This window comes from Ovis canadensis, chromosome 9, assembly GCF_042477335.2.
Source record: "Ovis canadensis isolate MfBH-ARS-UI-01 breed Bighorn chromosome 9, ARS-UI_OviCan_v2, whole genome shotgun sequence".
Taxonomy (NCBI): domain Eukaryota; kingdom Metazoa; phylum Chordata; class Mammalia; order Artiodactyla; family Bovidae; genus Ovis; species Ovis canadensis.
In genome coordinates, this window is record NC_091253.1 from 104137928 (window position 1) to 104259057 (window position 121130).

Sequence of the window (121130 nt, forward strand, 5' to 3'; positions counted from 1 at the left end):
CTAAGAACTGCCATAGCCAAATGAACAAATTAAAAACAAAACAAAAACCTACATAAAAACTATACAAAGATAAAAATTTCTGCAAGTATCAGTAATTTTAAAAACAAAGCTCTATACATGTAATACTGGCCACAGTAATTGCCTCTGGAGGTGAAGACTAAAGAAACTCACACTAGAAGTTTTATTATTTACATGTAGTTAACTATAAAAATGGAGAAGGCAATGGCACCCCACTCCAGTGCTCTTGCCTGGAAAATCCCATGGACGGAGGAGCCTGGTGGGTTGCAGTCCATGGGGTCGTGAAGAGTTGGACACGACTGAGTGACTTCACTTTCACTTTTCCCTTTCATGCACTGGAGAAGGAAATGGCGACCCACTCTAGTACTCTTGCCTGGAAAATCCCAGGGACGGGGGAGCCTGGTGGGCTGCCATCTATGGGGTCGCACAGAGTCCGACATGACTGAAGTGACTTAGCAGCAGCAGCAACTATAAATATGAATTTTCATCGTTTATATCTATCCACCAGATTAAAGAACAGAAAGCTCAGCATAAAAAGTGTGCCTCATGAGAAACATCCAACGTGGATAGCCAATTTAGAGAGACGCGCAGCAAACAGCTCCCAGCACCACGCTTGCTATGTAAGAGGCCACTAAATTACATTACTCATTGCTGACTTCATACCTCACATAGTTATTTTGAAATGTATCCTCCAATCATCTGAAAATACGTCTCTTCTGCCGAGAAAACTCTGTCCCCTCTGCCTACTGAAACCATTCTTCCCAACAGGGCCATCTCAAATCCTACCTATCCAAAAGCTCTCTTCAAACTTGTGAACAGGTGTATTATATACACACAGAAAGAGAAAGGCAACAGAAGCTATGAGAAAATACAACGGCAAAATGATCAATTTAAAAAGTTCTTTATTAAACAAGTATATTTTAAGTCCAACATTACCAAATCCCTTTGAAACATCTATTCTGGGAAGAAGTATTCAGTCACACTTTCTAAATGATAAGGGGAATGATTAAAATAGAACAGGTCTGAGCAACATTTTTAGGCAAACAATAAAGCACATGGTAAATTTGGAAATTAAAAAAACCACACAAACATACAAACTACTGAAGTAGGAAACCAAAATGTTTCGTATGTTTTTTAAATACTGCTGGTATACTCACACTGAGGGTCAAAATGTCTACATTTACGCTTATGAACAGCATATAACACCTTTTTAAGGTAGCATCGTTAGAGAAATAATTTTAGAATATGTAGTGGGTGTATTAATTGTGCACATTTGGTAAACATGTTCTACATATGAATGTATTCACTTATACTTAATGAAAAAAAGGAAGTTATAATTTAAACATCTTGATTTGAGAACCGTGGATTTGGTAGTTTTGTTAAATTCCAACAACATAATGACCAAATGTGCTATCAAAAAAGCCTTTTTTTTTTTAAGCTGCCTCTGAAAACTTCAGCACTGGTTTCTACAGTTAACAGATACACACAAAAGCACACAATAGAAGAGCCCTCTCGAAAGGGCTCCAGCATTCAGTAGTTCCAAATGGTGCTATACAATATTTCACTGGGAACAGTGGTTTTACCACAGGCTTGGCAGTAGCTTCTGTTTAAAACATAACTTTGTACCATCGTATCAATCAAAGGCTTTAAAACATAATTGACTTTGGCAGTACACACGGAGACCATGATGTGATGGGGGCTGCCCATGCATATGAGGCCCTGAGGAAGGGTCTGCTCTGTGTTGTGTGTTTCCAGGAAGAAACCGGATGAGGTGGTTTACTCAGGATGATAAAACACATTTTCCTAATTAGGTTTCAACTGTATAAATAATATAAATCAAATATTTAGAACTTGAGTCTCTACAAGAGGTGACTTTTTCTATCATCTTCCCAGCTGATGAAGGGCTGGTTCTGTATTCCGTTCTGCACGCAGGGAAAACAGTCCCCCGGCCCGTCTCAGTCTGCATGCCGTTCTATATGCAGGGGGAGTGGTCCCCTGGCCCGTCTCAGTCTGTATGCTGTTCCGTCTCAGTCTGTATGCTGTTCTATATGCAGGGGAAACGGTCCCCCTGCCCATCTCAGTCTGTATGCTGTTCTATATGCAGGGAAAACGGTCCCCGGCCCGTCTCAGTCTGTATGCTGTTCCGTCTCAGTCTGTATGCTGTTCCGTCTCAGTCTGTATGCTGTTCCGTCTCAGTTTGCATGCCGTTCTATATGCAGGGGGAGTGGTCCCCCTGCCCATCTTAGTCTGCATGCCGTTCTATATGCAGGGGGAGCGGTCCCCGGCCCGTCTCAGCCTGCACGCCGTTCTGCACGCAGAGGGGGCGGTCCCGGCGGCTCAGTCGGACAGGGACGGGGAGCGCGCGGGCCTGCCGCCGGCGGGGCTGGGGAAGGCGGGCGGCGCCCGGCCGCGCTCCCGGCCGTCCCGCCTGTGCTTGTGCTTGTGCTTGCGCTTGTGTTTCTTCTTCTTCTTCTTGTGCTCGTGGTGGTGGTGGTGGTGGTGCTCGCCGTGCTTGGAGGACGCGGGCTCCTTGCCGAACACCGACAGCGGAGCTGCTGCGGCCGGATGTGCGCTCATCTCCAGAGGCGGCTGCTCTTTACCTTCAAGGTGAGAAACACGCAAATGAATTCCTGTTGTAACAAGGAAAGGGAACTCAAAGGGAGCTGGTGGCAGGACAGAAAAGACGACGGGCTCCTCAGTGTTCATCGCGTCCATGGGAAAAACTAGGAATGGGAGAAGTATCCAACTGAGACATCCAATCAGTTACACAGACGTAACTTTTCAGCACTGTGAGAAGGCAATATTTCAATTCCTTGCAGTCTATACAAATTATGACATAGACCAGTGTGCTATCAAACCATCTCCTGGAAATTAACACTTAATAGTTTAAAGTACCATGAAGCAACATGACCAGACGTGTCTGTTACAGATTAAGATCGACACTGGTCGATGGAGACACAGCTCCGGAACCGCAGCTCTGCTCTGGGCTCGGGGCTGGGAAGGGCAGCTCTACAGGCAGGCGTGGTCCCCCTGCGCTCCGCAGACACAGGGCTGCTCACAAATCAGCCGCAAGCGAAGCTCTGCGGCAACCCTGCCTTCGGCCAGCCTAGTGGAGCCCTTCCCACCGACACTCGCTCACTGCGTCACTGTCATGTTTTCGTAGTTTTTACAATATTTCAAAATATTTCCATCAGTGAAAAGACTGACTTGCTGAGGGCTCAGATGGTGGTTAGCATTTTTTGACTGAGGTATGTACACTTTGAAAGATACAACCCCAGTGCACACTTAACAGACAACAGTATAATATAAACATAACTTTCAGATGAAATGGAAAACATTCAGCATGTATTTTACCCCTCCTAAAAATGGAGCAAATGTCTTTGAAGGTTCTTTCTGTTTCCAACGTTCTATGCATCCGGGGATCTATAATAGCGAGTAATGTACAGAATTTCCTGCTTCCTCCAGACGTGCAATCCTGGGGCCATACCCAGAGAATCCTCTCTCTGTGTGTTATCCTGGCTAATGGTACCACTTTACATGCAGCCAACTAAGAAAAGGGGCTTCCCTGGTAGCTCAGTGGTAAAGAATCTGCCCGCAATGCAGGAGATGCGGGTTTGATCCCTGGGTTGGGAACATCCCTTGGAGGAGGAAATGGCAACCACTCCAGGGACAGAGGAGCCTGGTGGGCTCCAGCCCATGGGGTCACAAGAGTAGGATGCGACTTAGCAACTAAATTACCGCCACCAGGAAAATAACGTGGAAGAATCATCTCAGGGCCTCTCCCTTGTAGACTAGTTGGCTACCGAGTCTCGTTTATCTTTACTTACCAGAATCTCTTAAATCTGCCCCTGTATCCTGTCTGTACTAACTCAGACCACCTCATCTCACTTGGATCAGAGTACTCACCTACTAACTGGTTTCTTCACCTGAAGTGTGTTACACTTGAATCCACACCTTACACAGCTGCAGAGCAGTGGTTCTAAACCAGGGGCAACCTTTCTCCCCAGGGGCTGTCTGACAACGTCTGGAGACACTCCGGTTGTCAGAATTGGAGTGGGACAGCCCCCAACTGCAGACAATTCTCAGGGCCCAAAATGTCAATAGAGCTGGGGTTCAGAGGCCCTGCTGTGCAGCTCTGCTCCTAAAAACCCTGACCGTGATTACTTGTTTAAGAACTCAGGTAGTTCTACTGACAGAACAAAATCCTTAAGACTTCAGTGCGGGAATTTCTGTGTGAACGTGTATATATATCCACTTTAATATGTATATACATATGTACACACACACATATATGTATTTACCCAAACTAGACCAAGTGTTTCACTAAAATGGACTCTAACGCAGGAGTTTCTTTTCTTTTTTAAAGCATAAATTCTCAGAGCTAATTTTGATCCAATTCAGCCCCAAGCCATGTTTTTTTTTAACCGAAAGCAGCATCGCCAGAGAATTTTTCTAAAGATCAACTTTTAGCACTAAGTTTACTGACAGTTTATAATCCGAATCTTGAATCTATCTTATCTTTCACCATTCCTTTCTATATGCTCTAGACTAGCCCTTTCACAGCTCTGTGTGTCTGTCTGTAAATGCTATCCCTAGGCTTGGAATGGCCTTCCCTTATTTCTGGCCTGACCTGCATGTTCGTGTAAAAAGCAGCAGGAACTACATGGGGACTGGGAGCGGTGGTGAACTGGCCCTGATCTCAGCTCTCCTGGAGTTTACAGACTGGCAAAGAGAAGCAAGCATCCCCGGGAGGACCAGCAGAAAGACAAGAGGCAGAATCAAACAGGCGCACAGCTGGAGACCTCAGTTAGCAGGGCAGCCAGAGCGAATCAGGGACGCACTGCTGCAAGGAAATCACATTTAAACTGCAATCTGAAGGAGGGGGAAGGAGAGGAAAAAACATGCAGGTTCCTCAGTGATTTAAAACAGCTCAAACATCATTTTGGAAGAAAATTTTCACCAAACTTCCCCAAAAGAATTAGCTTCTACAACATAATACAGATGAGGAAATTAAGACCCAGAGAAAGTAAGCAAGTTGCCCACGGTGGTGCTGGGAAATCTGAGCCACAAAACCTAACAGCCCGACGGCAGGGCCGAGCTCAGGGCCACTGCGCACACCCGCCTCTCTCTGGCCCCTCCCACGAGACGCAGCTCCTGGAGGGCGGGGCCTCACCGCTGTCTCTCAGGGCACCGTGCAGTATCCAGCATCCTCCACTTCCCCACACCTGCTCAATGAAGGAATTAGTCACAAATTCATGTAACTGTTGTGTTTCTTTTTAAACAGGATGTCAGGTGAACTCAGCTGACAAAATGCAATTTAAAGGCCACTGATTTTGAAGGGAGAGGAATAAGCTAAAACTATTAGTTCAGAAACAGGAACAAGCTGTTAAAGGCCGCTCATTAAGCTGGTGCTGGCGACTGTGCTCTCTTCGTGCCAGGTACTACTCCAGCATTTTGGGACAAGTGGATGGGCTTACATTCCTGTCCTCACAGATTATCCACACCCCGTACTACCACAAAATTACAGTTTTATATTCATGATGTTTTGAACGCTAACACTAACAGTAACACAAGAAAAGGAGAGAGATTATACACAGGAACTAGTTTGGGGACCTGGTATCTTTTGAAATAACTGGTGCCCAGAAAAAGAAAAAAATTTGAGAGATATCTGATTTACAGTTAAATATGCTACTATATACTTTTAATTTTCATTTCAAATGAACTACATAACTATATTCTCAATTCTACAAATATGGGAATACAAGTCCCTACCTAACAGAATACACATAGCCAAGTGACGGGGGAAGTAATAAAGCCTCACAGATTCCTTTAACCCCTATCCATTACTTAGCCAGGCTACATCAACAGACTGCAAAGCTTCCCAACTGGCAGTCTGCACTGCTTGGAGTCTGAGGTCCTTTTCTCCACCGAGAGACATTTTACCATCCAATCCTAACACCTGCCAAGCTACTTGGATTGCAGAAAAGCCACTGGTTATACCGGGAACCGCACTTCCCAGTGGAGGCGACTGCCAAGCGTACAAGCCAGAGTCTTCCTTTCCAGGGGACACTGTTAACCACTTCAAAAGTAAAGTCAATCTCCTGTTTGGAGGTCTTACAACCCGCATTCAAGATACACCGACTATAAATCTTACATTTCTTGCATATCAAAACTACCAGATATCATCTCGTACCAGGCAAAATGGCCATCATAAAAACATCCACCAACAATAAACGCGAGACAGGATGGGCACCGTGTGTGAACCCTCCTACCTTGCTGATGGGAACATAGACTGGCACAGTCACGATGGAAACAGTACGAAGGTTCTTTAAAAATCTGAAAATACAGCCCTCCCACTCCTGGGCACACACCCACGGGAAACGCGGTATGAGAGGCTGCCCCCATGGTCACTGCGGCGGCGTCCACAGCAGCCAAGACAATGGAAGAAGCTAAGTGTCCTGTTCCAGAGGAACACATCAAGATGTGACGCGCACACGCAATGGAGTGTGACTCAGCCATGGAAAGGAAGCCGTGAGGCCGTCTGCAGCAGCGTGGATGGACCTGCAGGCCATCACACTGAGTGAAGTCAGACAGACAGAGAAAGAGAAAGGCTGTATGATACAGCTTATTTGCAGAATCTAAAAGGGCTGATACAAAATGAACTTATTTACAAAGCAGAAATAGACTGGGAGACTTAGAGAACAAACTTCTGGCTGCTGGGGTGGGACAGCCGGGGACGCCGGGATGGAAGTCGATCCTGCTGGGTTTGAAGTAGACAGCTGACAAGGGTCTGCTTGGGCAGCGTGGGGAATTCTGCCAAACGCTGTGTGACAACCTGAACGGGAGAAGAAGTGAGAGAGAACAGATACACGTGTGCGTGTAAGTGAGCCACTCTGTGGACATGTGAGCCCTACAACACTGTTAATCAACTAGCCTCTAACACAAAATAAAAAGTTAAAAAAATTACACAAAGCCTGCGTTTCTCTTGATCAGCATAAAGTCTATTAAGAAGACAATGGATTAGCTAGGTCCAAGGATAAAGGAACCAGGGCTTCTAGGACAAATGGCCGATTGCAGGTCTGGACAGAATATTTACAAGATGAGCCTGAAACATCAGGTATAATAGTAGAAAGGAAGTTAAAAGTCTACTCAAAAATTTAAGAGTCAGCTTAAGGGTTTCCCACCAATCGAAGATGGAAAAATTTGAATTTGATAAAGATAATAACTTCTAATGACTAGAAGTGATTGATCACCACTGGAGGATGTTAGCCAATTTACTATTTTGAAACTGACTAAATACACAAAGAGAATCAAGTCTTTTTCTTTCCTTGGCTATATGAGCTATACCGATGGATAACAACAGACCACCCAGCTTCACAGAAATAATCAGCTTATAAATAAAAGCAGAAAGATGAATTAGAATGTCACAATCTTGCAATCCTTAATGAATTAATGGACTGATGCTTTGAATGTCTTAGTGGCTAATCTCATATAAAAAGTCAACTAGACACTGTACACTTCCAGATGGAAGAACATACCACCATCCATAAACCTGAATCCAATTAAGCTTCCAGATACAACTATAAATTTAAAGGAAATATAGAGGACTCTAATATTTTAATTATATCACAATTAGCAAAACACAGACTTGAAAACTAAAGATCAAAACCCTGGTGTTTACAACAAATACATATTGTAAAGGGGGGAAAAGACAAAAACAATGGACTGGAAACTTTTAATTTTAAAGATGTAAAGGATTTATCTGTCAATTGCTTATGTGGACAAGGATTCAAACAAATAAAGCACTAAAAATAATGGCATTTATGAGTGACTCAACTGAAATGTACACAGTGACCGAATATTTAATGATACAAAAACCTTTATATTTTAAAGTACAAGAATATTATGGCTATCAGTTGTGAAAGTCCTTATCTTTTACAGATACACACAGAATTATTTATCCATAAAATATGTGAGATTTGTTTCAAAATTATTGAGAAGGGTAGAAATGGGGTGGCTATAGATTAAATAAGGCTGATCATTTCTGTAGCTAAATAAAGGTTAGAGGAGGCTCTTTATACTAGTCTGACATTATACTAGTCTGACAACTTCACAGTTCTAATAAAATCACTTTTTAAAAAGAACAAGTTACAACAAATCAGCACTATCTGTAAAAATGTTAAATGCTCATATTTTTAATTTAGAAAGTTCATTCCTAGAAACATACCCTACAAATGTGCTAATGCATAAGTGCAAAGAAATATATACAAAAATATTCATTAGAATAGAACATCAGATAAAACCTAGTATTACTCTATCATCATACTAACCTTCAGCTCTTAAGTTTTCATTTATATAGACAATATTATTTTTTATTTGTTTAATTTTTTTCTGAATAATTTTTACCAGGTCTAATTGAACATGGTAAGAAAATACAACTTCTCTCTCATGTGAACCCATCTAACAGTCAGATTTGAGCTTACTTTCATACTAGCATCATGATGTAATAGTTACTCCACAGAATCACTACTGGAAAAAATGCGTCTATTATCGTCCCCATGACATGGACAGTAACACGCACAACTCCACATACCCATCATTTTAGGGGTTTGCAGGATGCCTCAGCACTTGTCCTCTCAAGGTCAGGCAACATTCATTTAAAAGCTGATGAAGCCCCTTTAAACTAAACCGCTGCTACTCACCCGAAACTAACAGAACACTGCAAGCTGCCTAAACTCCCACAGAAACCAGAAATTAAAACCAAAGTTAATGGCAGCACTTTAGTGACGCAAAACATGTCTCTACTGCAGATAGACTCTTCAGGAAAAGAAGACAAAAGCAATTCACAATACTGTAGTCTGCCCATTTCAAGTTACAGACGAAGAACACAACAGATGGTCAGCTTTGTTGTTCCATCTAACATAAAATCTTTCCTAGAGGCCTCAGCAGTTCACTGTGGATAAGGGTTAGCTGCAGTCAATTTAACAAATGCAAAGCAAACAAAAAAGGTATTTAAGACAAACCTAATGCAGAAGCTTTCCAGCCCATTTGATAAAAGTGCTAGAAACAGTGAGTAGCCTGCTAATTCCATTAAATTCATCACATTTGGTATCTGTTTACATTTAACACAAAACCTGCAGTTTCTGTTAGAAGTCTGAAGTCTGTTCTTCGGGCTCTTCAAATTTAAAAAAAAAGTGTAGAATTGTATCATAATTTAAAGAAAAAAATCCAAGTCTTTTTTTAGTTTCAGAAGAAAGAACTCTACCCTTTTTAGGGTTAGGGTTAAAAAAAAAAAAGGATTTCTGAACCAGGACAGTGCCTTTCTGACTGTTAGGTAACCAGCAATCCCTTCTCAGCACTGCAGGAGCTCTGCTCCTCCCTACCAGCAGAAACCCACCCCAGGGGTCCCCTCAGCCCCTCCTGCCACCCACCTCCCCTGCTCCCAGGGCAGCCCCAGGGAGGGAGAGGAGGGGAGGGGAGCCGGGGGAGAGGAGGGGAGAGGAGGGGAAGGGGCGTCAGGGAGGGGAGGGGAGAGGAAGGGAAGGGGTGCCAGGGGAGGGGAGGGGAAGGGGCACTGGGGGAGGGGAGAGGAGGGGAAGGGACACTGGGGGAGGGGAGGGGAGGGGAGAGGAGGGGAAGGGGCACTGGGGGAGGGGAGAGGAGGGGAAGGGACACTGGGGGAGGGGAGGGGAGGGGAGAGGAGGGGAAGGGGCACTGGGGGAGGGGAGAGGAGGGGAAGGGCGCTGGGGGAGGGGAGAGGAGGGGAAGGGCGCTGGGGGAGGGGAGAGGAGGGGAAGGGCGCTGGGGGAGGGGAGGGGAGGGGAGAGGAAGGGAAGGGGTGCCAGGGGAGGGGAGGGGAAGGGGCGCTGGGGGAGGGGAGGGGAGGGGAAGGGCGCTGGGGGAGGGGAGAGGAGGGGAAGGGCGCTGGGGGAGGGGAGGGGAGGGGAAGGGCGCTGGGGGAGGGGAGGGGAGGGGAGAGGAAGGGAAGGGGTGCCAGGGGAGGGGAGGGGAAGGGGCGCTGGGGGAGGGGAGAGGAGGGGAAGGGCGCTGGGGGAGGGGAGGGGACAGGAGGGGGCGCCGGGCCAAGGAGAGGCGTGCACAGTGCGCCCAGCCCCGCAGCCCTCCCCCGCAGCCCTCCTCCGCTTCCCTCCCCAGCTCGGGAGAAGGTCAAGTTAAATGACAATGGACACTCCTGCTGCTCCTCAGTTCTTACCCCAAATGGCAGAACTCACCAAACAGGCTCTACCCCTGCCCTAAAACATTCCCCCCGCAGGGATGGGGGAGCCTGGTGGGCTGCCATCTATGGGGTCGCACAGAGTCCAACACGACTGACATGACTTAGCACCAGCAGCAGCAGCAGCAGCCTGGGCAAGGAAAGGGAAACCAGCTTTGGGGGGAGGGGTTGGAGAGCACACCTTGACCTCTGCTCTCCTTGGCAGGGTCCATCCCTCCCAGATGATGTCTGCACACATCCCGGCTCTCAGCAGACATCTGGCGGGCCAGCCCTAGGGCGGGCAGCTCAGAAACAGCAAGCAGAGTCTTAAGCGCCAAAGCAGACTGCCCAGCGCAACACACAAGGGACCGCGGGAATGGAAAGCAAGTCCCAGCCTGAAGCGCGTCAGTTAACTCTTTTTCTAAGAGAAGCTGGAAATGTGAATATCTGTGATTTCATTTTTAGTCACCTACTTCAAAAAATTTTTGTAAGAATTCTATAGCCAAATAAAAGGTGCCTTAGTTGGATGAGCTTGAATAAGGCCCTGCAAACCCACCTGTGAACTTTTATCTAGCATCACCAGAGATTTAAGAGAGCTCCCAGGGCCCCTCACCACTACCAGGAGCCTCCCTGCCAGAGCCCCAGGCCACGGTGGCTGCCACAGCAGGAGGCCCCAGCGTCTGCTCCTCTCTCACTGCCCTCATCCTCTGGGTTGGGTTAGAGCTGTGCTGCTCACATAGCAAAATACAGAAGAGCTTTATGACCCGGATAATCACGATGGTGTAATCACTCACCTAAGCCTGGCATCCTGGAACGTGAAGTCAAGGGGGCCTTAGAAAGCATCACTACCAACAAAGCTAGCGGAGGTGATGAAATTCCAGTTGAGCTATTTCAAATCCTGAAAGATAATGCTGTGAAAGTGCTGCACGCAATATGACAGCAAATTTGGAAAACTCAGCAGTGGCCACAGGACTGGAAAAGGTCAGTTTTCATTCCAATCCCAAAGAAAGGCAATGCCAAAGAATGTTCAAACTACCGCACAATTGCACTCATCTCACACGCTAGTAAAGTAATGCTCAACATTCTCCAAGCCAGGCTTCATCAATACGTGAACCGTGAACTTCCTGATGTTCAAGCTGGTTTTAGAAAAGGCAGAGGACCAGAGATCAAATTGCCAAAATACATCGGATCATGGAAAAAGCAAGCGAGTTCTAGAAAAACATCTATTTCTGCTTTATTGACTATGCCAAAGCCTTTGACTGTGTGGATCACAATAAACTGTGGAAAATTCTGAAAGAGATGGGAACACCAGACCACCTGACCTGCCTCTTGAGAAACCTATATGCAGGTCAGGAAGCAACAGTTAGAATTGGACATGGAACAACAGATTGGTTCCAAATAGGAAAAGGAGTACGTCAAGGCTGTATATTATCACTCTGCTTATTTAACTTCTATGCAGAGTACATCATGAGAAACGCTCGACTGGAAGAAACACAAGCTGCAATCAAGATTGCCAGAAGAAATATCAGTAACCTCAGAGATGCAGATGACACCACCCTTATGGCAGAAACTGAAGAGGAACTAAAAAGCCTCTTGATGAAAGTGAAAGAGGAGAGTGAAAAAGTTGGCTTAAAGCTCAACATTCAGAAAACGAAGATCATGGCATCTGGTCCCATCACTTCATGGGAAATAGATGGGGAAACAATGGCAGACTTTATTTTTTGGGGCTCCAAAAATCACTGCAGATGGTGACTGCAGCCATGAAATCAAAAGACGCTTACTCCTTGGAAGAAAAGTTATGACCAACCTAGATAGCATATTCAAAAGCAGAGACATTACTTTGCCAACAAAAGTCCATCTAGTCAAGGCTATGGTTTTTCCTGTGGTCGTGTATGGATGTGAGAGTTGGATTGTGAAGAAAGCTGAGCGCCAAAGAATTGATGCTTTTGAACTGTGGTGCTGGAGAAGACCCTTGAGAGTCCCTTGGACTGCAAGGAGATCCACCCAGTCCATTCTGAAGGAGATCAACCCTGGGATTTCTTTGGAAGGACTGATGCTAAAGCTGAAGCTCCAGTACTTTGGCCACCTCATGTGAAGAGTTGACTCACTGGAAAAGACTCTGATGCTGGGAGGGATTGGGGGCAGGAGAAAGGGACGACAGAGGATGAGATGGCTGGATGGCATCACTGACTCGATGGATGTGAGTCTGAGTGAAGTCCGGGAGTTGGTGATGGACAGGGAGGCCTGGCGTGCTGTGATTCATGGGGTCGCAAAGAGTCGGACTCGACTGAGGAACTGAACTGAGTGCCCTTTCTCTTAGAAACACTGTTACACATAGTAGCTGGGTTCGATACTTCTATTCTTCTGTATAGTGTAAGTTAAAAAGGGTTTTCGTTGGCTAGTTTGGGAACGTTACCTATCAAATACAACATGTCTACCGGAAACCTGTTTTTAGAATTCCAAAGTAAAATACAAGTATGAGTTAAACTTTTGGAACGCTATCATTCGTAGTACCAATGTTTCCTAAACTCTGATAACGTCACTGATGAATTTTAAGACGTGCTCAGTGGTCACTGCCGCTTCGCTGGTGGCTCCGAGGGTGAAGAACGTGCCTGCACTGCAGGAGAGCCTGGTCTGACCCCTGGGTCAGGAAGAATCCCTGAAGGAGGGAACAACTACCGACTCCCTCACTCTTGCCTTAAGAATCCCACGGACAGAGGAGCCTGGCACGCTGCAGCCCATGGGGTCGCAAGGAATCGATCACGACTGAATGACTAACCGTTTCAGTGGCCAGAGCGCACAGCACAGATATATTTAAGGGAAACTTCAAAGGCAAATTAAAGAATATATTCAAAATCAAGTTTTACAGATCAGTCCATGTAGCACGCTGGTGACATAAGGGACCCAACCCTGAAGCCACCAGCGCCACAGTGTCAGCGCTCCCCTGCTCCTCACTACGATGCTCTTATTGCCTCTCCAGTCTTCCCATGTGATGCTACGAGAACTAAAAACTGTAAAGAGATTCCAAAAAAGGCAAAAAATGAAGCAATATGAAACAGTGATACAAAAGTACACTGGTGGACACAAAACAGCGTTAAGATCTGCTTCTATACATAGGCTAGTCTGCCATATCGCTAGGAAAAACCAAACAAACATGCTTGGATTTTTCACTAGAGTAAGAATTTATTAGACAGAATTTATTTTTCTAAAGGCATGGAAGGTAGGTGGAAGTGTCACTCTCCAATTATATCAGATTGAGGTTTGAAATGCCCTAAGCGTTATCATTTTAAATGATGTAGAAAAATTTTCATGTATGATAAAATCTTAATAAGTATAAGAAAGCAAAATTACTCTAAACCCCAAACAAAACCAGAGAATACAAAATTGGCAAGGGAGGGCTAAGCACTGTCAAGATTCATGTATTAAAGGTAAGTGCTAAAGTCTTCAGCTAACTTCCTTCTGAAATACACTCTGTGAGCAACTGTTTCAATAAATGACGACAGCATACACAGAGACACGGCTGCCAGCAGCCTGAGGCCTCAGAGAGCACACACACGCACGCACACACACACACACACAGACTTGGGCAACCAGCAGCCAAGGCCTCAGAGAGAGCGCGCGCGCGCGCAAACACACACACACACACACAGACTCGGGCAACCAGCAGCCGAGGCCTCAGAGAGCGCGCGCGCACACACACACACACACAGACATGGGCAACCAGCAGCTGAGGCACACACACACACACACACAGGCAACCAGCAGCTGAGGCCTCAGAGAGAGCGCACACACACACACACACACACACACACACACACACACACAGACTTGGGCAACCAGCAGCCGAGGCCTCAGAGCGTGCGCGCATGCACACACACACACACACACACACACAGACATGGGCAACCAGCAGCCGAGGCCTCAGAGAGAGCGCACACGCGCAGACACACACACACACACACACACACACACACACCCACAGGCAACCAGCAGCCGAGGCCTCAGAGAGCGCGCACACACACACACACGCACAGAGAGGCAGCCGCCAGCAGCCAGGGCCTGAGACCCCTGAGCTCTGCGGGGCCACTTCTGTTCAGTCTCCTACTCCTCCCAGCTGGCTCCTGAGCTCCTCAAGGCAATAAACAGTTCCTCTTCTGTTTACATGATTAAAAACATGGTTTATGTAAGCAAGATCCATCAGTTGGCATTGGGAAGCCTGACTAATGACTTTTGGAAAAACTATTTTTTTAAAAATGATTTTGCTTATGTATCTTGTTTTTACTCCCTGTCCCTCCAAAATCTGAAGGCTGAGTCTCTCTTCATCAGCATCACTTACTTACTCTATTTGGACGCCAACCTTCATCTTGTGAGAACAAGAACAGAGTAAACAGAAGACGATGTAAAACAGTCAAACTGGGGAACAATCGCATCGGGACGGAATTCTTTTGGAAACCTAAGTCCAATAAGTATGAAATAATTTAAAAGACAAAATATGTTAGTCTTCTAGGTATATATAGCATCAAGTCCTCATGACTGATCATGACTCATCAACTGTAAAAACTGTCATGGGGAGGGTGAGAGGAGAAATAAGTGGACTATTTTATAAAATTATAAAGGTATAGATTTGACAGTTTCTAGGGAAGCTAACATTTTTCAAACTAGAATATTCTCTGAAAGAGCACTGCGAGGAAGGAGTAAAATGTTACATCATAGGTATCTTTAAACAGCCTAAGGCAGTGCTGGAGCGACAAGCGGCCTAGAGGAGATACCCCACGTCCAAGGTCAGAGACACCCCAGTAAGACGGCAGGCACTGAGAGATGGCATCAGAGGGCAGACAGACAGAAACCACAGTCATAGACAACTAGCCAATCTGATCACACAGACCACAGCTTGTCTAACTCAATGAAACCATGAGCCATGCCCTGTAGGGCCACCCAAGACGGGGGGGTCATGGTGGAGAGGTCTGACAGAATGTGGTCCACGGAGAAGGGAATGGCAAGCCACTTCAGTATTCCTGCCTGAGAAGCCCATGAACAGTATGAAAAGGCAAAAAGATAGGACCCTGAAAGATGAACTCCTCAGGTCAGGAGCCCAATATGCTACTGGAGATCAGTGGAGAAATAGCTCCAGAAAGAATGAAGGGATGGAGTCAAAGCAAAAACAATACCCAGCTGTGGATGTGACTGGTGATAGAAGAAAGATCAGATGCTGTAAAGAGCAATATTCCATAGGAATCTAGAATGTCAGGTCCATGAATCAAGGCATATTGGAAGTGGTCAAACAGGAGATGCCAAGAGTGAACGTCGACATTCTAGGAATCACCGAACTAAAATGGACTGGAATGGGTGAATTTAACTCAGGTGACCATTATAACTACTATGGTGGGCAAGAATCCCTAAGAAGAAATGGAGTAGCCCGCATAGTCAACAAAACAGTCCAAAATGCAGTGAAGTGAAGTGAAGTCGCTCACTCGTGCCCGACTCTTTGTGACCCATGGATAGTAGCCTGCACCAAGCTCCTCCATCCATGGAATTTTCAAGGCAAGAAGTACTGGAGTGGGTTGCCATTTCCTTCTCCAGTACTTCTCCAAAATGCAGTACTTGGATGCAATCTCAAAAATGACAGAATGATCTCTGTGCGTTTCTAAGGCAAACCATTCAATATCACAGTGATCCAAGACTATACCCGGAACAGTACCTTTGAAGAAGCTGAAGTTGGATGGTTTTATGAAGACCTACAATACCTTTTAGAACTAACACTCAAAATAGATATCCTTTTCATTATAAGGGACTGGAATGCAAAAGTACGAAGTCAAGAAACACCTGGAGTAACAGGCAAATTTGGCCTTGGAGTACAGAATGAAGCAGGGCAAAGGCTCACAGCATTAAGCTAAGAGAATGCACTGGTCATAGCAAACACCCTCTTCCAACAACACAACAGAAGGCTCTACACATGGACATCACCAGATGGTCAACACCGAAATCAGATAGATTATACTCTTTGTAGCCAAATATGGAGAAGCTCTATACAGTCAGCAAAAACAAGACTGGGAGCTGACTGTGGCTCAGATCATGAATTCCTTATTGCCAAATTCAGACTTAAATTGAAGAAAGTGGAGATCTAGACCATTCAGGTATGACCTAAATCAAATCCCTAATGATTATACAGTGGAAGTGAGAAATAGATTTAAGGGACTGGATCTGATAGACAGAGTGCCTGATGAAGTATGGACATAGGTTCATGACACTGTACACAAGAGAGGGATCCAGACCATCCCCATGGAAAAGAAAGGCAAAAAAGCAAAATGGCTGTCTAAGGAAGCCTTACAAATAGCTGTGAAAAGAAGGGAAGCGAAAAGCAAAGGAGAAAAGGAAAGATATATCCATTTGAATGCAGAGTTCCAAAGAATAGCAAGGAGAGATAAGAAAGACTTCCTCAGTGATCAATGCAAACAAATAGAGGAAAAAAACAGGATGAGAAAGACTTAAGAGATACCAAGGGAACATTTCAAGCAAAGATGGGCTTGATAAAGGACAGAAATGGTTTGGACCTAACAGAAGCAGAAGACATTAAGAAGAGGTGGCAAGAATATACAGAAGAACTGTACAAAAAAGATCTTCATGACACAGATAATCACGATGGTGTGATTACTCACTTAGAGCCAGACAACTGGAATGTGAAGTCAAGCGGGCCTTAGGAAGCATCACAATGGACAAAGCTAGTAGAGGTGGTGGAATTCCAGTTGAGCTATTTCAAATCCTAAAAGATGATGCTGTGACACTCAATATGCCAGCAAATTTGGAAAACTCAGCAGTGGCCACAGTATAAAAGGTCAGTTTTCATTCCAACCCCAAAGAAAGGCAATGCCAAAGAACGCTCGAACTACCGCACAATTGCACTCATCTCACATGCTAGTAAAGTAATGCTCAACATTCTCCAAGCCAGGCTTCAGCAATATGTGAACTGTGAGCTTCCAGATGTTCGAGCTGGATTTAGAAAAGGCAGAGGAACCAGAGATCAAATTGCCAACATCCACTGGATCATCAAAAAAGCAAGAGAGTTCCAGAAAAACATCTATTTCTGCTTTATATAGCCAATAAAGGCTATGCCAAAGCCTTTGCGTGGATCACAACAAACTGTGGAAAATTCTGAAACAGATGGGAATACCAGGACACCTGACCTGCCTCTTGAGAATCTATATGCAGGTCAGGAATCAACAGTTAGAACTGGACATGGAACAACGGACTGGTCCCAAATAGGAAAAGGAGTACATCAAGGCTGTATATTGTCACTCTGCTTATTTAACTTCTATGCAGAGTACATCATGAGAAATCCTGGGCTGGATGAAGCACAAGCTGGAATCAAGACTGCCGGGAGAAATATCAGTAACCTCAGATATGCAGATGACACCACCCTTATGGTAAAAGTGAAGAAGAACTAAAGAACTTCTTGATGAAAGTGAAAGAGGAGAGTGAAAAAGTTGGCTTAACGGTCAACATTCAGAAAACTAAGATCATGGCATCTGGTCCCATCACTTCATGGGAAATAGATGGGGAAACAGTGGCAGACTTTATTTTGGGGGGCTCCAAAATCACTGCAGATGGTGACCGCATCCATGAAATTAAAAGATGCTTACTTCTTGGAAGGAAAGTTATGACCAACCTAATGAGTGAATGAAGTTGCTCAGTCATGTCTGACTCTTTGCAACCCCATGGACTATAGCCCACCAGGCTCCTCCGTCCACGGGATTCTCCAGACAAGAATACCGGAGTGGGTTGCTATTTCCTTCTCCAGGGGATCTTTCCAACCCCAGGATTGAACCCAGGTCTCCCGCATTGGAGGCAGATGCTTTAACCACTGAGCTGTCATGGAAGCCTTGACCAACCTAGACAGCATATTAAAAAGCAGAGACATTATTTTGCTAACAAAGGTCTGTCTAGTCAAGGCTATGGTTCTTCCAGTGGTCATGTATGGATGTGAGTTGGACTCTAAAGAAAGCTGAGCACAGAAGAATTGATGCTTTTGAACCATGGGAGAAGGCTGGAGAAGACTCTTGAGAGTCCTCTGGACTGCAAGGAGGTCCAACCAGTCTATCCTAAAGGAGATCAGTCCTGGGTGTTCACTGGAAGGACTGATGTTGAAGCTGAAACTCCAATACTTTGGCTACCTGATGCGAAGAGCTGGCTCATTTGAAATGACCCTGATTCTGGGAAAGATTGAAGGCAGGAGGAGAAGGGGATGAGAGAGGATGAGACAGTTGGATGGCACCACTGATTCGATGGACATGAGTTTGGGTGGACTCTTGGGAGTTGGTGATGGACAGGGAGGCCTGGCGTGCTGCAGTCCATGGGGCTGCAAAGAGTTGGACACGACTGAGCGACTCAACTGAACTGAGCTGAAACGGCAGGCGGCTGCTGCTGCTGCTGAGTCGCTTCAGTCGTGTCCAACTCTGTGCGACCCCACAGACGGCAGCCCACCAGGCTCCGCTGCCCCTCGGATTCTCCAGGCAAGAACACTGGAGTGGGTTGTCATTTCCTTCCCCAGTGCATGAAAGTGAAACGTGAAAGTGAAGTCGCTTGGTCGTGTCCTACTCTTTGCGACCCCATGGACGGCAGCCCACCAGGTTCCTCCGTCCATGGGATTTTCCAGGCAAGAGTACTGGAGTGGGGTGCCACTGCCTTCTCTGGAAATGGCATAATAGGGGACAATTTTTACCCCTCTTCTCTATGATTTCAAAGTTGTATATAATAGGAGCATATTATTTTTGAAATAGCAAAAAGTGTAATTTTAAAGTCTTTAAGTCAAAGTAATTTTAAGGAAGAAATATGAAGCTGGAGAAAGCAGGCTCTGTGACTTAAGAGTACAACTCCAAAGCGACAGTAAACGAAATAGTACGGTGCTGGCACAAAGACAGAAATATAAATCAATGGAACAGGATAAACGTCCAGAAATAAACCCTTGCGCCTACAGTCAATTAACTTGTGACAAAGGAGGCCAGAATATACAATGGAGAAAAAAGATAGTCTTTTCAATAAGTGGTGCTGAGAAAACTGGGCTCCCTATAAAATAATGAAATTAAACCATTCTCTAATACCAAATACAACAGCAAACTCAAAATGGATTAAGGATCTAAATGTAAGACCAGATACCATCCCACGTTGAAGGTCAGGCATGGCGGCGGTGAGCAGATACCCCTCATCCAAGGTAAGGAGCAGCGGCTGCGCTTTGTTGGAGCAGCCGTGAAGAGATACCCATGCCCAAGGTAAGAGAAACCCAAGTAAGATGGTAGGTGTTGCAAGAAGCATCAGAGGGCAGACACACTGAAACCATACTCACAGAAAACTAGTCAATCTAATCACACTAGGACCACAGCCTTGTCTAACTGAATGAAACCAAGCCATGCCCGCAGGCAACCCAAGACGGGCGGGTCATGGTGAAGAGGTCTGACAGAATGTGGTCCACTGGAGAAGGGAATGGCAAGCCACTTCAGTATTCTTGCCTTGAGAACCCCATGAACAGTATGAAAAGGCAAAATGATAGGATACCAAAAGAGGAACTCCCCAGGTCATTAGGTGCCCAATATGCTACTGGAGATCAGTGGAGAAATAACTCCAGAAAGAATGAAGGGATGGAGCCAAAGCAAAAACAATACCCAGCTGTGGATGTGACTGGTGATAGAAGCAAGGTCCGATGCTGTAAAGAGCAATATTGCATAGGATCCTGGAATGTCAGGTCCATGAATCAAGGTAAATTGGAAGTGGTCAAACAAGAGATGGCAAGGGTGAACGTCGACATTCTAGCAATCAGCGAACTAAAATGGACTGGAATGGGTGAATTTAACTCAGATGACCATTATATCTACTACTGCGGGCAGGAATCCCTCAGAAGAAATGGAGTAGCCAGCATGGTCAACAAAAGAGTCTGAAATGCAGTACTTGGATGCAATCTCAAAAACGACAGAATGATCTCTGTTCGTCTCCAAGGCAAACCATTCAATATCACGGTAATCCAAGTCTATGCCCCAACTAGTAATGCTGAAGAAGCTGAAGTTGAACAGTTCTATGAAGACCTACAAGACCTTTTAGAACTAACACCCAAAAAAGATGTCCTTTCCATTATAGGGGACGGGAATGCAAAAGTAGGAAGTCAAGAAACACCTGGAGTAACAGGCAAATTTGGCCTTGGAATGCGGAATGAAGCAGGGCAAAGACTAATAGAGTTTTGCCAAGAAAATGTACTGGTCATAGCAAACACCCTCTTCCAACAACAGAAGAGAAGACTCTACACATGGACATCACCAGATGGTCAACACCGAAATCAGATTGATTATATTCTTTGCAGCCAAAGATAGAGAAGCTCTATACAGTCAGCAAAAACAAGACCAGGAGCTGACTGTGGCTCAGATCATGATCTCCTTATTACCAAATTCAGACTTAAATTGAAGAAAGTAGGGAAAACTGCTAGACTATACAGGTATGACCTAAATCAAATTCCTTATGATTATGCAGTGGAAGTGAGAAATAGATTTAAGGGCCTAGATCTGATAGATAGAGTGCCTGATGAACTATGGAATGAGGTTCGTGACATTGTACAGGAGACAGGGATCAAGACCATCCCCATGGAAAAGAAATGCAGAAAAGCAAAATGTCTGTCTGGGGAGGCCTTACAAATAGCTGTGAAAAGAAGAGAGGCGAAAAGCAAAGGAGAAAAGGTAACATATAAGCATCTGAATGCAGAGTTCCAAAGAATAGCAAGGAGAGATAAGAAAGCCTTCTTCAGTGATCAGTGCAAAGAAACAGAGGAAAAGAACAGAATGGGAAAGACCAGAGATCTCTTCAAGAAAATGAGAATGACAGAATGGCCCTGGACATAGCACTCTGGGGCATACATCACAGCACCATCTTTCTGTATCCTTTCCTAGAGTAATGGAAACAAAAGCAAAAATAAACAAATGGGGCTTAAGGTTTTGCACAGCAAATGAAAAGACAACCTACAGAATGGGAGAAAATATTTGCAAACTATGTGACTGAAAAGGAATTAATTTCCCAAATATACAAACAGCTCACGTAGATCAGTGTCAAAAAAACTAACAGTTCAGTTAAAAAACTGGGCATAAAATCTAAATAGACACCTGCGGGAAAAAGACATACAGATGGCCAACAGGCACATGAAAAATGTTCAAGATCACTAATTATTAGAGACATGTAAATAAAAATTAAAATGAGGTATCACTCCACTCCAGTTGGAATAACCATCATCAGAAGTCTACATACATTAAATGCTAGAGAGGGTGTGGAGAAAAAAGAACCCTCCCACAGTACTGATGAGAATATAAATTAGTAGAACTACCATGGAGAACAGTATGGAGGTTCCCTAGAAAACTAAACAGAGTTACCATATGATTCAGCAATCCCACTCCTGGGCATATATGTGGAGAAAAGCATAATTCCAAAAGATACATGCACTCCAGTGTTCATTAGCAACACTATCTACAGTGACTAAGACACGGAAGCAACCTACGTACCCAGTGACAAATGAATGGCTAGAGACGTGGACTGCAATGGACCACTGCTCAGCCATGAAAAAGAGCGAAATCATGCCATGTGCAGCAACACGGACGGCCCCAGAGATGGCCACACTGAGTGAAGAAGGCAGAGAAAGACCAATGTACGATATGATTCATGTGTGCGGTATATATACCGACACACCAATGAACTTATTCACAGAACAGAAACAGACCCACAGACATAGAAAACAAGTTTGTAGTTACCACAGGGGAAACGCGGGAAGGCAGAGACTAGCAGCGTGGGATGAACAGACACACTGGGACACAGAAGACAGATAACCGGCAAGGACCTACTGCATCCACAGCACAGTGACCGACACCCAGCACTCTGTAACAAGCCACATACTCTGGAGAAGAACGTATATACATTTAACAGAAACAGCGTGCTGCACGTCTCTGAAGCTAGCAGAACACTGCGAATCAAAAATGATTCAAAAAAATATACATGCAGCTTGTATTTGAAGAAAGAAGTCTGTTGGACAGTACCGTAATGAAAGCCCTCAGAGCTGTAGTTTGATAAAGAAACTTTATGAAGCTCACAGCTTCGCTCTTGAGTAAAGTGACGGCGACAGCAACCGTGCGTTACCTGTCCCCTTCCGTGGGAGCTCCATGTTCCACTGGGGCTTTGTGGTGGGTGTGCCGTCACAGCCTGCTGAGTGCTGGGGCGTCAGAGCAGATCGCGAGTTAGCTGGACGATATTTGGAGAGCCCTAAGATGCAAAAAGAGGAAAACCAGGGATTTCTTTCTTTACTTCCCCAAAGAAGAAAACAGTCTGCCTTAAAACGAGTCTCAGTTCAACAGTAAACTCTGATAATAAAAAGAACGCCACTTTCAAAGCTGCTAGAGATCCCATCAGACCTGCTCCTCTGTCGGGGCTCTAACAGACTCGCGTTTGAGAAGAATGAACATTCAGGAAAGACCGTCCACCTGGCTGAGCTGCTCAACATGCAAACCGGAGTCTATGTTCTGGAGAAGAACCATGTCATGCATGGTTTTTATTATTTACGTGGAACTTTGCATAGAGCTAAGCATGCCTGTTCTCCCCGAAATTTATTAATAAATTCCATTACAATATTTAACTAACAGATCAAAATAATCTAGGGATTATAAAGATATCTGAAACATGAAATGTTATAATGGTGAAACATGAAGAGCACTGTCGTACCAGGATACCCCGGTTCTAATGCCAAATCATCCAAAAATTAGAGATCCAGTCCAGGTAAGACAGTTCTTTGTTTGTGTCTCATTTTCCTTTGTCAAATGGAAAATTGGATTTGGATCTAGCACTGAGTTGGCTATTACTTGGGTATGTCATCGAGGGCAAATTATTTAAGATATCTCTGCTTAAATTTACTTATCCATAAAATGGACAGAATAGAAAAATAATTGTTAATGATTTGATTATGATTATGAAAGCCAAAGAATTCATCATCTTTCAGTTTTCAAACATAATCAGGTTCATATTCTCTCTGATGCCAGTTCTCAAATTCTACTGGTTCATCCCAGGTTACTAGAGAGTAAAAAGTAATTCAGGTCTTACAAACAAAACTAAACAAAAAACCAAACAAAAAGCATACCCCGGTGGGTAAGGGAGAGTTGCACAAATATAACAAGTTTTAAAAAAGCCATTCAAACACAAAGATCACAAAAGAGAACCACATCCAGCATGAAGTATAAATAGGATTTTCCAGTAAAAAGAAACAGGAATAGTACCTACTCCTAACACATAAAGAAAAACAGTCATATTCATAATTAAAGAAATATATCATAAACTTGAATTATAATGATAATCATAATTAATAATCTAAAATGGTAATTATAGTTAATTATCAAGTTGCCACAATGACAATAAAACAGTATATGGAGTACAAAGCATGATGATAAATATTGATGAATTACATCTTTATGTATCAATATGGGTGAGTTACAGCAGCATAACGTTCAGTGAAAAAAAGCCAAGTCATATTGAGAATCACACAGTTTTCACATAATTCAGAAACTAAAGGCAAAGTAAACATATAGATCATCTATCTGTGCGGTACACTGTACAGAAAAGCAACAGAATGTTGAAGGAAAAACAGCTGAGACACCATTTACTTACTCGCAATGTACAGGTGAACAGCATCAGGAGAGAGGCGCAGAGTGGCCGGAGAACGGAGAATGCCGCGGGTTAGCAAGGGGGCGGCGGGCCACCGAGACCTGCCTCACTACTTACTGTATTTCACAGCCACGAGCAAGTTACACCAAAGCTTCATTTTTGAAAACCTGAAAACGCTGACGACGTGAACTAGGCATAATCTCTTCAGAAAGCGCTATGGTGGTGACACCAAGAGCATGAAAATCCTCTGAAGATAAGCACCTTACAATGAAGCTAAAATTAACCTTTTTACCAAAAATATATTTAAGGGATTTATCCTAAGCATAATTTGACAAAAAAGAAGCTTCTGTATGAAGACACTCAGAGAGAATTACTTGCATAAAAATAAAATCTGAAACAAATGCCTGCCCACAGGGAAATAATAAGGTAAATTAAAGTGTATGAACTCAATACTGTCTCAGGTAATATTTTCAATAGAAAAGATTATGATGTTTGAGAGATGCATGCAAAAATCTATAATATGACAAATTACATGGAACAAGCAGTCAAGAAAATGAAGTAGTTCCGTTATGGGCTGCATTAGTTGTAGTCAAGAAGTTTTATATATAATTAGTTACATTATTTTTTAAAAAACAGATCTCTTATTTTATTTTGAGATTAAGTCTAAACTTCAAAAAACAAAGAAACAAAAAACAATTTAAAGCTATTGGAGGGAATCTGATGAATAGATTTTTTCAAAAAACAGATCTAGAAGTAAGCCAAATATTTAAAAAGAAACAAAACAAAGTAGAAAATCAAAAGAAACACTTTATTCCTTTGCTGATATGTGTTATGTGATACAGTCTACCATTTAATACTGGCTGCCTCTAAACTTTACAGTTATTCTCTTGACAATAGAGCGACACCCCCTCAAACAGTGGCATCGAGCGGACTCTCTCCACCACCCCGGTGAACGCAGTACACCACCTTACCTGGAGTTGACGGCCTTTCAAGCATGTTTAGATGATGGGAAATGAATGCCTGGCTATCATGAACAGTATCCATATCAATCTCTTCTTCCTCTTGAGAATTTGAAAACTGTAACACAAAACAAAAGAGGAAAGAAGCCACTGTATCACTTTCTTTCTGGATTTCTGCTCTCAGGAGAAGCAGCAGAAAAGCCGCAGGATACAGCCCCAAAACATTTAAAAGGAAAAGTAGTCTCCTTCCCAAAAAGCATTAAGAGAAAGAGAAGATGATGCGGCCCAGCCTCCAAAGAAGCTGACTGGGATGACTGGAAGTGCACCAGCGGCTGAGGCCTGCCCTGCGCTGTGGCGAGAAGCAGTGAGCTGTGCAGGCTGTGCACACAGAGCTCCTCCCCCAGACAGAGAAGACGCGTGTGGCGACAGAAGCCTGACCGTCGGCTGGAGCGTCTTAGATGGACATGTGAGTTCTTTTACGACTTAGGCTGTCCCACCTGTTCCTGCGAAGGGAAAGCCACTGCGAGTAGTCACAAGGGGGTAAAGAAGGTGAGCGCCCTACGCTGCTCATACAGGTGTAGCCTGTATGTCTTACTCTGATTTTGAGTTTGACTTTACTGCTATCCTCATTCTTCTCCAGTATTTGACCAGGCTCTAGTGGGGACCCCAGTGGTGTGTCAGCCTTCCTCTTCACTCCCTGCTGATGAGCTGACATATTACATGAGGCTTCCTTGGCAAGGTGATCATCTTCCTGTGGCAATATTCAAGATCAAAATTAGATTCCTAAAGACAAGTAGCTCATGTCATAGCTGAAAACTAAGACCTACAGCAACCATGCAGATTAGAACCTGCCCAGTGCCTGAAAGTTGTCAGCAACGGGCTAGAAACAAACCTCACCCACCCCTGTCTGCTGGTCTTTCTGGGAGGAGAAGGGAGGTATGAAAGAGAACTTTTAAAACTTTCCCCAGAGCATATATCTTTTGGTGTCATTTTCTCCTCTTATCCTAAAGACTCCAAGTATGAAAGTGGATAAATCAACATATATGGACAAGAATTATAAATATATTCATTTCCACTGGCTTATAAACAGTCAGATACAAAAGAGCTCTTTAACGAGACTTTTTTTTTTCCTATGAAAAGATTTGTCTTACTTTTTCATAACCCAAACTCTAAGATACATTTTAAATTTACAAAAATAAGTATGATTATATTTCAGAAAATCTAGGTGAATAATTTCTTTTAAATGACTATTACTAACTAGCATAAAGAGAAATTTAAGTTTTAAAGTGTCAAGACACCAGTAGGGTATTGCCAGGCAAGTAATCTGGTCTAAATATTGGTGAAAAATGAAGCCTGAAGCACTGGGGATATTGTGTCACCAATGAGCAAGAGGCTCCTGGAAAACTTTCTTTAAATTGCAGTATGAAGGTCTTTCTACAATAAAGTCTCATAATTTCATAATGCATAGTTGGAAATAAAAGTTTTTGTAAAAGCAAACACATACATATATACATAAACTAAAAAACACATAATGCATTTCTCCTCCCCCAGTGAGCAGCTTACATGTTCACTAGGCCATTCATCATTATCCACTTATTTACTAATGATTCAATAAGCAGTTGTCAGGCACTTCTCAAATGTTTAGAATGAGGCTATTAATGCAAAGTAGCAAAAAAAGAGATAAAAGTCAAGGTCCTGTGTTCAAAACAGCCTGCCACGACAGTGTACAGACAAGTTCGGTTAATACATAATTGGTGAAATGTTCAATTTTCTACTACTCAAAGGAGACACTTTATGCTCAAGCACAGAAAGTCACTGCATCACAAGAGCAGTGAGTGGCCTGGCGTCACAACATCTGCACGCTGCCGTTACGCAACCGTCAGCAGCGCTCCAGAAACCGTCAGGTGCTAAGACAGTGTCAGCCAGCACTTCTTAAAATGGTGCGAGAAGCTGTGAGTGGCTCTAAAATCCTCTAGCTCTAAAGAAACAATTCTCTTCTTTGGAGCTCTAAATAGTAAAACTATTGCTACTTTTTCCACATGGCGTGTGCTTCTTACAGGGTTCTGGAATCCAGCTAGCTGTGCGTGGCTGCTTGGGTTCACTGCAGCTTCTTGGTTGCCTGCTATGGCCTCTGGAATGATGGTTGGATTCAAGACAGCTTTTTTCTCTTTCAAATTAAGGACCAAGCCAAGTTCTGGCAAGGGTAAGCAGGAAGGTCTACTGAGGCCAAAAAGCGTGAAGTACAAGTCCACAGCCCCACACCGCAGCCTCCAGTCGTGTGAAGTGCCTAGGAAGTAATCAACAGCAATAACAAAAGGTCAGTGTGCACATCTATCCATACATGCTCAGATGTCCAGAACCTGCACAAACGGAAGGGAAGAGAGGATTATGATGCCTAAGAGGAGCCGCCTACTGACCAAGGCCCCAGTGGCAAGCCTTCTTCTGTAGAGATGCTCCCTACCTTGACATCAGGCACCTACACACCGTCACAAAACCATCAGTGTCCCAAGGAAATACTGAATTTTACAACCGAAAAAATCTAATTATTTCATTCTCCTATGAAATAAAAATTAGACACCTACCATATGTAAAATCTGAAAGTAATAAATCTGAGCACTGGAATTTGTTTCCAGGAGTAGCGTTCGTGAGGCTACTCCTCATGAACGTTCGCAGTGCGCCATCTTCCTAACATGCTATTAAAGAAGAAAGTCAGACAAGGCGAACAGGGAAAGAAAGAGTGTGGAGCAGTCAACCAAGGAGGCGGAATTAAAAGGAAGATTTAAAGCCAGAAAAAAAAAAATACTATTTTTGGAGTATTAGACTTATACTGGGCTTTCCTGGTGGCTCAGATGATACAGAATCTGCCTGCAATTCAGGAGACCTGGGTTCAATCCCTGGGTTGGGAAGATCTCCTGGAGAAGGGAATGGCAACCCACTCTAGTATTCTGGCCTGGAGGATTCATGGACAGAGGAGCCTGGTGAGCTAGTCCATGGGGCCCCAGAGAGTCAGAACTGGCCCACATTCATCCATTCTCTGTTCACCTGGTCCAATTTTCTTCTTTAATAGCATGTCAGGAAGACGGCACACCAAGAGCCTTCATGAACCCTGCTGAACGCTGTACTGGAAGCGAATGCTAACGCTCAAATTTACTACTTTCAGATTTTAAATATGGCAAGAAACCCTATTTGAAACAACACAATTCTAACCTAGATTTATTGTAGAAGAAGTGTTTGTTCAATACCTACATATCTGTGCTCTTCAGAAAGCAGCAAACCACAGGGACGGCCACAGGCCGGTAACGGAGATGGGGACATGCACTGGCCAGAGAAGGACTGCATCTGCAGAAACTCGGCCCGAGGCGGCCGAGAGACTTCCCAGCTTCTCTGATGAGTATCCCTGTTTTCACCTCCGAAATCAGGGCTGCGGTCTCAGAGGATACCTCACCCCACAGCAGTGGCAGACCAGAGCGCGGGAACGCCAGAACGCTTCCCGCTCCCAGGGGGACGTTCCGGGCAGACGCTGCCACCACACAGAACTGCCAAGATGAGATCATCACCTAGGGTTACATACTGACTATGGTTTCTAGCCAGAATTTAAAATGACCTAGAGAATTTAAGACGGGTGAGAAGAAATATTCTTCTAGACAAGAAAAATAAACCATATAAATAATTTTGGCCAAGAACTAGGGTTTCAGAAGACTACCACAATGTTTTAAAAAAGAGGAACCAAAAGGAAAGACATTGCTACAGTAAATTCAGGACAGTTAAGTTTTGTGGTTTTCAACAACAAGTATTAGAATAAATAAATAAATTGCAATCAAGTAATGATTTTGATGAGATATACTCTAACAGACCCTGGGTCACGAAGATTCCCTAGAGAAGGAAATGGCAACCCACTGCAGTATTCTCGCCCAGAAAATCCCATGGAAAGAGGAGCCTGGCCGGCTACAGTCTGTGAGATGGCAGAAGAGTCGGACATGATTTAGCAACCGAACAGCAACAGTAACAGGTGAGTACCTGTCATATTAACTAGGTGCAAGGAAAACCCACATGGGTGTGTCCTTTCAGTTGTCAGAGGAGTTACAATTTTACAGAGTTCATACTATATACACTACTCTGCATTAAGCACTTTGCACATCAGGAAACAGCTGTCAGTCTTCCTTGAGACATCTTCAATTTTGCTGCCGTGTGGTAAGCTAACAACAGATGCACAATACTGCTGGAAGCAGAGAAAGCAGCAAGAGTTCCGAGAAGCATGAGAGAAACCAGAAACGGGAACAGTACAGAGTGAAGGTAAGGATTTTACACTAGAAACCCATTTCCTTCTCTGGAATATCCATACCTGGACTCTTTAACGGACTGAAACTGCCCCATGTCTTGGGGGCCCTCGTTACTCTCCTCCTCAATGTTTTTCACACATGGAAAGGTTCCACAGAGGACAAGGATCGGATTCCTGGACCTTCATCACAGAGGCTGGAGGGACTCAGCCCTCTGAAGAACGGAATGAAGGCTGCCGAAACAGCAAGCCCTCCATGTCTACCACTCGGGGCAGAGCAGGAAAAGATGGCCATCTCGGACACTCTATCAGTAAAGAAACCAGAACGGCTTAGGGTGCATTTACAACTGGAATAAGGCTAAACCTTGAGGGTGAAGATTGCCCAGTTATGTCGACTGCAAATAATGAGTCTGGAATCTTCAAATACTGCAGATGACGTCGAAACCAGTCATGCAACTCAGTATGAACTCTTAAAAAGTGTTTTTAAAAGAAGCATTATCTCAGTTTTAAAAAGCGAGTGGGAAATGTATGTTCTGGTGAGTGGGGGCGCCCTTTTTCCTGAGGGTCAGCTAAGGACCTGAGACAGCACGGGGCATGAAGGCTGCTGAGCGTCCCCAGCCCCTAGAGCAGGCGCGCTGTTGCTTTGTTTCTGTGTGGGCTTTGGGTTTGGGCTGGTGAAGGTCTCGGCAGGCCCTCAACCTGCGTGGAGGAAGCAGCACTACTCTATTCTCACGGGAGGACCTTTGCCAGGGGGCCGGCGCCAGGAGCTCCGCCCATGGCAAAGGTCATGAGGAACGCGGCTTGGCATACGCAAAGGCGTGATCAAGCCTCAGGAAACCCCCCGTTCCCGAGCATCTACCCCAAAACCAGAGTCTGTTTTATGCTCTCACCTACACCTCTGACTTTACGGGGGGCTCTCCCCCATAACCATTTCTCTCAGAGAAGGAGTAAACGTGCAGCTCCAAGGCAATAAAAATTCCTGGGCGTGACAAGAGTGCTTCAGCTTACAGACTCCTCGGAAGGTTATCTAGCCCACCTTGTATAGGTTCGCCACATGTGACTGTTTACAGCCTCCCAACCTGAGAGGCACGAGATGTTTTAGACTTACTAAAGGCAAATTCTTTTGGGGAGTTGGAAATTATTAGTATAGTGGGTTGGTTAGGAATTATATTGGTGAAGGGTTTTTCATTTGTTGTGCCAATAATTGCTGCTAATTCCCTACCCTGGGTGTGACAAGGGTGTCTCAGGTCAAACCTCTCTGCTGACAGACTAGCTTGTGTGACACGATTATCCATACTCCTGCCACTACGCACATGATTGTTTACTACCTCTCAACCATAAACAGCACAGAGAGTTTTGGAGTATTTTGAGAGTCTTAATTAGCATAGGGCTTTTCTTCTTGTTGAGTCAATGATTGCAGCCAGGCCTCCATATCCTTAGGCACCTGGGAATAAATTAATCAATGTATCTGGAATATAGAAAAGGAAATATAGTAGTTTTTAAGGTTAGCAATACTAGACTTTTTGAGTTAATGGATTTTCTCTTTTGTAATAGATCACTGTACTTTGTTATAAATCACTGTGTCCTTGCTATGTAAAAATGTAACTTTATCATATCTTAAGACTAAATAGATCTTAAGGGGAGCATTGGTAAAAGGATTTTCATTTGTTGGGCTGATGTTTGCTGCTAAATCTCCATATTCCCTGCCCTTATAATGAATATAACTAGCACACAAGAGAAATAAGCATTAATCTTTAAGCATATAGGAGAAATAAGTATTAACCTTTAAGATTAATCATGTTAACCTTGGGTTAAATAAATTCCTTTCTTGATTGTAACTCACTACACCCTCACCCTATAGGAATGTAACTTTATTTGGAGGGTGGTGCCTGGTTTAAGAAAAAACACCCTTGGAAAAAAATAAGTTTTTGGTTATCAGAAAGAAAGGATCATAAAATCCCTAAGACCTTTTTATGTGAAGCACCTGATTTTGATAAAGGTCAGGACTGCTGACCCCCGCATGACTCTGTATTCATCCCTATGTGTAACAAAAGGAAAAAAAAAAAAAGCAAACCCAAAAATAAAGAAATCAGATCAGTTTCCGGAAAGACTGATACCCCCATGTCGTTTCTTTCTTGCTCCCTGTTTCTCTAGCTGAATTCCCATCTGGCGCATGGATGCTATTCCACACAAACCAAGTTATTCAGCCTCTTTTTCTCCACTAATTTTCCTACTACACTATCCGTTTCTAATCTCTCTATATGTCTGTAATTAAATATGTATTTTTCTAAGGACGCCGACGCCGTCCCCACCTTCGAATTCCCTGGATCCACCCAGGCTGGACCCCGGCAGACCTTGACTGTTTCTCCTCCCTCAAACACCTGAGTTATAAATATTACAACTTAAGGCTGATAGGATGGAGCTAAAAAATAAGCAGTGCTTCTGTTAAAATTGTAAAACAGAAAAAAAAAAATGAGAACGTTGTATTTCAAAACCATGGAATAAAGTCTTAGAATGGCTGTCACTTTACAGCGGCAGTGAGCGGCAGAGTCAGAAAAATGGACGGGGAGGTCGGGACAGAGCCGGCCGCACGGCGTCACGCCCGTGGACCCTGCCTGTGCGCACTTTCAAGCTTCTGTCATCAGTGCGGGATGACGAGTTTACTGCAAAATGTCCTCGGGCTTCCCTGGTGGTCCAGGGGTTAGGACTTTAAGCTTCCACTGCAGGGTCATGGGCTCAATCCCTTGTCAGGGAATCAAGATTTCATAAGCAAGGAAAATAAAAATGTCCTGAAAATGGTGTCTTGATCAGCTTTAAAAGCAATCACCTCAGAAAATGAAGGAATGATCTTTTCTAAGATCAGATTCGTGATCTGAGGGATTTGTCTTCAGATACTTTCTGATTTGAGCAGAGACCATCTGCCCTGAGCACTGCCTCTCTGGCTCAGGCAGGCAGGCAGAGCGCTTGACCTCGAATGAGAATACAAGGGCAGCCTGCTACCTGAGGGAAGAATCAAGAATCAAGGCGGGGCGGGGGGGGGGGGGCGGGGGGGGGGTCGGGGAGGGTAGGTACATGAGTATTCCTTGCCATTTAAGTGATTGAGTTGGGAGGGGTAGCTGGCAGATTAAATAACAGTCTTCAGAATGTTGCAACTGAGTAAAAACCAGGAACTCTCTCAGGCAATCCTCTAATCAGTCTTCCCTGTCTAATGCCCAATGTTCTCCAAAAACATTAAAAAGAAAAAAACAAAAAACCTTCTCAATTATTTGAGCCATTCCCACTGTTCATATTGTTCTGTTCCCATTTATTTATACATCTGAAGAACAAGAGTAAAAAACTGTTTATGCCGATGGCTTCACTGATCTGTTCTGTTTAGATTATTAGCACAGAGAATTCCAAACCAAAGCAGTAACTGTACTTTATTCTGAATACTAGCAATAATAAATACTAGACATCAATCAGAGCTTGAATTTGTATAACCACAATCTTCCAACGGAGTTCAAACGTTTTAACAGAGATTGTCCCATTAATCTTAAACATACACTTACTCTGCCCATGAAACCTTCCCTAAGAAGTGATACGTGACTTCTTTGCACTTCATTATGACTGTCTGCCAAGCTGCACTCCCTCACAGTCATGGAATCCTGCATTCTCGGTAAGAATATACTTAACACAGTACAGTTCCTGTCACACGCTGGTGCCGCTGCTCAGCCGCCTCAGTCATGTCCGACTCTGTGTGACCCCATAGATGGCAGCCCACCAGGCTCCCCTGTCCCTGGGATTCTCCAGGCAAGAACACTGGAGTGGGATGCCATTTCCTTCTCCAATGCATGAAAGTGAAAAGTGAAGTTGCTCAGTCATGTCCGACTCTTTGCGACCCCATGGACTGCAGCCCACCAGGCTCCTCCGTCCATGGGCTTTTCCAGGCAAGGATACTGGAGTGGGTTGTCATGTCACATTTTAACTGCTGAATGACCCTTTACAAGTTCCTGAATTGTGTGCTCATTTCTTGGATCTAAATGACAGCAATCGTAACATCCTTTTAGGTAAAACCACAAAGAGCAAGATACATCATGGAAACCGCAGCAGTCATTCTTCTAGGTGCCAGGGAAAACATGAGAAGAATAATTTGGCAATAATGATATAAACTGGGTTATGCGCTATTCTACAAAGGTTTTGAGGACAAGGGCCATTTTATTTTCAATTTTATATTTCAATGAAATATCTACTATGGTGCCTTTACTTGAGGGTATTGTACTATGATTATGAAACTCAGGGACACAAGGCATACAGCCGCTTAACATTTCAATGTTAGTAAATTAAATAATTTTTGAAAAAGAATCAGAACTTGTTATCTAGGTGGGATTCAGTGAAGTAGTCACTAATGAGATAGGCAAGGAAGTTATCTTCCAATACTTCAGAGAGAAGGTAAAGCGGCGTATTTATTAGAATGAATGCCCGCTGCTCCCTCACCATCTATCTGTAGCAATTTCTCTCTAAGCCAAACACTTTCAGTCTAGCTTTAGACTGAATTTTAAATCAAAACCAATATTACAATTTCAACATATCGGAGACATAAGGCAAATTTTCTTTACGTATGTATCATAGTTACAATCCTACAGGGAAAGGTTAGTGATTCAATTAAACAGCAACGTCAAAGAATATGAACAATTTACAAAGCAGAAGCTACAGATAAAGCGCCCAGACATTAGAGGCGCTCAACACAGTGTCATTAGCATGTTAGCCTAACAACCTTTCCGAGCACTTAGCATGAACTAGTTACTGCACTTCATAAATAATAACTCATTTAATTTTCAGTTTGCAGAAGTACCTCTATTTTAAAATGAGAAATTCATGGGCTTAGACAAGTCACACTGAGAGCAAGTCATTCAGCTGAGGTTTAATCCTCAGCACACTGGTTTCAGAGCTCATGCCTAGGAGCACTGACCGCCTCCTGACTGCACTCAGATAATGTAAATTAAAACCGTGACAAGGAGATGCCATGGTCTCCACAGCGCAGAAAGCTAACACTATATACCGCCCTGAAAAGGGTCCGCGAGGAACTGGTTACCTCTGGGAAAGGCCACTAGGAGGACTAGCGAAATGAGAAAGACTTATTTTCAACCCTCTGTAACCTTCTGAGATAAAATAACAGTAATACTGTGCAAGTTCATGTTGACAGCTCTTTAAACATCTGAGACACTTTCACTAAATTGGTATTTTCGTTTCCTCAACTACCCTGTGGGGCAAGGTGTGTGGCTATGCCCTTAGCAAATGTTATCACAGCCACCACTGTGAAGGCAAGTACGGTAAGCGGTCTCCTTAAAAAAAAAACAATAAAATGAAAAACTCCAATAATAAAAAGCTTTTTTAGTAGAGCCTGAAGTCAGGCAAGTTGATTCCTCCAGTTCCATTCTTCTTTCTCAAGATTGCTTTGGCTATTCGAGGTTTTTTGTATTTCCATACAAATCTTGAAATTATTTGTTCTAGTTCTGTGAAAAATGTGGCTGGTAGCTTGATAGGGATTGCATTGAATTTGTAAATTGCTTTGGGTAGTATACTCATTTTCACTATATTGATTCTTCCAATCCATGAACATGGTATATTTCTCCATCTATTAGTGTCCTCTTTGATTTCTTTCATCAGTGTTTTATAGTTTTCTATATATAGGTCTTTAGTTTCTTTAGGTAGATATATTCCTAAGTATTTTATTCTTTTTGTTGCAATGGTGAATGGAATTGTTTCCTTAATTTCTTTTTCTACTTTCTCATTACGAAGTCAGGCTCTACTACAAAGCCACAGTCATCAAGACAGTATGGTACTGGCACAAAGACAGACATATAGATCAATGGAACAAAATAGAAAGCCCAGAGATAAATCCACACACATATGGACACCTTATCTTTGACAAAGGAGGCAAGAATATACAATGGAGTAAAGACAATCTCTTTAACAAGTGGTGCTGGGAAAACTGGTCAACCACTTGTAAAAGAATGAAACTAGATCACTTTCTAACACCGCACACAAAAATAAACTCAAAATGGATTAAAGATCTAAATGTAAGATCAGAAACTATAAAACTCCTAGAGGAGAACATAGGCAAAACACTCTCAGACATAAATCACAGCAGGATCCTCTATGATCCACCTCCCAGAATGCTGGAAATAAAAGCAAAAATAAACAAATGGGATCTAATTAAAATTAAAAGCTTCTGTACAACAAAGGAAAATATAAGCAAGGTGAAAAGACAGCCTTCTGAATGGGAGAAAATAATAGCAAATGAAGCAACTGACAAACAACTAATCTCAAAAATATACAAGCAACTTATGCAACTCAACTCCAGAAAAATAAACGACCCTATCAAAAAATGGGCCAAAGAACTAAATAGACATTTCTCCAAAGAAGACATACGGATGGCTAACAAACACATGAAAAGATGCTCAACATCACTCATTATTAGAGAAATGCAAATCAAAACCACAATGAGGTACCGCTTCACACCAGTCAGAATGGCTGCGATCCAAAAATCTGCAAGCAATAAATGCTGGAGAGGGTGTGGAGAAAAGGGAACCCTCCTACACTGTTGGTGGGAATGCAAACTAGTACAGCCACTATGGAGAACAGTGTGGAGATTCCTTAAAAAATTGCAAATAGAACTACCTTATGACCCAGCAATCCCACTTCTGGGCATACACACCGAGGAAACCAGAATTGAAAGAGACACATGTACCCCAATGTTCATCGCAGCACTGTTTATAATAGCCAGGACATGGAAACAACCTAGATGTCCATCAGCAGATGAATGGATAAGAAAGCTGTGGTACATATACACAATGGAGTATTACTCAGTGGTTAAAAAGAATTCATTTGAATCAGTTCTGATGAGATGGATGAAACTGGAGCCGATTATACAGAGTGAAGTAAGCCAGAAAGAAAAACACCAATACAGTATACTAACACATATATATGGAATTTAGGAAGATGGCAATGACGACCCTGTATGCAAGACAGGGAAAGAGACACAGATGTGTATAACGGACTTTTGGACTCAGAGGGAGAGGGAGAGGGTGGGATGATTTGGGAGAATGACATTCTAACATGTATACTATCATGTGAATTGAATCGCCAGTCTATGTCTGACGCAGGATGCAGCATGCTTGGGGCTGGTGCATGGGGATGACCCAGAAAGATGTTATGGGGAGGGAGGTGGGAGGGGGGTTCATGTTTGGGAATGCATGTAAGAATTAAAGATTTTAAAATTTAAAAAATAAAAAAAATAAAAAAAATAAAAATAAAAAAAAAAATAAAAAATAAAGCTTTTTTAAAAGCCACTGCTCTCTTACCAGAATTCATAAGTTTCCAAAGTTGATCTACCAAAGCTTCATTGCATAAGGGAGACTCCATGCTCTTAGTAAAGGGTGGGTTTTTAGTCAACATATTTAGAATTTTATGTCTGAAAGATAAAGAAAAATTAAATTTTTGCTAACCGTGAAATAAAAACATTGGAAAACTATCTCGTTTCTCCATCTTATTTTATCCCCGCTCTTCTTAGACTAACAACCTTCTCAAACATTTAAAAGGAATTCAACAGCTTCAAGGTTTTTTCTACATACAGTTGTCACTACAGAGATAAAATCACTTTTCTTTAACATATGAATTAAGTTAAACATATATATGATTAGAAGGGGCAAATATATAATAATACATATAATATACATAACAACCACTTGCTTAACACATATTTAATTAACCATATACAAAGCATCATACTAAATGCTGTCCATACAGTGGCAAAAGATGACACAGTCTCTGTCTTCTTAAAATTTATGTTCCCATGGGGGAGACAGCAGGTTAAAAAAAAACTATAAAATTAACATTTATATACATGGGTAAAGGAACAACTGTAGGATTTCATGGACAAGTATTACTTGATGAACCTAACCTGGAGCAGGGAATCAAGAAGGTATCCTTATAGAAATGATGTTCAACTTAGCTCTAAAGAATAAAGGGGTAATTACAAGTAATTAGTTTCTTTTCCTCCAAATTTTAAGGTTTCAGCCCCCAAATTCTGCAGAGCTTTATCTAACTCTAGTGATCTATCTAAATCAGTAACCCTAATATATATAATAACATAGAATTTTTAATGTTAAAAGAGAGAAATTTTAAAAATCTGTATTTTTTAAAAGGATCAGTTCTTATTAAAGGCCATTTTTACTATTAGGAGTTTAAAAATCAACCAAAAGCCATAAAAATAAAATGCTGTATTTGAGGCAGGAGAGATGAATGTCACTGATGTTAAGAGAGACAGAAATAGCAGAAATAGAAATGTTTGCCTATCTTTAAGACTAAGAATCCTATTCCATTAACAGCAGAACACAGCAGTTCTATATGATGGTTACTCTGTGAGTGTAAATAATAGAACAGATTGGAGGTTGTCAGAGGTGGGGGTGGTGGTGACACATGTGAACGGGGTCAAAGGGTACAAATCCCCACTTATCTTATGAAATACGTCATGGGGGGATAATGTATAGTATGGTGACTACAGTTAGTAACGACTGTGTTGCATATTTGAAAGATGCTAAGAGAACAGATCTTGAAAGTTCCTATAAGAAAAAATACTTGTAATTATATATGGTAATAGACGTTAACCAAACTTATGATGGTGATCATTTTTCAAAATATACGCATAGAGAATCAATATGCTATGCACCTGAAACTGTCAACTATGCCTCAATAGAGACAGACAGGAAGGGAGGGAGGAAAGAGAAGGTAACGATGACAGGGATAAGGACGAAGTTTCTATTCAAAGTATAAAAACCACAGAAAATACAGCGACTGATGTCCCAAGACACCAAACAACACATGTACAATACCGCTAATGTGGTGACACTCCTATCCTGTAATCATTCACTGCTATTAAAGCTTTTTAAAGATGTGCTGACCTTTTTAAACTGTAAGTATGAGCTAGATGATATGAAGTAAAGCCTAAGAGGTTCCCTATTGGTGACATAAATAAACCGTATTGATTATGAAGTAAACATGTCAAATATAATCATGAATATATCTTTAAATAGATTTTCAGTTCACAGTATAAATAAGTGCTCTCGAAACTTGAATATTAAAAGCTCCACAACATTTCAAAAGCAATCTGATTGTATAGTATCTAATTTAGAAATACAACTTCAAATATTATATAAAATGGCCTTCAAAACGCAGTTTTGAGATCTCAGAAGTGCCTTAATGTTAGTTCCTGATGTGCCTTGAAAACATAAATGAACACATGATAAGCTACGTTTATAATTTCTGTCCCTACTTGCTATCAGCAGCATCTTATAAACTTTCAAATGCATGAGTGCTACCAGAGAACAGATGAGGCTGGCTTCCTGCTGACTCTCTTTCATGTAAGAATGTACTTCAGAATGGGTGATTATGAGATTTTTATCCACATCAACCTGATCCTTCATATATATATATATATCAATCCAAGGACAAATTATTTCATATACAATTCAGATCACAAATCAAAAACCATGAAATAAAAACAGCAAAACTGTACAAAGAATATTTTTTAATAAGCATTGCTTAAAAGATTGAAATACACAGGTGCCTTAACCAGGAACCTACTACAGCTAACCTGAAAGACCTGCTGCTCAAAGACCCCTCCGTTAGGAGCCGGAATCGCCTGCGCATGCCTCACGTCCAGACGGATTTCAGTAAGGTCAAAAGGCAGAGTGCACCTGTGTGCCTTTTCAGAAGAAAATGCCTGCCAGACGACGTGCAACCTGGAGCAGGGCGATGCTGCTGGGTCTATGTTCCTGTTTCTAGTTGGAACGGCTAAAATCTAACTTATTTTTCACCTTTCAAATTTCATTTTATGCAACTGAATTATTACAACAAAAGAACACAAATTTGAGTCTATTAGGTATAAAGAAAGGAAGACAAAAATAGTAAAAAGTTTTAATCCTGCTCAAATACACTATAAATATCCTACTTTGCAAAAGAAAGCAGCAGAAATGAACAAAATGAAAAGAATACAAAAATGAAAATAGTTACTAAGTCAGGACTGGAATTTTAATTTCCCTTATTTTCTAAATTTTTAACAATGGTGTATTACATTTTTTTATCTTAAATCCATTTATTAAAAATTAGGATTTTATTTGAGCAAGAAAAGGAACAAATGGGATACACCAAAACACTGCTCTTATTTACTTTTAAAATAGAGTGTATCAATTGATAAGGAGGTTTTATGATTTTTTTGATACATAAGGGATACCCCATGTGTATTAAAAAGGGTTACATAAGGTTTTCTTTAAATTACAATAGAAATCATGTGTAAAATTCAGGGAATTAACTTACTATATCTTTTAAAGTATCTTTCCAAAGGCAAACCAAATAGAAAACGACATGAGTACCAGGATAAGGTACTCCTATATTTTCAAAAACTAAGACTTAACTCCATGTCTAATTTTCTGAAATTACTTACTTCATGATTTATAAAAACAAAATATTATAGCACAAAAAAACTAACCTTACATAGGGTACAGGGTCATTCTGAATCATGTTAAGTAGCCACTGTAATTCTTCGTAACTCCTGTCCACTGAAAATAAAACCAGGGAAATGTATGTTGTTAATTATAACAAATTAAACAAGTGGCAAACAAGGAGTCCACACTTACTACCTAGGCCTCTGTCTTAGGCAGATTTCTAATTAGAAATGAGGGATGCAGGCAATTTCTTACACTTTTACTGCAACGGGCTACTTTGCAAATTTTACAAGTATTGTGCTATCTATGCAGTCAAACATAAAAAACAGGACCAAGAGTGTATTTTCCACTTAGGCTCAAATCAATGGCCAACACAACATAAAACAAAAGTGTAATTTATTAGAGCCCTAAATCAGAGATGAATAACTCTAAGGGGAAACGTGTTTAAACAGAAGTGTTTCTAGGTGCTCAGATAAGATTATAGAGCTTTGCTATTCAATGGTGTCTCAGTTGAATCACACAGTGAACTGCTGCTGCCCAAGTGGTTTCTTTCATTTAAGAGCAGCCTTAACTTTTCAGTACAACATAAAAAAACAGCTGTAAAACCAGTACTATAAGTATAATTAACTTTAACAAAATTCACTAGCTATTTCCATTTACCTTTTCAAAGAGTAGTATATCTATGATTTGAAAACCTTCATTTTCAGAATTTAATTTCTAATATTTTTCCATTCCTTTCCTCTTCTAGTGAATTGGATTTATGTTACACCTTTAAACATCTTTCAATTAAATCATACTTAAATATTAACATTCTACTTGATTTCAGGTAACGCTAATTAATGAAAACTTCCTCTTTATGAGACAGTGAGCATTATTTGAATACCTTGGCTGGGAATAATGGCCTATTTAGTGAATCTCAAAATTTCCAGATTTCACAAATTGGTAAAAGTCAAAATAAAACGGAAAACTGACATAGGATTAAATTTTTTTCTTGCTAAGAAATACATAAAAAACATTATCTTTACCAGCATTCTTTGAAAAAAAGGACATTTTAACCCTAGACAAAAAGGAAGAACAAACGCAGCCTCTGTTAAGCTGGGCAACATACGGGAGACGCTCACTGCATTGCTCTTTCCCGCTAGAATTCCTCCCGGGAAGCAGCGTTCCTATTGAAACCTACACCGAAATGTAAGGGTTGCCGATATTTTCTTCTACTTAATGTGTAAAATTTAAGCAATCCTCTCTTTACACAGTTAGATAAGAAATTACCATAACTTCTTTATTCCCCACATTTTAGTATAATCTGGAACTTTAGACTTCTATATTTCTTATATTTGCATATTATTTTTTAAGAACTATGTTTTGAAATTTGCATTAAATTTTACATGTTAACAAGAATTTAAGCTTAGCTCTTTGGTTTACAGGCACAGATGCCTGGCATTTCACTGGGAATTTCCTATCACACTCTCATCAGTCTTGAGTTATTATTCTGGCTCACCTCCAGATCAGCTGAAAAGCATTTTGGGAAAAATCTTTCCAGCACTCCAAGGCACGCAGAACTTGCCCAGCCAGGGGTCAAGCCTGTGCCGCCTGCACCGAGGGCGCGAATGGGGGCCACGGGGCCACTGAAGCAGCCCAGGGACTCTGTTGCTAAACATGTTACATACAGGATACGGTCTTCCAGGCCTCCAAGGGTACACAAACAACAGTCTAGCAAAGCAGAGAGTCCCAGATCATAATTCTCCCTGGACGTTATGTCGGCCTGTGCTGTCTTTTGAATTCTTCACACTCTGAAGAATTTATAGGCTGCATTATTCTTTTACTTTGTACAATAAACAGGTTCTGACGCTTCTAGGAACAGTTCGAAATTTACAGACTTTTCCTTAATCTTAAAATTTTAAATTTCATCAGATTCTAGCTTAGGTCAGTCTCATTTACACTCTTTCAAAGTATCCTATTATTTCTTGGATAATAGGATATAATATATCCTATTATTTTCTTCCACCTATTCTTCATGACAATTAAAAAAAATATTTTATCTCCTTAACGTACTTTCCACTCTGTATTTTTGACAATGTTCTGAATATGTAATATTCCCTTATTCACTTTTTTCCTTCCTTTTTTTTCCAGCTTCATGAAGCCTTGTTTACCCCCCTCCTGAAGTCCCCATTTAACACCTATTCCCCCTCAGTATTTATTTATTGGCTGTGCTGGGTCCCTGCTGTGGCATGTGAGATCCAGCTTCCTGAGCAGGGATGGAAGCTAGGCCCCTGGGCTAGGAGCACGGGGTCTCAGCCTCTGGACCGCGGGGGAAGTCCCTGACTTGCCGGGAGCCAGCACGAGGAGTCCCGCCCGTGGCAAAGGTCATGAGGTTAAGGGGCCCGACAGGCAAAGGCGAGTCGGGCCTTAAGGGAGCCTCACTGGATCTGCTCGAGCATCTGCCCCAAAACCAGAGTCTGCATGCTTTACTGTGTTATGCCTTCCACCAGCTCCTCTGACATTAACAGGGGGCTGTCCCCCCACCACCTTTTTCTGGAAAAAGTTTATTTAGAGCTTTTATATAATAAGTCTCCTGGGCATAAAAAGAGTGTTTCAATCCAAAAACCCCTCTGATGGCTTTCTAGCCTGCCTGCCGAACTCTTACAGCTGTGCATGTGATTGTTTGCAGCCTCCTGACCGCAAGACGCACAGGAAGCTTAAAACATCCTAGGAATGTAGGGGCTTCCGAGGAGTCAAAATCATTAGAATAGGACTGATTAAGGGTTTCATTTGTTGAGCCAATACTTGCTGCCAAGTTTTATATCTTTTATTTGTAGATATAGTTGGTATACAGAAAAATAGGTAGTAGCCCTGGCATTAGCAACACTAGATCTTTGAGTTAAGTACTTTCTTTGTTATAACCCACTGCACCTTTGTTCTACAGGGATGTAACTTTATTTAGTGCTTTGAGGGTGATGCAGAGTAAAGAAAAAACACTTCAAGGGAAAATGAGTTTTCTGGTTGATAGACATTTATCTAGGAAAAGAGCCATAAAAATGTTAACAGGCCCCCTGGCCAGAAGATGATGTAAAACTACCTAAGACCTTCCGTATACGGGAAGGTATGCAAAAGGAAAGCCTGGTCTCAATAAGGGTCAGGACTGCTGCCCCTGCATGCATATTCCATTATTTCTGTATGTACAACTTGGGATATATAACATATAAGCTGCTTTTTAAAATAAAGTTGGGGGTCTGGCACCGATGCTTGGCTCCCCCATGTCATCCTTTTCTCCCTTTTCTGGCTGAATTCCCCTCTGGAGGGTGGAGGCTCACCGTGTCTACTTATTTGCCCTGGCTTCTAAGACCCACGTGAGAGGGAGCCCAAGGCGGGGCACCCTCCACTATTCAAGCGGGTGCCGGTGGCCTGCGTAGGTGGTGCAAACTCCTTGTCCTGGAGTTTTATCGGTTTTCCACGTAAACCAAGTTATTCAGCCTCTTTTCTCCACTTATTTTCCTACTACACTATTTCCTTCTAATCTCCCTCCATATCTTTAATTAGGCAATTAATTCCTCAGATGCTGACGCCGTCCCCGCTTCGAATTACCCTGGATCCACCGGGGCTGGACCCCAGTACCGACTGTCGGCTTCCCTTCGACTTTTGCAGAGAAAACTCCTGGCACGTACAGAATGTTTTCTTGAATCCTTATGTAATCAGAGATTTCTTCCAAGATATCTTGAAATGACATGCTGATTAAGGCTACAGAATGATGCACAGACTTTTCAGAAAGACCAAAGGTATCTATTTTATTCTACCTATTTTATGCCATCCAGCCATCTCATCCTCTGTCAATTTAATATCTATTTTAAATTTTACCTATTTTATTCTTTTCTCCCATTTACAAGTTCTTATATGAATTCTATATTTACCAAAAATTCTAAATCAGTGACTTAATTAAAAATCAAGGTATCTGTACGCACATACTATGAAAATCCTAACGACTAAATAATAAATGGTAAACCATTCTTTCTAAAATGATATAAGCATACATTTCTGAAGCATTACCTTTAGTGTAATCAACCACCGCTTCCAAAGCTGCTATTCTGATGTCCACAAAGTGGCCATACTCTGCATAAGATCTGAAGAGAGACGGGTCACTGGGCACATGCCCGTTCTTCTGAAGCACTCGTATGGCTCTCAGACAGCTGGGAGAATAGCGTTTATAGTTAGACACTTTTGTGACAGTACTTTGAATTAAACTTATTTCCTAGGAATTTAAAATAATCTATAACAATAAACTGAAAAACTGATGTAATCTGAATCCTCTTTTTAATTTCTGAACACTCAGCTTTTATAATCACCTTAAAAAACTCTACCTTGTAGCTCAGTTGGTAAAGAATCCGTCTGCAATGCAGGAGGCCCGGGTTCAATCCCTGGGTTGGGAAGATCCCCTGGAGAAGGAAATGGCAACCCACTCCAGTATCCTTGCCTGGAAAATCTCAAGGACAGAGGAGCCTGGTGGGCTGCAGTCCATGGGGTCGCAAAGAGTCGGGCACGACTGAGCAACGAACACTTACTTACTAACACTTAAAAAAGTATTAAAGCACATTTCAAAACTTTGGAAATCCAATTTCAGGTATCATTATAACAGGAACACACTACAGCAAAATGTATTTAGCATGAAATATGACTTAAAGTACTCTTTCTAAAAGTTTTAGTGATACAAATATAGTTTATTCACTAACATATATGGAAAGCTAAGACTATTCATATTGCTAAATCAGTAAATCAACAATTTTTTTTAGCAAACTCCTAATGAAATAGATAAAACCTGTTGATAGTCATGCTACAAAAAATTTGAGAGAAGCAAAAAATCTTAAAAGAAGCCTAACAATAGAGGGATGTTTAAACTATATCCAATGGGGTAAAAGCTTATGCAGATATCAAATACAATGCTTATGAGTAATTTCTGATGACACGAGGAAACATTCATGACATAAGTAGAATATAAAAATTATATAAATATGTCATAAATTAAAAATTGATATAGTTATCACAGGAAAAAATTTAGAAGACCTTCTCCAAAAGAGTAATAATTTACCATGGATGGTAGACTCATATAAGATTTTTTTTATGAAAATAAATTTCTCTAATTATAAAAGCAAGTAACTTCAAGAAGCAGATATGAAGAATCATTATACCTGACGGTGATGGTGTGCCTGTAACTTGGAAGAAGTTTTTCCATGTTCAAAAACCTAGTGATTTCTTCAAGAATGAGTCGCACGTCCGGATTTAAGTTATCCAAAGTTCGGACTTCATTATTCACGCTGACTGCAGGCGTAACAGAGTTGGCAAGGGCATCAATCATCTCTGCGCGATAATAGTTATCTGAAAACTAAACCGAGGAACAGTTACCAGACAACGATAAACTTACACTGCTCTTAAAAAGTGAATGGAATAAAACATAGTAACTTTAAAAACACAATTTATCTGCAAAGACAAGCAAGTTTTCAGGTAAGTATTCAACACTGTCCTTTGGCATAGAGTCACACATCGGAAAAAAGAGTGAAAGAGACTTACTTAATAGTAACATACTAGCTACTAGGACATGGAACAACAGACTGGTTCCAAATAGGAAAAGGAGTACGTCAAGGCTGTATATTGTCACCCTGCTTATTTAACTTATATGCAGAGTACATCATGAGAAACGCTGGACTGGAAGAAACACAAGCTGGAATCAAGATTGCCGGGAGAAATATCAATAACCTCAGATATGCAGATGACACCACCCTTATGGCACAAAGTGAAGAGGAACTAAAAAGCCTCTTGATGAAAGTGAAAGAGGAGAGTGAAAAAGTTGGCTTAAAGCTCAACATGCAGAAAACTAAGATCATGGCATCTGGTCCCATCACTTCATGGCAAATAGATGGGGAAACAGTGGAAACAGTGTCAGATTTTTTTGGGGGGGGGGGCTCCAAAATCACTGCAGATGGTGACTGCAGCCATGAAATTAAAAGACGCTTACTCCTTGGAAGAAAAGTTATGACCAATCTAGATAGCATATTCAAAAACAGAGACATTACTTTGCCGACAAAGGTCCATCTAATCAAGGCTATGGTTTTTCCAGTGGTCATGCATGGATGTGAGAGTTGGACCATAAAGAAAGCTGAGGGCCGAAGAATTGATGCTCTTGAACTGTGGTATTGGAGAAGACTCTTGAGAGTCTCTTGGACTGCAAGGAGATCCAACCAGTCCAGACTAAAGGAGATTAGTCCTGGGTGTTCACTGGAAGGACTGATGTTGAAGCTGAAACTCCAATACTTTGGCCATCTCATGCGAAGAGCTGACTCACTGGAAAAGACCCTCATGCTGGGAAAGATTGAGGGCAGGAGGAGAAGGGGACGACAGAGGATGAGATGGCTCGATGGCATCACCGACTCCATGGACATGGGTCTGGGTGGACTCCAGGAGCTGCTGATGGACAGGGAGGCCTGGTGTGCTGCGGTTTCATGGGGTCGCAAAGAGTCGGACATGACTGAGCGACTGAAGAACTGAACTGAAGACGCTAGCTTAGCTGACGAATGTTGACTACATGTAAGGCACTCTCATAGTGATCTAGCCAGATACGTCCAAAAAGAAGACTGCAGTTCACAAATTCTGCTGTTAATACAGAGTTCTGAATCAGCTATTTCTGTGTTCCACTCTCATCTAAGACATCTAACCAAGGGTCACCAGATTTCTGCAGAAAGCATCAACATAAAGAGAGACCAGAACAAAGGGGGGAAAGCAGCTTGGAGGAAATAAGAGTATGCAAAGAAAAGAAAACCAGTAGAGGGAAAAAAATTCAAAAGTTATCATTAACACAGTCTGAGAAATAACCAATGATATGACTTCCAACAGCATAATACATGTTTAAGAGAAAGAAATATGCAGGGAATCAGAATCAAAATCAAACTGGAACATAAAATGCAAAAATAAAAAACTCAAAATTTTGAGCAAAAAAGTTAAAAAATAGGGAAGAAAGCACAAGGAAGCTGGAGGGCTGGTGTAGAAGACAACAGGAGTTGTAGCAAAAGAAGCAGAGAAAATGGAGGAAACTATCCCCCAAAATGAACAAAAATTTCTAAATCCATATCCCAGGCAATTCCCAGAAGACTAATTTAATTGAAAGCAATTCAGGTTGGCTTGATTTAAACTCAGCAAATCAGATGTACTGGCCTAGAAATTTGAACATGGAGCAAGCAAATTAATTCTATCAGCAGGGTCATTTGCATTCAGAGATTACTTAAATGATGTCTGTAAGCTCTCTGCAAGAATATCTGTAGTGCCGCTGTCACTGTGGAAGAGACCTGTGTGCTCATCCCTCCCCTCTGGCAGGAACAGGCCTAGCTGTGGGCTTGCTGGACCCCATCAGGGCGGAGCCTCGCGGGCCCAGAATCAGACTGTCGCGCTCACAGCGGCTCTTTCAGCCTTTGTTTGGCTCTGGCCGCCTGTGCAGCACGCCGGCTCTTAGTCCCCAGCCAGGTTCTGAGCATGCACCCCGGCAGCTGGACTGTGGAGCCGTGACCACCGGACCTCCAGGGAAGTCCCAGATATCTGTCTCCTTTAAAGGGAATGCGAGACGGCAACTACCATGCCTTCCCTTTCTATTTAACGTGGTATACTGCCTGGCATAGCATATATTCTCAAAAACACTTGCCGGTTGTTAGAATGATAATGAGTAAGGTGAAGTAACGTTTGAAGCACGGCATTCAATAGCTATTTAGTGAACTGTGAATAAAACACACATTATAGCTAAAAAAAAGAGTCAAATTCATCAATGAACAAGTGATCCAAGAGGAGTTGTTTTCTGACAGAAGAAAAAAGGAGTAAGAATGAAACTGGGCTGTCAGATTCACCAAGACAGAGGCCAGCTGAGTTCTCGGAATCCAATGTGCTGCTCTCCACACTGTAACAGGTATGAGGAACATTTAAAAATCAACTAATCTTGGTTTCCAGATATCTGGTTATTATAATAAATCATATTTGTATGTTTCTCTCTCTAGAAATTTCAAGTCCCATGGACACAACAATGATTTCACAGTCTAAATATTTCTTTGAAAACAAAGTATCACTGGCTAGTTTTATTAATATTAAAGTAACATACCTTATTTTTTCTGTTGTCATTGTACTTGATTAAGTCTAAAATAAACGTTAAGACTTCTTTGGGACAAAGGTTGTGAACATCTCTCAATAAGGCCATTGCAACTGGCATAGTCTACAAAAAAAAAGTCGTTTTCAATTTTCATCACTATAATTCAATGCAGTGCACGCTGAAAAAGGGTTGCCCTGGGGCTGACACAGTATCTGGGGGGAGTTCAGGCGTCCAGCCCCCCGGCTCCTACCCCTCCCACAGGAACAGGCCTCAAAGGCTCTAGCAGAAGAGCTAAGCAGGAACCTCAGGGGGGAGCTGCAGAGCTGGAGGCCCTGGGCAGCCCACCTGCTGGGAGAGGGACAAGTCATGCACACCCAGCTCTGTGATTCACAGAGGAAAAGGGATGTATGGGCTTCAGCATTAGACAGACCCTATCGAGCCTGCACTGCACTGCCGTCTACGGCGGGTTATCCCCGCTAGCTGCTCACTGAGCACCCCTGTCAGGGCTAACCGACACAGTGGCTAGAGGCACAGGGCACACAGGAGAACTCAGCTACTGGTCTCGAGACACAGACTCTCCAGTACCATCTTTCTCAGCCTAAGGAAAAATGGTAGATTACCTGAAATCGAACTTTCCCCTTTTCAAATGTTCACAGACAGCTTTTCTAAGGAGGTGGAAGCCTGACCCACGGAGGTAACCTCTACCAGAACAGCAGCAGAGCAAAGCTATTCCAACTCAAGTAGAACCACAGACAGTGGGCATCACAATCCCCAGTACAGAGACTGGGACCGTTCTCTCTTCTGATTAAAGTAGCCATACCCTCTAAACTGGTGGACGGAAGCAGCGTGGCTCCTTTGCTAGGCTGAAGGAGCAGAAGCAACGGGATGCTCAGTGCTACAACAGGCGTTACCAACGTGGGAAGAACTGAGGGGAAGATGCGGCTTCACAGAGACGGGACTCACCTAAGCACGAGCCTTCATTCTTTTTTCTGGCACTACAAGTATTATGCGAAAGGTGAACTGGTCTGAAAGCACTGGCTTCTCCAATTTCTCTGACTGCAAACCACACTAAGAAATATGTTTACATCCCAACTGAACACACACATACGCACACACACAGTCACATATACAAACTAAAAAATAAAACCAAAACAACTTAGACCTACCCTTATTACACGTGATGCACTCTGATACTGCCTATTGCTTTATCTAAAAACAAAAACAAAAAAGCTTGCAAATAGATTTCATGACTGCCTGACTAATGGGTCTCAACTCTCACTCTGCACACTGGCCCAAGGCCCATGGACGAACAAGGGCACAGCGAAGGGGACGTGCTTGGCAGGCTCGGAAGTTAACCTGCTTCCAGGCCATACGTTAGTGGAGCGGCAGTACAGAGAGAGCTGAGCAACACGTTCGAGGACTATAAGAGGCTCAGCTATTAAAAATAACAGAACGCCTCAGACTCCCTTGATCACATCAACACTGGCTTTCCTCAAGCCCAGGTCTCCTGCGTCTGCTCTGCTGAGGACGCCCTCTACAGCTGTGCCATGCCTTCCACTCTCGACGTGGGTCTCAGCGTGCTGGGCAACCCTTCCACATTCCCCTCCTTCACACACACACCGCACCCTGCTTCACACCCCCTCAACACCTACCACTTCACTTAGTCTGGCTTCTACCTGCCTCAGGAAATGGAATGTTTCCATCTTTTCGAACATTAGTCTTTCCGCGATGTCCTGCCCACTCCTACCACCAGGATCTGCTGTCTTGTCTTCTCCGTGTTTACTTGCTTCCACGTGAACATCTCCTCTCTCCTCCACTGGCTCTCTTCTCTGTGCCAAACAGGCCTCAAGCTTTTCTCCTTCTACACAAAACCTGAAATGCCCTTTCTCAACCTTGCTTCATCCTTAACGTGTCTCCTTTTCTCATGCTCTTCAGCTTTACTCCTTCTAGTTCAATCCAGTTAATCTAATCTCTGCATTCCTTATTATTAAGTTACTCAAAATATTCTACAAGTGATTTCCAAGTTGCCCAAACACTGACCACCCTGCCAATCCCACACTGCTTCCTAAAACAGTGACTGCATCACACCACCACTTGTTAAGTTACCGTTTATAATCAACTTACTCTGTGATAAAGATACAGTGTAAAACTCTTCACATGCTTGATATTATCTAATTCTAAAAAAGATAAACTTTACAACTGACTAAACCAAGGCTTAGAGTTAAAAGACTTGTCCTCTTGCAAACTGCTAGCAAGCAGCAGAGCCGGGGCTAGCCTGGAGCCGCGTGCCGCATGCCGCATGGTCTCAGGCCCAGAAGCATCAGAGGGACTCGCGTGCGCCTCCATCCCCCAGGGACCCAACCGAACAGTCGAAGCATCCATTTCCCACGTACACCTCCATCCTCCAGGGAATCTTGTGCCTCCATCCCCCAGGGACCCAACCAAAGAGTCACACTACCCATTTCTATTGACTTCAGTATTAATGTGGACAATGAGTCACTTGCACACAGTTCATAAAACCAAAGAATAATCAAAACTTTGGAAAGTATTTCAGAAGCAAAAAGAGAAAAAAGACAAAATATTTGTAAGAAAGTAAATAATATTTGAAGAGTCCCCAAGGTAAATGAATATATACTGATATTGGCATAAAATAATTATAAGAAAACCAGAAGGGAAACTGTACCTTCTGTAGAAAGTAGCTTTGAAAGCTCATAAAGTTGTTTGTTTTCACAATGTTTGGACAAGTTTTACAACAAAACATCCTAGTAAAGAGTGACTTCATAGCTGGTGGTCCTGTCCATGTGCTCACCATTGAATTTGCAATCTGCAAATAATTAGAAAATAGAATAATTTCTGTCACCACAGCAAATGTATTTTTAAATAAATAAAACAGCTTTCTGAAAGTTATCAATATATTGGATTCATTTCCAAGGATTTCAATTCTTAAAACTTTAATATATTTCAGCGTTTCACTATCATTTCCAAGAAAATATATAAACTCCCCCCTCCTAAAATTCTATGTATGCATAGTAACTATTTTCTACTAGTTAATCTCTAAATTGGAGCATTCTTTTTATGTTTTAAGAAATCTTATTTGCAAAGACGTCTAAGTTTATCCATGCAGGCAGATGAGCTCTAATATTTTAACTTTATCAGGTAGAAACGTCACCATGGACTTTAAATGAGGCATTTAACTCTACGCTAATTGAAAAATAAGGCAAATAGAGTCTTACCGATTAAGTCTGTAAGAACACATTGCAAAGAAAATACACTTTGTTGCTGATACTTTGAAAGTGAAAGTTGCTCAGCTGTGTCCAACTCTTTGTGACCCCATGGACTGCAGCCCGCCAGGCTCCTCTGTCCATGGAATTCTCCAGGCCAGAATACTGGAGTGGGTAGCCTTATCCTTCTCCAGGGGATCATCCCAACCTAGGGACTGAACCTAGGTCTCCGGGATTACAGGCGGATTCTTTACCATCTGAGCCACCAAGAGAGCTAATTTAAGTGTGTATAAAAACCATAGCTGAAAAGAATGAAATTATAATTAACTTTAACAGAGGCAATAATTTTACGGATTTGCTAAGGATTTACGGAGAAGGCAATGGCACCCCACTCCAGTACTCTTGCCTGGAAAATCCCATGGACGGAGGAGCCTGGTAGGCTGCAGTCCATGGGGTCACGAAGAGTCGGACATGACTGAGCGACTTCATTTTCCCTTTTCACTTTCATGCACTGGAGAAGGAAATGGCAACCCACTCCGGTGTTCTTGCCTGGAGAATCCCAGGGACGGGGAGCCTGGTGGGCTGCCATCTATGGGTTCACACAGAGTTGGACACGACTGAAGCAGCTTAGCAGCAGCAGCTAAGGATTTAGCCTGCGAGAATCACAACAACTTTACAGAAGCAATAAAATTACACCCTCAGCAGGTGATTATCCAAGAAAAGCACATTTTCCCTTACATATCTGAGTAGATAAAGCAGTCTAACTGCTATTTACCATTAAAGGTGAAACAAATATAAATCATTATAATCTGCTGAAATACTGGACAAGTGGATATAGCAGTGAGGAGAGCAAGATAGTAAATACATGGGAATGAACTTATCATCAACATGTTTTTAAAGGCCTGGAACCCAGTATTTTTGGTCAAATATCTGTTAGCGCTTTTTGATTTTCATTTGTTCTATCGTCAAATGTTTCTTTTCTCTTTTTTTGGTATCTAAAGAAAAATATTTACTTTTCTTAATAAATTAACTTTTGTACAATGTTAAATGATAGAATCTATCATTTTAAATTCTATATCCCTATACTGAATACTAAGCCCTAACCAACAAGAAATCACCACCACAGTGGGAAAAATGAATGAATGAATGAATTCCATGTACCATAAGGTAAAACATCCCTCACACCAAGGAACTGCTTACAGTCTCTGCTTTAACAACGTGCGCGGCAATTCAGTAAAACGGGGAAAATTCTCTTTGGTTTTAAAACCTGATTTTCAGTTTGACAGGCACAAGCCGTGAGGGCACGACTTATTTTCAGGTCAGAACATGCTCTTTCAAATCAGCCTTGTTAAAAGAATGTGGCAAGGGAGACCAGTCGCAGCCAGGGAGACGGAAGGCCGCGGCCAGTCGGGCGGCTCTCCCGGCTGTTTCTCAGCGCGCGGGCCGCCTCGCGCCCTCTCCCCTGCGCGAGGCCTCACCTTTGCGAGGCAGAAGCAGGCGGCCATGCGCACGCGGTAGAAGCACTGCTCCTGCTCCAGGACGTCGGTGAGCGCGAGCCGGGACGCGGGGGTGGGGAAGCGCTCCAGGGCCGCGATGGCCTCCTGCTGCGCCACCACGTCCCGCTCGTAGCGGAGCTGGTACTGCCACATGAAGTCCGCCTGCTCCGAGTCCGCCCGCCGCAGCACCGCCATGTCCGGGTCTATCCGGATCCACAGCAGCGGGGAGTCGGCGCTGGAAGCAGAGAGCAGGCGCGTTTCCCTCTTTCCCACTTCACATGTTTACAAAGCAAACACACAGCACTTATTAACCAGACTTCCTTCTCCATGCAGTATTCAAAGCTGCCTGGAGTTTTACTATATTTGTTGTTTTTAAAAAATAAATCACACCGACAACTTTCCCATTATATTTAGTATGTCTAACCTATATCAATCTTGCTGAAACAGGAAAATCCACCTGAAAATAATAATTTGGGGACTTCATTAGTGATTACACAGTGTGCAAAGGGAAAATGGGACCAAAATTCTTCCTTTCCTAAAGCTTAACACTTGACAGTGGTTACAAGTGCCACTCTTTACTAGAAAGCAATCTGTGACTAAAGTTACTTCTTATTAACTTACTAAGTTAACCTGTTCCACTGGCTTTCAATATTTTTAAAGAATGCTAGTCTCATGATCATTATCAAATAGAAAGTCTTGAAATCATCGTTCAGAGGCACGGCACAAATTTATCCTCAGGTAGTTCTCAAAGTCTCAAACACAGTTTTTAAAAATCTAGTCTCTTTTAACAAAAGAAGAGCACTTGAAATATCAATACAATTCAACAAATACTACTGGGTACTTAATATAGGTGAGATACTTGAAAAGATTATATAAGCTGTGTAATAAATAGCAGTGATATCTGATACCCAAGTTAGTAAACAGTTACAGATATTTTCTATTTTTATAAAGTATTAGTATTTTTATAAAACACACAGGCGTTAAAAATGCACACAGGCACAATATGCAGAGGCAAAACACAATCTGAGCTGCATTATATTTAAAGATAAAACCTGTCAATCAGTAAATATCACCACAAAACACTCAGAATGATATTTAAATTGCTTTTTGCAAAGATAGGCAGCCTCAAAGTGCCCTGAGGCTCTGTCCAAAGACAAAGAAAACTAGTATTATCTGAGAGTTCACTGGAAATGCAAGCTGTCAGGACTCACAAGTGAAATGCTGGATCAGAAACCAAATTCTAAGGAGATCCCCAAGTACTGTACATGCACTTCCGCTTGAGAAGCACTGCTCCAGAGACCATCCGGGAAGCAGGAAAGCTAATGCAAGGCTATTTCCTCTGACTTTTATCGGGGCCAGGCTAGACTTACTTTTCTCTCTTTGATTAGTTATAATTTCATGTTCGATCTGTTATCAACGTAAAGTTTCTTTTGCCTTTTGAAAGTTTTAAAAGCACTAATTTCAGGACATTCACATTTAGATGTAAGCTACACGACAAATGAGGATGCAGAAAATACTGCATCTTTCAATTTAAGTAACTAACTTACTCCATTGCAGAAAGATCCATGTCAACTTCTTCACCATTCATCAGTGGAATTTTTTTCTTCTTATTCCTACATTTAACAAAAAGTAAATTAGAAAATTCTGACATTTCCAATTTTGACAAGAGATAAAGAGCAGCTGAAGTTCAAATTAAGAATTGCATGTAGTGTTGAAAGATATTCTAAGGAGGAAGAGAGGGAAAACATCATGGAATTTAAACATAACAAAACCTATCTACTTTGAAACTTAAGAGAATGAAGTAAATGATATTAAAAGGTCTTCCTGATCAATGCTTAACAAAAGTCAGAAATATCTAATTAAATGTCAACTTAAAACATATACATATTTCTAAGAACTGGTACCTGGAAATTTTATACAAGAAGATAAGAGATCTACCAATAAAGAAATGCTTTATTAAAAAAAACAACACAGGCCTGAAATGAGCAACGAAGAATTCTCCACATGTGCCGTACATGCAAGGTGCTGTCCTATATGAAATGGAGACGCTGACTGCAAAATGTCCTCACAGTACGAACTGACGCGCATAACTAATTAATATGCACAAGCTTTATGATGAGCCAAAGCAAAAGCAACTGCCTCCGTGCAAATCTCTCCTGAATAATTCAATCTTCTGGACACCACACTAGATACATGGTCACACGGGGACAAACACAAGCGGGGAGAGAGAGCACAGCCTTCCTGCTCCTGCCGAACAATAAGCAGAGGGCACACTGTCATCACAGGGAAAACAAACCCAAGGAAACAGGGTCAAAAGGGGAGCAGCCAGACGCCCCCATGTCAGAGGGGGAGCAGCCAGCCGCCCCCCGTGTCAGAGGGGGAGCAGCCAGCCGCCCCCCGTGTCAGAGGGGGAGCAGCCAGACGCCCCCAATGTCAAAGGCGGACAGAAGAAGAAGAAGGATCTCCTTTGAACTAAGAATGTTCACAGGGCATGATTACAGGGAGACTTAGAAGCAAGTTCTCTAAAGGACTTAAAATCAACCGGGATGCTCGTCTGTTTGAGATGACCTAAGTGCAGTCATGAGTAAAAAACTTTTGTCCCTCAAATTCTCACTCCTCCAGCAAAGAACAAAAACGTTCTCATTTTTCACTAGTCACAGTATGTGCTAATGGCTGAGTTTAAAAAAAGTGATAAAGAAAAAGCATATTAAATAAAAGATGAACTATTGCTGGCAGTGTGCCTTAGAAAGACATCTACGGTGTTCTTAAGGTCACAGTGACACGGAGAAAATGGAGAGTAAAGTAGACACAGGAAGAGAAGGCAGGGGCGTTTTCATGACATATGTGCTCAGCTCCTTTCTTGAGAGTCACTGTTCATTTCCCCCAAATTTTCTATAGCTATTATCCAATGAGATAAGTAAGAACAACCCTAAGCAATCTGTCCTAAATTTTTCCTGGCTCCCAAAACTCAAACTTCCATTCCACCTCCCCTTGTTCCTACAAAGTAAGGATTCTCATACTTAAATTTTAAAATTAATTGTTTAATTCTAAGGATAAAAATGTTGTCAAGAACAGAAGGTGGATAAGGAATCTGGTAATACTAACTTGAAGTAAAATGGGGGAAAAAAGATACTAGATAACACGTCCTCTATCTAAAAAATCAGATATACACTGGGGGTTTTATCTTGGACAGTGCCTACCTTCTGCTTTTGGAATGGCAAGGTATATCATGTTTAAGGCTGTTTTCTTCAATTTGCAATGTATGATTGAAGGATCCATCTAATTCCTGTACTGTCACTTTAAGTGGTCCCTTTAAAAAGAAACATACTGTTCAAAGATAGTGCTAGGAAAAAGAAGAAAAAAAAAAAAAAACCACCAAATCACATGTGTTCTTATATGTAAGGAACATTCACCAAGATATTAAACAACACTGTATAAGATTTGCATGTGGAGACACAGAAGGGAGGCTGGTGCCAGAGGAGGGGGAACTGGGGGACTGTCTCCCCAAGACCTCTAAAAGTAGGCCCTCCCTCCCGTCACCCATAGGCCCTTCCTTTATTTAAACTGGGCGGAAAGTGGTGCAGAAAGGCCATTTTGGAAAAACAAAAAACTTACCACATATTTCTGGGTTCCAGGAGATGTATAATCTTGTTTTATTTCCAGTTCCAAGACATTTCGCTTCCTATTAAAGGCAAAACTTCCATAAAATTTTACCACTCCGCTCTGGTCTCTGAAGAACTAACTGTAAAGGAATCTTTGCATACTGGAATAAACACGTACTAAACAAAATAAATTATTCATTAGGGTAGTAGTAATTTTCAAAAACATTCCCACCAGTTCAAAGCTTGAGAGCGTACTCCACTGTAAACCAGGTGGCGAAGCATTTAAAATTCCCGTAAAAAATGTTTTCCCAGATTTAAAAAAAGATCCTGAAACATGAAGAAATTAGTTTTTTTGAAAAAAGCAAAACCACTCTACAGGGTTAATAATATAGAAAGTGCTTTGAAATGAAAAAATGTAACCACCGAAAAGTTCCAAGATGCCACACAGGCTGTGCCAACTCCCAGCCATGTCCAGGAGTCATGAGACCGCTGTATCTTACAAGTGGCCCTACAGGCCTGTCTGGTGGGCATTCACCTCCCTGATCATCAAGTGTAGGCCGCACTCACACGCTGAAAGGCACTTTAAAGGAAGCTACCCTTACGAATACAGATGTGTAGGGATGTGTGTGCCTCAGGGACTAGCTGGCACCTCAGAGGAAAGGATTTACGGTTCCTGGTCACATCTACCATTATTTGCCTCCTTTTATCCCCCAAAGCTCTTCCTTCTTCCCCTTATACAAACAGTCTTCCCTCCTTCGCTCAACTACTACAGAAAAGGATACACCCACTGCTTTATTAAAGGCTGGATGTCTTTGCCAGAGACGTTTGAGATGGATTTCAAAAATCCAGATGTGGAAACCAACATTTGACTCCACATATGTGACTGGAACTTCTGAGATGAAGCAGTACTAGCCAAACTTAGCAATTTATTGAAAACCTGTAAGAAAGTATCATTTAATGTGTCTGTGTAACACAATTATACATTGTTTTCAATTCTGTACTATTCCCACTTTGCAATGTAAGTTTATTATAGACAATCACAGAAGACAACAATTTCACATCTTACTTCAAAGACTGTTTTAGTTAAAAACTATGAGCAGTAAAGCATGAGGAGATTTAAACAGCCAGACTACAAAACTATTCTAAACATGACTGAATTTTAATGATGTCCTGGCCAGACGGTGACGCTGTGTTTTTAGGAACTATAATGATACACATCTATAATGTACTGTGCCGTGAGCTTTAAGAAGTTGAGCACGCCACTCTAAGAGTGGACTGGCTCTTTATAGACCACCTCTCACTTGATATTTTTGTTCTTCAAAGGCAAGGTGAAGGATAGAGGATTCAAGAAACTTAATTTTGAGGCAAATTTAAAATGTTTTTTTCAAAAAGATTACTAAAAAGTTATTTTTCATTTACCTCTAAGAATATCACCAATGGGGGAAAAAATGGCTAAGCATTTATAATACAAGTGTTTCTATTACCTCAACTAGAACATCTCAACAAGTTCCACTAAAACTTGCTTAAACATAAGGGAGAACTAAGCAACAGAAAAAATTAACATCTTTTAGATAAATTTGCTTTTTCCTGCTGAAAACAGCTCTAAATGGCCCTTCATCTTTAACATTCTAAATAATGCCAAACACAAAATCCTAGCATAAGGAGGTTTTACTTTTAACCTCACATTTTAGGTTTATCTTCATAAGAATCCTGCACTGCATGGGTCAAGTAGTGACACCCACTCTACATCTGGGGAAACACAAACAGAAAGAACAGGTTAACTGGCACAAAAACAGAAATACAGACCAATGGAACCACACAGAAAGCCCAGAAATAAACCCATGTGCCTATGCTACTGCTAAGTCGCTTCAGTCGTGTCTGACTCTGTGCGACCCCACAGACGGCAGCCCACCAGGCTCCCCCGTCCCTGGGATTCTCCAGGCAAGAGTACTGGAGTGGGGTGCCATTGCCTTCTCCATACACCTATGGGTAGCTTATTTTTGACAAAGGAGGCAAGAATATACAATGAGGCAAAGACAGCCTCTTCAATAAGTGGTGCTAGGAAAACTGGACAGCTACACGTTAAAGAATGAAATTAGAATACTTCCTAACACCATACACAAAGATAAACTCAAAATGGATTAAAGACCTAAATGTAAGACCAGAAACTCTAAAACTCTTAGAGGAAAACAGGCAGAACACTCGATGACATAAATCAAAGCAAGATCCTCTATGACCCACCTCCTAGAGTAACAGAAATAAAAACAAAAGTAAACAAGTGGGATCTGATTAAACTTAAAAGCTTTTGCACAGCAAAGGAAACTATAAGCAAGGAGAAAAGACAACCCTCAGAAGGGGAGAAAATAACAGCAAATGAAACAGCTGACAAAGGATTAATTTCCAAAATATACAAGCAGCTCATACAACTCAATACCAGAAAAACAAACAACCCAATCAAAAAGTGGGAAAAAGACCTAAACAGACATTTCTCCAAAGAAGACATAAAGATAGCTGGCAAACACATGAAGAGATGCTCAACATCGCTCATTATTAGAGAAATGCAAATCGAAACTATAATGAGGTATCACCTCATACCAGTCAGAATGGCCCTCATCAACACGTCTACAAACAATAAATGCTGGAGAGGGTGTGGAGGAAAGGGAACACCCTTGCACAGTAGGTGGGAATGTAAACTGATACAGCCACTATGGAAGATGGTATGTAGATTCCTTAAAAAACTAGGAATAAAACCACCATATGACCCAGCAATCCCACTCCTAGGCATACACCCTGAGGAAACCAAAACTGAAAGAGACACGTGTATCCCTCTGTTCACTGCAGCACTATTCACAATAGCGAGAGCGTGGAAGCAGCCTAGACGCCCATCGACGGATGGATGGATGAAGAAGCGGGGGTCCAGACACACAGCGGAATATTACTCGGCCATAAAAAAGAACACATTTGAGTCAGTTCTAATGAGGCGGATGAACCTAGAACCTCACTTCACAGAGTGAAGTTCGTCAGAAAGAGAACAAGAAATATTGTATTCTAACACATACATACGGAATCTTGGAATATAGCACTGGAGAATTTATTTACAGGGCACCAATGAGAAAGAGACATAGAGAATAGACTTATGGATGTGGGAGAGGGGAGGAGAGGGTAAGATGCATGGAGAGAGTAACGTGGAAACTTACAGTACCATATGTGAAACAGACAGGCAACGGGAATTTGCTGTGTGGCTCAGGAAACTCTATATCATCTAGAGGGGTGGGACGGGGAGGGGGAAGGAGGGAGGTTCAAGAGGGAGGGGTGTTATGTGTACCTATGGCTGATTCATGTGGAGGTTTGACAGAAAACAGCAAAATTCTGTAAAGTAATTATCCTTCAATAAATAAATTAAAAAAAAAAGAACAGTTTACTTACTGGACAAACAGCTAATTAGTAACTGAATTCTAGCTATAAAGCCAGATGCCCTGATTCCTATTCTACAGAATAGTATTCAGATCATATGCATATAGAACAGACCCTTCTTTACAACTGTTAAGCTCTTTAACACTTACCTGCAGCATGAACTCCATGCTGATCCTGTTTTCAATCAGTCTCATCACAAGGTGAGCTTTGCACTGGAACATGGTGTAGTACTCCCAGGAGAGCGTATGTGGATGCTTTATGGAGAAGTGCAGATGGGACGCTGGACTAAGAAAACAGATTCTCTTAGTGTAACAACTCTGAATGGAATAAATAATAAATTTCACGGCTACATCAAGACACTAAGTCAAAAACTTCATGGGAATATCTGAGAAATTTCCTTAGCATGAGACCAATGAAGACTAGGAAACATCTAAAAATAAACTTAACTATAAATAAATTATCAAGTTTTATGAAAGGACATAAAAAAATTTGAATAAATGGAAACATCTCCTAGGCAGGAAGACACCTAGCGTAAATAATTCAATGTTCTCCAAATTCATTCATAGTCAATGCAACTGCAATCAATGTCCCCAGGTTAAAGCAGACACAAAAAACCAGTCAAGATGGACCACATATCTAAAACAAAAACAATGATAAAAGTACTTGAAAAAAATAAAGGAAAAAATTTTCTTTTCATTATCTTGCGACGGGAAAAATCTTCATAAGGAAAGATGTAAAATCCAGAGGACATAAAGACCAGATTGACCATGTAAAAATGAAAAATTCTGACATGATGAAGGAGGTTATCAGTAAAAGAGAGGAACAGTCAGCAGAAGATTTATGACACCCATGAAAATCTGAAGTGTTTACACTTCTTTACTATTTCAAATACTGCCACAGTGACTACCTTTTAATACATATGCAGGTACTTCTCTATGGCAAATATCTAGAAGAATAATTTCTATACGATAACAGAAATTGAACAGCTGAATCCAAAAATTACTCATTTTAGAATTTCGATTGGTACCAACAAATTACCCTTCAAAATTAGTGTTACCAAATTACTGTCTCACAATCAGTATGTAAGACTAGTCATTGAAAGTGAAAGAAGTGAAAGTGAAGTCGCTTAGTTGTGTCTGACTCTTTGCGACCCCATGGACTGTAGCCCACCAGGCTCCTCCGTCCATGGGATTCTCCAGGCAAGAGTACTGGAGCGGGTTGCCATTTCCTTCTCCAGAGGATCTTTCCAACCCAGGGAGCGAACCCGGGTCTCCCACACTGCAGGCAGACACTTTACCCTCTGAGCCCCCAGGGAGTCATTACACTTCCTTAAAAAGTACAGCATGTTGAAATTTAAAGTATTTGTTAAACTGGTATTTGAAAAATTGCCTTTAAACCTCACTCCTTACTTCTGAGCTTATGCACAGCAATATGGAAAGGCCGCGTGAACCCCAAGGTCTAAGGGAATGGCAGACACAGCAAGCAGACGGGGCAAAGGAGACTCACACGCGACTCCCAGGTGGCTCAGCGCTGAAGACCCACCTGCCAGTGCAGGAAGAGGGGGGTCAGTCCCTGGTCTTGAAGACCCCCGGAGAAGGAATGGCAACCCACTCCAGGATTCTTGCCCTGGAGAAGCCCATGGAGCCTGGTGTGCAGTGCATGGGACCGCAAGGAGTCAGACACAATGAAGCAGTTGAGCAACAACAAAAGATAATGCGTAGCCCCGAGGACTGCTTGCCAAAGCACAGGTGCGACCAAGTCTCCAAAAAACACAGGTGCCAAAGCACAGGTGCCAAAACACAGGTGCGACCGAGTTTCCAGAAAGAAAGTACACGGTGATGCGCATAATTAAATCAGATTCTGTGACTGCCATATACACATAAAAGCCAAAAAAAAAAAGAGAGGTCTGGAAGACAATATACCAAACGTATAATCCCGGTTATCGCCAAGGAGAGGAAGTGGAAGGAGTCAGACGTGGTAAAAGAGGGCTAAACAAGATCTTTCCTTCTGATGCTACAAGCTTCTAAACTGTGCTGTCTGAATCTCCTCAAAGAGCATGCATTCATCTGCTACTTTTACACATGAATTTTGAAAATCAAACATACAGACAGAACTAAATAAATGGGCAAAACAACACAAAAACATTCAGTGTAAATACTATTTGCACACAATGGGAAGGCTCTAATTACAGCCAGGAAGCTGCCAAATAGCAGGCGGTCAAGAGAACAAAGTGAAAGGAACTGGTATTTGAAAGAGTGCATGCTATGTTTAGAGCTTTATCGCAAGGAACCCTTATGATTAAGGCAGATCATCACTGCTTGACACATTAAAATACACATACACTCAGAAAGGCTATACAGTTTTCTTAGCTCACAAAAATCAGTAACTATAAAAATCCAAGTTTCTCTAACTCCAAACTCCTATGCCTTCCCAATGACTTAACCTTGTCTCAGTGACCTTAACCTTGTCTCATGCTTCAACGAAAGACAAGACTACTGGCGAACAAATTCCAGTTTCTTAACCTTTGTTGTACTTTTAGACACTTGGGTAGCCTCATTAATCCTGCAGACCACAAGAGAAAAACTGCTTTAAATGCACAGAAAGTATACAAGTTTACAAAGGAAACCAATTATAATGAAATACAGTTATCAAAATATTTTTTAAAACTATGACATTACCAATATAAGTGCTAGTTTACTAATAACAAGATCTAGCAGTGGTCTACTGTTGCAATTCTAACGTAACGAGTGTAACACATCTCAAGATATCTGCTAACAATTAAAATGTGATAGGAAAACATTCATAATTTCTACATTGGCAAAGTCACAGCACTGTCTGTTATCTACAGACAGTTTATAAGTAAAGGAAACATAAAATTTCAGTTAAAAGCAACAACACAGAGAAAACTTCCCATCCAGTTCAGTTCCTATTCCGTTAGTGACTTTACGGATCCTAGGACAAATAAGAGCTCCTGCTGGCACCATTATGTTGCTGTGAATGGCTATTTCCTTTACAGTGACTTAAGAAACAAAAAAGAGAAGGGAACAAAAGGGAAGAGTAAATAAGTGTCTACATAGTCGGCCATTTAGATAAACAGGTATAGGTAGGCTGTGTTGATGATGAAACCATCTACTTAGCCTTAAAAAATTAATCAGTGATACATAAGCAAAATACTTGTTCCATTATTTTTAAATTTCTATGAGAACAGTATGACGTATTAATATTAGCATTAGGAAATTAACGTAAAAAAAAAGCACTGTTTTTTAAAGTTCTTTTTTTAATGCAAAGGTTTTTTTCATGTTTAAGCCCATCTACAGCCACCATGTGCAGCAGTAACGGAAGGAGTGATGGGAGTGTCGCCAGGGCCTGTGGTCTCCGGACAGACCACGTCTGTGGCCTGTATGGGCCTCATTACACACACAAGTGATTCTAAGGCTGATCTCATAAAGCAAAGTCTGTAATATCATCTCTGAACAATAAACGTACTTATCCTTCTCTTTTCCTCCACCAAATATGGGATGTAATAAAACTCCACCAGTTTTTAGTTCATACGCCACTATTTTGTCCAGCTCCTGAGGATGTAAAAACAAGAGGCCAATGAAAATTATTTTCCATATTAAACTTGAGACCTAAACTGTGATTTCTAATTTCCTGGAATCAGAACGTAAATTTCCAAAAGTAAATGAAATGTATCTGGAGAGTAGTTGTGTTCTCATAAACGAAGCAGACTGCACCGCTGGCTGAGACGGAGCCGCACAGCCGTCTCTCCTGTGGGACCGCGGGGCGGCCAGCAGCCCCGCCACGTTTCCTAGCGGCTCTTCCCAACCTCTCTGACCCGTTCTTCAAGTTTCTCTTCCTTCTCTGTATTTTGCTTCTGGTGGAGGATTTAAGCAAGTAAAAACAAATAGGGATAAAATTATCTCTGGAATCTGTGATTTTAAAACTCTACTTTATATGACACAGGTCAAATTGAAAAAAAAAAAGTTTCAGTGGAAAAAAGAGACACCGTGACTGCACTGAAAATCCACCACTGGTTCAGAGAGCACTCAAGCAGGACAGAGAGGCGGCAGAACCCAGTGGAGCAGCGCGAGGCCAGGTCCGGAGCCCGGCGCGGCGGCCCACTGCCTGTGCCGCCTCAGCCAAGCAACTCCGCTGTGCCTGTTTCCTTCTCTGTGAAGCGCAAACAGTGGCAGAGTAGCTAGGAGTTAAGACGGCGATTATTTATAAGACGCTTGTGACAGTGCCTGGAGTGCCATGAATGCTGTATGCCACATTTCCCCCTTGGTTAACAGTTTTTGAACTCAAAAATGGACTTGTACAGTTGTAGATGTATGGATTGTTTCCTAACCCTCAGTGCTTGAAATTTTTTACAATTACTTTTTAACTTACTTGAGTTTAGGTTTAGATGACCAAGGTATACAAAATGAGAAAGAGGGAGAATAAAAAGGGCCCATCTAATGAGGCTATTAAAGGCGACACTGTTTCCAACTGAGAAGGGGGGAGGCAAGGGGACAATGAAACGCATGGGAACAGAATGGGCAAAATACAATCGTCTTTTTTTCTGTTTGGCCAAAATCTTTAAATAATGGGAGAAGATGCGAAAATGACAGAGCGCCAATGCTTTGCAGGACTGGACCACGCACAGCGCGCACTCCCTGTGACCCGGGTGCTGCGCACACTGCCTGTGGGACGCCTCCAGTGCCCGCCCACGGCGCAGATGCTGCCACTGCTCACTCTCCTGATACAAGAGGCCTGGAGCCAGTGGCCCACGTCACAAAGCTTGGCAGTGAATAAAAGCAAAGTGAACAGCAAACTGGCTCCAGAATCTGGCTTCTGAGTCTAAACCAATTCAGAAAGCATGGCTCCTCTGCCCATGGAATCTTCCAGGCAAGGATACTGGAGCGGGCTGCCAGTTTCTACTCCAGGGGATCTTCCGGACGACCCAGGGATTGAACCTGCATCGCTTGTGTCTCCTGCGCTGGCAAGAGGACTCTTCACCCCTAGTACCACCTAGGAAGCCCTCAGAGATTAATGCCACAGGATTCCATTAAAAATAGTGACTGTGAGGAGCAGGACTATATCTAACAGCTGAATTGATGTTTAAGGAGCTTAAATATTCTCATTCTTAGCAAAAGTCTTTGGAGGCCAACAATGGCAACAGAAACTAGATAAAACAGAAAAGTCTCTATAAAATGATTCTTTTTTCAGAAAAAACCAGGGGCTTTCAATTAACAGTAAGTATTTTAGCTACTAAAAATAAAGGGAAATCTGGAGAACACGAGCACGTCTCAGTGACTCCTACGTAGATAAATGGATCCAGCTGCTCTTACCTCTTTAATCCAGTGGCGGTATTCATTAACACCAAAAGTTTTTTTCATCCAAAGACCATAAATATAACCGGAAATTCCTTTCAATACCCATTCATCAGACCTAAGCAAAAAGCCAAACAACAACATATTATTTAAATATAAATAAAATATAATAAATTTTATTATTTTAATAAGAATTCTTCAGATAAGGCCAAAGAGGGCAACAGAGCAAGCACAGCAAGCACTTCTCTGCCTGTTTAAAGAAGGCACAAGTCCTGGACCTGTTTGGCGCCCACTCCCTCCGGCCACCCCTTGCGAGTCTCAGGGCTGCTGCTCTGGGCTCCCTCTGGCAGAGCTCCTCCCCTAGGCCCGCCCACACCGCCCGCTTCTGAGGAGCCACAGGCACACAGCCAGGACCACACGGCTCAGCTCTGCCAACGCCCACACTCTAGCCCTGCCAGCCCCGCGCGTGATTACAGCAGCACCCGGAGACCCGAGGTCTAATCACTGATTTCTTAGTTTCTTAAGAGGAGAGACAATGACGCCATCCACTCAGGTATATATTCATGTCTATCTATTCATTCGTTCAAACATTCTACATGTTGCAGAGACTATTCTTGAGTGAAACTATGTGTCTTAGGAAATTATAAATTAAGAGGCCTTACCCTCTGTCCTTCACCCTCCAGAAAGAAAAAACAAAAAGAAATCAAGACTTACATACTATCAATATATGTTATAATTGTAGGTTATAATCTTAAGGAAATTCTGTCTGTTTCTTCAAATTTACCTCAGGTTAATCAGAAAGAAAACGAAAAGTATTTTATTTCTCACATTTTTCAAGTAAATTAGTTCAAAACCAGGCACTAACAGGAAACCCCTACAGCACTGCCAGCACTGTGGAGGAGTGCACTGAGAGCTGGCATCAGAATCCTGACCGCAGTTCTCTGCACACTCAAGTCCTTGTATCCACAGTATTTACTCCATTCTTTAAGGAACTGCTGCTGTCAAAATTCTTACCTTACTGAGAATTACAGAGCTGATTATACTGACATACTGAGGAAATGGCAAAAAAATTAGGATAAAATTTATACTCATTATTTTTCTTTAAACATATACAGAATAGTGTCTATTAATTATCTGCAGTTAGAACAAAGTTCAACTTACACTGCAGGAAAAGAAAATAAGAATAAACTTTTCTGATTCTTCTCAGGAGTTGTAAACTTCGAAGTTACTCACCAAGACATTCTGGATATGAAACATCCAAAAAACTGCTGGGCCAAAGACTGGGCTAAACACCTTCTGGTCAAAGGCGTCTCATCTATAATCATAGCACTGTGCAGCAGATTCGTGCTGGAATTTCAAAGAGCAGACAGTTAATTATAACCAAGAAATAAATAACTATTCAATCAAAATAAAACAATCACACTTTTAAAATGATGGAATTCAACTAAGATACAACAGAGAAAAAACAGAATACTCTCCCCAACAGCTTTTACATCTTTTCAAATTTTAGCTGAAATCCATGTTTTAGTAACTTTTGTTTAAAGTAAGGGCTGTAATGTTCTCCACCAATTTCCGTGAAAAATATAAATATTCTTTTTGGGGGCTAGGCAGTTGTAGCAGCAATCAGAAATTAATATGTTCATCAGAGACTAGTCATTTTATGAGGGGGGTCTTCTAATTTCAAAAATCTTTTCCTAATAATACTATTAACTTTTTGTCCTATAATATTTACTTTCAAATACACTGACCCATCAGATCTTCTAACCACTCTGAAGAATGCAGGAACACTATTATTATGTCCATTTTACAGAAGAGAAAATGGACGCAGAAAAAAAAATTATTGATCCTGAGACAGAAAACTTCCAAATTGGGAACTTTTCAAGGAATAAAATAAGGGAGGGAGATAAAGTGGGTAAGAGAAAAAAAGAAAATAAGGTTTTTTCCTCCTCAGGTTTTTTTACATACAAATTTCTGATGATATTAGTAAATTTTTATATGGTGCTAGGACAAAAACTCCACTAAATAGCCATATGGTCCTTTGTATATTTGCTGACGTGCATAAGCAGAAAAGAGACTAAAACAAACACGTAAACTATTAGCAGCAGATAATTCTGGATAAAGATATTGACTCTTTGGGGCTATTTTGAAATTTTCTTTATTTCAATTTCTTTATTTCTTTATTTTCTACATTTAAAAATTTTAAAAACACAGAATTTCTACAAAGCCATTCATAGCTAAATTGAAGGAAAAAAGTTCAAAATGCATCTTAAAAATGATCACAAAATAAATAACCTTCACATCATGAACCTAATTTAGTCATTTCAAATTTGGATACAGACCTAAAAATGCTCATGGAAGCATAAGCAGCCACTTCAACATAAGCTTCATCAATGAATACAGTCTTAAAACAGGAATATGGGTATCGACATGTAAGAATTTCTTCATAAAATTCAAAAACTTCATGAAGATACGACGTGGTATGTTTAAGCAAAGGCAGAAGCTGAGGTAAACAAAAATGAGTGACCTGGAAACAGAAAGCAGGGGAGACCATTAAGTAACAGGTAGCTTACCTCTCAAATTCCCTAAATACCTCAATTATAAACGAAGCCGCATTTAAGTCCCTCCCCTCCCCCTCATTTTTACAACAAATCCATGGAGCTGAGATAAAACACTGGCATGCAATTAGTGACTACCATTATTATGTTTATGAAATATTCAATGCGTCAGAATTAAATTCATGATAGATTTTATGTCTATGAAACGCTTAGGTTAGATCCAATGAAAATATAATTTTGGTTACAAATTAAAAGTTTCTCCTACAAAACAAAAATAATCTAAACTTTCGAGACTTACTATAAACCCGCCTTTCACTCATAAATCTAACCTAGTGAATACCGCACGTCACAGTACTGTCTTACAGAATCAGAAGCTGACTATCTTCAGCACACACAAAGAACAACATGAAAGCTGCAGGGAAGGCTTACTGGCAGTGAGGAGATAAGGAATGCAGGCAACAGAAACAATAATTCGGACTTTCTTCCACTACATCCCACTTTGGACACAAACACTCATATATTACATACCATCGCACTGCCCCTTATTATGACTCTGTGCATAAGAGTAACATCAAAAATGACATCATCACTCTGACCAGCAGGCCCCCCAGGTGGCTCAGGGGTAAAGAATGCCTGCCAATGCAGGAGACGGGGGTTTGATCCCTGGATCAGAAAGATCCCCTGGAGGAGGGCATGGCAACCCATCCAGAATTCTCACCAAGTGACTCCCATGGACAGAGGAGCCTGGTGGGCTACAGACTACGGGGTCGCAAACAATTAGACAAGACTGAGCAACTGAGCATGCAGGCACTCTGACCAAAATGATCCAGAAAGGTTTTATGAAGACTAAATCTGAGCTGATCTTTTAGAACTGGACAAAAGTTTGACAGGTATGGACAGAAAAAGAGGACATTGCAAATGGAGTCAAAGACGGGAAAATACGGTTTGGCTGGAAAAAATATAAGTAAACTATGTTGAACAAACATAAATAGAAAAGAAATTAGGAAAAAGCTAGAAAGGACTGCTGCTGTTGCTGCTAAGTCACTTTGGTCATGTCCGACTCTGTGTGGCCCCATAGACAGCAGCCCACCAGGCTCCCCCGTCCCTGGGACTCTCCAGGCAAGAACACTGGAGTGGGTTGCCATTTCCTTCTCCAATGCATGAAAGTGAAAAGTCAAAGTGAAGTCGCTCAGTCGTGTCCGACTTAGCGACCCCATGGACTGCAGCCCACCAGGCTCCTCTGTCCATGGGATTCTCCAGGCACGAGCACTGGAGTGAGATGCCATTGCCTTCTCCCTAGAAAGGACTATTAGGGTCAAATTCTAGATGCTCTTGAAAGCCATGCTAAAGAGATCTGATGACTGCAGGATGTGGAGGCAAGGAAAGCTTTTAACATACAATAAAAAACTACTCTTCTAGCAACATTATGAAAGGACAGACTAGACTGCCTAAGTGGAGGGTGAGCGAGCGTGGATCACCAGTGCTCAGGGCCCAGCTGCACCGCGATGAGCACTCTCGCTGGTACACAAAGAAAACAGAAAATACTATTCATCAAAAAAAGACTCACTCTTAAACAAAACTACATGATAGCAAACCTACTGGTAATACAAGAGAAACTTTACTTGAGAGAGAAAGACTAAGTCACAGGCTGTAAGTATTAAAGAAAAATATTTCTTGACTGACATTTACGTTTCTCCCATCCGATGGCTCAGTGGGAAACCAAAAATTCTTCCAAAATACGAACCAGGTACTAATCAAATTTTTATTTTAAAGTGGGTCATTTACCAAAAAATGGTAAAATTCACTGCATCTTATCAGTGAATACACGTTTAAGAGTCACTGTTAAGATACCAAAAGCAAACCATTCATAAAGTATCTTGAATATTTTCCATGAGTGATTTTATAAACCTTGTCAATTAAGGGATTCATTCAAATATTACTTTAAACCTACACAGAGACTATGAGGGTCAATAACAAATGAATCACTTTATACCCAAGAGAAACGTGATGCTTAAGGAGGCCTAACAGCATGACAGGGCTTATCAACTGGTCCCTGATTTACGATCAGACATGCGGAGGGAACTGGAGGAAACCTCAGTGAGCTCACTGACCCGGGCTCCAGTCCTGCCTGCCTTAACCTTTCTCTTCCCTCTACATATGCTGAAGTTAGAATAAATCTTGCTTTTTAATTCTGAAACTGCAATATTTCAGGTTCTGGAGAGGGAACTAGAACATTCATAAACTCAAAGTAGTTCTACAACAGAATCAGTTAGAGAAATTGACCAATATTCTAACCAAGTTACTTGAAGCTCTTTTGGAACACTAAGCCCTCTGATGAAAAAAATACGAAAATTTAAAGAGTTTATATCATTACACATTTCAGATTAAAAAACCTTCTCTCTAGTGAGAGTTCTCGTAGCTGAAAAAAGAATTAAGAAAACCTTGGTATTTTATTCGTATTCTCCCAATCAGGCTTGAAAGAGTAGGAGAGGAGGGAGCAAGAAGCCACAGTCTACCTCGTGCATATATGGATCTACGAGGATTTCAAAAGGTCCAATGGCCAAGGCGATGTTGGACGCAGATGTTGGAATGGTGAGCATGTAATGGAAGGTCTTCTTCCTCATGTCATGGGTGTACACGGTCTCCACCAAGTCTCCATTGGAGACCGCCACCATGGCAGCATCCACTGTGAACTCTAACTTCCATGTGCATAACTCAGAGTATGAATCAACACATGGGAACCAAAATCTAGAAAAAAGATCAACAGTACAGAAAATGTTGAAAATGTAAACTACATTGTTCTTCCCACATATAAGTTATTTCAACATTTACAGAATGCAGACAAAAAATTTCTTTTAGATCTCTGCACACTAATGCTTTCTACTGAGCAATGTGAAAAAACATGATTAACGACACAGCCCTGTCTCCAAATATTACTTGGCAATATTAATAAAATATATCATGTGGTACCTCCAGTTTAAACCCTGAAAAGAAGTAACCAAATCTGAGTTTCTGATGTTTTAATTACAAATAATTTTTACTTGTATGTTTAGTTTTTATGTAGCATTCATTTTTAGGATTGAAAAATGCTTACAATAAAGTTTTAAAAAATACAATATTCAGAATCTATTCTATACATCAGGAAACTGCTTCTCTGGAATATGTGATGCACTGTATAAATTCAAACAGTGCTGATAAAGCCAGACATTAAATTTCTAGTCAATGTTCTACTCAGATTAGGTTTTACTGTGTACCAGGGTCTGTACTTGTTACTGAAATACAAAGAAGGATAAGACAATATCCCTGGCTTGGAGGAGTTAACAGTCTGAAGAGAAAACAAAGAGAATATTTCAGTAACGTGGTTAAATACAGAGCTACAAGAATGAACTACAATTACATGGAACAATAAATGTCCATCTCACTACCACAGTTATACAAGAAAGGCAGATACAAAGAGCATGATACATATGCTTCCACTTAATAAAGTTCAAAACCAGGTGCAACTAATCCATGGCATTCTGGAGCTCAGGATGGAGGTCACTGCTCAGGCTATCAGGAGAAGTAGTGAGTGCAAGTGGGCAGACGCGGTGACCCTGCAACGCTGATAATGCTACAGTTCTTTTTCTCTACGTGAGTGTGAATTACAGGAATCTGTTCACTTTGAAAAGGTACCAAACTTTCTATTTACAATTCATTACTTTTCCGTACGCTGTTTCACTTCAACACAAAAGTTTGAAGAGTAAAAGAGCAGTGACGGCCTCAGAAGAGCAGGCTGAAGAGGAGCCCGGGGGGAGGACAGGGCTGAGGAGGGGCCCGGGGGAGGACAGGGCTGAGGAGGGGCCCGGGGGAGGACAGGGCTGAGGAGGGGCCCGGGGGAGGACAGGGCTGAGGAGGGGCCCAGGGGAGGACAGGGCTGAGGAGGGGCCCGGGGGAGGGGGTCCAGCAGGGAGCACCGTGCTGCATGCACACACACACACACAGAGAGGAGTGGGGGGAGGACAGGGCTGAGGAGGGGCCCGGGGGAGGACAGGGCTGAGGAGGGGCCCGGGGGAGGACAGGGCTGAGGAGGGACCCGGGGGAGGACAGGGCTGAGGAGGGGCCCGGGGAGGGGGTCCAGCAGGGAGCACCGTGCTGCATGCACACACACACACAGAGAAGAGTGGGGGGAGGACAGGGCTGAGGAGGAGCGGGGGCGGGGGGGGGGGGTGGGGCAGGGCCCAGCAGGGGGCGCGGCCCAGGCCCACACCCACATCCAATATGGAGCACCCGTGCTGCATGTACACACACAGAGAGAAACACAGCTGAGAACATGGAGTCAGCTGCGATGCCTAAGAGCGCGTACTCTACCTTGTGGAGTTCTGATACCCACAAGAGAACACATGGGCACCTCTCTCTGCCATGCTTCCCTCTACACTGGGTACCACGAAATGCAGACCTCCTTTTGGCTGATCCAAAGAAAAATTGATGTGTATCTTTAGGACCTTTAACTCTGCAACAAATAAGCACATACACAGACATATAAGTACATATCAGGTCACAGTAGTCGATGTCACAGGGGTAAAGACTAACACGGAACATGAAGTGGGAACCAAAGGCTGAGTGTGACCTAGAAACACCACACTGTCTAACCCAGTGCAGGCGGTTACCATCTCTCTGCCTACAGGAGCTCGGCAACCTGCTTCTCCTGGTGTCCTCAGTGCGAGCAGGAAGGCGCTCAGGCCTGTCCGACTCCGTGCAACCCCAGGGACTACAGTCCACGGAATTCTCCAGGGCAGAATCCTGGAGTGGGTGGCCTTTCCCTTCTCCAGGGGATCTTCCCAACCCAGGGACGGAAGCCAGGTCTCCCGCACTGCAGGCGGGTTCTTCACCAGCTGAGCCCCCAGGGATTGGTGTCCTTATCTCCACTCAGTTCTAGTTGCTACTAGCTGTGGGCTCTCAAAACATAGATCATACCATATTCTCCTCTCAACATTTCTGACAGTGCTATACTGCCAAAAGAAAAAAGTTCAAAACTACCACCTAGGACACTTACGGTCTTCCAGACCCCATTCAAAACTCACTTTTCAGGTCTGTCCACTTACTATGCTCCCACAAACCCTGCTAATCCTGCCTGTGGCTTTGAGGATTAGGAGCAGGGAGTGGAGTAGGTGGGAAGGGGACCCAAGAATTTACATTACGCAGCATTAGCCATTATGCTTTATTTCTAAGCAACAAATATGCACTGCATTCCCGAGACTGGGCTTCATAGGTGGCTCAGTGGTAAAGAATCTGCCTGCCAGGGCAGGAGACGCAGAAGACTCGGGTTCAGTCCTTGGGTCTGGAAGCTCCCCTGGAGAAGGAAACAGGCAACTCACTCCAGTACTCTTGCTTTGAAAGTCCCATGGACAGAGGAGCCTGGTGGGCCTCCGTCCATGGGTTGTAAAGAGTCAGACACAACTGAACACACACATACACGTATCCATCATTCACAAGATTAAAAAAAAATGTTGCTTTTAATTTCCCCCAGAACATGACAACAATATGGACTTTTTCCAGTCCCTGAAAATACAATGACCTTCCATGCCTTTCCCCTAAATCAGGCAATATCTCTAAAAATATAAACTCCTCTCCCCACCATACACACACACACAAACTATCCAAAAAAGGCAAAAACAAAACAGAGTACTTTACGTCCTTATTTTGATTAATCTTATACAGCAAAATAAAGGTAGGCAGAGAGGTATAATAATTAAAACAGCTGTAACTTTATACAGGAAAAGAAAGAATTAGAAATAATACGAGTGTGCAGAGTGGGTGCTAGAAACCCCAGGTTCTAGCCTTGGCTCCGCTCCTTATCAGTCACATTTAGCAGGTCACTTCCTCTCTTTAGACTTCAGACTGCTCTTCTGCGAAAGGAAGAAACTGAATAAGATGATTTTTTAGGATCCTTCCTCTTACAAAACTCTGTAATTCTAAACTGACTTAATATCATATGGGTTTTCTTCCATTTGTTTTTTTAAAATTACTTTCACTTTAAAAACTACATTGAAATGAGTTGCTTTTTGTCACAGCACTTGATTGCTGTTTTCCTATTAGCCAGTTATCTTTATCAAAAAAAAGCTTCCAACTCCTGTGTATCTCAGCTGGTTGTAACTTAAATACCATGAACTTTCATGAAAAGCTCTTAGTTACTGAATCCACCATGATCTAACTGTACAGTCGAATGTTCTGGACACTTTACCATCGACGTGTTTCCACAGCTCTGATGGAACCTTAATGCATAGCTCCCCATTCCCTGCGTCAGGATCCACAGCGCTAACCGCAGCCGCGTAAGCATTGGAGAAGTAATTGAGATTTCTCCTGGGGAGAGGGGAAAGAAGAGAGAAAGCCAGGCTTAGCAATAAGACACACATTTCACCAAATGTTTTCTTAAATACTTGGCACCAGTTGTTTGTAAGCATTATATCATCTTCCATAAATCACAGGAACACTTTCAAGCCAAGTTCACCATGGATTTATTGCCCAAGACAAAACTTATGCAAGAAGGCCAACCCAGTCGACCCTAAAGGAATCAGCCCTGAATAGTCACTGAAAGGGCTGATGCTGAAGCTCCAACACTTCGGCCACCTGATGCAAAGAGCTGACTCACTGGAAAAGACTCTGGTGCTGAGAAAGATTGTGGGCAGGAGGAGAAGGGGACGACAGAGGAAGAGATGGCTGGATGGCATCACCGACTCGATGGTCGTGAGTCTGAGTGAGCTCCGGGAGCTGGTGATGGACAGGAGGCCCGGATGCTGCGGTCCACGGGGTGGCAAAGAGCCGGGCAGAACTGAGTGAACAGCAGCAGAGAGTGCAGGGGCACACAGCCTGTTAGCAGAGTCTGTCCACCGACGCTATGTGTTTATTATGACTGTCACATCCTTCATTAAGCCACTACAGTTCCCTGATGCAAATGTAAAGAACACAGGCAGAACTGAAAAAATAATTATTCTCTATCTGGCAAAAATGTGAATGGATTCAACAAGCTTTATAATCTGACAGAAATTCAAGATGTTTAAAATGAGTCAGGATTAATTCCTCAGAATATACCACTGCTCCTCCTCATGCCACAGTGCACGACAACGTAAGCTCTAGGAAGGAGGGACGTTCATGTGGTTCACTGTTATAAGCTCCATGAAGGAGGGAACATTCGTGTGGTTCACTGTTACATCCCCTAAATGCCAGGGACTTTCAATAGGCAGGCTTAGTAGCTCAGCCGTGTCCCACTCTTTGCAACCCCACAGCCCACCAGGCTCCTCTGTCCATGGGATTCTCCAGACTAGAATAACTCGAGTGGGTTGCCATGCCCTCCTCCAGGGGGTCTTCCCGACCCAGGGATCAAATCCGTGTCTCCTGGGGTGCAGGTGGGTTCTCTCCCACGGAGCCACTGTTCACTGGGTGCGTGGCCTTACTTCCCACTGGATGAAAGCCATAAACTGAAGACTTGTGGAAACATGAAAACACTGTTCTCATCTGATTTTCTAATTTTTTTCCATAAAGTAACTCATATACATGCATATTCACACACACACAAGTCACATTTCCTCACTGCAATCAGTGAGAGTAACACAGAGGAAATGTAACAAAGGGCAAGGAACGGCAAGAGCAAGGAAGCAAGGTCAGACACGACCTTGTGAGGAACACTGCTGTGGCCTGCACGCCAGTCGTCCTGCCCTGAGATGACTCCACCAAGCAGTCGGGGACACCTCACTAACTGAACGAAGCTTTAACCCGGTTAAAAGACAAGTTTCACGTACTCTACAGAACGACCGTAGGGAAAGCAAATCAGGAGGAGCCGTTGAGGAAAGCGTTACACTCCCACAGCCTCAGCACGGCAGAGGCCACGCCTCCCGCACCTGCTGCTCTCCGCTGACCAGGAAGGAGGTCACGCCAGCCACGGCTTCCAAAGCTACGGAGTACAAGGCTCTGAAAGTGGGCAAGCCGACTTCTCGGGACTTCTACCACTGCCTTTCTGTTAGATAGATATGTGAAATAAAGGGCATAAAAACTCCAGGACCATCTTTTCTCTTTTAATTATCATACAGTAAAAGTAACTCTCTCCCTTTGGTGTGTAATTCTGTGAATGTCAGCGTGTGTGGCCACTACCACGAGTGGGATACAGGACAGCTCCGCCATCCCCCGGAGTTCCCTGTGCCAAACACATGGAATGCTAAGGATGTATTTTTGAGGCTGGCTTTCATCTCACTCAGTATGTCTTTGAAACTCATCTAAGGTGGACACGTACCACCAGTCTGTCCCGTATTATAATGAACAGTATTCCACTGTAGAGACTGTACCACAGATTGTTTATTGTTTATTGACTCATCCACTGAAAGACAGCTAGGTTCTTTCCAGCTTTTGGCTATTAGGAATAAAACTGCTACAAACAACTGTGTATCCGTTTTTATGTGAATTTAATTTTCATTTCTGCAGTACAAACAGGCAAGTGTGGGACTGCTGAGTCACATGGCAACTATAAGTTCAGCTTTATAAGAGTCTGCTGAGCTGTTTTCCAGAACAGCTGTACCATTCTGCGTCCCCATCAGCAGTACAAGACAGTGCCAGGAGCCCTGCATCCTTACTAGCACTTAGCTAACACACTCTGCTAGTTAAAGACTACTTCGGACATCTACAGGTTGTAACTTCTCTTCAATAAAATTTCAAAATCACAAAATCTGAAAGCCAGTTATTTGTGAAATTTAAAAATAAAAAAACTCATTGTTACAAAAAAGCTATATTTAAACATTATATATTAAATCACTTTTTTTTTAATGGAAAATTATTCTCACTTGATCTCATTTCCTGAGAAGAGGTAAAGTGGTCCAAATAAAATGGTGAGTCACTATAAATGGAATCTGTTGGAAAGCCAGTTTTGAGGAATAATCTTCTCGTGGCTTGGATTTTACTATTTCCTTTCATAATACAAACCAAACATGTTTCCTTTCATAACAACCCAATAAAAACCAAAAATTACAAGGCAAGATTATAGTAAGCGTCTTCAATTTCCAGAATGATAATGGCTGTACAATACTAACACACCCCTGACCTGTAACCACCACAGTGCCAATCCCCAGGCTTCCTTAGGGAAACAAGGCTTAAAGAGGAGTGACGCTATAGAGGATACTGAAGAACAAGCACATTAGGGTAAAATCAAAAGAATTTTCTCCAAGAACCAATTATAAATATCTACACTGAATTAAAATAATCTGTTCTTTGTCAAGAACATGTACTTTTAAAAACTGAATGTGCAGATTCTGCAAAACTTAAGATTCAACTGTTTGTAAACCTTATCTCCATTAAAAAAAAAATTCATGAAAGCAAAATATATCACATCAGCAAAGTGTATATGCTCTAAGTATTCAGCTTCATGAATTTTCACAAAACCAACAGAAGCAGCAATGTGAGCAAGGGCCGAGCCTTTCAGCAGCCCCCAAAGCCCTCCTGTCCTCACTAGCCGGGCCCTGCTTCTCACCGGCGGGGGAACCCAGCGCTCTGCCGACAGTGGGGCAGGCCAGCAACTCCACACACCTTCCCGTGGGTGGCCTGTTCTATCCGACGTCACATTTGTGAAACCCATCCACGTCTCTGCACTTAACTGCCAGTCCCTCAGTCTCGTTGTTTTTAGAGCCCCAACAGGGAGTCTCCCGTTCCAGTGCGGACCGGTCTTCAGGTTCTTTGCGGCTCTGACGATTACGACGCTGTTGAGAGCACTGCTGTGCTTTCCTCGTGGCGGACAAGCTGGGCATGTGCACGCCAAGTGGGACTCTTCATTCACAGAGCACAAACACTTTTGATCTCAGTTTACATTTCTATTAACTGTGTCTGAAAAGTAATTTCGCTATATTCTTGTCAACATTCAATGTTCTCGTCTGTCCTTAGTTTTGACAGTTCACAGACAAAATAAAAGACTGACAGAAAAATTCATTTTCCAGAAACAGAACCAATATCAAAATTAATAAAAGTGAGGGACGTTCCTGGTGGTCCGGTGGTTAAGACTTCACGCTACCCATGCAGGGGGCACAGGTCTGACCCCTGGTCAGGACACTAAGATCCTGAACGCTGCATGGCACAACCGAAAAATAAAATGCCTCCTTAAAAATGATCGAAAGAACATCTGATATGATGCCATGAAATAAGGTTGCTCAGAGATAACTCTACTGGAACAAGCTTTTCTATGAAAAGGCCTAGGGGATTCCACTGATAACAAGTTAAAACCTGAGTGAATTTAAAGTGGCTACACAAGAAATGTCCTATATCATGATGGTGTGGTCACTGACCTAGAACCAGACGTCCTGGAGTGTGAAGTCAAATGGGCCTTAGGAAGCATCACTCACTATGAACAAAGACAGTGGGGGTGACAGAACTCCAGCTGTTATCTCAAGCCCTAAAAGACGATGTTGTTGAAGTGTTGCACTCGACACGTCAGCAAATTTGGGAAACTCCACAGTGGCCACAGAACTAGAAAAGACCAGTTTTCATTTCAATCCCCGAAAAAGGCAATGTCAAAGAACGTTCAAACTGCTGTATAGTTGCGCTCACCTCATGTGCCAGCAAAGTTATGCTCAAAATCCTCCAAGTTAAGCTTCAGTAGTGTGTGAACCAAGAACTTTCAGATGTATAAGCTGGGTTTCAAACAGGCAGAAGAAGCAAAGATTCAAATTGCCTACATTGGATGGATCATAGAAAAAGCAAGAGAATTCCAGAAAACACTGATTCTGCTTCATTGATTATTCAAAAGCCTTTGTGTGGATCACACAAATTCTGGAAAATTCTTAGAGACAGGAATATCAGACTATCACAGCTATCTCCTGAGAAACCTGTATGCAGGTCAAGAAGCAACAATTAGAATCAGCAGACTGGTTCAAAACTGGGAAACGAGTATGACAAGGCTGTATATGGTCACCCTGCTTATTTAACTTATATGCAGAGTTTATCATGAGAAATGTTGGGCTGGATGAAGCACAATTTGCATGACACCACTCTAATGGCAGAAAGCAAAGAGCCTCTTGATGATGGTGAAAGAGAAGAGTAGAAAAACTGGCTTGAGAAATGTCTACTTAGTTCTTTGGCCCATTTTTTGATTGGGTCGTTTATTTTTCTGGAATTGAGTTGCATAAGTTGCTTGTATATTTTTGAGATTAGTTGTTTGTCAGTTGTTTCACTTGCTATTATTTTCTCCCATTCAGAAGGCTGTCTTTTCACCTTGCTTATATTTTCCTTTGTTGTGCAGAAGCTTTTAATTTTAATTAGATCCCATTTGTTTATTTTTGCTTTTATTTCCAGAATTCTGGGAGGTGGATCATAGAGGATCCTGCTGTGATTTATGTCAGAGAGTGTTTTGCCTATGTTCTCCTCTAGGAGTTTTATAGTTTCTGGTCTTACATTTAGATCTTTAATCCATTTTGAGTTTATTTTCGTGTGCGGTGTTAGAAAGTGATCTAGTTTCATTCTTTTACAAGCGGTTGACCAGTTTTCCCAGCACCACTTGTTAAAGAGACTGTCTTTATTCCATTGTATATTCTTGCCTACTTTGTCAAAGATAAGGTGTCCATAGGTGTGTGGATTTATCTCTGGGCTTTCTATTTTGTTCCATTGATCTATATTTCTGTCTTTGTGCCAGTACCATACTGTCTTGATGACTGTGGCTTTGTAGTAGAGCCTGAAGTCAGGCAAGTTGATTCCTCCAGTTCCATTCTCCTTTCTCAAGATTGCTTTGGCTATTCGAGGTTTTTTGTATTTCCATACAAATCTTGAAATTATTTGTTCTAGTTCTGTGAAAAATATCGCTGATAGCTTGATAGGATTGCATTGAATTTATAAATTGCTTTGGGTAGTATACTCATTTTCACTATATTGATTCTTCCGATCCATGAACATGGTATATTTCTCCATCTATTAGTGTCCTCTTTGATTTCTTTCATCAGTGTTTTATAGTTTTCTATATATAGGTCTTTAGTTTCTTTAGGTAGATATATTCCTAAGTATTTTATTCTTTTCGTTGCAATGGTGAATGGAATTGTTTCCTTAATTTATCTTTCTATTTTCTCATTATTAGTGTATAGGAATGCAAGAGATTTCTGTGTGTTGATTTTATATCCTGCAACTTTACTATATTCATTGATTAGCTCTGGTAATTTTCTGGTGGAGTCTTTAGGGTTTTCTATGTAGAGCATCATGTCATCTGCAAACAGTGAGAGTTTTACTTCTTCTTTTCCAATGTGGATTCATTTCTTTTTCTGCTCTGATTGCTGTGCCCCAAACTTCCAGAACTATGTTGAATAGTAGTGGTGAAAGTGGGCACCCTTGTCTTGTTCCTGACTTTAGGGGAAATGCTTTCAATTTTTCACCATTGAGGATAATGTTTGCTGTGGGTTTGTCATATATAGCTTTTATTATGTTGAGGTATGTTCCTTCTATTCCTGCTTTCTCGAGAGTTTTTATCATAAATGGATGTTGAATTTTGTCAAAGGCCTCCTCTGCATCTATTGAGATAATCATATGGTTTTTATTTTTCAATTTGTTAATGTGGTGAATTACATTGATTGATTTGCGGATATTGAAGAATCCTTGCATCCCTTGGATAAAGCCCACTTGGTCATGATGTATGATCTTTTTAATGTCTTGTTGGATTCTGATTGCTAGAATTTTATTGAGGATTTTTGCATCTATGTTCATCAGTGATACTGGCCTGTAGTTTTCTTTTTTTGTATTATTTTTTGTCAGGTTTTGGTATTAGGGTGATGGTGGCCTCACAGAATGAGTTTGGAAGTTTACCTTCCTCTACAATTTTCTGGAAGAGTTTGAGTAGGATAGGTGTTAGCTCTTCTCGAAATTTTTGGTAGAATTCAGCTGTGAAGCCGTCTGGACCTGGGTTTTTGTTTGCTGGAAGATTTCTGATTACAGTTTCAACTTCTGTGCCTGTGATGGGTCTGTTAAGATTTTCTATTTCTTTCTGGTTTAGTTTTGGAAAGTTGTACTTTTCTAAGAATTTGTCCATTTCTTCCACGTTGTCCATTTTATTGGCATATAATTGCTGATAGTAGTCTCTTATGATCCTTTGTATTTCTGTGTTGTCTGTTGTGATCTCTCCATTTTCATTTCTAATTTTATTGATTTGATTTTTCTCTCTTTGCTTCTTGATGAGTCTGGCTAAGAAGACATACAGATGGCTAACAAACACATGAAAAGATGCTCAACATCACTCATTATTAGAGAAATGCAAATCAAAACCACAATGAGGTATCATTTCACACCAGTCAGAATGTCTGCGGTCCAAAAATCTGCAAGCAATAAATGCTGGAGAGGGTGTGGAGAAAAGGGAACCCTCCTACACTGTTGGTGGGAATGCAAACTAGTACAACCACTGTGGAAAACAATGTGGAGATTCCTTAAAAAATTGCAAATAGAACTACCTTATGACCCAGCAATCCCACTGCTGGGCATACACACCGAGGAAACTAGAATTGAAAGAGACACATGTACCCCAATGTCCATCGCAGCACTGTTTATAATAGCCAGGACATGGAAACAACCTAGATGTCCATCAGCAGATGAATGGATAAGAAAGCTGTGGTACATATACACAATGGAATATTACTCAGCCATTAAAAAGAATATATTTGAATAAGTTCTGATGAGATGGATGAAACTGGAGCCGATTATACAGAGTGAAGTAAGCCAGAAAGAAAAACACCAATACAGTATACTGACACATATATAGGAATTTAGAAAGATGGCAATGACGACCCTGTATGCAAGACAGCAAAAGAGACACAGATGTGTAGAGCGGACTTTTGGACTCAGAGGGAGAGGGAGAGGGTGGGATGATTTGGGAGAATGGCATTGAAACATGTATAGTATCATGTAAGAATCGAATCACCAGTCTATGTCCGATGCAGGATACAGCATGCTTGGGGCTGGTGCACGGGGATGACCCAGAGGGATGTTGTGGGGAGGGAGGTGGGAGGGGGGTTCATGTTTGGGATCGCATGTACACCCGTGGTGGATTCATGTCAATGTATGGCAAAACCAATACAGTATTATAAAGTAAAATAAAGTAAAAATACAAAGCTAAAAAACAAAACAAAACAACAACAAAAAAAGAAAAACTGGCTTGAAACTCAACATTCAGGAAATTAAGATCATGGCATCCGGCCCCATCACTTCATGGCAAGCAGAAGGGGGAAAAAGTGGAAGCAGTGACAAATTTTACTTTCTTTGGCTCTAAAATCACTGAAGCCATGAAATTAAAAGACGCTTGCTCCTTGGAAGGAAAGCTATGGCAAACCTAGATAGCATATTAGAAAGCAGAGACATCACTTAGCTGACAAAGGTCTGTAAAGTCAAAGCTATGGCTTTTCCAGTAGTCATGTACCGATGTGAGAGTTGTCCATAAAGAAGCATGAATGCCGAAGAAGTGATGCTTTCGAACTGGGGTGCTGAAGAAGACTCTTGATTCCCCTGGACTGCAAGGAGATAAAATCAATCACTCCTAAAGGAAATTAACCCTGAACATTCACTGCAAGCACTCTTGCTGAAGCTAAAGGTCCAATACTTTGGCCACCTGATGTGAAGAAGTGACTCATTGGAAAAGATCCTGATGCTGGGGCAAACTAAAGACAAAAGGAGGAGGTGGCAGAGACTAAGATGGTTAGATGTATCATCAATTCAATGGACAAGAATCTGAGCAAACTCCGGGAAATAGCAGAGGATGGAGGAGCCTGGTGTCCCTGAGGTCGCAAAGAGTTGGACACAACTTAGCAACTGAACAATTTGAGAAGCCTAATGAATGTCAAGTCACTAGAAACACTGAGTATAGATAAGAACAAAATGGTTCTGCTGCTGTGCGTGTGTGATTACAGAAGTCCAAATAAGAAGAACCCTATTTAGTTACAGGGTTACCACATGTAAGAAAACACAAGGCCAAACGAAAGCATTCGTGAACGGCAGAGGGGACGGTTCGCCGCCTTGCCAACAGCTTTCCATGAGGAATGACCGAGAGCACTGAGCGGCGACAGACTGGGAAAGAGAAAACTTACAGGAAAACAATTGTTAATTAGGACAAGTTTCTGAACATTACAGCAAAACAGACGAACTCAATGTAATAAACAACTTTCTAACATCCAGAAATAATGAAAGGGGCGCTTTAAAAAACAGTGAGCTCAACAGAAGGTGGAACAGTATAGGGAAAAATTCCTCTTGAAGTTTTGACTAAACAAACCCCAAAGTTCTCTCCACTATGACAACTTAATTCCAAGCAATACTCCTACAACAACTGACAGTGAGGCACTGTGGATGAGTTAAAATATAAAACTATCCGTATTACCTAACCATAAATAATCAATAAAGGAATCAACCACTTCCACCATATGATATCAGCAAAACAGCAACACTTAAAATCTCTCTACACAGATGTCTATATCAAAATACAGGGCTGAAAAAACATACACAGGACCTAGAGAATCTAAAAAACGGAATTAAAATATCAATTCTCATCAGTTTAGAATCGGCTTCAGCCGCTCAGTCGTCACTTCTGTCTGCAGTCAGCTTGGGAATTGGCTTCAGCCGCTCGGCCGTCACCTCTCTCTGCTGAGTCAGCTTTGTTTCTACTGTCACTCCTCAGTGGAAATGAAGACAGGAGACAGGAACTAAACTGATTCCTGAAACTTAGGGAAGTGGAGACTTTTCGAGAGAAATGAACAAACTGTTCTCAAGGTAGCAAAGCCTGCCTGTGGAAGGGGAGGGTCAAGGAGGGGACATGTCAGCCACTGCAGGCTGCGCATACACAGAAACAGTCTCTGGCAAAAATCCACATTTCCCTTTTCTAAGAAGACAGAAACGCAGCAAACAAAAGCAAAGAAAAGCCGCCAAAGAGACACAGCATCCATGGGAGCAAACCACATCTACAGTATAAGTTCAAATAGAAAATGTATTTGGAGAAACTTCAAAGGCTTATTTTCCTGGCAGACAATAAGCCAGAGAGAGACAGAGGGGGAGAAGTCTTACATGTTACATAACCAACAGGGTTTCTAGTTGCTAGGACAGGTAATTTAACGTGTCAGCTAACGTTTACTTGGATAAACTAGGAAGAAATGCCTTTTAATCTCTTATCTAAATGCTTCCCTCCCTTATATCCCCCCTGCAGTTCAAAAGCGCTACATCTCAATCAAGGTAAGCATACTCTTGCCATTAAAAATAGAAGGGTTTGGCACCTTAACTGTAAAACAAACGAGAAGAAAATGTGATGAAGTAGCATATTACTTCTCTGAACTTCAGGACATTCTGGTATGTACTCAAGATCAAGTTTAACCACTGAGTTTTAAGTTTGATTTTCAATTTCAAATCTACTCTATTCAATTTCTGCTTCAGCTTTAGTAGAAATTGTATTGCTTCATTCAACAATGAGAGTTACTCTGGAAACAAGAGAGGTAGTGTAAGTATCTAGGAACATGCTAAAGATCTTAACTACCTGTCATTCCCAAAGTCGTCTTTAAAAATCAATAACATCATCACAAGAGATCGTTTTCACACCTTAACTACCTGTGAACAAAGTCTTCTTTAAGAATAAATATCATCAATAAATAAATATCATTACAAGAGATCATTTTCACATCTTAACTGCTAAGCGATGTTTCTTCTGAACCACTGGTGTGCTTCTGTCCTGTTTTAGAAATCTTACGAACAATAGCATTTCCCTCTTTCACATGGTAACCAGGAATCTCAAAACCAAACCTACAGTTCTCCTCTAGTAACTTAGGTGTGGTACACACCATCCTATACTTTTCTCACTCTTCATGCTAATTTCATTAGCTACTTTAAAAAACTACTGTCGAATAAAATTCTAAAACCAATCTCAAACCCTGTTTTGAACAAGTCAGAGAATAAACAAACACCAACAAAAACAACTGGCGTCTCTCTTAAAAAGTAAACAGGGTTCTAGACCCAGGCAGGAAAGCAGGGGCTGCCCTGAGTACTTAAGTGACCGCGGCTAAGAGTGGTGGTGCCACTGAAAAGATTAAAATGTATTCTATCCTTTCCAATCTCCCAACTGAACCTTTGAAAATACTCTCCTTTACAACTCCCTTTTCTTTCTTTATCATACTAAAAGTGATGAGGCATCTTCCCTATCACTGGAGAGAAGTTTTGGGGGATATCATCATCTCAAAATTAACCAAGTAAAGCTCGCTTCCTCGACAGATCTGGAGCCCACTGCTCCTACCACTGCGTTGTCAGAGTTTCTTCTTTGAAACCTGAGCAGCAACAGCTGGTACAGCAGCTGTGCAAACACCGTGCTCTGTGCCCAGCAGATGGAGGAGCTTCTCACCCATCACCAAGTGCAGAGACCTACACTCGGCTCAGTTCTCTGTACCAGCCTACAGGGGAAAGGGACTGAAGAGATGGTCCACACGTGGTGCACGCCCTCTGCTGCACACCTGAAACACGGCCCTGCATGCCGACTGCAGGAGCCCGCTCTTCCTGTGGAAACCACCAAGAGAGCATCTCAGGGGGAGCCTGCTGCAGCGGCCTCCAGTGCTCTCCGCGTCCTACCGTTCTTCAAGAACCCTGGCTGGATGGGAGGACAGGAGGCCTGGGATCCTGGTCTGCATCCCTGGGGTGATTCATTCACTCACTCGCTCTATAAATCTCTGCTGAATGCCAGGTGGTGTGCCAGCCTCTGAGGAGACAGCAAGGCACAAGGCAGGTCTGCAGTCTGACCCTTGCTCGTGTGGAGCTCACTGGAAAGCAGTGCATTCAGACAATGCAACCAGCAACTGGCACAGAGTGTAACTGATGTTACGGTGTGGGAAGCACAGGATAAAGCTCAGGTTCCTAGCTGGTCAGTTAGATGGATCTATGAGGCCTTTCTACTTCACAAGGGGTGACGAGCACCACACGGGACGATGGGTTTGGAGAAGCTGTGCGACGCTGCACAAGGTGTGAAGAAAGGTAGCACGCAGATGCTCTCCACCTCTACACTAGTTAAAATAGCACCGCGACTAAAAGGAGCTTGTAATTTATTAAAAAACAAGAGTTTATAGTTTAGGGCACTCTACCCCCAAATACTGAGAATCAAAGAAATGATACAATGCATGCCATCAATGCATGTTATCAAAACTTTGAGGAAACAACTGCCTTCAAATGTACTTGACAGCATTTAAACTAGCACACACCTTACTGGCGCACAATCAAGTAAAATGTTAAAAAGAGCCATAAGAATAATAAGCAATCCTATTTTCCTAAGGAAATAACTCAAAGTAACAGAAAAAAAATCTAGAAAACCAGACAATCCACACTATACTGAGTAAATGGAATACTGCCTGACCATAAAAACAGTAACAAAGTGAAAAAAAAGTATTTAAATGAAAAATGTAGAAGATAACACTGATCATTAAAAATATGTGTCTACTGATAAAATCAGAAGTAGCCTAGACAGATGCAGTAAAGTGAAGGAATTAGGTATTTCAGACTATTTTTATATTTTATAAAGCTGTCAAATATTTCATAGAATAAAGTAGTTTCTGCTCTATAGATTACAGTATCCCCTAATTCACTGAAGATTAATATCTATGAAACAAATTATTTTTAAAAAAACAAAAGTAGAAAACTGGCTAAGAAAATTTATTTTAAGTTCTCTGATAAAGGAAAATTAATAACTTACTATGTTGACCAGAGCCAGTAAAATTTCTTGAATCAAATGGGCAAAGTGGCAGAAGCAACAGAAGTTATATAATTGCAGAAAATAAATTGGGAACCAGAGTCTAATAATAATCTAAGAGAACTATGATGAGAATATTGATCCTTTAAGAAACATCAACGTTCACAAGCATGTGACTCACTGTTTCGATTCACTGTGACAAACTTCCAAAGTTGGATCGTTATAAATAAAGGCAGCTTCTAAGTCATTGATCCTCACTCGGTATATTCTACATTGCTTGCTGTTCAACTTGATTCTGTTTAAGTTTGCAACTGTGGGAAATATAGTCAGTTCCACGAATCCCTGTAAAGAGAAGGAATAATAATTTCATTATAATTAATACTGGTATGCTTTACAACATATTTCTTTGATTTCTACTTATACACATACTACACTCAGAGACAGAATCTCAAACAGGCACACACACACACACACGTGCTCTGACTTCACCTCAAGTGCGGTTGTCTGAGTGACTAAATGGGTGTGAATTCTGACTTTATCATCCTGGTGTTTCACATTCACTATCAGTGAAAATAAAACCAGATGCTAGAAAAAAAGAGTAAAATGACTCAAATGTAAGAATTTCATATATAATATAAATTTCTCATATATAAGAACTTATTGACAGACTAGAACCCAAACAGGGAGGAAGGGGAAAAAAAAAATCCAAGAGCAAAGAGAGACTCAAAATCAGTTCAGGGAGTAAAAGAAAACTGCCCCTGGGGACCTCCCTGGTGGTCCAGAGGTTAAGAATCCACCTCCCACTGCAGGGGACTCCGGTTCAATCCCTGGCCGCGGAACCGAGACCCTACACACCACAGGACAACGAGGTCCCGCGGAACCGAGACCCTACACACCACAGGACAACGAGGTCCCGCGGAACCGAGACCCTACACACCACAGGACAACGAGGTCCCGCGGAACCGAGACCCTACACACCACAGGACAACGAGGTCCCGCGGAACCGAGACCCTACACACCACAGGACAACGAGGTCCCGCGGAACCGAGACCCTACACACCACAGGACAACGAGGTCCCGCGGAACCGAGACCCTACACACCACAGGACAACAAGGTCCAAGAGCCCCAACCACTGAGAGCACACACTCTGCAGCCCCCGAACCACAACAAGCAGCCCGGCACCGCAACTCCGCGTGCCCCATCTGAGACCCGACGGGGCCAAGGATCAGTGAATGTTGTTTATAAAAAAGAAAAAAAACAGCCCCTCAAAACAGGGTAAAAACTATACCACCAAAGCTAACAAGTATGCATCTCTGCTCATGGGAGGTAAATCGGGACACGTGAGGCAGCAAGAGTTACAAGAAATTCAGGCAAGGAGGAAAAAGTCAGCTGCACCTCCAAGAGCGGCAGACACCTCACAGTGCTGGATGATCTTCTACCAAGCAGTCCCAAAGGCCATGCAGTTCCACCACCTCAGCCGGGCGGTGAGCAAGCTATCAAAAGCAGGTACAAAAGACACGAGAGACAGTTACATCCACTGTCCACTACCCTCCTGCTCTGAATCAAATGGGAAAGACAGACCAGTGAAACATGGAATGTGTGTCCAGTGAGTTTAATATTCTGGGTTGAAAACACAAAATATGGAAGGGCACGAAACAGTAACATTTCAAGGGTTGAAAAATCTCAGGAATATCTAAAATAAAACTCATGCAATAACCATAGAGAACAAGATTACAACAATTAATTATAAGGGCTATGATTAGGCACTACTATATGTTACACTGGAATCCCATCATCTCCACTAGCTTTGTTCGTAGTGATGCTTTCTAAGGCCCACTTGACTTCACATTCCAGGATGTCTGGTTCTAGATGAGTGATCATACCACTGTGAGTATCTTGGTCGTGAAGATCTTTTTTGTACAGTTCTTCTGTGTATTCTTGCCGCCTCTTCTTAATATCTTCTGCTTCTGTTAGGTCCATACCATTTCTATCCTTTATCAAGCCCATCTTTGCATGAAATGTTCCCTTGGTATCTCTAATTTTCTTGAAGAGATCTCTACTCTTTTCCATTCTGTTGTTTTCCTCTATTTCTTTGCATTGATCGCTGAGGAAGGCTTTCTTATCTCTCCTTGCTATTCTTTGGAACTCGGCATTCAGATGCAGTTGAACTATTTCAAATCCTGAAAGATGATGCTGTGAAAGTGCTGCAGTCAATATGCCAGCAAATATGCTGGAAAACTCAGCAGTGGCCACAGGACTGGAAAAGGTCAGTTTTCATTCCAATCCCAAAGAAAGGCAATGCCAAAGAATGCTCAAACTACTGCACAATTATACTCATCTCACATGCTAGTAAAGTCATGCTCAAAATTCTCCAAGCCAGGCTTCAGCAATACATGAACCATGAACTCCCTGATGTTCAAGCTGGTTTTAGAAAAGGCAGAGGAACCAGAGATCAAATTGCCAACATCCGCTGGATCATCGAAAAAGCAAGCGACTTCCAGAAAAACATCTACTTCTGCTTTATTGACTATGCCAAAGCCTTTGACTATGTGGATCACAATAAACTGTGGAAGATTCTTCAAGAGACAGGAATACCAGACCACCTGACCTGCCTCTTGAGAAATCTGTATGCAGGTCAGGAAGCAGCAGTTAGAACTGGACATGGAACAACAGACTGGTTCCAAATAGGAAAAGGAATACATTAATGCTATATATTGTCACCCTGCTTATTTAACTTATATGCAGAGTACATCATGAGAAATGCTGGACTGGAAGAAACACAAGCTGGAATCAAGATTGCCAGGAGAAATATCAATAACCTCAGATATACAGATGACACCACCCTTATGGCAGAAAGTGAAGAGGAACTCAAAAGCCTCTTGACGCAAGTCAAAGAGGAGAGTGAAAAAGTTGGCTTAAAACTTAGCATTCAGAAAACGAAGATCATGGCATCCGGTCCCATCACTTCATGGGAAATAGATGGGCAAACAGTGGAAACAGTGTCAGACTTTATTTTTTGGGCTCCAAAATCACTGCAGATGGTGACTATAGCCATGAAATTAAAAGACGCTTACTCCTTGGAAGAAAGTTATGACCAACCTAGATAGCATATTCAAAAGCAGAGACATTACTTTGCCAACAAAGGTCCATCTAGTCAAGGCTATGGCTTTTCCTGTGGTCATGTATGGATGTGAGAATTAGACTATGAAAAAAGCTGAGCGCCAAAGAATTGATGCTTTTGAACTGTGGTGTTGGAGAAGACTCTTGAGAGTCCCTTGGCTTGCAGGGAGATCCAACCAGTCCATTCTGAAGATAAGCCCTGGGATTTCTTTGGAAGGACTGATGTTGAAGCTGAAACTCCAATACTCTGGCCACCTCATGTGAAGAGTTGACTCATTGGAAAAGACTCTGATGCTGGGAGGGATTGGGGGCAGGAGGAGAAGGGGACGACCGAGGATGAGATGGCTGGATGGCATCACGGACTCGATGGATGTGAGTCTGAGTGAACTCTGGGAGTTGGTGATGGACAGGGAGGCCTGGCGTGCTGCGATTCATGGGGTCGCAAAGAGTTGGACACGACTGAGCAACTGAACTGAACTGAAACTGTGAGCAATTGTAGAAAGACCTAAATTCCCTTAACTAGCACATCAGCAATCCAATGACCAATCGACGTGAATGACCCTCGATTAGCCTAAAGACTGTAAGCAAAACTAAAATGAAGTTGCTCAGTCGTGTCGGACTCTTTGGGACCCCACTGACTGTAGCCTACCGGGCTCTTCCGTCCATGGGATTTTCCAGGCAAAGGTACTGAAGTGGGTTGCCATTTCCTAAGATAACATCCAAAGTGAACCAGAAAAGATTATGGAAACTGCTGTCAAGAAGTAGTTACATGAGACAGAATAAGCTTTGGCTTTCTAAACTAAGGTTAACAGTAAGGAAACAGTGAATGGAGTACACTTCGTCACGATAGGGAAAGCCCAGCCCCCTTGAGTCATCAGGTCTCTGACACCACCTAGAGCCCTAATCTGCACCTGCCTGCCAGGCACAGACCCACTGACTGGCCTGCAACCCTGTAGCCCCAGCTCTGGCAGCCCCAGCTCCGGCAGCCCCAGCGCCAGCAGGGCAGCCCCAGCTCTGGCAGCCCCAGCTCCGGCAGGGCAGCCCCAGCTCTGGCAGCCCCAGCTCCGGCAGCCCCAGCTCCAGCAGGGCAGCCCCAGCCCTGGCAGCCCCAGCACCAGCAGGGCAGCCCCAGCTCCGGCAGCCCCAGCTGGCGCAGGATGCAGCCTCCAGGGCTGCAAACCGCCCCCTCTTCCTGCTCTCGCTCCTGCCCCAGCACCTCACCGCGACCGTCCGTCCCTCGCACTATTCAACCTTTTCTAAAGCTCCTTTACTTCCCTGCCTTAGCTGAAACATCTCTCGATACCCCTTTGAAAAGAAGCTATAGATTCTTTTATTCAGGCTTTCCTGCAGCACAGGTTGTGAGAGCGAGGGCAGAACGGTGTCCTCGAGTTCCTAACGCCCCAGCTCCACTACTCAGCAGGTGGAAGAGCATGAGCTAAGTCCCTCCAGCTCTCCATACCTCGGTTTCTGGTGGTGGTGGTGGTGTGCGCAGCCATGTCTGACTCTGCAACCCCACGGACTGAGGGCCTGCCAGGTTTGTCTGTCCATGGAATTTTCCAGGCAAGAACACTGCAGAGGGTGCCATGTCCCACCACACAGGAGCTCCCTGACCCAGGGACCGCACCTGCGCCTCTCGCCTCCTGCACTGGCAGGAGGAGTCTGTGCCGCTGGGCTACCTGGGAAGCCCGCACCTCAGTTTCCTCACCTGCAAAACAGGGACAGCGATACTGCCTGCCCTTCGGTTGTGCTGTGACCGAGCGGCTTTAAACAAGGGGAGGCTTAAAATCACGCTGGCATCCAGCGAGAGCTTTTGTTATTCTTCGTAGACTCTGCTTCTTCTCCTATGTGCTCACGCTGCACTGAGCACTGTCATTCCCCGATATGCGCTGGAAGCTCCCACTTTCCCTTTCTGCCTTTCTACCCCATCTCAGCTGCCACGCTGGGCCATGGACGTGGACACAGCTGATCCGGCAGGAACGCTGCTTCTCAGCTCCTGCATTTCCGCTCCTACCATCTTCGCAGCCACTCCGGGACAGCAGTCAAGGTCACACACGGGGAGACACGTCGTCTCTGCTCGGCACAGCCCCAACGCAGACGCTTCACACCCGAGTGTCCGCAATGCCTGCCCTCCTGCCGCCCCCGTGGCCCACTCCTGCTCCTTGGCCTCCTCCAGCCTCTCTCTGAAACCCTCCCTGGCATTCTCAGGGCTGCTGTCTTCCTTGGCCGTCTAAGAGCCTTACCTTGACCCACTCTCCTGCCGACTATCAAGTCTCTCGCTCTCCAGCTACACGCGCCTGTCTCCTCCCCCCGTTTTGAAGTCCCTTCCACTCCTCTGCTAGAAGCCCCGCTCTGTAGTGCTCTCAGAAGCCACGCTCTACTAACTACCTTCTCCTGTAACTACAATCTCTCCTTTCACAGGACTTTCCCCCACGCCTACGAACATGTCAACTCTCTCTTATCTTTCTTTTAAACCTTAACTTCTATGTCACCTCACATAAATTATTTTTTGCCCCTTTCCTGGAGTTAACTATATTTTGGTTCAGAACTGACACTAACCCCTGGAGTCCCGGAACTTTACAACAGTTCACCAGGCAGACTGGAAGTCAGGGTGTGCGTGTGCGTGTGCGTGCGTGTGTGTGTGCGTGTGTGCGTGCGTGCATGTGAGAGGGTTGAGGGGATGCGGAGGGGGGTTGTTTTTGCCAGACAGTGCAGCTTATGCTATCTTAGTCCCCTGACCAGGGATTGAACCTGGGCCCTCGGCAGCAACAATGCTGAGTCCTAACCACTGAACTGCTAGGGAATGCCCCAGGCTGGCGACCTCTGGAGGTCAATTAATCAAGGGGTTAAAGGGGTTCCCACATCTATCTCAGGGTAGGCCTGGTGTTTACTACGCAGTCCAAACATACAGGATACATTTCAGCAACTGGCAAACCTCACAGTCACTCTCTGATGTCTCTGAGTGAGGTCTACAGTGGAAGGACGGAGTGGACACCAACGGGCCACCTTTCCCCCTTCAACACAACCTTCAAGACAACCTGGCACCTCTGGGAATGGCAGAGATCAGCGCCCCCAGAGACGTGGACGACGCCTACTCCCCCTTCATTTAACTCAGCCATCTGGCCAGTGCAAAAGCCAAGCGGGTCTTGCAGAATGATTGTGAACTATCGCAAACTTGCCAACCACAACCACGTTTGCAGAAGTCATACTCCGACTGCAGCAAATCAGCACAGCTCCTGGTAGCAAATATTGCCATGAATTATCAAGCAATTTTTTCCCCGCTCAATTCCCATCAGGAAAAAAAAACAGAAGTAGGCTGTCTTCTAGACATGAGAACCCCGTCACTATCATCCAGTAACTCTCTCAACTTTCTGCTCAGTCAGAAAAGAAGAGCAGGTTCCCGATCCGCCTTACTAGAAAACTCGTGCACGGCAGAGGCTGAGAGTTAAATCTCACGGGCATTCAGGGGACTGTCACATCAACAGAGCTTCCAAGAGTCCAGGGGTCGGAGGCACGTAAAAATAAACCTGAAGTCAAAGTTACTGCACTTTGCACTTCCCACCAAAAGGGGGAAAAAAGAAGGCAGGAAAATTGGGAGGCGTCTTTGCATTCAGAAAGCAATCTATACATTCAGGCATATCGCTTAGTAGGCAATCATTAGGACTTCTGGAATCATCTTCTGGAAGAGGTCCAGAACAAGAGAGAGCTCTGCAGTGGGTCCAGGCTGTGGTCCAAGCGGCCCCACTCGGGCCGTATGACTCAGCGGAGCCAGCAGCACTGGGCTGTGCCCAGCAGACAGGCACGCTGCACTGGCTCTGGCTTTCTCCAGCAGGATGACACTGCACTGCCACTCCGGGGTTTCAGAGCAGACCTGTGACCTCTTCTGCCAGCAACTATTTTTCATGTGCAAAGCAACTGCTGCTTTGCTACGAGACCCTACAGTAGAGACCGGACACATGACCGTGGGCCTTCCAAACACTTCGGGCAGTCTCTGTTAGCCTGAAATGGCCATCATGACCTGAGTGCGCGCAGCAGCTTGGCACCTTTTAATGGAAACACCGCCTCCGGACCAGGCCCAAGCAGGCTCCTAAGGCACAAAAAGCAAACAGCATGCGCCACTGACTCAGAACCCAAAGAGACTTGCTCCTGTCGAATCTCCACTTCCCCTCAATCCACACCCATGACCTCATGGACAGTTCCCCATGTTTAATAACAAGACAAAACACAAGCCTGAATTATGAATAAGTCTGTACAGCATGCTAGCACAGTTGAAAATGGATGGTAACTGCCATCAGAACTCACTGAAGTGTAGTCCTGAAACAGCAGAAGAAAACCCTGCTGTGGGCAGGACGCCAGCAAACAGAATAGACAGTACGGTGTTTACAGAAGCAGAAATGGACCAAGTCCATGTCTGCAGGGGTCCAGGGGCGGCTGCTAGGTTGGCCAGCTGGCTAGGACTGTGTAAAGAACAAGACTAAGAGACTGAAAATAAGAGGGTGATGGGAAAAGGAAGTGTACACATGAATTTCTCAGAGTAGGTATAATATGAAAATATTATCACATAAATGACCAACAGAGGCATCCTCAGAGACTGTGGAGGAGGCCCTCAAAAATCAACTGGCAAGATTATCTATCCAGCAGATGTCCACAGACTCTTTCCCTAGCTACTCTAACACACAAAGATGTCCTGGTGGCAAGAACGGAGGCTACACAGGAATCCAACAACGTGCTCTGCCCTCAACAAAGCCTGATCTGGTCACCATCAATGCTGAGTGCCCGCCTCCCCAGAGCAGAGGATCAAAATAAGTTTCTAGCAAGGCATCTTCCCAGGAAGGATCAGTTAGTCACTCAGCAGGAAAATGACTACATTAGACAGCTGGTATCGTAGAGGGGAGACAGTAATTTATCCTTATAAAAACACATACTCTAGATTTTCCTTCCCTGTTAATACAATTTACTTCCAAAAAGCCATCCATGTCAACATACTATCTCATACACACTTCCATGTGTATAGAAAAGTGTGGCAGAATTTACACATAAATTTTACATGTAAAATCAATTTTGTCCTCTCATCCAGAAGTGGCCAACCTGATCAACTGCTGAAGGCTTAGCTACAGCACCAACTGAGACCTCCAACAGGAGGCCATCCTAAACCAGTGGCCGCTATAGTAACATTAGGTCATCTCTGCATAGCCAAACAGACCTGGGAGCCAAGGGGCAAAAGCGGGAGTGACTATACTCATTACTGCTTCAAAAAGCCACTGAAAGGATTTTGCTTCCTGTCTTGAAGACTTCAGGTTCGGGGCGTTCAGAAGCCTAGTGGCCAAAGGAGGAACGCATCCACCAGGGCACGGAGCCACGGCTTTATTAAATTGGAAGCTGAGACTAAACCACTTCAGGCTCCTCATGCCACTGAACCAACAGGCACAGAAAGGGGTCACTGTCCTGGCTGAAAGACTAGCAGCAACTGAGATTCTGTTACACAACAGAAGCAAGAATTCCATTTGCAATTCAGGGGGTTCAATGGAAGGCCTCTGAGGTCCTCTTGACAAATACCCCTAATCAATGGAAAACTGCAACAACCCAAATGAAGTCAAAAGCAGCAAGGATGCAAAATGAAGGTCTATGACAGACCAAAAGAAATGCTGTCAAAAGGAAAGAGAAAAACGGAATAGGTGGAAGAAAGCTGTGTACATCAATTCTGACCTTGATATCAACTGAAGAAAGCAAAGGCTATAGTAACTAATTTTCACATTCTTTTACCCATCTTTCTTCCATTACAGGCGATAGCTAATATTTCAGGTGGGAAAAATGCTGAAACTGCCATTTCTTCACACAAATGGATAACTTCAGGGATCAGCAAACTTTTTCTTAAAGGGCCAGAGACTAAATAGATATTACAGGCCTCACAGTTTCACAGCTATTCCACTTTGCCATTGTAGCTCCAAAGCAGCCTTAGACAGTTTATAAATAAATGGGTGTAGCTGTGTTCAAATAAAACTTTACTTACAAAAGCAGGTAGTTAGCTAATGCCACAACATAACTAATGTTACAATAGCTGATGGGACTTCCTTAAGCCGGGAACACTGTCATCTAAACAGAAGTGTTGAGAGGATGATCTGGGGGCAAAAGGGGTTAGACTGTTATAGATATCTTCCTTTTGCCCTTCCTAATCTGCCCTCTAACCCTACTTTCTATCCAAGAAGATGCATTAACTGGGCACTAGCCTCCGGCTGCTGGTCAGGGTGGTCAAACGAGAGGCACAAAGAGGAAATAGAAAATAGAAGAAAAGGGAGCTCTGCAGATTCATAACCCTGGGTCTTAGGCTATCAACGGCATTTCTAGAACAAATATATCAATCCACATAGATATTTGCATATATATCATATATGGATATATATATGCATTATTTATCAACCCATAGGGATATAACAGTCCACACATCTAAACTGGCCAGGGGACAGGGGGCGGGGAGAGGGGCAATTACTAGGTTTCAAACACCTTTATCTAGAACTTTACTACAAAGCAATGCCAGGGAAACAAGGTCAGGCAAAAATTAGAAAAACAAAAGCAGCCTCTGAACAGTCAAGTTAATAAGTCAGTTTGTCTATCAGCCTTAATTTTTTCACAGAAAAAAAATCTCACTGTGGACTTATTCTTGTTTCATAGACAAATCTAAAATGTTTGGTAATATAGACTTTCATATTCCACAACATACTAAGAGAAATAAATTTTTATCGGAAAACAGGAAAAAAGGAAAGGGAGAATTGAGGTGTTGGCCAGTATAGTAGTAAGGCCATGGCTCCTGAAGTCATACACGTTTGAATTCTAATCCGTATCTGTTCTCAAAACCCATGACCCGGAAAGTTTCTAAGTACTGTAAAGCATGCTGTTGTTATCGCTTATAATTGCTGAGAATATACTTACCACGACAGATTTTCTCTGGAAGTTTATGTTGTTGATGCAGACGACCTGATGGGTTGTACATTAAAGAATAAAGAAAATATTTCAATTATTAAATAACGTATAATTCGATCCCAGTGTGAACAAGAACTGTGTTCTAAGCAACTCAAAATCACACTTATCTTTCATGCTAAAACCCTAGAAATTAGCGTAACTTGTTTATTTAAAATTCAGCAACAGCCACGAAAGTAAATTTTTTTGGACAAAAATACAATTTAAGAAAAAGGTACATTAATCTGAAAAGGGCAGTAAATCTGCTGAAATTCCATTGTCATTGAAAACATTTTCGCCCTACAAAACTGTGGACGGCTTCCAGTTTCCCACAAGGCTTTCCAGGCCCACTAAGTTTCAAGCGATCAGTGAAACTGATTAATTATAACTAAGGAAAACCAAACCTAGAAGTGTTAGTCGCTCAGCCGTGTCCATTCTGTGACCCCATGGTCTGTAGCCCGCCAGGCTCCTCTGTCCATGGGATGCTCCAGGCAAGAACACTGGAGTGGGTAGCCTTTCCCTCCCCCAGGGCATCTTTCCGACCCAGGGATCCAACCTGGGTCTCCCGCACTGCAGGCGGACTCTTAACCGGCTGAGCCACCCGGGAAGCCCCAGAAAAAAGGGAGATAGAGAAAAAAATACTTATAATTTATATGGCCTTGGGCTTTCAAAGCCCTTGTCTCCTTTCTTCCTGTTCATTCTGGCGGGGTCAGAGCCAGTCGGCGGCATCGGGGGCCCCGCGGAGCTCGGCTTCCCGGCCTCCCGGGCGGCGGCGGGGCATCACCGGCCTTGGGCACCGGACGCCCCCCGTTCCCGCACGCTCCCAAAAGTCACGGCCCGCGGCGGGGGCGCCCTGGGCACCACGCCCGGCCCTGCCCGATCCGCCGCGGCCGCCCCTCACACTCGCTCTGGGGACTCGGCTCGTCCGTCGTCTCTGTCGAGCGCCTGTCACGGAGACCCGTCCCACAGAAGCGCCCAACGACGCCCGCCAGCCGACATCTTTCTCGGTACCCCTGACCCCTGACGTCAGCGGAAGTAGGGCGATGCTGAGGCGGCAGCCGGAAGTCTTGTGGCCCGTGGGCGGGGCTTAGCGAGCTCCCGGGTTTGCGTTTGCCAATTAATGTGCAGACTGCGGCTGAAAACCGTTGAAGCTGAGGAAACTTGACAGATGTTTTGTGGATGACGCGAGGACAGCAGAACGGAAAGGAGAAACATCAAATTTTAGAGGAATGAAGATGTAGCGCAACCACTGAAAAGCATGGGGACGAGGTTTTCAAAGCGCCAGGGGCCGAGGCCTAGGAAACCAGGAGGCGTCCGTCCGGGCACTGTGTAAAAAGAACCCTCAACTCACCGGAGCTGTGACTTCGGATGGAAAAGACGAGATGACACCTCAGGGAGTCTAACTCGAATTCACGTCCTCACTAGGCATTGCTGCCTCGGTATTTATTGAAAAATTAATTAATAAGTGGATTATACAGATGCAGAAATACTGAAACACCGAACTATTTTGAAGTCGTCTGCATTTCATGTGCTTGAGAATAAACGGTTGTAAATTCCAGTGACAGTTTAATCTTGGTTGTGGATTATTAACTTTTTTTTTTTAACTTTGGGCCAGGTTTAACCCTTCCATCTGTCCTGATGACAAGGTCATTAGCTAAAATTAATTTGAACTTTGGTCTAAAGGAAAACATGCTAGGGAAATAAAGATGTAAAATAACTTTATCAAGCATTCCAAAGCCAGAAATTACTTGTTTTTGAGTATTACCTGTGTCAGTATCCTTCATTATAGGATGGTAAACTATTGTTATTCTTCTTCACAGGGGATTAGTACTGAAAAGGGTGTTCTTGAGTTACAGACTTTTTAATACCATTTTGCATGGAAGATGGAGAATATTTAGTAAGATAGATGCAACTGGGTTAAAAAGAGGTCACTGGGTTAAGGAAAGAATGGGAGGCAAATAAGCAGTAAGTAGTACACAGACTTTCATCCCTAAGTGCATATCTGAGGTAGGAGATAGAGGGGCCAGGTAGAGGGGCCCCTGGGCTGGACAGCTGGTGTCTGTCCAGTGGAGAAAAACTGAAGCTTTGTTTTCCCCACACTCCAAGGACAAAGCTAGTGGCAGAAGCTGAGCTCTGCTGGAATAGAGGTAAGATGGCCATTCCTGAGGTCAAGGAAACTTCCTGACCCCTCAGGTCCACAAAGGCTCCTTGGAGGTAGAAAAGGGAGGCAGGCCACCAATACCCCCAGTAATCTGTGGTGGAATCCATCTTTAGCAAAAAGTTGCGCATGGACCTTAGGGAGCTCCCTGGAACAGATCAGGTTTGGGGAAAGAAGTAAGAAAATGAGCCAAGAGAAACAAAGACCAGGAAGAACTGTCGTACAGAGTGATTTAAGTCACTTTTATGTGCTCCCTTGATATCTCTAATTTTCTTGAGATCTCTAGTTTTTCCCATTCTGTTCTTTTTCTTTATTTCTTTGCATTGATCGCTGAAGAAGGCTTTCTTATCTCTTCTTGCTATTCTCTGGAACTCTGCATTCAGATGCTTATATCTTTCCTTTTCTCCTTTGCTTTTCACCTCTCTTCTTTTCACAGCTATTTGTAAGGCCTCCCCAGACAGCCATTTTGCTTTTTCGCATTTCTTTTCCATGGGGATGGTCTGGATCCCTGTCTCCTATACAATGTCATGAACCTCATTCCATAGTTCATCAGGCACTCTATCTATCAGATCTAGGCCCTTAAATCTATTTCTCACTTCCACTGTATAATCACAAGGGATTTGATTTAGTTCATACCTGAATGGTCTAGAGGTTTTCCCTACTTTCTTCAATTTAAGTCTGAATTTGGTAATAAGGAGTTCATGATCTGAGCCATAGTCAGCTCCTGGTCTTCTTTTTGTTGACTGTATAGAGCTTCTCCATCTTTGGCTGCAAAGAATATAATCAGTCTGATTTCGGTGTTGACCATCTGGTGATGTCCATGTGTAGAGTCTTCTCTTATGTTGTTGGAAGAGGGTGTTTGCTATGACCAGTGCATTTTCTTGGCAAAACTCTATTAGTCTTTGCCCTGCTTCATTCCACATTCCAAGGCCAAATTTGTCTGTTACTCCAGGTGTTTCTTGACTTCCTACTTTTGCATTCCCGTCCCCTATAATGAAAAGGACATCTTTTTTGGGTGTTAGTTCTAAAAGGTATTGTAGGTCTTCATAAAACCATTCAACTTCAGCTTCTTCAGCGTTCCTGGTTGGGGCATAGACTTGGATTACTGTGATATTGAATGGTTTACCTTGGAGACAAACAGAGATCATTCTGTCGTTTTTGAGATTGCATCCAAGTACTGCATTTCGAACTCTTTTGTTGACCATGATGGCTACTCCATTTCTTCTGAGGGATTCCTGCCCGCAGTAGTAGATATAATGGTCATCTGAGTTAAATTCACCCATTCCAGTCCACTTTAGTTCGCTGATTCCTAGAATGTCAACGTTCACTCTTGGCATCTCGTTTGACCACTTCCAATTTGCCTTGATTCATGGACCTGACATTCCAGGTTCCTGTGCAATATTGCTCTTTACAGAATCGGATCTTGCTTCTATCACCAGTCACATCCACAGCAGGGTATTGTTTTTGCTTTGGCTCCATCCCTTCATTCTTTCTGGAGTTATTTCTCCACTGATCTCCAGTAGCACATTGGGCACCTACTGGCAGCCTTCTTCAGCGATCAATGCGAAGAAATAGAGGGAAAGAACAGAATGGGAAAGACTAGAGATCTCTTCAAGAAAATTAGAGAAACCAAGGGAACATTTCATGCAAAGATGGGCTCAATAAAGGACAAAAATGGTCTGGACCTAACAGAAGCAGAAGATATTAAGAAGAGGTGGCAAGAATACATGGAAGAACTGTACAAAAAAGATCTTCATGACCCAGATAATCATGATGGTGTGATCTCTAATCTAGAGCCAGACATCCTGGAATGTGAAGTCAAGTGGGCCTTAGAAAGCATCACTATGAACAAAGCTAGTGAAGGTGATGGAAGTCCAGTTGAACTATTTCAAATCCTGAAAGATGATGCTGTGAAAGTGCTGCACTCAATATGCCAGCAAATTTGGAAAACTCAGCAGTGGCCACAGGACTGGAAAAGGTCAGTTTTCATTCCAATTCCAAAGAAAGGCAATGCAAAAGAATGCTCAAACTACCGCATAATTGCACTCATCTCACATGCTGGGAAAGTAATGCTCAACATTCTCCAAACCAGGCTTCAGCAATACGTGAACCGTGAACGTCCTGATGTTCAAGCTGGTTTTAGAAAAGGCAAAGGAACCAGAGATCAAATTGCCAATATCCGCTGGATCATCGAAAAAGCAACAGTTCCAGAAAAACATCTATTTCTGCTTTATTGACTATGCCAAAGCCTTTGACTGTGTGGATCACAATCAACTGTGGAAAATTCTGAAAGAGATGGGAATACCAGACCACCTGACCTGCCTCTTGAGAAATCTGTATGCAGGTCAGGAAGCAGCAGTTAGAACTGGACATGGAACAACAGACTGGTTCCAAATAGGACAAGGAGGACATCAAGGCTGTATATTGTCACCCCGCTTATTTAACATATGCAGAGTACATCATGAGAAACACTGGACTGGAAGAAACACAAGCTGGAATCAAGATGGCCGGGAGAAATTTGTATAACCTCAGATATGCAGATGACACCACCCTTATGGCAGAATGTGAAGAGGAACTAAAAAGCCTCTTGATGAAAGTGAAAGAGGAGAGTGAAAAAGTTGGCTTAAAGCTCAACATTCAGAAAACGAAGATCATGGAATCCGGTCCCATCACTTCATGGGAAATAGATGGGCAAACAGTGAAAATAGTGTCAGACTTTATTTTTGGGGGCTCCAAAATCACTGCAGATGGTGACTGCAGCCATGAAATTAAAAGACACTTACTCCTTGGAAGAAAAGTTATGACCAATCTAGATAGTATATTCAAAGGCAGAGACATTACTTTGCTGACTAAGGTCCATCTAGTCAAGGCTATGGTTTTTCCTGTGGTCATGTATGGATGTGAGAGTTGGACTTTGAAGAAGGCTGAGCGCCGAAGAAGTGATGCTTTTGAACTGTGGTGTTGGAGAAGACTCTTGAGAGTCCCTTGGACTGCAAGGAGATCCAACCAGTCCATTCTGAAGGAAATCAGCCCTGGGATTTCTTTGGAAGGAATGATGCTAAAGCTGAAACTCCAGTACTTTGGCCACCTCATGCCAAGAGTTGACTCATTGGAAAAGACTCTGATGCTGGGAGGGATTGAGGGCAGGAGAAGGGGACAACCGAGGATGAGATGGCTGGATGGCATCACTGGCTCAATGGGCGTTGAGTCTGAGTGAACTCCGGGAGATGGTGATGGACAGGGAGGCCTGGCGTGCTGCGGTTCATGGGGTTGCAGAGAGTCGGACACGACTGAGCGACTGAACTGAGCTGGCCTGAACTTACTGAGCTCCTCCTCATTAGGGAGGACGGCCACACCCTTTCTTTCCTGGTGTGTATTTCTGCCTTATTCTGTCTTAAACTGTTTCTCTGTGCTCCCCCACTTGCTATGCTTTATCTCTGAAAATAAACACTGTACCTGTGTTTACAGTTTTTGCCTCCTCAAAACATTTTTGTTTTCAAAGGAGGCAAGAGCTTTACTTCTTGCCTCTAGCTCCTGGTGCTTCCCTCATGGCTGAAACAATGAAGAATCTATTTGCAATGCTGGAGACCTGGGTTCAATCCCTGGGTTGGGAAGATCTAGAGAAGGAAATGGCAACTGACTCCAGTGTTCTCACCTGGAGAATCCCATGGACTGAGGAGCCTGGAGGGGCTACAGTCCATGGGTTTGAAGAGTTGGATACGACTAAGCGCCTAACACTTTCAATTTCACTTTCTAGCCCCTGGTGGTGGACTGGCAGCTAGGATTCTCAGTTTTTTATCCAGGCTTCCCAGATTTGATTCCTGGGCAGGGAACTAAGATCTCTCTTCAGGACCACTCACTGTTTCTTTCTGAAATCATATCTACAGGAGCCAGGCAAACAGGAGCCTTATCAAGCCCATTTCATCAATACAAACAACTACTTTAAACAGTTGATGGCATCATGTGATTTCCTGTTTCGGTGGAAGGTCAAAAGTAGATGGGAACTCACTTGGGAAATGATATTTAAGTAAATAAATAATTCTCTTCTAGAAAATATTACTATTTAGTTCCCTGAAAACTTTCAAATTTATTAATGACTAGAATGTCAAATCCTAATTAAATAATGCAATTTTCAACATAAAAAACCAAACCTGTTACTCTATAAATGAACTCATATAGACTACCAAGATATACTAAATATAGAAAATAGCACTTTTGTCCTTGTTCACAGTGTGTACATGAAACAAACATATCCTGAAAGACATAAAATATCCTATCACCTTTAAGAAAAAAGAGCAATAGTTTTAAAATACTGAAGATGAGGAAAAAAAGGCCTCACAGCATTTAGTTTTTCAAAGTCTGCAATACAAATACATAAAAAAACACTTTCTTATATCCAGCAACTTTAGTCCCAAAGAAAAAAGTGTTGTTCTTTTTAACAAATGGGTCTTCTTGAGTTATAAACTTTGACACCATTTTGCATTGAAGATCGAGCATATTTTGTGAGCAGTGCACCAACGGTTTGCTTCTCTCCGCACAAATCTCTGTGGGAACAATAAAAAAATTAATGAACAAAATAAAACAAAAAAAAAATGAACATCATAAATAGTCTAGGGAACAAAACACGATATTCACGGCACTAGTTCTTTCTATCTCTCCCCTAAGTCCAGCTTTCCAACAAACATAGGGGTATGTATTTGTGGGAGAGATAAGAGTAAAGAGAGGCTACGAAGCCATAGCTGAACTAGATACATCACACGTATGTATCATCTCCAACCTTCACGGTGAGAGTATGAGTCGTGTATTATTTAACCCCATGTGAGATATGAGCAAACGGAGGCTGGGTAAAGAGAAGAGAGAGGCCCCAAGAGATATGGGACACAGGCAGGAAGTGGTAGGGTTTGTTAGTGGATTCTGGGAGAAGGAAATGGCAACCCACTCCAGTACTCTTGCCTGGAGAATCCTGTGGACAGAGGAGCCTGGTGGGCTGCCATCCATGGAGTCGCAGAGAGTCGGACACGACTGAAGCGACTTAGCATGCATGCATGCGTTGGAGAAGGAACTGGCAACCCACTCCAGTGTTCTTGCCTGGAGAATCCCAGGGACAGAGGAGCCTGGTGGGCTGCCGTCCGTGGGGTCGCACAGAGTCGGACACAACTGAAGTGACTTGGCAGCAGCAGCAGCAGCAGTGGATTTGGGGTCAGTCTTACAAGTAGTGACTTCAGGGTGAACTTGTTCTTATGAATTCTGACTTCTCCCAAAATGTTAAACTTCTCCCAAAATGCTAAGGCAGCAGGAAAAAAGAAGGTGGCCATCAGAGAGGGCTGGTTGCCTTACAGTCACAGAAGGGTACACAGCAGACTGTTCCGCTGAGTTGCAGTTTGCAAGAGCAAAGAAGTGATTCTAGACACAGCAGAAAGGAAGAGAGAAGACACATCCCCCACCAGCCAGATCAGTACTTATGGAGACTGGGAAGAGGAGAGCCAGCCAGGAGTTGAGAGTGCTGGGAAGGAAGCAGTCATCAGGAAGACTGAAAACAAAGGGGAAACCCTCTGCTCCGTTAGAAAAGAACAACCCTCAAAATCCATTTGTAATAAAGTACGTACTGAATATATGGAGCAATATCTTCTTCCGTCCACTTCTCTCTCAGAGAGAACAGACTACTGAACCGTTCCTGATCCCCCTCAGGCAAGTCTTCCACTTTCAGCAGAAATATGATTTCTGGTCTTGACTGTCTATCTACCAAGGCCAAACCCTGTAAGAAATGAGAAAAAGGAGAGCTCAAGTAATGGTTTAATGTTAAAAAAAAAAAAAATGACTCATTCTCTTACCTTACGTTGAGCTTAGCCCGAGGCATTTAAAACCTCAGCATCACGGAGCTGAGGAGCTTACAATAGCCTTTTTCATAAAGAGCGCCTCTGAGCAGTCCCTTCTCGAATCTGGCTTTTACCACCACCAGTTTAGTGAAAAGGCTCTGGTTCTAAAGCTCACCATGAGCTGTCGTTACCAAGCCCATGGGCCCTTTATTGGATTCATCTCACTAGCCCCCTTTACTTCGCTAGTATTGATCACCTCTTCTTCAAGCCTGCATCACGATTTCATGCCTTTTCTCCTGAACTGATGATGTAATTCCCTGGGCCCCTAGACCACCCCTCTAACTGTTTTGCTGTCGCCGGCCTGGGTAAGCTCCTCTAAACCTGTGACTCCCTCCACCACTTACTTACTTGCTAATGACTAATATTTGAACTTCACCCCAAATCCTTCATACAAGCACCAGACCTCTTTAGCTGAACTTATAATATGAACTCATTGTGTCTGCTGCCCAAACCTGCTCTAAGTCCCAGTATCCCAGGAAACCTAGGAAGAGAAAGTCTCAGTCATGTCCGACTCTGCGACGCCATGGACTATACAGTCCGTGGGATTCTCCAGGCCAGAATCCTCGAGTGTGTAGCCATTCCCTTCTCCAGGTGATCTTCCCGAGCTAGGGATCGAACCCAGGTCTCCCGCATTGCAGGCGGATTCTGTACCAGCTGAGCCACCAGGGAGGCCCAAGGGAAACCTAGGCATCAACTTAACTGTAAATGGGCCCAAGCGATCTTACTGGTGACCAATGTTCTAAAACTAGACTGTGGTGGCTGGAAACCCATTAAATTTACTACAAATCCTCTACAAACAGGCAACTGTGATATGTAAATTATGCTTCAATTAAGTGGGGTTTGTGGGTTTTTTGTTTTGATGTTTAAAGGATTTTTGCGGTGGATTGAATGTAGAGTGCACCCCTAAGGTAGGAAAATAAGTCGTCTCTAACTTCAGTTCCAATACAGGCTTCATCTCACCTGTAACCTGCTGAGTTATGGAGGTAATCACGTCACCACCTTACCTGAAGCTGATCAAGCCTCGTTGTCATTCCTTCGGGAACACTCTGTTGCCATACCTCCTGAAACTCAGCAAGGTTGAATTTCACTGCGTTCTGAAGTAGCATCTGTGCTGTGGCTCTGCATATCTTATCTGCACTCAGTTCAAAATAAACTTCGCCTAAGGAAAGGGCAGCAGATGGTGCCACACTGTCTTCTGAGTTATACCACCGTCCGCTTTCCCTCAGTGCAAATTCACAGAAGGAAGTACACGCAACTCATCTCCCATCCCCCCATGGAGATCTTAGTTTTAACAGGAAGACACTTCAAAGGCAGGCCAAGTTTAATACACCATGAGTTAAAACACCCGTTAAAATATTCTCCCAATCTTACCTTCCTCTGTGTATTTCTTTCCATAACATCTAAGACAGTGTTCAATCATTTCCCTGAAAAGTTTTAAACACTTATTTGAAAAGTTTTCACAATTCTATGCATTAGCTTTCAAACACTATTGCCAACTATAAACTAAGATATAAATTTGAAATACTGGGACTCCCCTGGAGCACAGGTTTGATTCCTGGTCAGGGAACTAAGATCCCACAGGCCATGTGGTGCAGCCAAGAAACTTTAAAAAATAAAAACTAAAATATACTGGAAAGCTACGATGTGCCAGGCCCCATGTTACATATTTTTATACAAATCATGTGAGCATAGATTTATTATAAAATAACGTATATAATTATTTATTTATATTTTTAATGGCAGGAAAAAAAATGACATTTATTCTCCCCAGTGACCAAAATTCCCAAGTCCTTTTTAGCTGTATATTTTTCAGATTTCTATACGATATTAAAATATAGTCTATGCCCTGAGTTTAGTCCTACCCTGGATAATAATTTTCTTTCCCTTAAAATCTGGAAGGATGGGGAATAAATACTTACTCTGGTTCCAATGGTCCAAGTTCCTGAAGGCACGTATTCAAAGGAACTTTGCTAAAAGACCAAGATTCAGAATCCACAAGCTGAGTTATATGATTCAGAAGTTTCATCTCATAATCAAATTCGAGAATCCTCCAATAACCTATAAATTCCCAAAGTTACATTTACTAAAGAACATTCACTTTAAACAAATTTAATGTAAACCAATGAGTTGACTGATAGGACTCACACAGTAGCAATAGTATACTACTGTATGAGTCCTATCAGTAGCATAGGACTCTTGCCCACTGCAAAAGAGACATGATAAGCCTTAACTTTCTTTATACACAATGCTTCTGTTTCAGCTTCTCTCCCAATCATTGCAAACTGTGTCAAGGGAGGTCAGGTGGTTTTTAAAGAGTGCTTTGCACATAACCAACATTTTGACTTTTTTTCCAAGTGCTTTAATCCTCAATTATCTCATAATAATCTTGTTGTTCTAAATGGAAATGGGAAACCGGTAGCTGGTCCAGTCGTTTTCTTAGAGGGTCACACAAAGGAGCTCAGGTCGCGGGCCGGATACTCCACACGGTGACCTCTGCAGCAGGGCACTCTCGTGGTTACCCCCTCCCGCCAGCCACCTTTGAGAGCCGTTCTAGTGCTCATGAAGAAGTCTATTCAAGGTCTATCCTGGTGGTCCAGTTGTCAGGAATATGCCGTGCAATGCAGGGGATGTGGGCTGGATCACCAGTCGGGGAACTGAGATCCTGCATGCCGAAAAGCAACTAAGCCTGCACCCCATGGGAGCGCCCGTGGGCGCCAAGTGCTGAGGCCCGAGCAGCACAGCTGGAAAATCAGTGCACCACAGCGAAGGACCCATAAGATGCAGTGAAGACCCACACACCGCAAGCAACTAAGATGCCAGGCAGCCAAATGAAAGAATAAATATGTTTTTAAAAAAGAAGTCTAGTTCATTCACAAGATAACAGACTCAGGTACCATGTGGACCAGCAGCAAAACAAAGGCTGGGTGTCCAGATATATATTCCCAATCCTGTGAAAGATGATGAAATGCCATCTTATAACCAAAGGCACTGCCACCATCTCTGGAGAAACAAATCAAGTGCACACCCATCATTTCCATGGGAGAATGTTCCTATTCTTATTCTGAGTAAAGGCAACGTTAAAACATGGAGCGTGTGATGAAAACTGAAAAAGAAAAGTAGGAAAAAATCTAGGCGTACCCTCCCGCCATGCACACACCAAAATGTCATCCATTCCCATGCAATAAACAAAGAGTGCAGAGGGCTGCATTAAATCCATTCTCCTATTCTTAGCCTTAATATCCATGGTATCCCTATACCACAGCAATTAGAAACACATGGTATCCCTATACCATAGTAATTAGAAACAGGCCTCCACAATTAAAAACTCAAGGAACCACAACAAAGAAGTTAGTGCTTCCAGTTAGTTCTAAAGCCATGTGCAGCTGCTTTGCTCAGCAGAATTGACCACAGAAGCTAATCTTGCCTGGAAGACTGTGAGCAAATTGAAAAGGGCATCCACCAAACCATGCCAATTTCCTCCTTCCTAACCCATGGGTGCAGAACTAAGCTGCTTCTCTGGGTAAGTTTGAGAGGGCTGAGAAATGCACACAAACAGCTACTCAAGTGTTAATGTAGGCCCAGATGCGGCAGGTGGGGAGGGCAGGGGTTGGGCGGAAGCTTCCACTCCACCACTCCGGACCAGAAGAAAGTCAAAAAACCCTGAAGAAGATTCTGCTGGGCTACTCCATCAATCTCTCGCTGCCACTGCTTTTACACAGGTTTATTATATAAACTACTTCACACTCATTCAGAAGCATGTTGAGTGATCACAAGAATAAACAGAGCTTCCCAGCAGTTTGGAAATTGAATGAGTTAATTCTGAACCAGGAGCTCGAGTCCCTGGTTTGATGCCTCATCCTGTCACTATCTCGCCATGGGGCCCTGGACCACTCTGTTTCCCTTCCCAGGCCTTGGTTTCCTCACCTATTGAAGACAAGGAAGGGAACAGATTCCTGATATCTGAGACCTTTCCTGATCAAATGAGGTGCTTCTATTACCATGTACTCCAAAGGAAAAGGCCTGTAAGGAGTGAACCAAGTCACTGGTCAGAGACTGACATCCTTGTTAGAGGTGATCACATGCAGTCTCTACCCCACACCCCAAAACACAAACATCGTCAGCTCCGAGGCCAGAAGAGGACGCAATAAACAGAGGGGATGCACAAAGCCCCTCTCGCAGATGATGCCCAGTCCCACCACTACTGATAACAGCAAGTGACCCTACCTCCAATTTCACAGGCATTGAGAACTTGTAACTGGGTCATTATCTCTTCCTCACTTGCCTGAATTTGATCAAGCAAATCTCCAGTCGTATACTGAAACAAACAAAAAAAACGCATTTTAGGACAAAGAAATTTTTTCAGACTTATTGAATTTTGAGGGAATAAATACATAGGGACAGATAAGGCAATATTTATAGCTTATCTTTTTAGTTAATGTGTAATGATAACTAGACAAAATCAGAGAATATCTTAGAAGAAAACAAAGCAAATCTTTGTGATGTTGAATGTGGCAATCGTCTCAGACATGATGCTGAAAACACAAGCAATGAAGTGGAAACACATCATGTGGCCGTCATCAAAATGAAAACTTCTGTCCTTTTACTTGCCACAGTTTTTTAAAAAAAGTCAAGAAAGTGAAATGATAACTCAGAAAATAGAAGAAAACATTTGCAAATTTGATCTGCCAAAGAGCTTGTGTTTAGATTACATAAAAAACTCTCCAACAATGTAATAATACAGTAATCCAACTGAAAATTGGCAAAGGGGTTTCTGTACAAACATTCTATATAAAGCCCATATAGAGTGACCACAGGACCCATCGATTTCACTCGTGTGTGTGTACATCTCCAAGAAAAATTAAAACACAGGTTCACCAGACACTTGTACATGAATGTTCACAGCAGTGTTATTCACAATTAGCAAGTAATCAACAACAATCAAAAAGCAGAAGCTACCCAAATGCTCATCAACTGATAAATGGACGCATAAAATACAGCACACCCATAAGACAGGGCACCGTTCAGCAGCAAAAAGGGACGGATGGACCCTGAAAACAGCATGCTAGGTCAGAGACGCCTGCCAGAAGAGGCCACTCATCTGATTCTATTCATACAGAGTGCCCACAAGCAGCCTAGGGCTGAGGGGAGAGAGGAGAGAAAGGCGGGAGAGAGAGAGAGAAAGGCGGGAGTGAGAGGTCAGGGCTGAGGGGAGAGAGAGAAAGGCAGGAGTGAGAGGGAACAGCTAAGGGGTACAGAGTTTCCATGGAGGGGTAATAAAAATATTCCAAACTTCATCAAGCTGATGATCACACAACTCTGTGAATGTACTGAAAACTGCTGAATCACACACTTTAAAATAAGCAAATTGCTTGGTATATGAATCAGATCTCAATAAGGCAGTGACAAAGAAAAACGATCTATCAGTTGAACTTCTAATACAAATACGGTGGGGGCGGTAGGGGGATAGAAGACATGAGATAGACAAAATATTGATAAATGGCCAACAGAGAGAACACGAGTCTTTCTGCTTTGGGGTATATTTGAAAGTTTCATAATATGAACTTTAAAAAGAATGTCACCATTAAAGAATGCCATTATAGCTGTTTTTTAAATCCCAATTAAAAAAATGAAAACAATAGTCTTACTTTTAAGTGACTGGAATCCTTTTCCTTTTCACTGTCAGGCCCTTCATAGGTATTTTCCATCAAAAGTTTCTTTAACTTCTTTAGTTTAGGTCTACATCTTCTTAATTCCCAGTAGTTGTTAGAAAAACCAAAGATCTAGAGATTACAAATACATCATGATCTTTTAGGGCCCATTCTAAAAGAAAGCTTTACATAAAATTTCATCCAACACATCTGTCCTCCATTAGAAGCAAGAAAAGGGAGCCAAGGCATTCTGCTTTCTGCTGGGATGGTGCTCATCCAGCCATCTGCTTGAGATGGCTACCCATCTGCAGGTCACATCTGTTTAAATCTCAGTCAAAAAGACACTGCCAACATAATGAGAATGCATAATTAAGCTTCCACTGTCATCGTTGTTCAGTGGCTAAGTCACGTCCAACTCTTTGCAACCTCATGGACTACAGCACGCCAGGCTTCCCTGTCCTTCATTATCTCCCGAAGTTTGCTCAAACTCATGTCCGTTGAGCTGGTGATGGCATCCAACCATCTATTCCTGTTGCCCCCTCCTCCTGCTTTCCACATCTCAAGTGTATTCTGGAAACTTAAGGAGTGTGCCCAGAAAAGAATGACCAGCAAGGTGACATTCTGGAAACCAGGGAGAAACCACAGAGAAAGAAGGTATTTAGGCGGAAAAATAGAAAGTAAAGAGGAGGCATCATCAGTCTTCAAATCGTGCACAGATGCTACAGGGAAGAGGCAGCAGTCTTGCCCTGTGTTGCTCATGACGCTAAAATTAAGCAGATGTGAAAAAAGAAAGACTTCTATTAAATGCACAGAGCTTCTACTAGGTAGAACAGCAACTAATTCCTTACTGGACTTGAGAAATACCTACGAGGCCTGTCACTCAAATCAGGCGATAGTGGCTAAATGGCGGGTAAATTGCTGTTATCCTTCTCAATCTCCAGGATTTGCCCAATCAACATCAGCACTTAGTAGGCACTCAATAACTGTTTCACATGAAAGAAATGGAGAAAGGCCGAAACGGATTCTCTCTGGGATACACTGCAGCCTTAAGGCGGAAGGTCAGGGGGCGCGTCCACTCTCAAACCAGCAGAAGCCCTGACAGAGGAGACAAGGCCCAGAGCCTGGTGGAGAGCCGGGAGGCTAAGCTCAAGGACCAAAACAGAAAGACTACTGAGCTCACGCGCAGCTCACAAAGGGGCTGGACCCAACACACAGAGGCTGGTGTGCGCTTTTGTGTTGAGGGAGAAAAGGAAGTTTAGTATGGACTTTTAATTCATTGCCAACGTTGAAATATAAGGAGATTTTGCCCCCTAAAACCTAAATTTTAAGCTTCACTTGGACAAAAGAAATCAGAAGGTTTATGGATTGGTCTATGCAATACTGGGCTGCTTTCCCACAAGGCCAAGAAGCGCCTACCTACCTGCCTGAGGCCTGTGCACCCCAATCTGTCACAGACCCCCATTCCCTATCACCCCCCGAGCCTGGGCACCCACTGCCATTTATCAATGCCAGCCTGCTCTGCTCAGGTGCATTCCTGACCGAGCCTTTTTAAGCACCTGAAGTACCACCCAAAGATTCTGAAACTCTGGCTAGCAGATCTCTGTTACGTTTTACTCGGTCCCAGAACACAGAACTCGGGTAAGAAGAGCTCAAAGGTACTCACGGATGTTTATATCCTCTCCAAAACACCCACAAGACAGGTACACGATGAAAAAAATCACATCTTTTCCAAAAGGATCAAAGTCAAAATTTCTAGCTCATCACAATCAAAGACGTAACTACAAAAATCAGAGTACAATATTTACTGGCAGCTCCTCTGTTCTAGCAACATCACATGAGCCACTCAGGCGTCCCAGTGTTTTCCCTTAGTTCTATCCCAATTCTGTTTTTAGGAAGTGGTTGGTTTGAAGTTAATCTAATAGCATTAAGGTGCTTTGACTGTATATGTGTAACTATTGAGCCAGGATAGAAACTTTAGTTTGGTATCTGCCATCAATAGTCTCCAGAGTAATTAAGAATTTGTTATACATGGCTATGGATAGTGATGAACTAAACCAACTTCAAAGGTGAGAAACACACTTGCCTCAAAGACATATTTTTTCATTTCCCTACGTCACCTAATGCACTAGTTATAGTTTGAGGGAATCACCTTCAAAACCTATCCACAGCAAAACTCCCTGAAAATAGGTAAAACTTTTAGAATGAGTCACCTCATAGTAAATTTTCTATATTACAGAAAATGCTCAGTTTATCTGGGACTTAAACATCACATTGGGAAAATAAAAACAACTTTACATGACTCCAAACAAACAAAAATAATGCTGAGAAATTTCCAGCTGCATCAGAGACAATTTCAGATTCTCTGTGATTATGCATGTCACACCTCCAGTTTTGTCTCTTCTTTTTTTTTGGCCTCAAGCATGGGAGATCTTAGTTCTCCAACCAGGAACCGAACCCAAGGCACCTGCACTGGAGCACAGTCTTAACCACCAGGGAAGGTCCACACCTTGAGTTTTCAATTAAAGGCATGCTGTCTTTTTCAAATAAGTCAGGAAACAGAAGACAGTACCTCCGTGTGAATGATGTTACAGTGTGTTTCTTCCATCTTCAGCTGCTCTGGAATTTTACAACCGGGAATAAAAAGCAACATGTTGGAAGTGTCTGCTACTTTCAAGTCGAATGTTTTGTCTTCACTGCACAGAACGGCCTGCTCATCCTTATCACCACGAATCACTAGACTGCAGGAAACCAGGAAAAGAAAACACATGGTTCACTGAGCCACCAATGGCCAGCCTCATTACACAGTTCCAAAACCCTCTAGGGTTCTAGAATTTACAATGAAGTCTTGAGGCTATGTCTGGCCCCTCCTCTCACAGCCTCCCCCCCACCCCCACAATAATGGGCTCCACAGGGCAAGGACTGGACCAACTGACTAAGGAAAAATAACTCCATACAGGCCAAAAAAAAAAAAACACCAAAGAGGCCAAATGCTAGCACATGGCATCTTTGTGTAAACCGCTGGGAAGAGTGTCTGTAACCTGCAGTCAAGACGTCACCACTTTCTAAAATCGCTAAAGCAATACTTTTCAAACTTTTGAGTATGCATGTTAGGGAACCCTGTTAAAAAGCAGGTCAGGATGCAATTCATCTGGGATGGGATGTAAGATTCTGCATTACTAATAAGCTCCCTGACGAGGACTATGCTGCTGGCCGTGGCACCCACCCAAGTGGGCCTTCCTGTTTTGGCCTGAGCAACCCCTCACCATCAAACGAACACATCCTGGCCTAACCATCAAAGAAACTGGGACCTTGAGAAGAGAAGGCCGCAGTGCTGAAAGAAACATGTGCAATGGGTATGTTCACAAACTAAACGATGTCACTGACAAGCGGTCACAGGTGGAGAAAAGCAAGAAGGAAGAGGGGAAGGTCAAAAGCGAGAAGGGGAAGAAGAAAAATGAATGACGAAGATACTGGAGATGACAGAAACGGAGCTGATTCTAGCCGTCTTCCTCACCTAGGTTTAATCCTCCTGAAACCAACTCACTTCTTTCAAATAAGTGATAAAAAACTGGAACTGAAAGACTGATTTTTTTTTTAAGAAAAACTAATCCTTCATTTAAGTGAAAATATGGGGTTTTGGGTTTTTTTTTTAAGCTTTCTGGTGCTAACAACATTCAATAGTCCCAAGTACCTACTCTTAACATGTATGTCCACATTGCACCATCTCTGCTTTCAAATATTTTGTTTGAAACAACCCCTTCCCTCACCCCCGCCCCCCAAAAAATGTAACACACCTTTCCATTCTGGTTTTTGCCAGCTAGATTAACTATAACTGGACAAAGCAGGTGCTCACACCTGAAGTCTCTTCTCAAAGTCCTGCCAACTCAGCTGAGATGAAAACCCAGTGATGCTTCTGCCTCAGCTCCCTGAGAGACCCTTCACTGCTAGCATCTGAAGACTAGCCTATGACTATAATAAAGTTTGACGAGTAAAGCAAGAAAAGGGAAAGCCTAAAGGCAGCATAATTTAAAAAGAAAACAAACGTATTTATTTAGCAGCACCAGGTCTTAGCCGGGGCATGTGGGATCTAGCTCCCTGATCAGGGATCGAACCCCAGTCCCCTGCCTTGGAAGCACAGAGTCTTAGCCACTGGACCCCCAGGGAAGTCCCCCAATTTTTAAAAGCTTACAAGATAACAAAGGTGAAAGTCACTCTAGTTGTGTCCGACCCTTCTAGACTCCATGGCCTGCAGCCCACCAGGCTCCTCTGTCCATGGGGTTCTCTAGGCAAGAGTACTGGAGTGGGCTGCCATGCCCTCCTCCCATCTTCCCAGCCCGGGTCTCCTGCATTGCAGGCCGACTCTTTACCACCTGAGCCACAACTATAGAATAAAATACAGGCGCCAGCGGAACAGCAGTGCAGAAGAGAGTTAAACAAGAACGCCTAACTCCTCTTTTTCCGGGACTGCACAAAGTTGAGACAGAGAACGGACTTCTCCTGCATGTTTTTTAACCCATGGTCTCGCAGCAAATGTGTAGCGGACCTAGAATTAGAAAACAGCTTCAGATTCTCAGTGCTGACCCCAAGCAATTTTTTTTTTTTTTTTGAGGGCCTTCCACAATTACCTAATCTGTTAAAAAAAAAAAAAAAGTTTTAAACTTCCCCCAAAGTCCTGGCTACAACCTGGGTAAAATAAACCTACGAAGAAGGCGAGAGGAACTCCGTAAATGTTGACACTACCGCCGGGCGTCACGGTAGCACGCCGGCGCTCGTCCTGGGCGCGCGGCTCGGGAACACCCCTCGGCTTCCGCGCAGCCGCTTCCGGACTCGCGCCCGCCCGCGGGGCTGCGAGGTCAGCGCGGCGGGGCCGCCCGCTGGGTGGGCCGGCCGCCCCGCTGGTCCCGGGCGAGGGGGCGCGCGGGCTCCTCTCTGGACTCCCCGCCCGCAGCCTCCGGCGCAGAGCGGGCTCCTCTCTGCGCGCCCCCCGTCCCCCGGTCCTCTCTGCACCCCCTGGTGTCCCCCGACCTGCGCCCCCCGTCCCGGGTCCTCTCTGCACCGCCCCCGTGTCCCCCCACCTGTGCCCCGCCTGCAGCCGCCCGCACAGCGCGGGCTCCAGCTCCAGCAGGCACACGTCGCCGGCGGCCGCGGGCCCGAAGCGCAGGCAGTGCGCGGCGGGCAGCAGCTCGGCCGCGTCCAGCTTGGCGGTCTGCAGTGTCGCGTCCACCTCGGCGCGGGTCCTCTCCATCGCCGCCGGCGGCCGGGGGGCGACAGAGCCGAGCCCCGACGCGGGAAACGGCGCGGGAGAAGCGCGGCCTCTGCCGGCGGGCGGGCGGGGCCAGGGGCGGGAAGGGGCGGGGCCAGAGGCTGGAGGGCGGGGCGGGCGGGGCGGGGCGGTGGCTCACGCGCGCCCGGCGGCCGGGTGTCCTCGGGCGGGGCCGAGACCCCGGGGGCGGGGGCAGACTGGGCGGTCCGGCCCCGCCCCGCCCCTCCGCTGCGCCGCGGCCCCCGTTTCCCGCCTGGACCCCGCTCTCCTGGCCGTCGGCACTGCGGCGCGCGGGCCTTGACATACGCGTTTTGGCCGCATCATCGCATGAATCTTTCAATACGTGAAGGGCTTCGCTGGTGGCTCAGCTGGTAAAGAATCCGCGTGCATTGCGAGAGATCTGGGTTCGATCCCTGGGTGGGGAAGAATCCCTGGAGAAGGGAAAGGCTGCCCACTCCAGTATTCTGGCCTGGAGAATTCCGTGGACTGTATAGCCCGTAGCATCGCAAAGAACTGGACACGACTGAGCGACTTTCACTTCACTTCAGCAACTTCATCCTTGCAATAATCTGATCAATAATGGATTCTGATCACTTTCAGAATGTCTTTTCATTATTGGTCAGTGCTAAGTCGTATCCGACTCGTTGGGACCCCGTGGACTGTAGCATGCCAGGCTCCCCTGTCCACTGTCTCCAGGAGTGTGCTCAAATTCACGTCCATTGAGTCGGTGATGCTATCCAAATAAAAGTAAAGTAAATAATTTAAAAAATAATAATAAATTATGGTAATTTAAAAATACACAGTGTGGAGTTGTGAATTTTAGTTTCATTGGGGTCTTAATGAGGACTAGAGCCTGGGAAGTAATCACTCCACATAAAGGAGGTGGGGAGAAGCCAGTTGATATATGATTTTTGGCCAGGAAATATGTGCAGTCAAGCATAGTTAATGTTAGCGTTGGTCGCTCAGTCGTGTCCGACTCTTTGTGACCCCGGAGACCGTAGCTGCCAGGCTCCTCTGTCCATGGAATTCTCCAGGCAAGAATAGTTGAGTGGGTAAGCCATTCTCTTCTCCAGGGAGTCTTCCCAACCTAGGAGTTGAACCCACGTCTCCTGCACTGGCAGACAGATTCTGAGCCGCCAAGGAAGCCTACCGTCTTGCATACATCTTGTTAAAAGACTTCTGCTGATCGCAAAGAACACAAAGGCGTCTCAAGTTGATGATCTTAGTGCTTTTCTCTGTCTGGGAAGATGCAAGAGTCTGGGGTCACTGAAATCCTTCTGAGATACGCATCTGACTATCTAAGGGCCTGCTCATCCAAAGCGTAGATTGCCTCCTTGAGTTTTTTATCCTGAATTCCTTTCAGCTTGCCCTGGCCATGGTCAACCACAGTGGGTTGCGATTTAACCCATACAGAACAGGGTGGTAAGCAATGCTCTTTGTCTTCGCGATCTTAACTTGTGTCCACAGCCTCAAAGTCCTTATCAAGGCTCATAAGACCCTCTGCAATCTCCACACCACCCCCCTCACCCAGGTGCCCCTGCTGTTCCCTGACTTTAGAGGAAGCACTCCTGCCTCCGGCCTCTTTTGTTTTTAAATCAACTTTCTGTTAGCCCCTCTGCCGACTCCTGGCAACCTCAGGGACGGTAGCCCACCAGGCTCCTCAGCCCATGGGATTTTCCAGGCAAGGATACTGGAGTGGTTTGTCATTGCCTTCTCCAGGGAAATTTACTTTATTGAGATATAATTTAAGTAAAATAAATTGCATCCATTTAAAGTGTATAAATGAACGATTTGACGAATTTACACACCGGTGAAACCACCATCACAATCAAAATGCACAGAACACTCTCAGTACCCTCAAAAGTTCCCTTATGCCCACTGGAGAAAGGACGAGAAATATTTATTTAGTATTAACTTCTAATTACTTGGGGTTTGCTTTACTTTTCTTTTTCTATCTTCTTATAATTGATTTTAGGCCTCCTTTACTAATATACACACTTAAAACTATAAATTTTTCTCAAAGCTCTACTTTAGCTTTAGTATTATTGTACACATTTTGAAAAGTTAACTTTCGTTATCACACAGTTGGAAATATTTTCTAATTTTCTTTGTGATTACTTCTTTGACCTATGAACTATTTAGGAGTGCATTGTATTCCACACTGTATTTGTATATGTGATTTTCCAGGTGTTTATTCATTTTTGATTTAATGTTGTATGGTATGGCTTATACATGGAGAACATACTCTATGTGATTTCAATCATTTCAATTTTATGGAGACTTATTTTATGGTCCAGCTGTGACCACCATGTTCCACCTCATTTAACTCTTTCCTTCTTTTTCTGTCCTCCTGTGGATTTCTTGAAATCTTTAAAAACGAATTGAACTGAACTCATCTTTTAGCCCTTTCTCTTTGCATTTCTAAAGTAATTGTCGTAGGGATTAAAATATGCATCCTTGAAAAGGGAACCTCCTGTGTTGTTGGTGGGAATGTAAATTGGTGCAGCCCCTATGGAAAACAATATGGAGGTAAAAAGTAGGATTAAAAGTTAAAAGTAGGATTTCCCTAATGGTGAAGTGATGTCTCAAGAAAATGGGAATACTTAGCTTCCCTAGTCCATGCTCACCAAAAGCCAGGAACACGCCCAATAAGGAGACAAACCACGCCCCCCCGCCCCTGCAAATTTCCCAAAGGCTTTCTTGAGTGGCCCTTTTCCTGCAGAGACCCAGTATCATTTCACTTCAGTTCAGTTCAGTAACTCAGTCTTGTCCGACTCTCTGCGACCCCATGGACTGCAGCACGCCAGGCCTCCCTGTCCATCACCAACTTCCAGGGCTTACTCAAACTCATGTCCATTGAGTCAGTGATGCCATCCAACCATCTCATCCTCTGCCATCCCCTTCTCCTCCTGACTTCAATCTTTCTCAGCATCAGGGTCTTTTCCGATGAGTCAGTTCTTCGCATCAGGTGGCCAAAGTATCGGAGTTTCAGCTTCAACATCAGTCCTCCTGTTGCAGAAACCAGTACTCCAGAAACCAAGCACCACATTCGGAGAGTTGGAGAACTCAGGCTTATTACACCAGCGGGCCCAGAGGAGTCAACACTCTAAGCTCTGAGCCCCGAACAAAGGGGTTACAGAGTTTCTATAGACAGACTGTAGTGGGCGACACTAGCTGTTAATAGGCTGGTTTATTTTATTTATTTATTTATTTTACTGTTATAGTTTCTTTTATCAAGAATTTAAAACTTCAATCCTCCTGGAATTTATTTTGACAGTGGTATAGAAATTTAACTTTTCTTCCAAATACTTGGAAGAAAGTTGTTCATTCCTTTCACACAGATTTGAAATGCCTAAAACAACACTGTATAAAAAAGGCTTTATCATGTTAAGAGGAAATAAAATTTCCTAATTACAGGTCAAACATCATGTTTACATTATGTCATTTCAAATAATATTATGTTATAAAACACCAGTTATTCACTATAAGGTATGTATTGTTTTTTAAAATTCTCTAAAAGATACATAGATACACGCATCACCTAAGAAAATTAAAATAGGCTGGTTTAAACTCAGAGGTTTTGTGCTCCCGCAAACAGTGGTCAGGATGGGGAGGAGGATGCCTGGCCTAAGCAGGTTTGCAGGGGCTGGGTGATTGCAAAGAGCAGGACAAGGGTGAGTGAGATAAGCTCCAGTTCCCAGTATTGCAAGTCCCCACTTTCTGAGACTATGTGACCTACGTGACCCAGACTTTGCAAGGGGAAGGTGAGTTATAGAAGCAGAAGGAGGTAAAACTTTAACTTTTCCTCTTCACTTCCAATGAATATGCAGGACTGGTTTCCCTTAGGATGGACTGGTTGGATCTCCTTGCAGCCCAAGGGACTCTCAAGAGTCTTCTCTAACACCACAGTTCAGAAACATCCATTCTTCAGCGCTCAGCTTTCTTTATAGTCCAACTCTCACATGCATACGTGACTACTGGAAAAACCACAGCTTTTTGCTAGCAAACGTGGACGTTTGTTGGCAAAGTAATGTCTCTGCTTTTTAATATGCTGTCTAGGTTGGTCATAGCTTTTCTTCCAAAGAGTAAGAGTCTTTTAATTTCATGAGTGCAGTCACCATCTGCAGTGATTTTGGAGCCCAGGAAAACAAAGTCTGACACTGTTTCCACTGTTTCCCCATCTATTTGCCATGAAGTGATGGGGCCAAATGCCATGATCTTAGTTTTCTGAATGTTGAATTTTAAGCCAACTTTTTCACTCTTCTCTTTCACTTTCATCAAGAGGCTCTTTAGTTCTTCTTCACTTTCTGCCATAAGGGTGGTGTCATCTGCGTATCTGAGGTTACTGATATTTTTCCTGGCAATCTTGATTCTAGCTAGCGCTTCATCCAGCCCAGTGTTTCTCATGACGTACTCTGCATAGAAGTTAAATAAGCACGGTGACAATATACAGCCTTGACGTACTCCTTTTCCTATTTGGAACCAGTCTGTTGTTCCATGTCCAGTTCCAACTGTTGGTTCTTGAGCTGTGTACAGATTTCTCTGGAGGTAGGTCAGGTGGTCTGATATTCTTATCTCTTTAAGAATGTTCCAGTTTGTTGTAATCCACACAGTCAAAGGCTTTGGCATAGTCAATAAAGCAAAAGTAGATGTTTTTCTGGAAATCTCTCGCTTTTTTGATGATCCGGTGGATGTTGGCAATTTGATCTCTGGTTCCTCTGAATCCAGCTTGAACATTTGGAAGTTCATGGTTCACGTACTGTTGAAGCCTGGCTTGGAGAATTTTGAGCATCACTTTACTAGCATGTGAGATGAGTGCAATTGTGCAGTAGTCTGAACATTATTTAGCATTGCCTTTCTTTGGGATTGGAATGAAAACTGACCTTTTCCAGTCCTGTGGCCACTGCTGAGTTTTCCAAATTTGCTGGCATATTGAGTGCAGCACTTTCACAGCATCATCTTTCAGGATTTGAAATAGCTCGGCTGCAATTCCATCACCTCCAGTAGCTTTGTTCCTAGTGATGCTTCCGAAGGCCCACTTGACTTCACACTCTATGTCTGGCTCTAAATGAGTGATCACACCATCATGATTATCTGTGTCATGAAGATCTTTTTTGTACAGTTCTTCTGTGTATTCTTGCCACCTCTTCTTAATATCTTCTGCTTCTGTTAGGTCCATACCATTTCTGTCCTTTATCGAGCCCATCTTTGCATGAAATGTTCCCTTGGTATCTCTAATTTTCTTGAAGAGATCTCTAGTCTTTCCCATTCTGTTGTTTTCCTCAATTTCTTTGCATTAATCTCTGAGGAAGGCTTTCTTATCTCTCCTTGCTATTCTTTGGAACTCGGCATTCAAACAGGCATATGTTTCCTTTTCTCCTTTGCCTTTCGCTTCTCTTCTCAGCTGTTTGTCGAGCCTCCCCAGACAGCCATTTTGCTGTTTTGCATTTCTTTTCCATGGGGATGGTCTTGCTCCCTGCCTCCTGTACAGTGTCACGAACCTCCGTGCATAGTTCATCAGCCACTCTGCCTATCAGATCTAGCCCCTTGAATCTAGTGGTCACTCCCGCTGTATAACCGTGAGGGATTTGGTTGCGGTCTCCCTGAGTGGTCTGGTGTCCTTTCGTGTTGTTGCAAAGGAATGCCACGCGGTGGCAGCATATCCCGAAGTCGAGCCTTTCTGCCTCAAGCTCAGGATCTCGGGGATGAGCTGTGCGGAGGCAGGAGGACCGCAAATTTAAGGCAATGTTTTATTTCTATCAGTAGTAAAACGTGGCAAAAATATTCAAACTAGTGTGAATGATGAACACATCAAAATTTAATTTTCTTCTATTTTTACATTTAACTTTTAAAAACAAGTTCCCTTCTTTATAGCTTCCCTGGTGGCTCAGAGGATAAAGCGTCTGCCCGCAATGCGGGAGACCCGGGTTCGATCCCTGGGTCGGGAAGATCCCCTGGAGGAGGAAATGGCAACCCACTCCAGTATTCTTGCCTGGAGAATCCCATGGACAGAGGAGCCTGGCGGGCTACAGCCCACAGGGTTGAAAAGGGTCGGACACGACTGAGCGACTTCACTTCACTCCCTTCTTTGAAGGATCAACAGAAAGATCTGGAC

The 121130-nt window shown here is 43.0% G+C and overlaps 2 protein-coding genes across 7 annotated transcripts; both read right to left on the bottom strand.

The window, feature by feature from the left end:
* Positions 1 to 903: 903 nt before the first annotated feature.
* TAF2 (TATA-box binding protein associated factor 2) lies at positions 904 to 97630 on the bottom strand. 5 transcript variants are annotated; one of them, XM_069600748.1, is made up of 27 exons: positions 96475 to 97085; positions 96044 to 96088; positions 86180 to 86340; positions 73546 to 73664; positions 71673 to 71814; positions 69842 to 70073; positions 67110 to 67294; positions 66004 to 66117; positions 64789 to 64888; positions 62945 to 63030; positions 59608 to 59743; positions 56827 to 56981; positions 56058 to 56172; positions 55643 to 55752; positions 53990 to 54055; positions 52425 to 52677; positions 50409 to 50549; positions 47738 to 47848; positions 44793 to 44986; positions 43657 to 43796; positions 39660 to 39729; positions 36475 to 36584; positions 26913 to 27142; positions 25451 to 25606; positions 24868 to 24973; positions 22385 to 22507; positions 904 to 2618 (listed from the first exon to the last, which is right to left on the bottom strand). In XM_069600748.1, exons 5-27 carry the CDS (start codon positions 71723 to 71725, stop codon positions 2356 to 2358), a joined length of 3249 nt encoding a protein of 1082 aa, XP_069456849.1. In that variant the 5' UTR covers positions 71726 to 71814; positions 73546 to 73664; positions 86180 to 86340; positions 96044 to 96088; positions 96475 to 97085; the 3' UTR covers positions 904 to 2355. The 5 variants fall into 5 exon arrangements, with proteins under 5 accessions (XP_069456849.1, XP_069456847.1, XP_069456850.1 ...); XM_069600746.1 differs by having other exon boundaries at positions 96044 to 96097; positions 96716 to 96881; XM_069600749.1 differs by lacking the exons at positions 25451 to 25606; positions 96475 to 97085 and adding an exon at positions 97422 to 97630.
* Positions 97631 to 102571: 4941 nt separating this feature from the next.
* Positions 102572 to 115095, bottom strand: DSCC1 (DNA replication and sister chromatid cohesion 1). Of its 2 annotated transcripts, XM_069600755.2 has the most exons (9): positions 114828 to 115083; positions 112322 to 112490; positions 109750 to 109884; positions 108329 to 108419; positions 106024 to 106162; positions 105476 to 105528; positions 105109 to 105263; positions 103835 to 103983; positions 102572 to 102772 (listed from the first exon to the last, which is right to left on the bottom strand). In XM_069600755.2, exons 1-9 carry the CDS (start codon positions 114995 to 114997, stop codon positions 102664 to 102666), a joined length of 1170 nt encoding a protein of 389 aa, XP_069456856.1. In that variant the 5' UTR covers positions 114998 to 115083; the 3' UTR covers positions 102572 to 102663. The 2 variants fall into 2 exon arrangements, with proteins under 2 accessions (XP_069456856.1, XP_069456854.1); XM_069600753.2 differs by lacking the exon at positions 109750 to 109884 and having other exon boundaries at positions 114828 to 115095.
* Positions 115096 to 121130: the final 6035 nt, after the last annotated feature.

Excerpts from the sequence above, each read along its gene's own strand:
- DSCC1 (XM_069600755.2), bottom strand. The coding sequence starts at position 114,997 with ATGGAGAGGACCCGCGCCGAGGTGGACGCGACACTGCAGACCGCCAAG. Across the intron at positions 106,163-108,328 it reads CAATGCCTGTGAAATTGGAG|GTTATTGGAGGATTCTCGAA; the intron begins GTAGGGTCACTT and ends GGGAATTTATAG. Across the intron at positions 102,773-103,834 it reads GATATTGCTCCATATATTCA|AGATTTGTGCGGAGAGAAGC; the intron begins GTACGTACTTTA and ends TTGTTCCCACAG.
- TAF2 (XM_069600746.1), bottom strand. The coding sequence starts at position 96,799 with ATGCCGCCGACTGGCTCTGACCCCGCCAGAATGAACAGGAAGAAAGGA. Across the intron at positions 96,098-96,715 it reads GCCCAAGGCCATATAAATTA|ACCCATCAGGTCGTCTGCAT; the intron begins TAAGTATTTTTT and ends CTTTAATGTACA. Across the intron at positions 67,295-69,841 it reads TAGATCCATATATGCACGAG|GTCACTCATTTTTGTTTACC; the intron begins GTAGACTGTGGC and ends TTCTGTTTCCAG.